The sequence below is a fragment of the Rutilus rutilus genome (assembly GCF_951802725.1).
Source record: "Rutilus rutilus genome assembly, chromosome: 3".
NCBI lineage: Eukaryota > Metazoa > Chordata > Actinopteri > Cypriniformes > Leuciscidae > Rutilus > Rutilus rutilus.
The window spans coordinates 41,569,469-41,713,647 of record NC_140211.1 but is presented as its reverse complement, the minus strand read 5'-3'; the positions used below and the strand labels follow the sequence as shown (position 1 = coordinate 41,713,647).

The window sequence follows — 144,179 nt, the reverse complement described above, 5'->3', positions numbered from 1 at the left end:
CTAATCAGGTCAGGCAAGTAAAATGATCTGTCTTATCCCTTACATTTTTATATAATTATATAAATATATAATACACTACTGTTCAAAAATTTGGCGTCAGTAAGATTTTTAAGCTAAGTTTCTTCTGCTCACCAAGGCTGCATTTGTTTGATTAAAAATACAAACAAAAACAGTAATATTGTAAAATAGTATTCCAATTTAAAACAGCTGCTTTCTATTTTAATATATTTTAAACTGTTATTTATTCCTGTGATCAAAGCTGAGTTTTCAGCATCATTACTCCAGTCGTCACTGTCACATGATCCTTCAGAAATTATTCTAATATGATGATTGATGCTCAAGAAACATTCATTATTATTTTAAATGTCGAAAACAGTTATGTACAGTCTTTGATGAATAGAAAGTTCAAAAGAACAGCATTTATCTGAAATCTAAAGCTTTTGTAACATTAAACACTACCGTTCAGAAGTTTGGGGTCAGTAATAATTTTAATTTTATTTTTGGGGGAAAGAAATAAATAAATCAATACTTTTATTCACCGAGAATGAGTTAAACTGATAAAAAGTTACAGTACAGACATTTATAATGTTTAAAAAAATTATATTTGAAATAAATGCTGTTCTTTTGAACTTTACATTCATCAACGCATTTTGAAAAAAAATCTGTACACAACTGTTTTCAACATTGAAAATAATAATTAATATTTATTGACCATCAATCATCATATTAGAATGGTTTCTGAAGGATCATGTGACACTGAAGACGGGAGTAATGATGCTGAAAACTCAGCTTTGATCACATAAATTAATTACAGTGTAAAATATTTTAAAATAGAAAACAGCTGTTTTAAATTGGAATAATATTTCACAATATTACTGTTTTTGTTTGTATTTTTAATCAAATAAATGCAGCCTTGGTGAGCAGAAGAGACTTCTCCTAAAAACATTAAAAATCTTCCTTACCCCAAACTTTTGAACGGTATATATATATATATATATATATATATATATATGTTTGTATAATATATATATATAAATATAGCTGCGAGCAGCGATGGAGGGCCAAAGCCGGCGGTACCGCCACCCCGGTGCCTTTAGGTAACTAAAGGCACCGGGGTTGCGGTGCCACCGGCTTGGGCCCGTAATCGCTGCTCGCAGCTATATTTATTATTATTGTTCTTCAAGGGTTCGGGGGCTTTTGGGGCCTTTAACGTGCTCAAAAACTCATGAAACTTTGCACGCAGGTCAGAACCCGCGGCCATTAGGGCCGGGCTGAAGCTGGTACCCGGGCGTGGCAGGGGGGCTCAACAGCGCCCCCTAGAACACAATCTTAAATCTTGGACACATACAAGAACGTATTAGTATGAAACTCGGTACACATATAGATCTCATCGGGCCGAACAACTTTCGCGCTCTAAGTTATTAGCTCTGCCCAACAGGAAGTCAGCTATTATGGGTTGTTTGAAAAACGCATGCTGTGGAATTTAATGTACTCCTCCTAGGGAATTGATCCGATCCACACCAAACTCGGTCAGCATGAAGTCAAGATATTGAGGATGCTAAATTGCGGACGGATTTTTGATATCTCGAACGGTTTGGCCGTGGCGATGAAACGAATTTATAGCGAGAAAAGATAAACAGGAAGTGTGTTATAACTTCTGCATACATTAACTGATCTTGATGAAACTTCCGCAGTGTGTTCGTTGTAAGAGGCCGATCACATGGATGTGACTATTGTGAGTCAAAGTTATAGCGCCACCAACTGGCAGCAGGAAGTGTGTCACTTTCAAAATGCTTTGAAATCACCCTCTTATTTTTACCCGATTTGCTTCAAACTTTATGTGTATAATGTAGACACACGGCAGATGTAGACCTGTGAAAGGTTTATTGATATCTTAAATACTGTTGCCGTGGCAACGCATCAAACTTTAATATTCTTTTCAGATGCTTTTGAGACTCTTAACATACTTGAAATTGGATGAAACTCGACAGACACATCACATTTATTAGCCGGTAGACATGTGCAAAGTTTCAGAAACGGGCGTGGTGAGGGGCTCAGTAGCGCCACCTTTAGTCAAAAATGGGGGCTTAGTTTTAAGTAGAGTCACAAAAATCGTTATGTATATTGTTCTCATCAAGCCGGACAACTTTCTAATTTATAGTCATAAGCTGTGACCAACAGGAAGTGAGATATTTTGGTTTGAATGTGATTTTTTGTAGAATTCTCTCCCTCTCTCTCTCTCTCTGCCTCTGCGTCTCTGTGTGTGTGAGGGGTGGGGGGATTTGTCTTTTGAGTGAGATTTGTTTAAAATTCCTGTTTTTCAAGGTTTCAGGGGCTTTTGGGGCCTTTAACGTGCTCGAAAACTCTTGAAACTTTGCACACAGGTCAGAACCCTCGGCCATCAGGGCTGGGCTGAAGCTGGTACCCGGGTGTGGCAGGGGGGCTCAACAGCGCCCCCTGGAATGGGATCCGAACACTTGTCCATAAATCAAACACACTTGCATGTAATGATATGAAACTCGGTACACATATAGATCACATCGGGCTGAACAACTTTCGTGCTCTAAGTTTTACGCCAGCCCAACAGGAAGTCGGCAATTATGGGTTGTTTGGAGAACGCTTGCTGTGGAATGCGAAGTACTCCTCCTAGAGAATTCATCCAATCCCCACCAAACTCGGTGTGCATGAAATCAAGACATTGAGGATTCTAAATTGCGGACGGATTTTTGATATCTCGAACGGTTTGGCCGTGGTGAGGAAACGAATTTATGGCGAGAAAAGAGAAACACGAAGTGGTATAACTTCTGCATACATTAACGGATCTTGATGAAACTTCACCAGTGTGTTCGTGGTAAGAGGCCGATCAGATGGATGTAACTATTGTGAGTCAAAGTTATAGCGCCACCAACTGGCAGCAGGAAGTGTGTCACTTTCAAAATGCTTTTGACAAAAGTGGGGGGGTTAGTTTTACCCACAGTTTTAAAAATCAGTACGTACATTGGTCTCATCGAGCCGGACAACTTTCTAATATACAGTTATTAGCTTCGACCAATAGGAAGTCAGATATTTTGGTTTGAATGTGGATTTATTTGCAAATTCAGCCTCTGCTTTTTACCCACTCCTGCTAAGTGTTTTTTTTTTTTATTCACACCAAACTTTTTTAACACGATGAAAATACATTAAAGATGCTAAATTGTGAACGGATATTAAATATTTCAAACGGTTTTGACATGGCGAGGGATTAAAATAATGTCAAAAAAGGAATCAGAAAACATCTCATATATTCTTAAAATTTAATTATACACCATTTATTTTTATATAAAATTATACAAATATTAGAACTAAACCTATTTTATTCTGTTTTTGCAATTCAAAAAGTATGAAAAAGTTAAAAACAGGCTATTTAGTGCTATTTGTTTCAACAAAAAAGCAAACATAGGGCTATACTGCCCTCTTGTGTCCAAAAGGATATCAAAATAGTATATAAAACGTTTTACTAGGTAGGCCTATTGTATTTAAATATAAATTTATTAGGTATATGACTGTGAGGATATTTTCCCATCGGTTAAGCGACGTGTGACACGAGCGGGTGCTTTTAAATCGCTAATATAAAAGTGAAAGTAAAAAAACGGACGTCCGCACGGACATTGATAATGGTGCACGTTGGAAAGAATGATACTTTTAAACATAACACTAAACCGCCATTAGGTGTCGCCAGGCGACCATCTTAATGAGCGAGTCATTGATTCATTCGTTCAAACGATTCATTCCAATGACTGAGTCATTCATGATTGAGACAGATGTTTATGGATTGACCATTGAATCTTTGAGTCAAGCGATTCGTTTCAAAATGCTGAATCATTCAGTAATGAGAAAACAAGTTGCTGTGATCTTTGTTTAACTATTTTTGCTGCTGAAACAGAACAAAAACAGTCAATATTGCATCTAAAATGTAAGTGACTTAATTGTAACTGTTTATTAACCTGTTGTATGAAATCAATGTCACAGTTTCAATCGTGATTGTATTCAGGAAATAGTTGCCTACTCGTCAAGTGAGGTTGCTTAACTCTATCATATGTTATAAAATATATAAAAACTCCATATTTGTAATTTTTATAGTCAGTATGTTGTTAACTGGGTTGCTTTTTTGTGTGCTGCGCTCATTTGTTTACAATTCTCCTGGAGAAGCAGCATGAGCCTCAGCAGTGCAACCTTGTTACCATTGATCAGTAATACATTTATTATTAACTGCTGATTGCAACTTAAAATGAATGTAATGAAATTAGAATAATCTCTCGTTTTAGTGATTCCCAAGTTATTTTTTTTGTTATTGACGTTCTAATCAGGCTATACTCTGGTCGGGCAAGTAAAATTCTCTTTCAGGTAGGCCTATTGTATTTATATATAAATATATTAGGGATGTGACTGTGATACAATTTTCCCACCGGTTAATCGACGTGTGACACCGCTGAGCGCTTTTAAATCGCTAACTATAGTATACTATATACTAGTAAAATACAGACGTCCGCACAGACATTGATAATGGTGCAGAGTAGAGCGAGCATTTTCAATGTATTCCTATGGATGTAGGAATTAACTAAAACATTTTATTTATGTTTTGTGTCCACTGTTCAACCGCAACCGCGTCACACACACATTCCAGAATTGCAATCTTGACATTCATTATAGCCCTAATACAATATAATAATAAAAATAGTCAACCAAACATAAACGAATTACACTGCTCTGTTTAAATAGTCAGTAGTACAATCTGTACCATTCACAGTAAGCAGAGCTCCACTGTGAAGTTTCCAAGCACATTTTTGCGCGCGTGAAGAGGATGATTTTTTCCATCGATATTGGAACACGAGTGAAGTACAAAGCCTATAATAAAGAATAGTTTAGCATCCAAATACATCGCAAAAATTGAAACATTTTGATTCTAATGAGAGGGTTACGTGAGACCAACACTGCTTACTTTCGTTTTTATTTTTACATTAAATTTAAAGGATTTGTTGTGGAATATTTTGAGTGTATCATAAAATCAGAATAAGGTAATACAAGTAATATTTTCTGTCTTATAAATATATATATATATATATATATATATATATATATATATATATATATGTGTGTGTGTGTGTGTGTGTGTGTGTGTATATATATATGTATATATATATATATATATAAATATAGCTGCGAGCAGCGATGGAGGGCCAAAGCCGGTGGCACCGCCATCCCCGGTGCCTTTAGGTAACTAAAGGCACCGGGGTGGCGGTGCCACCGGCTTGGGCCCGCAATCGCTGCTCGCAGCTATATTTATTATTATTATTATTATTGTTCTTCAAGGGTTCGGGGGCTTTTGGGGCCTTTAACGTGCTCAAAAACTCATGAAACTTTGCACACAGGTCAGAAGCTGCGGCCATTAGGGCCGGGCTGAAGATGGTACCTGGGCGTGGCAGGGGGGCTGGACAGCGCCCCCTTGAATGGGGTCCGAGTGCGGTCCGAAAACTTGGTCCATATACCAAACACTCTTGCATGAATTAATATGAAACTCGGTACACATATAGATCTTATTGGGCTGAACAACTTTCGTGCTCTAAGTTTTACGCCAGCCCAACAGGAAGTCGGCTATTATGGGTTGTTTGGAAAACGCATGCTGTGGAATTTGATGTACTCCTCCTAGGAAATGCATCCATTCGCCTCCAAACTCGGTGTGCATGAAGTCAAGACATTGAGGATGATAAATTGCGGACGGATTTTTGATATCTCGAACGGTTTGGCCGAGGCGAGGAAACGAATTTATGGCGAATAATGGGACACAGGAAGTGTATTATAACTTCTGCATACATTGACTGATCTTGATAAAACTTCAGCAGTGTGTTCGTGGTCAGAGGCCGATCACATTGATGTGACTATTGTGAGTCAAAGTTATAGCGCCACCAACTGGCAGCAGAAAGTGTGTCACTTTCAAAATGCTTTGAAATCACCCTCTTATTTTTACCCGATTTGCTTCAAACTTTATGTGTATAATGTAAACACACGGCAGATGTAGACCTGTGAAAGGATTTTTGATATCTTTAATACTGTTGCCATGGCAACGCTTCAAACTTTAATATTCTTTTTTGATGCTTTTGAGACTCTTAACATACTTGAAATTGCATGAAACTCGACAGACACATCACATTTATTTGCCCGTAGACATGTGCAAAGTTTCAGAAACGGGTGTGGTGAGGGGCTCAGTAGCGCCACCTTTAGTCATAAGTGGGGCGGTTAGTTTTATCAACAGTAACAAAACTTGGTATGTGTATTGTTCTCATCAAGACGGACAACTTTCTAATTGACATTAACCATCTCCGACCAACAGGAAGAGAGATATTTTGGTTTGAATGTGGATTTTCTGAAGAATTTTCTCTCCCTCTCTCTGTGTCTCTGTGTGTGTGAGGGGAGGGGGGGGATTTGACTATTGCTTTTATATTGTTAATCAAGGTTTCAGGGGCTTTTGGGGTCCTTAACGTGCTCAAAAACTCTTGAAACTTTGCACACAGGTCAGAACCCACGGCCATCAGGGCCGGGCTGAAGCTGGTACCCGGGCGTGGCTGGGGGGCTCAACAGCGCCCCCTTGAACGGGGTTCTAAAACTTGGTCCATATATCAAACACGCTTGCATGAATTAATATGAAACTCGGTACACATATAGATCTCATCGTGCCGAACAACTTTCCCCCTGGTCAAGTTTTACGCCAGCCCAACAGGAAGTCGGCTATTATGGGTTGTTTGGAAAACGCTTGCTGTGGAATGTGAAATACTCCTCCTAGAAAATTCACCGTGTCCCCTCCAAACTCGGTGTGCATGTAGTCAAGACTTCGAGGATGCTAAATTGCGGACGGATTTTTGATATCTCGAACGGTTTGGCCATGGCGAGGAATCGAATTTATGGCGAGAAAAGAGAAACACGAAGTGGAATAACTTCTGCATACATTAATTGATCTTGATGAAACTTCAGCAGTGTGTTCGTGGTAAGAGGCCGATCAGATGGATGTAGCTATTGTGATTCAAAGTTATAGCGCCACCAACTGGCAGCAGGAAGTGTGTCACTTTCAACATGCTTTTGACAAAAGTGGGGGGGGGGTTAGTTTTAACTACAGTAAAAAAAACTCAGTTCATATATTGATCTCATCGACCCGGACAACTTTCTAATTTAAAGTCATTATCTCTGACCATCAGGAAGTCAGATATTTTGGTCTGAATGTGGATTTTTTTGCAAAATCAGCCTCTGAATTTTTAGCCACCTTTATCTAAGTGGTTTATTTTATTCCCACCAAACTTTTTCAACATGATAAAAATATATTAATGATGCTAAATTGTGAACGGATAATAAATATCTCAAACGGTTTTGCTATGGCGAGGGATTAAAGTATTGTCTAAAAAGGAAACACAAAGGCTCATATATTCTAAAAATGTAATTATACACCATTTATTACTATATAAAAGTATACAAATATCAGAACTTAACTCATTTTATTCTTTTTTTTCAATTTAAGAATGAAGTTTAAGTTTAAAAACTGCCAGAATGGTTGTTTAGTCTAAACAATAAATAAATAAAGTCAAACATAGTGCTATACTGCCCTCTTGTGTTCAAAATCAGGTAGGCCTATTATATCTATATAAAAATATACTAGGTATGTGACGGTGAGAATATTTTACCACCGGTAAACTGACGTGTGACACCGCTGGGGGCTTTTTAATCGCTAACTTAAAAACGAAAGTAAAATATGTTCGTCCGCACGGACATTGATAATGGTGCGGAGCAGAGCGAGCGTTTTCAATAAATTCCTATGGAAGGAGGAATTACCTAAAAAACGTTGACTCTGTTCTGCTCGTTCCTCGCTGAGGACGCGCACCATTATGAATGCCTGTGCAGCCGTGAGCATTTTAGTTTCATTTTCGGGGCGGATTGCTTGAATGTATTTTAAAAAAGCACAATGTTGTGTTTTATTGCTACTGTACAAAAATATAAGTTAACACTTTGCAGTTTGAATGATGTTCTGAACAAAATGACAGAGTATGTTTTTATGTGTCCACTGTTCAATCACGCCCTCGTTTTAGTGATTCCCAAGTTATTTTTTCATTTAAGTTTTTTCATTGTTCTAATCAGGTCAGGCAAGTAAAATTACCTGTGTCTTATCCCTTACATTTTTATATAATATATATACACTACTGTTCAAAATTTGGCGTCAGTAAGATTTTTAAGCGAAGTTTCTTCTGCTCACCAAGGCTGCATTTATTTGATTAAAAATACAAACAAAAACAGTAATATTGTAAAATAGTATTCCAATTTAAAACAGCTGCTTTCTATTTTAATTTATTTTAAACTGTTATTTATTCCTGTGATCAAAGCTGAGTTTTCAGCATCATTACTCCAGTCGTCACTGTCACATGATCCTTCAGAAATTATTCTAATATGATTGATACTCAAGAAACATTCATTATTATTTTAAATGTCGAAAACAGTTGTGTACAGTCTTTGATGAATAGAAAGTTCAAAAGAACAGCATTTATCTGAAATCTAAAGCTTTTGTAACGTTAAACACTACCGCTCAAAAGTTTGGGGTTAGTAATAATTAAAATTTTATTTTTGGGGGAAAGAAATAAAATAAATCAGTACTTTTATTTATGAAGGATGAGTTAAACTGATCAACAGTTACAGTAAAGACATTTATAATGTTAAAAAAAAATTATATTTGAAATATATGCTGTTCTTTTGAACTTTACATTCATCAAAGCATTTTGAAAAAAAAAAAATCTGTACACAACTGTGTTCAACATTGAAAATAATAATGAATATTTATTGAGCATCAATCATCATATTAGTATGATTTCTGAAGGATCATGTGACACTGAAGACTGGAGTAATGATGCTGAAAACTCAACTTTGATCACAGAAATGAATTACTATGTAAAATATTTTAAAATTGAAAACAGCTGTTTTAAATTGGAATAATATTTCACAATATTACTGTTTTTGTTTGTATTTTTAATCAATAAATGCAGCCTTGGTGAGCAGAAGAGACTTCTCCTAAAAACATTAAAAATCTTACTGACCCCAAACTTTTGAACAATAATATATATATATATATATATATATATATATACATATGTATATGTGTGTATATATATATATATATATATATATATATATATATATATAAAAATATAGCTGCGAGCAGCGATGGAGGGCCAAAGCCGGCGGTACCGCCACCCCGGTGCCTTTAGGTAACTAAAGGCACCAGGGTTGCGGTGCCACCGGCTTGGGCCCGTAATCGCTGCTCGCAGCTATATTTATTATTATTATTTTGTCAACCTTTCTGGCACTTTTGGGGCCTTTAACATGCTCAAAAACTCTTGAAACTTTGCACACAGGTCAGAACCCGCGGCCATCAGGTCCGGGCTGAAGCTGGTACCCGGGCGTGGCAGGGGGGCTCGACAGCGCCCCCTGGAACGGGATCCGAACACTTGTCCATAAATCAAACACACTTGTATGTAATAATATGAAACTCGGCACACATATAGATCTCATCGGGCCGAACAACTTTCGTGCTCTAAGTTTTACGCCAGCCCAACAGGAAGTCGGCTATTATGGGTTGTTTGGAAACGCATGCTGTGGAATTTAATGTACTCCTCCTAGGAAATTCATCCAATCGTCTCCAAACTCGGTCAGCATGAAGTCAAGACATTGAGGATGCTAAATTGCGGACGGATTTTTGATATCTCAAACGGTTTGGCCGTGGCGAGGAAACGAATTTATGGCGAATAAGGTACACAGGAAGTCTATTATAACTTCAGCATACATTATCTGATCTTGATGAAACTTCAGCAGTGTATTCGTTGTCAGAGGCCGAACACAAGGATGTGACTATTTTGAGTCAAAGTTATAGCGCCACCAACTGGCAGCAGGAAGTGTGTCACTTTCAAAATGCTTTGAAATCACCCTCTTATTTTTACCCGATTTGCTTCAAACTTTATGTGTATAATGTAGACACACGGCAGATGTAGACCTGTGAAAGGATTATTGATATCTTAGATACTGTTGCCGTGGCAACGCATCAAACTTTAATATTCTTTTCGGATGCTTTTGAGACTCTTCACATGCTTGAAAATGCATGAAACTCGACAGACACATCACATTTATTATCCAGTAGACATGTGCAAAGTTTCAGAAACGGGCGTGGTGGAATGGCTCAGTAGCGCCACCTTTAGTCAAAAATGGGGGCTTAGTTTTTCATAGAATCACAAAACTTGGTATGTATATTGTTCTCATCAAACCGGACAACTTTCTAATTTACAGTCATTAGCTCAGACCATCAGAAAGTCAGATATTTTGGTTTGAATGTGGATTTTCTGGAGAATTTTCTCTCTCTCTTTTCTCAGAGACACTGTGTGTGGAGGGGGTGGGGAGGATTTGTCTATTCCATTTAATCTTTGTTTTTCAAGGTTTCAGGGGCTTTTGGGGCCCTTAACGTGCTCAAAAACTCTTGAAACTTTTCACACAGGTCAGAACCCACGGTCATCAGGGCCGGGCTAAAGCTGGTACCCGGGCGTGGCAGGGGGCTCAACAGCGCCCCCTTGAACACGGTCTGAAAACTTGGTCCATATATCAAACATGCTTGCATGAATTAATATGAAACTCGGTACACATATAGATATCATCAGGCCGAACAACTTCCGCTCTCTAAGTTATTAGATCCGCCCAACAGGAAGTCGGCTATTATGGGCTGTTTGAAAAACGCATGCTGTGGAATTTGATGTACTCATCCTAGAGAATTCATCCAATCGCCTCCAAACTCGGTCAGCATGAAGTCAAGTCATTGAGGATGCTAAATTGCGGACGGATTTTTGATATCTCGAACAGTTTGGCCGTGGCGAGGACACGAATTTATGGTGAGAAAAGAGAAACACGAAGTGTTATAACTTCTGCACACATTAACTGATCTTGATTAAACTTCAGCAGTGTGTTCATGGTAAGAGGCCGGTCAGATGGATGTAACTATTGTGAGTCAAAGTTATAGCGCCACCAACTGGTAGCAGGAAGTGTGTCACTTTCAAAATGCTTTTGACTAAAGTGGGGGGGTTACTTTTACCCACAGTTACAAAAATCAGTACGCATATTGGTCTCATCGAGCCGGACAACTTTCTAATTTACAGTCATTAGCTTCGAGCAACAGGAAGTCAGATATTTTGATATTTTACATTCCTCCTAAGTGGTTTATTTTATTCACACCAAACTTTTTCAACATGATAAAAATACATTAAAGATATAATGGGGAGATTGTACAGATGACCTTTTTTTTCTTTTTTTTGGGGGGGGGGGGGGGGTATAAGTGAAACCCCGGTGCCGGCTTGGGCCTGTAATCGCTGCTCGCAGCTATATTTTCACTTATACCCCCCCCCCCCCCCCCCCCAAAAAAAAAGAAAAAAAAGGTCATCTGTACAATCTCCCCATTATATCTTTAATGTATTTTTGTGACACCGTCTCATTAATTTAAGTGTTCCTTTGAAATAGTAACTCTTATGGTTGTTCAGAACGTATTACATTGGTTACATATAATGTTTATGTATGATGAATGATACTTGTATGTATTCCTGTGTAATATATTTAGTTTCCACTGTGAATTTTGGTGAGAATGTGGGATGTCTCTTTAAGGTCTTGGCCGCCCGCAATTCCTATGGAGGCGCGTTCAAGCTTACTTAAGGGGGTGGAGGGAATCAGCAAAGGAGGGTGTGTTTTGAGTAGATGGCGCCAGTATTGTTTGCTGCAGCTATAGAGCTTTAAAGCTTGTTCCTTATGGTTGAGAGCCTGGTCAACCGATATGTTAAGAGACTGCTTTAATGGGGGAGCGAAGGACATACATTTATTTTACCACCTGGACTGTTTATTCGTGTGCGCGTCTCCGGTAAGAGGACGTGCTCGGACCCAAAATTCCCAACTGTGTGATTTAACATTGTCCGACGATCTACGGATCTGGTGAGATCAGCTTCCTTTTTGTATTTTTTTGGCGTGGTATACCACTGGATCAACGCTCCACTTTTTTCCTTCTTTTTTTTTTTTGTGGATTACGTTTTTTCGTTACGTTCCGACAAAGGATTCATCTCGCGGACTAACTGCTTCCTGGTTGGAAAGACTGTAGCGCGCTCTTAAGCCAGCCTGGAAGGTTTCTTTGAGTTGGAACTTTTAGTTTAATTTTGTGGACTGGGACAAAAAAGGGGACATTGTGGGGTTGCACGGGATATTGGATTCCATAATATACCGCGCTAAGCGCGAAATGTGAAATGTGAATTGAAATGTGGGTGAGTCTTTTGTTGATGTGGTTCAGCGCCGTCTGAATATTTGTTTTTTGCTGTGTGCCTTATCAACTTCTTTACACCTGTTTCTTAGGCATATTTATCTGTTTAAGAAAGCATTGTTGAGGTTTTGTGATATCTGTGATTACTGCTTTCATTCCAAAGATCCCCTTGTGCGTTTATAGTAACCCTGCTGTTTAAAAAGAACATTAAAGGGCGGATTGTTACAGATGGTGGCCCGTACGGGGAATGAAATGCAATTTTGGTGATTTTGCTTTGTGGTTACCATAGTGAATGTGAACATTGTTTGTTGGTATTTTGTAATTATATTTTGTATTTTGCAGAATACTTCCACTAAGCAATTATTGCACATGCTCTGCTTTGTTTGGTATTGCATTTAAGTACTGTTTAAAACAAAAACAAAAAACATGTCAGAAATAGATGATACACCACTGGTGGATCTTGGTGAATTCCAGGATGAAATGTCTGAGCATGGTACCAGGGCTTCTACACCTACATCAGGGCATGAGGCTAGTGAACAGCACCATGAATCAAGGGGAGATGCATGGGTCACTAGGAGTAATCCTGTGGGGGAGATAACATTGCTGATTAGTTCACTTTACATATCAGACCAAGAAGAGAATGAACAAAGTATTGGAGATGAGGGAAATACATCTTATCTCACCCTTCCCGCTCTCACTACCATTACCACTGATTTAGGGTTGGTCATGGACAGATTAAATACACTTGAGACTGACTTTAGAGATTCTGTTAATAGTGCATTGAACAGAGAAGTGGGCATAAGGAGTTATGTTGACGAGTGTTGAGGCACTTGAGCAATGTATGATATCAACACTGAAACAGTTTGAGGGAAAATTAGTGGAGTGTTTACAGATGCGTGATGAAAAGTGGAAAGCAGAACATGAACGGCTGAAGCGAGCCAGCCTTGTTGCACTCCCTAGGCCTCTTCCACGCACAGGAGCTACTATTCATCCACCTCATAGCCGCTCTACTCCTGCTCCAGCTTCCTCCAGTGCTTTCACACAAACAGGTGCTCCTCTGAGCATGGAAGTACCTGTTATGATCCCGTCTATCAGTAGAATCACTCCTCCTCTGCTCAACAACATGACAATGCCTGACATGGCGGTTAACTCTGACAGTACAGTTCAGTCCTCGAATCCTTATGCTCAAGAGCTCATTCCATGTCAACCAGCTCATACTGTGGTAGGTGCCCAGCTTCAGACATCCTTTACTGGAGCACTTTCTCATCAACCTATTCAGCCTTTTATACAAAGCACCAGCCTCTCACCTTCTTTGGTTGCTTCATGTAGCCAAGCCATCAGACCTCCTGTGGTTTATTCCAGGCCGGCTATTCAGATGGAGTTTCCTTCATTTAGTGGGTCCAGGGAAGTGGCCGATGTTCTTAACTTTGTTGATCGCTGTGAAAAGTTTTTTGCAGTATGGCCATTGTCTGATGCAGAGCTGATAGGGGCCCTGTCTAACACTCTTAAAGGGCCAGTACATAGCTGGTGGATGGTGGCGAAAAACAGTGTGCACAACTGGCCTGAGTTTAAGAATGCCTTTCTCCCTCCTGATTACCTCACTGAGGTAGAAGAAAAGCTCTGGGACATGGTACAGTTGCCAGATCAGTGTCTGAGGGATTTTGCATACGATTACCGTGCCCTTTGTTTGCGGTGGAAGCCGGACATCACAGAGACCGAGTTGGTGCGCAAGATCCTTAATAATTGTAATCCTCGAATAGCTGGCTGTCTCCGGGGTACTGTCACAAACGTGGACCAGTTGGTTCAGATTGGCACCCTGGTGGAGAAAGACTGCACCTCGTCTAAAGAATACTGGGGAAAGGTGGACCAGCAAAAGGCCAAGGAGAAGGGTTTAAAGAAAACCCAGGACAAGGGGCCTTCTAAGGAGGCCAAGAAACCTGCTGATGTGGTGACAGTAGTGCAGCTGGGATGGAAGTCTCCAGCGGTGCTCCTCCATGTCCCAGTAGGGGTGAGGGGAAAGCAGTGCCATGCTGTGTTCGACACTGGATGCACCTACTCACTTATGCGGCAGAGTCTCTGGCTGGAGCTGGCTCGCGAAGGTGAGCGACTGAAGCCGAGTGACAACCAAAGCTTTGCCTTGGCCGATGGGAAGACGTATGGTGCTGTGGGGAAGACACAGATTTTGTACATCTGGCATGAGGTAATATGGTCGCTGGAGGTGTTTGTCATGGCTGACAACCACCTGGCTTTCCCTATCATCCTTGGTTTGGACTTCCTTAGAAAAACCTCCACCATCATTAATATGGGAGACCAGACCTATGGAGTGAAAGGACCCAGGGGCTATACTTTCCATCCCTTTCTGTCTCACCCGTTGGAGGGAACATGGAGGCAGGAGGCTGAAGCTTGTTCCAATGCCAGCTTATATGTAGCTGTTCCTTACCCGGGTTTTTTGGGTCCATTTCCACCATTGGGAGTGGTGTCTCCTGCTTTTCCAGACCAACCTTCAGAGGTCAGCGAACTGTTTCAGGCATGGCCAAGGGTGTGCTCTGGGACATTGGGCAAGACCCGGGTTGAGGAACACCGGATCTTCACCACTGACGAGGTGCCTGTCCGTTGTAGGGCATACAGGGTTTCGCCCTTCAAGCGGCAGATTATTGCTGACCATGTGGAGCAGATGCTCAAGGATGGCATTATTGAGCCATCACAGTCCGCCTGGGGTGCTCCGGTGGTCTTAGTCAAGAAACCGGATGACTCCATTCGATTTTGTGTGGATTTTAGGCATCTCAATGCCAAAACCCATCCGGATGCCTATCCCATGCCTATTATCCACGAGTCTATGCATGGTGCAGCATTCTTCAGCACTCTTGACCTGAAGTCTGGGTATTGGCAGGTCGCCATGTCCGAAGACAGTAAGGCCAAGACGGCTGTGATAACGCCCATGGGTCTTTACCAGTTCAGGTGTATGCCTTTTGGGCTCAGGAATGCCGGAGCTACTTTTCAGCGGCTGATGGAGAAAGTTCTGGGGGAGCTTAGAGGGAATATCTGCTGTGTGTATATCGATGATGTCATAGTCTTTTCACCCACGCATGAACAACATCTCCGAGATCTGCACGCCGTCCTAGGGAAGCTCCATAAGGCGGGACTGACACTTAATCTCAAGAAGTGTGTCTTTTTCCGGCAGGAGCTGAGGTTCTTGGGCCACGTAGTCTCAGACAAGGGCGTACAGGTGGATCCAGAAAAGACACGGGCAGTGATGACATATCCCAAGCCCACTAACATCAAGACCCTCCAGCGTTTCTTAGGCCTTGTGGGGTGGTACCATAAGTTTATCGACCATTTTGCAGACCTGGCTGCCCCATTGAATCGTCTGAAGAGGAAAACCGTGGAGTGGGTTTGGTCAGAGGAATGTCAGCAGAGTTTTGATCAGCTGAAGAGGGCGTTGGTGGACGCACCTATCCTCATGCAGCCTGACACCTCCTTGCCATTTGAAATCCATACAGACGCCAGTGATGTGGGTTTGGGGGCCGTGCTGGTGCAGAAAACAGCTGAAGGAGAGAAGGTGATCGCCTATGCATCCAGAGGGGTGCGTGGTGCAGAGTGCAATTACTCCACCTCTGAGAAGGAGTGTCTTGCAGTCGTTTCGGCTGTTAAAAAGTGGAGGCACTATCTTGAGGGGGCTGAGTTCACCATATACACGGACCATGCTGCCTTGACCTGGGCCTTCAATTGTCCGAAAACCTCCTCTCGCTTGACCCGCTGGATCCTGCGGCTCCAACAGTTTCAGTTTAGAGTCCAGTACAGGAAAGTACTCCATAACATCGTACCTGATGCCCTGTCCCGAGCGGTTACACCTCCTTCGTCAGCTGCCGTCTATGCTTCAGCGAATGCCTATGCTTCTTCTGATCTGCCCTCTTCCCTGTCTGAAATAAGGGAAGCACAGGAAGAAGATTCAGAGGTCACTGACCTGGCCACCGGGGCGGATGATCTTAGTATGCTTGATCGAATAGGTTTCACAAAGCTGCAAGGCCTCCTATATCGACGGTCTCCTGTCAGGGAAAGGGGGGATAAATATCAGCTGGTCGTTCCAAAGTCTCTTGTGCCTGTCTTGGGCTTTGTCTGTGACACCGTCTCATTAATTTAAGTGTTCCTTTGAAATAGTAACTCTTATGGTTGTTCAGAACGTATTACATTGGTTACATATAATGTTTATGTATGATGAATGATACTTGTATGTATTCCTGTGTAATATATTTAGTTTCCACTGTGTATTTTGGTGAGAATGTGGGATGTCTCTTTAAGGTCTTGGCCGCCCGCAATTCCTATGGAGGCGCGTTCAAGCTTACTTAAGGGGGTGGAGGGAATCAGCAAAGGAGGGTGTGTTTTGAGTAGATGGCGCCAGTATTGTTTGCTGCAGCTATAGAGCTTTAAAGCTTGTTCCTTATGGTTGAGAGCCTGGTCAACCGATATGTTAAGAGACTGCTTTAATGGGGGAGCGAAGGACATACATTTATTCTACCACCTGGACTGTTTATTCGTGTGCGCGTCTCCGGTAAGAGGACGTGCTCGGACCCAAACTTCCCAACTGTGTGATTTAACATTGTCCGACGATCTACGGATCTGGTGAGATCAGCTTCCTTTTTGTATTTTTTTGGCGTGATATACCACTGGATCAACGCTCCACTTTTTTCCTTCTTTTTTTTTTTTTGTTGTGGATTACGTTTTTTCGTTACGTTCCGACAAAGGATTAATCTCGCGGACTAACTGCTTCCTGGTTGGAAAGACTGTAGCGCGCTCTTAAGCCAGCCTGGAAGGTTTCTTTGAGTTGGAACTTTTAGTTTAATTTTGTGGACTGGGACAAAAAAGGGGACATTGTGGGGTTGCACGGGATATTGGATTCCATAATATACCGCTGTTACGTACGTGTACGTATTTAGAGTGTTGTAATAGGGAGTTATGGGTAGTTTGTTGTTGTTGTTGTGTGTGGGTGTGTGTGTGTTTCAGATACTCATTGGATCAATCCACAGCCTGTCATTTTTCTGAAGGATGATGACGTCTCGGTTCACCCATCCAATCACATTACACCACCTTCCTCAAATACCCGTATCTCTTCCACGTCCCCAGCTTTTGGCTCACTTTTGACATTGCATTTGTTTGGCTCGCTGTTGTTTTCTGTGTGTCTATCGTTTGCATTAATCAATTGTCATAGTGGTTGTGAAGTGTTTTTGTTTGTTATACTGTTCATCCTTGTTCAGTCATCACGGTGCATGTGAGGCTGGGAAGAAGGGAGCAGGTTAGTAAGTCGCGCGACATACATTGCGCACCACGAAGGACAATTTTGAACTGTATTAGACACACTAGTTTAGGAGAGTGCCACACCCTGTAAGTTTTGTTATATTGTAGTTAGTGTAGTTTTGTTAGGGCGTCTTGACGCCGAAGACTTTTCTTTTCTACATTTTCGTTTGGTAGTTAGTTTAGTTGCATTCATCTTCTAGTTAGTTTGTTCTGTTTTATTTATTTATTTCATTTGGCATCTCTCGAGCTCGCCTTCCCACCTTTGTTTGTTTTTGTTTAGTGTTGTTAATTGTCGTTTTTCTCATTGTTTAAAGAAAACAATTAAATCTGCTATTCATCAAAGGCTGGTTGAACTTCATGTGCTTGTGTTGACAGATGCGGATGGTGAGGAGGCCGGCCGGTCTGCAGTGGAGACGTGTCCAAAAAGCCCTGTTACGTCGGAGAAGGCGCTGAGCGAGGCTTCCGAGGTGGAGGTTGAGGCCGAGACCAAGGCTGCCTTGCCGCCCTTTTATCCTTTTTCTCCGCCTTCCCGTGGTTCTAGTGGTGATGTGCGGCTTAAGGTCCGAATCGCCCGTATGCAGATGGAAGCGCAGGAGCGGGCAGAGACACGTAAGGCCGATATGGAGATGCGTCTCAAGATCCGCAGTTTAGAGATTGAGGCTGAAAAAGAGGTCAAATTGAGACAACTTGAGTTGGAATCAAGGGATGTTGTCTCTGGCTCGGTTGTGTCTAGTCCTGTCGTTACCTCACATGTTGCAAGTGATGTTTCAACAACTGCCTTTGATGTTACTAAGCACATAGCTTTAGTGCCTCACTTCAGAGAAACCGAGGTGGATACCTATTTTTCAGCGTTTGAACGCCTAGCATCCGCACTTAAATGGCCGAAAGAGGTATGGTCTCTTTTATTACAATGTAGGTTGGTCGGAAAAGCTCAGGCGGTTATTTCAGCACTGCTGGTAGAGGATAGCTTGCAATATGAGACGGTGAAGAACGCTATTCTCCGCGCTTATGAGCTGGTGCCCGAAGCTTACCGACAGCGATTTCGAAACCAGAAAAAAACTGCACAGCAAACTTTCGTAGAATTTGCCCGTGAAAAAGGATTGCTTTTCGATAAGTGGTTGACTGCGAGTAAGGCGAAAGATTTTTATTCTTTAAGGGATTTGATGCTTTTGGAGGAGTTCAAGAATTGCTTACCTGAACGTGTGGTCACTTATTTAAACGAACAAAAGGTTACGGATTTGTCTCAAGCTGCGGTTTTGGCCGATGAATTTGTTTTAACCCACAAGAGTGTATTCGTTTCGACTCGATTCGACAAAACACTGTCTTTGCCTGCGCCACAAAATTTGAGTTCCCGTGTTAAGGTTAACACACCACAGTCCAAAGAAACAAGAGAATGTTTTTATTGTCATAAAACAGGACATGTAATTGCCGACTGTTTAGTTTTAAAACGAAAACAACAACCTGGACCACCAAAACCAGTTGGTTTTGTGAGAACAGTGCCCGTGCGCTCTGATAGTGTGCAGAAAACGGATGAGTTTGATGAGAGATTTAAACCATTCGTGATGAAAGGTTTACTGTCAATAGATGGTAGACCTGAGGAACAAAAAGAGATCCAAATTTTACGAGACACTGGGGCAATTCAGTCATTTATTGTGTCTGAGGTTCTTCCATTGTCAGAACGGACATCTTGTGGTTCAAGTGTACTAATTCAAGGTATTGGAATGGACATTATAAAGGTGCCGCTACACCGCGTTCATTTACAGTGTGAGTTGATTTCAGGATTTGTTAAGGTTGCGGTACGTTCCTCCCTTCCTGTGAAGGGGGTTACGTTTATACTTGGCAATGATTTGGCTGGAGGAAAAGTAGCACCCGTTGTAGAAGTGGTTGACAAACCTGATTGTTTTGTTAACGCTAATGATATTGCTGATAAATTTCCGGATGTGTTTCCCGCAAATGTTGTGACGCGTGCGCAAAAGCGAAGAGTAGGGAACGACATTACGTTGAATGATTCATTCATGTTGCCACTCTTTGCTGAAGAGAGCTCTTCATCCGAGTTGCAGTGTTCTAATGTTGTGAAAACTGATCAAATGGGTGAAGTTGTGACTGATTTAGAAGTGTTGACTGTACCTATCACACGTGAACGGATGGTGGCATCACAGCGAGATGATCCTTCTTTGACTAAGTTTTTCTCTGCTGCTGAGCATCCAAAATCTGTAAAAGACAGAAAAGCTGAGTATGTGATAGACAATGAGTTACTGTTACGTAAGTGGTGACCTGTCGCTGGTATGGATAATGAGTGGGAGGTTACCTGTCAAATTGTGTTACCCACTGCTTACAGACAGCAAGTCTTAAGTTTGGCTCATGATCATCTGCTATCAGGTCATCTAGGAATTACGAAAACATACAATCGTATATTAAGGCATTTCTTTTGGCCTGGTTTGAAGAAAGATGTCTGTCAGTATTGTAATACCTGTCATGTGTGTCAGGTAATGGGAAAGCCAAATCAAAAGATCCCGCCTGCTCCATTGATTCCGATTCCTGTAATTGGAGAGCCTTTCGAGCATGTCATTTTAGATTGTGTCGGTCCTTTACCAAAGACCAAATCAGGAAATCAGTTTTTACTAACAATTATGTGCTCTGCAACACGATATCCAGAAGCAATTCCACTGAGAAAAATTACTTCTGCTGCAATTGTAAAGGCACTTATCAAATTTTTCTCCACATTTGGACTGCCAAAAATTGTGCAGACGGACCAAGGAACGAATTTTCTTTCCAAATTGTTCAGACAGGTGTTAAAAACCTTGGAAATATCGCACAGAGTTTCTAGTCCGTACCATCCAGAAAGCCAAGGGGTACTTGAACGTTTCCATCAAACGTTAAAATCAATGCTGCGCAAATATTGTTTAAGCTCCGGTAAAGAGTGGGATGAAGGAGTCCCGTTAGTCTTATTCGGTGTTCGCGAAACAGTTCAAGAGTCACTTTGTTTTAGTCCTGCAGATCTGGTGTTCGGACACACCGTGCGTGGTCCACTCAAGATTTTAAAAGAGGGAATGTTGCGTGAGGATGCCGCACCTAAGGAAAATATACTGGATTATGTTAGCCGATTCAGGGAGCGCTTACATAATGCCTGTACGTTTGCAAAAGAGTCTGGCTGTAGCTCAGAAAAGCATGAAAAAGCATTTCGACATAAAATCTGTTGCTCATGAGATTAAGCCTGGAGATGAATTATTGGTACTTTTGCCAATTCCTGGTTCTGCTCTGTCCGCTCGATTTGTTGGTCCATACGTTGTATCTAAAAAGTTGAGTGAGACAGATTATGTCGTGCATACTCCGGATCGTAAACGGAAATTTCGGACATGTCATGTAAACATGTTAAAGTTGTATTGTTCCAGAAAATCACCTGAAAAAACTGCGGAGGAAATGGATATTCCGAATTCTGTCTCTGATGCTACGTCTGTTGCAGTTGTTTCAGCACCCACTGCCGAGGATTGCGAGGTGATATCGCCATCTGCTGGTGAGTCGCTTGTTGACGATGGCGTTTCCCTTCGTAACGCTCAGGGGTGTGCCAGATTGTCTAATTCTGAAATACTACAGTCATTGCCATCGTTTCTATCTGATTTATCCAAAGCCCAGAAGCAGGATGTTATAAAAGTAATTCATGATTTTCCTATGCTGTTTGGTGATATTCCATTTCAAACGACTGTGTTACAACATGACATTCAGATCACATGTGATTTTCCAATCAAACAACATGCTTATCGAGTAAATAGTACGAAACGATCAGTGATGAAAACAGAAGTTGAGTACTTACTAAAAAACGATCTAGCTGAACCCAGTTTCAGCCCATGGAGTTCACCGTGTCTTCTTGTACCAAAACCAGATGGTACATTTCGATTATGTACCGACTACAGAAAAGTAAACTCTGTTACTGTTCCAGACAGTTATCCTCTACCTAGGATGGAGGACTGCATAGACAACTTGGGTTCCGCAAAATTCATAACCAAACTAGATCTACTTAAAGGTTACTGGCAGGTCCCTCTTACACCACGCGCTGCAGAAATATCCGCTTTCGTAACTCCTGATAATTTTCTGCAATATAAGGTAATGGCGTTCGGATTGCGAAACGCTCCGGCAACATTTCAGCGTCTGGTCAATCTTGTATTAACAGGAGTACCAAATTGTAATGCTTACCTTGATGACCTCGTGATATTTTCCTCTGACTGGCATTAGCATTTGTCCCTCCTGAGAACAGTATTCAAACGCTTAGCAAGTGCGTCCTTAACTATAAATCTGGCAAAATGTGAGTTTGGGAAAGCCACAATTACATACCTGGGTAAGGTAGTCGGTCAAGGTCAAGTTCGGCCGGTTGGTGCAAAAGTTTCCGCAATTGTTGATTTTCCTGCGCCCACCACACGACGAGAGTTACGCCGTTTCCTAGGCATGGCTGGGTATTATAGGAATTTTTGCCGAAATTTCTCAACTGTTGTACATTCCCTTACCAGTCTGTTAAGTCCTACAACTGATTTCGTATGGTCTGAATCATGCCAACATGCTTTTAATAGCATAAAGACCCTGTTAAGTAGTGCACCTGTTCTAGCCGCTCCGGATTTCTCCCGTCCGTTAAAGTTAGAAGTGGACGCGAGTGCGTTAGGTACTGGCGCCGTACTTCTTCAGGAAGATGACATTGGTCTAGACCATCCAATTTGTTATTTTTACGCGAAAATTTAACAAACATCAGGTCAATTACTCCACCATAGAGAAGGAAGCCCTTGGACTTCTTTTAGCGCTACAGTTTTTTTAAGTTTACGTCGGTTCATCTGCTTTACCTGTGATTGTATATACTGACCATAACCCATTGGTGTTTTTGTCAAGAATGTATAATCATAACCAACGACTGATGCGTTGGTCATTATTCATGCAGAACTATAACATCAGCATAAAGCATAAGAAGGGTTCTGAAAATGTCGTTGCTGACGCATTGTCTAGAGCATAATGTAGGCCTATATATTTATATATATAATTTTTTGGGGGGTCCACAAAATAATGTCTTATGTTTATGATTTAAGTTTAAATCTTTAAGGGGGGAAGTGTTACGTACGTGTACGTATTTAGAGTGTTGTAATAGGGAGTTATGGGTAGTTTGTTGTTGTTGTTGTGTGTGGGTGTGTGTGTGTTTCAGATACTCATTGGATCAATCCACAGCCTGTCAGTTTTCCTGAAGGATGATGACGTCTCGGTTCACCCATCCAATCACATTACACCACCTTCCTCAAATACCCGTATCTCTTCCACGTCCCCAGCTTTTGGCTCACTTTTGACATTGCATTTGTTTGGCTCGCTGTTGTTTTCTGTGTGTCTATCGTTTGCATTAATCAATTGTCATAGTGGTTGTGAAGTGTTTTTGTTTGTTATACTGTTCATCCTTGTTCAGTCATCACGGTGCATGTGAGGCTGGGAAGGAGGGAGCAGGTTAGTAAGTCGCGCGACATACATTGCGCACCACGTAGGACAATTTTGAACTGTATTAGACACACTAGTTTAGGAGAGTGCCACACCCTGTAAGTTTTGTTATATTGTAGTTAGTGTAGTTTTGTTAGGACGTCTTGACGCCGAAGACTTTTCTTTTCTACATTTTCGTTTGGTAGTTAGTTTAGTTGCATTCATCTTCTAGGCAAGGCAAGGCAAGGCAAGTTTATTTATATAGCACATTTCATACACAATGGCAATTCAAAGTGCTTTACATAGAAGAAATTAAAATAATAAAAAGAAATAAGAATAATTAAAACAGTTTAGAAAAATAAAAAATAAAATACAGTACAAACAGTTGGACGAACATTGGCACAGTGCTCATTCAGTAAATGCATAGTTAAACAGATGTGTTTTGAGTCTGGATTTGAATGTGACTACAGTAGGAGCACATCTGATCTCCTCTGGAAGCTGGTTCCAGCTGCGGCTGGCATAATAGCTAAAAGCAGACTCGCCATGCTTAGAGTGAACCCTTGGTATTTCAAGCTGATATGATCCTAATGATCTGAGTGATCTGTTGGGTTTATATTCAGTGAGCATATCTGCAATGTATTGAGGTCCTAGGCCATTGAATGATTTATATACCAGTAATAATACTTTAAAATCAATCCTAAATTTAACTGGGAGCCAGTGTAAAGACCTGAGGACTGGTGTTATATGTTCATATTTTCTGGTTCTGCTCAGAATCCTGGCGGCAGCGTTCTGTATGAGCTGCAACTGTCTTATGGTCTTTTTGGGAAGGCCAGTGAGGAGTCCATTACAATAATCCACCCTGCTGGTGATGAAAGCATGCACAAGTTTCTCTAGGTCTTGTCTGGAAACAAAGCATCTAATTCTTGCAATATTTTTCAGATGATAGTATGCTGATTTAGTTATTGCTTTGACATGACTACTGAAACTAAGCTCTGACTCTAGTGTCACACCAAGATTCCTGACTTGATTTTTGGTTGTTTGACCCCTAGAGTGAAGGTATGCGTTCACCTTGAGAACTTCATCTTTGTTTCCAAACGCAATGACTTCAGTTTTGTCTTTGTTTAACTGAAGAAAGTTTTGACACATCCAACTGTTGACTTCATCAATGCATTGGCACAGGGAGTCAATGGGGCTATAATCGTTGGGCGATAGGGCTAAGTAGAGCTGTGTGTCGTCTGCATAGCTGTGGTAAGCAATTTGGTTCTTTCTCATTATTTGGCTCATTGGGAGCATATACAGGTTGAACAGGAGTGGCGCAAGAATTGAGCCTTGAGGGACTCCGCATGTCATGGATGTCCACTCAGACTTATGGTCTTCTATACTCACATAATAACCTCTCCCATCTAAGTATGACCTGAACCATTTTAGGACTATCCCAGAAAGCCCCACCCAGTTTTCCAGCCTGTCCAGAAGTATGTTGTGATCGACAGTGTCAAATGCAGCACTGAGGTCGAGTAGTACCAGCACTGATAATTTGCCTGAGTCAGTATTTAAGCGAATATCGTTTATTATCTTTATGAGCGCTGTCTCTGTGCTGTGGTGCGGTCGGAAACCAGATTGAAAATTGTCAAAGTATCCATTCGAGCATAAGAATTTGTTCAGCTGATTGAAGACAACTTTTTCAATGATCTTGCCTATGAAAGGAAGATTTGAGATCGGCCTATAGTTGCTTAATATGGTCTTATCCAGATTGTTCTTTTTCAGGAGGGGCTTGACAACTGCAGTTTTCAGGGAGTTTGGAAAACTCCCAGAGAGAAGTGAAGCATTTACCACTTCTAGAAGATCTGCTTCTAAACTGTTTAACACACTTTTGAAAAAAGATGTGGGAAGTGTGTCAAGAGCGCAGGTTGATGTTTTAAGGTGCTGTACGGTTTCTTCCAAAATTTTGCCATCAATTTCTTTGAAATCAGACATAGTAACTACTTTCTCAGGTGGTTTGATCTGTCTGACCCCAGCGCAAGTCAAGGATGTGCTGATCACCTTTCTGATATTATTGATTTTCTCAGAGAAGAAAGAAGTAAACTCACGGCACTTGCTGTCTGAGAGCATTTCACTGGGAATCTGGCTTGGGGGGTTTGTCAGTCTCTCTACAGTAGCAAAAAGAGTGCGTGTGTTGTTTAAATTGCTGTTTATAATATTTGAGAAGAAAGTCTGTCTAGCTTTGCCTAGTTCCATATTGAAAGCATGAAGGCTGTCTTTGTAGATGTTATAATGGACTACAAGTTTTGTCTTCCGCCACATGCGCTCTGCTTTTCTGCATTGTCTTTTCATATTTCTAGTTAGTTTGTTCTGTTTTATTTATTTATTTCATTTGGCATCTCTCGAGCTCGCCTTCCCACCTTTGTTTGTTTTTGTTTAGTGTTGTTAATTGTCGTTTTTCTCATTGTTTGTAAATATTGTAAATATTATTTTCTCTTCATTCTTTCACTTTTGGGTTCTGTAAAATAAATACTTTTGAGCAGAGTTTTTTTGAGTTGATCTTTTTCCTTTTATTGCCCGGTCCTTCATATTAAGTTATACGCACATCTTTATTTAAATGTTATACTCCCTTACCCTTATCAAAAATCAAAAAGGGACGTAACAACCGCGCTAAGCGCGTCATTCAATTGAAATGTGGGTGAGTCTTTTGTTGATGTGGTTCAGCGCCGTCTGAATATTTGTTTTTTGCTGTGTGCCTTATCAACTTCTTTACACCTGTTTCTTAGGCATATTTATCTGTTTAAGAAAGCATTGTTGAGGTTTTGTGATATCTGTGATTACTGCTTTCATTCCAAAGATCCCCTTGTGCGTTTATAGTAACCCTGCTGTTTAAAAAGAACGTTAAAGGGCGGATTGTTACATTTTTATCATGTTGAAAAAGTTTGGTGTGAATAAAATAATAATAATAATAATAATAATAATATCAAATAAAATACTACATTCACATTTTCTACTAATGAAATGTCTATTTAAATTATTTTAAACCTTGTACGATATGATACATACTGCTCTCTAAAGATATTTGAAGTAAATATACGATAATCCAACAGTTTTTTTCCGAATGAGCTGTGGTAGATTTTTCCCTAAACTTACGTCCTATAATATTTATACTATAATATTTATACTATACTATATATATTAATCACGGCCGGGGGATCTCAGAGCAGTTCTCCAGAGAATCTCCCTTTAAGAAGCAAGGCCGGAGAATCCCACCAGCGAACACAAATACAACAGTTTTTATATAATAGGAGAATGGCAAAAATGATATGAAACATTACTTAATTTCCCCACAATTTGATTGGTTCTTCATAGACAAGCCCTCTTGTTACTAGGTAACCACAAGGTTTCAAGTTTAGACATCTGTCTAGTTTCATTTCCCATATTTGTTATTTTTATACTCACACACAACCAAAGTCACAAGTTTTCACAAAACGGGGTATGGCAACATTCAAAAACAAAGAACAGAACGTTTTAATACATTGTGTTTCAAAGTGTTAGTTTTGTTAGGCCTAAAAAGAGAAATAAGGTTAGATGTTAGAAACATGGTTAGTTTAATATACAGTTTACTATTTTATCTATTAAAAATCCATCACAGAGCACACTTTTGGACTAAAAGCCCAGAGGGATGTAAATATAATAAAACACAGAAAGCAGTTACAGGTTAATGTAACATTTCCCGTTTCAGGACTAGCAAATTAATTGCGACTTTGTACAGTGGCCAAATCTGCAAGGTAACGGAGGTGGAGGTGGGTTAACACAGGTTGGTGGTATTGCCTTTGCGCTCATTTTTGATTGGCAAGTCCTGCAGACTGGTGATTAGAGTCATTTTCGCGGAATCCAAAAAACGTCCACACTGGCGAGCTAAGCGGCAGTAGGAGCTACGCGCTGTGTCTGCTTGTGTTTAATGACAGGTAACAATCAGTGTTATCCCATAATTTACTCACCCACAAGCCATCCTAGGTGTATTTGACTTTCTGCTTTCAGTCAAACACAATCTGAGTTATATTAAAAATCCATCATAAAAGTAATACATACGGCTCCAGAGGGTTTATAGGTTTTTGTCCATACATCCATATTTATAAACTATAATCACTGGATTCCGGTAACGGCCATTCGTGAGTCAAGTTCCAGCAGAAGAGTGAATTCTGACCCGACGCATGACATATTGACGAACGTGGAAGCGCAGAGGATAACTAACTAAGCAAACCAAAATCCCAGTCACGAATTAGAATTCTAAAATGAGAATTTTAAAATGTTGGAGGATTTCGATATAAGAGAAGAGGAGCTTGTGTTTGTTGCCCAGCCCTATTTGTTTAAACCGTGAGAGGCATCTACTCTCACCTAAGCTTATGCTACTATTACATCCTACGTCATACTTTGGGTCAGTGGTCACTCTTCCGCTGGAACTAGACTCGCTTATGGCCATCACCGGAAGCCAGTGATTGATATTAATGACATCACCACAGCTCTTTTCTGACTTGTCAAACTGACAGGGTTACAACTGATCCCATGTTACAACACTCCTTGGTGTCCCCCTAATACAAATAGCCTACATATAATACAATATATTTTGAGAATGGGTAAGTTTGTTCTTTGTACGGTATTAATTTCTTAAGGTCTTAAAAATACTTAAATTAGAATTTTTTTTTTAATTTTTTTTTTTTTATAAATGTGCAGCAGCCCTATTTATTATACTGCACACATGCACAGAAACTAATACTCATTTAATGAGATACATTTAATAATGAGTACCACTGTGCATGGAAAATATGTGGAAACACCCAATCAAAAACATAATTTAAATGTCATATGTGGTCTACTTTTTGCACTAGATCTGCATTAGCAGACCCTGTCTGTGTCTGTCTTTAAGGGATCTGGTTTCTCTGGGTTCAGTGAAAAAGGCACACATGACTCTGGCTGGGGCCCTTCAGCTGACAGGTATCAGATTAAACTGCTCTTTCTTCGGCAGGAATATCAGAGGATCAAGGAGAGAGGGTGTTCGATGGGAGCAAGACGAGAGAGAGAGAGAGAGAGAGAGAGAGAGAGAGAGAGAGAGAGAGAGAGAGTGCAGGCGTGAGGAATGTTAAACTACCACCGGGGGTTTGTGGTGGGTGGTAATAAGGGCTCTTAAATTGAATGGATGACATCAGACGTTTTTCCATTGCGTCGCTTACTCATTCAGTGTCAGACTCTAACCCCCAGCCTCACAAATCTCTGCTTAAATAAAAAAAAACATGCACATCTCAAGATATAAGTGGTATAGTCCACAACTTAGGAGCACCTGTTGCCTGGGGAGGATTCTTTTCATGTGACATGGGAATGAGTTGGTGGGGAGGGGCTTATAGGCAGAGTTTGTGACCCCTTAGGCATGTGTTCCAAAATAGTAAGGGATCTATGAGCTAAGAAAAGCTGAACAATAGAGACTAACCATTCCAGTTAACCATTCTTGGCCAATATTGTTGGGTTTTAAACCATCAAGGTGTGCATCTGGACTCTCTTGACCCATATAATCATGTGGTGGAAACTAAACTAAAGTAGTGAATCTTTGAAATTCTCAAACCAAATGCTCAATTAATACTTTAGTTACCCATAAGCAAGGATACATGGAATGTCCTACAGTTTATGCATGATTAAACTTTACAGTAATTAGTCTCAGTTCTGCACAAAATGTAGTGATCTTGTGTAGGGATCTATCTCTCTCAAACTTCATGTGCTAATGTAGCCTACGCCTTGCTCTTTTTTTCAATGACACATAAGGTCAAGACAATTTGTACAGTGACAAACCAACCTTGAAGCCTCTGAAGCTAATGGAAACAGCCTAGTCAGTGTAGCTACTCTTCACATAGATCTAAACCCCTCCCCTCTGGCCCAAACTTCTAAAAACATGCGGGTGGAGAGTGTGTGAGCATGTATTCTGTGCCCTCTTCTTCAAACCTCACAGAGGAAATTATAGACACTGGAGAAACACACAAGCCTTGATCCAAATTCTTTTTTGTATAATTCTTGTCTGTGTGTGTGTGTGTGTGTGTGTGTGTGTGTGTGTGTGTGTGTGTTTTAAAGGACAAATTAAATTTACAGATCAGTGCTTTGGAATAATACTGCTTGGAAAGTACTGTGAGACAGGACCAAGTCATGCCGGCTGGGTTTCAACAGTTGGGAGGGGAGGTAATGACAATTACGATTATGCATGTAAGATAATGTGAGCTACCATACAGTGTGATGATGATGATAGTTTAATTTGGATCTTTAAAATATAAACATTTTAAACAATTTTATATTTGAATTTTATTTTATTTTATTTTATTTAAATACCTAAAATAATACATTATGAAAATGTGCCCATGTACTGATTTAATATTACAATCACACTCTGACCTGAAGCCTTCCGTTGGTTTTGGTAAGATTGTCACTGGATATTGCGATTGTGAGAGTGTGAGAGTGTGAGATAGCAATAAAGTCAACATTGCAGTTAGATGTAGTGTGTAAATGGTCACATGTTTCAAGGTCAAATCTTTGTTTTAAAATGACTCAGAGATACTCAGTTAAAGCATTTCTGTCTCACAGCGGACCTTAAATGATAAAGTGTAATTAACACTTTAATACTTGAATATTTCTGTATCTTAGTGTTTGTTGGTGCCATGCTTTGTGATATGCTGACAGTAATCACAACACTCTAATGCCACTATTGCCAACCTATTATGCCAGCATATCTGAGGAACTCATTTTAATGTTTTGTTAAAGAAGTATTCTCCTAAACTGAAAAAATGCTTATGTCCAAGTGTTCAGACATACCTTGCCTCTCTTGACATTGTTTCCGTGTATCATTATAAAACACACCATAGCCAAACCTCAACACAGATTGGTCATGCCAGGGAGCAAACACACAAAACAAGTTAGTGCAAAAATGTTAATATTATATCATATAGTTTCATTTAAAAAATTGACATTATTGTGTCATATACCATGAAAATGAAAAACAACTGTTTTTAATTTAATTTATATTGAATATATAATTTATTTACATTTGTAAATGGTATGATGAGTTATCAGAATGCAACAATGAGTAATTAAAGTTCCCATACAGTCAGTCCCGTTCAACATTACGTTGGACTGACGTCATGGGGTCTCACCTGGGAGCCCAATCACCTCCAAGTGGTAACAAAACAACCCAATGAGATTTGCATGCCAAGTCAGACCTACTCGTACCCTGGTAATCCAGAGTTCTCGCGAGAGCACAAGTTGAATTTGCTCAGCGAGTTACTCTGGTGTTGAGTAATGATGCTCATTAAATATGCCCCTCGATCTGAGCTGCACCAATCACTTTGGGTTATCTGATATAGGCGGGCCAGAGGCGAGCTAAACAGATGACAACAGCGCTGTGACGTCAAAGTCATTAGTAAACATTGCAAGATGGCTATAGATGAATACCAGTTGTTTGAAACGGCTTTGGCCGCTACAATGAACAAGTTAGACTTGACTTTTTATCTAAAACAGGAACAGAAGACGCCGCTCGAATCGTTCCTTTGCAAGAAGGACGTTTTTGCTGTTTTGCCGACCGGATACGGTAAGAGTATAATCTACCAGTTAGCTCCCCTGGTAGCTAAGCATATGGGGCTTGTTGTGTGATTGGTCATAGTGTTATCCAATTGCGTGCAGTGAGATTTTCAAATGCATGCTTGGTGCCGCCCCTCGAGCTGGCCGATTTTCATTAGTCGATGCCAGACCATTAATCTTTTAGATTTAGGTCTGGATTTCCAGGCTAACCTACTCGGACATACGGGTATAAATAGGACCGGCATTACTCACTTCATTCATATTTTGCTTCGGAGCCGAGTGGTTGTGAAACAACGATCGCTCATTCCATTCACCTGACAGCTCACGTTCTTGGTAGAATGGAGACTCCAGGCGGTCCAGCTGATTTGGAGCCAATTCGGGGATGCACAGGTAGACCTGTTTGCCTCCCAGGAGTTCGCCCACTGCCAGTTGTTCTATTCCCTGAATGATGGAAACCTTAGGCACGGAGGCACTGGCATACCTATGCAAATATGTGTTGGCCCCAGTGAGCCTTCTCGGACAGACACTGTGCATGGTCAGGGTGGACGAGGAGCAGGTCTTGTTAGTTGCGCTGTACTGGCCCAACCAGACCTGGTTCCCAGAATTGATGCTCCTCACGACAGCCCCTCTCTCCATGTGTGGTCTCTGAACGAGACGTGGAGGGACATAAGTGGCCTACCGCCAGTAGTAGTTGACACTATCACTTCAGCTCAAACCCCCTCTACGAGGCGTGCTTATGCTTTAAAGTTGAGTTTGTTTGGCTCTGTGCATTCCTTCCTTGGTTTGGATGCAGAGGTTGTCCCCCTCCACCTTGAAGGTGTTGCCATTGCAGCACATCATGAGCTCCTACTTGCTCTTTAGGTGAGTTCCCCACTCGGCAAACCCTGAATCAAGTTCCTACAGCATCTTTCGGGAGTCAGACGCAGCGGAGGTGTCTTACGCCAGGCCCAGTACTGTGCATGGTCGGCCGGTCAGCCCTTGTACTGGGCTAGATGCCCATATGACATGATTCCCTGTTCGGTAATCCCATATGTGGATTGTCCATGAAACGGTTTTCCCCTCTGCTCTGCCCTGTCCCTAGATAGGTAGGACCTACTTCAGAGATCTTCCATATGAAGTACTGTCCCACAGGTCAGTCCATAAGTGAAATCTCCACTCGTTACCTTCCTTCAGACAGGGTATGGTCCCCGTAGCATTCCCCTTCTTTGGGACTGGGCACGCTTCCCCAGTGTTATGGTCATGGCTGAGAATTGTTGGGAAATGAGTTCTGAAGCACTCTTCCCTGGGGTAGGAACAGCAGCTTTGGCTGTCCCCAGAGTAAGACCCTGTCCCTTTCATCCCCCAAGGGAGGACTTCCCTTGGGCTTACTTGGGGCGCTGGGTAGGTTACGACATTTGTGAGAGCAGTTGCCAATAGGGCACGTGGCAGCTTGCCAGCATCTGCATTTCCAACACTTGTAACACAGTTCAGTGCCTATGGCGCTTTCCATAGGGACCCCATGACGTCAGTCCGACGTAACATTGAACGTGACTGACTGAATGGGATCGTCTAGGTTACTGATGTAACCACCGTTCCCTGAAGGAGGGTACCGAGACGTTACGTCCCCCCTGCAACAGCCCTGAAACACCCCTGTCTTGAGTCCTCAGCAAAACATGAATGAAGTGAGTAATGCCGGTCCTATTTATACCGAATGTCCTTGTAGGCGTGACTCGGAATGCAAATATCACTGGCCAATGTTCATTGGCTCGCTTTGTTACCACTTGTTACTCCTTCAGGGAACTGGGGTTACATCAGTAACCTAGACGGTTTTATCTTTATTAATTTAGTCAAAACAGCAGACAAATCATAAATGCAATCAATAGTAATATTATTTGATTGCTTATCACTTTTGACCAATAGCTGGTGCTGTTACCAAATTCATGTTTTGTGGTCAGTGAGAGGTGACAATGACATAAAAAGTTTGGAGTCAATATTCTTAAAGTGCCCCCCATTATGCTATTTTAAAGGCTCCTAATTTTGTTTTGGAGGTCTTCTACAACAGATTTACATGCATCAAAAGTCAAAAGTTTCATTTTCTCATAATATACATTGCACATCACCACATTTTTCAATGATTCTAAAACGACTCGTTGGATGAATCAGTCTCTCTAAATCCCTCCTTTCCGAAAGCCTGCTCTGCACTGATTGGCCAGATGGCCCAGTCTGTTGTGATTGGTCTACCGCGTACAGTGTCTGTCAGAAGCTACACGCTCATTACCATAATGGTCTGTCCGGAGGCTTCTTAAATCTCAGCGATTGTGAACTGTAAAGACAGTAACGATGACATAGATTTTACCATATCAATCCGAGCGTGAGTCTGATGATGAAACATTGGAAGAACTAGTTATTCAACCTGAACCTCCATCGCAAGGGCAACTTGAGCAGGACGTTTGTCAGTGATACGCTACTCAGTTTGAGGTACATTATGAGATGTTGCAGCTGTCATTCCTCACCATCAGCATTAACACGTGTATGTCCATCAACATACAACATAGACAGGCATTATGCAAATGTATCTTCTAGTGACATAGAACTGTAAAGCAGTAGGATTCGAATAAAAAACGACTCGTATTGGCAGTTCAGAGTCGATTCTTTCCTTTGGGCACTTGAAGTCACAAGAGACAATCACCTGGATTTGCTAATTAGCACAGTTTTTTAGCCAGGAGACGGAACAAATTAGTGAAAACAGCTGGCTGAGTTCATGGGTGGAATAAAAATGTGGCAGGACTTTTACTTTCTGACCCCTGTACTTTACACCTCTGAATGAGTTTTAAAAACTAGGTTTTCTAAGAAATTTAAAATAACAGACAGCAGTTTTGACTGATTATGGCATAATTGCGATCATTGTTCTTGGTATGATTTAAGGAATCTATTAAGACCAGTTTCATTAAAATACAAAAAATAATAATAATAATAATAATAATAATAATAATAATAATAATAAAAATCAAAAGATATATTAGCATTTTTTTATTTATTTTTTTTATAAATTTGAACTGTCTCAACTTTTTGAGTACCTTCAGGAAATGTCTCCAATGACACAAACAGAGTTTCGAAACGATAATGCCTTTATAAAATACAGTATTTTACGTCAAAATTCTAAATGGCCAACATGGCCAATATGGGAAAGATTGGGTACCATTTGACTTGGTATGTCATACCAGACCTAATGAGACCTAAAGAGTGTCCAATATTTTGTGATTTTGGGGCAAAACGATCAGAAGCTATAAGCAAAAATAGTGAATGATGAAAATCATAACTCCGGACCAGTAGGTGGCGGTGTGCTGAAACGCTGCAGGTTGCCTCAGGTCATGCTTGCAATGACATATACCAAGATTTGCCTCATGCTAAAGCATTGCATTTTGATGTGCTCTTTGTTGAATTTGTTTGTGTGTTATTCTAGAACAGTTTGGTTTATCAAAAAGCTTCTGATAACTTTTTTCCAGCACGGTCTGCAGATGATCTGAGCCAACTTCGCTAGGTTGAATCGTCTTGAGCAAAGGAATCATATAAAAAAATGTGTGTGTGTTTAGGCCTTATGGTTCAAAAGTTAGCATAAACATGGTAACAGATTTGGACAGTTGATGGCACTATAGGTACAGTAAATGACTCCAAATTTGCTGTGCTTAAAGTTCAGACTGTCCTCTATCTGTGTGCCAAATTTCATAACATTCTTGCAAGCGGTTCTATGGGCTACCATAGACTAAAGAGCAGAAGAAGAAGAAGAAGAAAAATATTAACAGAGACAATAGGTGCCTACACACATTCAGTGATTGGCCACTAATAATGCATATTAATGCCAGTAAGTGTTACACAATGAATACAGCTTTTGTTTTGAGAAATGTGTTGTACACTCCTGTACACTTATGTCAGCAGATAAAAACAAGAGAGGAGTCAGCCAGACTTCTGTCAGTCAGTGAAAAGACAGGTGTGTGGCCCATCCTGCTAATTCCAGATGAGCCACAAAGACATGGGAACAGACAGTATAGGGCTTAATTTTAAAGCAGTAATCCTTTATTAAATATGAAGGTATTTGAGTATTCAGATAGATATCTGGCTTTCCACCTCTCCAATGTTGAACATACTGCTGTGAAGACATTCTATGACATAATGGTTTTGTTATGTGCAGGTTGAGGCAATCATACCATGTCCTTGATAGCCATCCAGGCAATAAGATATCAATTTATATCTCTATAGCAATTTATAGCAATTTATATCTATAGAGAATTGCAATATTTAACAATATAGAAAACAAATTTAGAGTGAAGATGACAGTAATGCTGTAATACATTTATTTGATGTTTGTAACTTGGCTTTATTTTGATTATACTTTGAACCCCAATGTGCTGCTGAGATTACATGAATAATTACATATTCCTGCTTCAACAGACTTATGATGCTGTGATTATAAACATTGTGTGTTTTGGTTTCCTGCAGAGAATAACCGGAACCCTCGCACTGTCAGTGTTCACTGCTGTACTGGGTTCCTTTCAGTTTGGCTATAACATTGGAGTCATCAACGCTCCACAGAAGGTAATATTAAATCCATATGAAAATCAGTTAGTCATACATATTTTAGACATATCATCGTATTGTTAAAACTTAAATTTAAACAGCAGGATAATAATGATGTCCAAAGAATTACATTCATAAAGAGTGACTAAGCACAGTCCACAGTTATCTTAGCTATATTATATATACATATATGCAAAAACTAATGACTAACAAGATACACCTATAAATAATCAAGACGATAAAGGAACTACATGACTGGGGCTGATAGGGAAATGAAGCCTCATAAAGCACTTAGACTTTTGTGTGTGTGTTACGTTTTGGTTGAAGCAGAGGAAGGAGGAAGCAAGACTCAGACTCATGATAAGAACTGACAAAAAGACTGAACTAAACACAGGGCTTAAATAGACAGACAAGCTTAATAAGATCACAAGGGGGCGTGGCTAATAAGAAACACCTGGGGAGACTAATCAACATTAAACATAACAAAGGACTGCAAAACATGGAATAAGACTGGGACTGGAACAGGTTGAATTTAATTTAAATTCAAAGTTTTTCGCTCATGTGATTGAGAAAGTGAGGCTATAGGCTTGTTCGACTTGAACCGGCGCTGCACAAACCGATAGGTGAATGACATAAAAATACCGCGAGAGCGAATAGAGAGCAGACGGCTCCTTATGCTTTTGAATTGCTCTCGCAGTACTTTGATGTCATAAACCGATCGGCCTGTGCAGCGCCGCTTCAAGTTGAACAAGTCTTTTGTTTGTCATTGATCACGTGACTCTGTGAAACCAATACCAATGCCTCGAAAAGGGACTTCCCTGGAGATTGTGCTCAATACATTCCTCGAAGATTCGGTGTCAAACCTAACATTATAGGGCCTGTTCCATGATGGTAGTTGAACAAACTTACAAGGGTTACAGGGGTGGTTTTCAGTTGACAAAACCAAACCAAACCAAACCAATCCAATCAGGCTTTGTTGGTACCATAATGTTGATAATCAACTTTCTCTTTCAAGGCTTTTACCCTGAGTTCATAAATAACCATGAAATGTGTGCAAATGTAAATGTGACATCAGTAGCTAACAGCCAATCACATACCTTGAAACATGCAAAACTGTGATTCACTTCTCGCAAGAGAGTCAGCGTGATTTAAATTCTCTCTTCTATCGAAGATTGAAGAGATTGAAGAATATGAAGTACACGAATGCATTTGCACAGCAAGAAGAAAATATCTTGCTATATCAGTGCAAGTGAAAGTTGTGAAGTCAGTTTATATAGTTGATGATAATATACAGAGACTTGAACATGCAAGCTCACATGTAGGGATTTTTAAAGCTTTATCTATTGATTCTAATGCCTTTTTATGTTACATGTGATCTGTATATATTTATATACATTAAAACTAAATGTGTTATATTAATTGTTAAACTAAAATATCTAATGTGTAATGGATTCTCTAGTGAAAAATAAATATACCAAAATGTATTTGAAATACATTTATTTTATGCTAAGTATATTACAAATACATTTACATTTGCAACCATTGCAAGAATACTTTAGATAAATATCTTACATTTAAAGATTGATATCACACAGAGATCATACTATCCTTACTAACTGTGATATTAAAACACATTTTAGGTAGCCTGGCAAGCCAGACCTACATCAAGATGTTGGGTCTGGCAACTCACCATAGACACGGCTCAATCCGAGGGGCGGGATAAACGGCTGTCTTCAAATTCCCTCTGCACGCAATAGGACAGCGCTTCACCCAACCAGAGCGTTTTCCCAACAGCGGAGCTAGTTGATAGATTCAACTTTTGTCATATCTGGCCGGCAAAACTACGAACACATCTTCCTTTTTTTAAGAATGACTTAAGTGCTGTTCTATGCTCTTTTCTCAAAGAAAAACTTAACTCCAAGTCCTCCAGAGTCGCGGCCAAAGCCGATTCGAAACACTGTTCGCAGGCAGCAGCCGCCATTCTTTGTTTTCAAGTAGCAGGTAACCGTCGCAACTCTGTCGTCATTATGTTAAGCCCGCCCCGCCTACTCTATACACGACGTGATTGGCCTGACCCAATTTAGGTTTTTGCAGCTCGAAAGTCAATGGAGAGTTGCTAGACTGCCCTGGCTGCAAAATACATTTTGCTGCCGCTAGGGTGCGTCTAGATTTCTAGGCTACATTTTAGGCATAATATTAAGAAATGTGCATTGTGCAATAAAGAAGTACTCCATATAAAGTTTAATTTAATTTATTTATTTCAGTAATTCTCAAGCGATATGTCATTCAATAATTTAATTGGATTTGTAGTATACTTAGTATGAAATAAATGTACTTATTTTGGCATTGGTTTTTTCACTAGTGTTAAGAAGAGTATAAAGATTATATAAATAATATAAAAATCAAATAATTATAATAAATAATCATTGCTAAAATATCTGGTACTATCTAGTAATTAATAATTAATAATATAATTATATTAATAATATTAATTTAATAAATAATACATTTATTAAAATAATAAATACTTTAATTTGGTCATTTTAATTTTGGAAATCACATTATGAAATAAATGTTTTTCTCCAAAACACGTTGGCTACAATTATTGGCACCCTTTTACTAAATACTTTTTGCAATCTCCTTTTGCCAAGATAACAGCTCTGAGTTTTCTCCTATAATGCCTGATGAGTTTGGAGAACACCTGACAAGAGATCAGAGACCATTCCTCCATACAGAATATCTCCAGATCCTTCAGATTCCTAGCTCCATGTTGGTGCTTCTTCTCTTCAATTTAACTCCACTCATCAGGTCAGGGAACTGGGACGTCATGGCAGAAGCTTCATTTTGTGCTCCGTAACACATGTTTGTGTTGATTTTGATGTTTGTTTTGGATCGTTGTCCTGATGGAAGATCCAAACACGGCCCATTATAAGATTTCTAACAGAAGCCGTCGGGTTTTGATTTTTTATCTGTTGATATTTGATAGAATCCACGATGCCATGTATTTGAACAAGATGTCCAGGGGTCTCATTTATAAAACTGTGCGTAGGAACCTTACTAAAAGTGTACGTGCGCCCGAAAGCCAAAAATGGCGTACGCAAAATAATATTCGGATTTATAAAACCGTTCGTACGCCAGAACCTGCGCAGAATTCACTTTATAAATCCCAGTCAGCGGAAGATTGTGCGCACATGCGCCTCCACCCCTAAATAACCATATATGGAGCTTACAACGCCTAGTTTTACTATGCAGATCCTCATCTGCATATCATTTGCATATGATTATTCATCCACGTGATAACGTTTAACTGTACAAGACACATTACATTAATAAAAATCAAGTAGTTGCCTATCCTTGCCTTGTTTTTGAATACATAAATCAAATAGTGTAAAATACATTTCAGAGAAAGTTTTTCTCAATCTTTTCCACTGGCCGAATTGTATTTTTAATTGATACTTTTAATGGAAACAGATAGGCCTTGGGCATTATTTGCACGAAACTATTTTCTCAGACAATCTGGTATTATCATGATAAGCAATTATCTCTGTGGTTAAAACATTAAAACAAAGCATGCCAGAGGAAAAGTGTTCAAAAACACCGCATTAACAACAAATATTTCTATTGACTGAATTTGAATATAAAAATGTTGTAACTTCTCAGTAATGATGTTTAAGTGCTTAACTCCATTAGTTTAAATCATTATTTTATTTATTTAAACTGTTATTTGCGTCAGTTTCACTAAACGGCCCAACGCGCTCGCTGGCGCGGACATTTAAGAAGGGATGGATATTTGCTTCAAGTGGCAGGCTTGGTGAGTGAAATTATATTTGTATTATCTTTCTGTATGTTAAATTTTCTTTAGATTTTCTGTCTAAAAGTGACCAAAAAGACACTTAACTCCAGCTCACCATCGGTGTCGCCAATTCCCTTTGTCTCCAGAATGTGCGTACGCACGGCTCAAAGTTTGCTTAAAGGTGCGCACATTCTTCCGTCAAGTTTGTTTTTTATAGATCACAACCTTTGCGTGGGAACTGGCGTACGTACGTTTCCAGCCCCGTTTTGTGCGTACGCACGCTTTATAAATGAGACCCCTGGACCTTCAGCAGAAAAAAATATGCCCCACAACATTAAAGATCCAACGGTATATTAAACTGTACACATGGGGTACTTTTTATTCTTGTGCATCAAACCCATCTAGTGTGTTTGCTGCCTAAAAGGTCTTTTTTCTTTTTCTTTTCATCTGACCACAGAACCCTGTGCCGTTTGAAGTTTCAGTCGTGTCTGACAACTAAATTTGCTGGAGTTTGTTTTTGGATGAGCGAGGAGGATTTTTCTTGAAACCCTCCCAAACAACACGTGGGGATGTAGGGGCTGGTAGTTTTTTTTTTTTTTTTTTGGTAGGCTTCTGACGCCAAGACTCAAGTAATCTCTGCAATTCTCTTTCTGTGATCCTTGAAGAGTCTCTGGCCACTCAAACTCTCCTCCTCACCGTGCATTAAGACAATATTAAACACACATCCTCTTCCTGGCAGATTCGTAACATCTTTAGTTGATTGGAACTTCTTAATTATTGCCCTGATGGTCAAAATGGGGATTTTCAATTCTTTAGCAATTTTCTTACAGCCACTTTCAATTTTGTGATGCTCAACAATCTTTTGATGCACATCAGAACTATATTCTTTGGTTTTACTCATTGTGATGGATGATTAAGGGAATTTGGCCTTTGTGTTTCCTCATATTTAAACTCCTGTAAAAGAAGAAGTCATAGCTAGACAATTTCATGTTCCTAGTCACCCTGGTGTGCTAAAAAAAAAAAAAAAAAAAAACGTAAATATTACTTTAGAGATATTTTACATGTAAAAAAATTCTAGGGGTGCCAATAATTGTGGCCAACGTGTTTTGGAGAAAAACATTTATTTCAAAATGTGATTCCCCCCCCACTTTCAATTCTTTTACTTCAATGAAAGGTTCGAATTTTAAATTTTTCTTTGAATGAAAGATAAAATGATTTATTTTTTACTGCCATTTTTTATCATATTTACCATGGCTGCCATTAATTCTGACCACAACTCTATATAATAAGAACAATATTTATGTCATCAGGGTGAAAAGTGATGCACATACAAAACATATAATGCTATAACATTGAACATTTTTATTTGAAATAGGACTATTTTCACTCTTGAAGAAGAGCAAATATACTAATTGTATCTAATGTCTCATCATGTCATTCTCCTCTTGTCTTCTCTTTTCTGCATCCCTCTGACCTTAGATCATTGAGCAGGACTATAACTCAACATGGACGGAAAGGTACTCAGAACCAATCCCTCCACAAACACTGACATCTCTGTGGTCACTCTCTGTGGCCATCTTCTCCATTGGGGGCATGGTGTCCTCCTTCTCTGTGGGAATCATCTCAGAGTTTTTTGGCAGGTAAGTCAGCTCTATATCCTTATTATCCTTATATATATATATATATATATATATATATACTGAATATAACTCAATATAACTCAATATAAATAATAAATAATAATGTAATAATATAAATAATGTTTGGACTACAGTGTAAAATCTACAAAAACACACTCATTACTTAAATATTGTGGACTGCAGCATTACAGTAACCCCCATTTAAAAATGTCACTAGCCCATAAGTCAATACATACATTTTTCAATTTGTGCTAATGTCTGAATAAATTCAAATAAATAGTAGTAGTAGTAGTATTTTTACCAAGGACAGTTTTGAGAATGATTTGAGAATTTGAGTGTTGAAATATCCTGTTCACATAGCAGCTTACAATAGCGTCTCATATACTGTCTATATGAACGTGTAACGGGATCTATCACCTGTAATAAGTAATAAGTAAATAAAATGAAATTCTTATCACATTTCAAACAACAAAAGTTGAGGCGCAAGTTCATGAGTCAAGTGTGGACCACAAAACTCACAGAGACCGCTCTTGTGGAAGACAGTGACTGGATCTAAAACATTCAGATGACACGCCGATTATATCCACACCTTAGTAAATTACCGAACCCCTATTCAGCAAAGAGTGGCTCTCTCGCACTATATGAAAACTAGTTGTCTAGTCCGGTTCCGTTCACACAGGGCTTTCCAGAACATGCGGTTGTGAGTCCTGGAAATGTATGAGTGTGAGTTATGTTATTAGAATGTTGTTGTCACCATTGTAAACACAGCAGAAAAGAAAGAGGGAGTAAAGAAACCAGAAACCTGAGCCAATGCGAAGCATATCATCAGTTGGAATAGTTTAAAGTCCCCCTGTAGTCAATAATTTTATCCCTTAAAACACATCTTTGATCACCAAAATGACATTTAAATGTTTTTTTCCTGTGAAAATGCCTTAAAATAGCTTGTTTACAACTCTACACCCTTGCTTCATTTAGTATACGCGGAGCCATGAATGTGCTAATTATGCTAATTAACTAATTCACGCCAGCTCAGAGATTTACTCGGTCAACTTACTGATGTAAATGCAGCATAATGTTGCTTGACAATGTCCTTTTGCTTGACTATGTTATCAAACAGCTAAAAATGTTTTGCTACTGTTACACAAACCATGTTCCCGTTTGCATCTCAGAGTCAGGCAGCTGCTTTCTAACAATCATCAGAAACATAAGTGGAGAAAGGCATAATAGTTCATCATAACATCCTAATATACATCATACACCTGCTATATTGCTAAATTTACCCGATTTTTCATATCAACAGAAAAATATACCGGTGTAACAATATTAACTTCAAAGGAGAAATATGAATAATAATCAATAATTACCAATTATGATTAATTATTAATATTTGGGTCAGTTAATTAGATTAACTTTGAGGTAAGCTAAATTAATATTACAATCAATTAATCAGCTCCAACGAACTCTTTTGATTATTCATTTATTCTAAGAAAAGTGTACCTTTCATGGCCACCGAAAAATAATTATTTCTTAGCATGTACAGCACTTAGCAGCACTTAGAGCATGTAATAAGATCAAGATCGTAAAAGGGACTTTGTTGCAAGCAGAGGATCAGAAACCAAATACACATTGTGCACAAGTTTTATTAACTAAACCACAAACATAACTAAACTAAACAAACATACATACATTCATACATACATACATGCATAGGTAAAATGGTGAGTGTTATGGAACCGGAAGCAGGAAATAGAACTATGAAAAGATCTATTTAACTATAAAAAGAACCATCAGCTTATCATTTTCAGAGCACCTCATTAAATTGATACTTGCATGGTCAGTTGCAATCGTTTTCTTCTCTGCTGGATGGAGAAGATATGATGAACTTGCATGGTGGTTTCCCCCCAGTATCAGCAGAAGCAGTGTTGCGGCCGGATGAGAAAAAACTAAGAGGGCGAGGTCACTGTGGACTGTCTCTAATAAAGCCTGAGAAAGGTCCCACCTCTCCGGGTTTGCCATTTACCAATGAGAAGGGTGGACTTTCTGGCGGGAATTTCCTCTGTGGGCAAGATTTATGAGTCTTTGTCCTAAGTGTGGTTAGACCTCTGCCTTACCCTTTTTCTGTTCATTAATGCTCAGATAGATATAATAAATCCACACTGCATTCTAATGCTGGGTACACACCAAAAGATTTTTTACATCTTATAAGATTTTCAAAATGTGACAGACCCACAAACATGAGGACAAAAAATCCTAGATTTAAGCGTTTGGCTCCTATAGTGTGTGGTGTGCCATGATGTGACAAAGACAGCACACCACACACAAACAGATTTTTAACCAGAGTCTCAACTATGAACACAGGGAATCTCGCAAAATATCGTGAGACTTCAGAATAAGCATGACGGACAACATGCAGGAAGAAATTGGGATAGTGTTTGGAATGATTTTCACAGAAAATTCACGTGAAAAAACCATTGTAGGCTACCTACCATTATATATAACCTTTTATACAGAAATATATTCATTCTTTATTGTCTTTATTTATTCTTTATTGGATTTATTGTCTCTTTAGAAAAAGTTATTTAATCCCTCTATAGAACCTCACTGATCCCTTAACACTCAGCTTCTTTTTTTTTTTCTTCTTTTTTTTATCTTTTTTTTATTGATTTTAAGAATTACAATTACAGTCAGGGGGGTACAAAGAGTAAAGCCGATAAACAAACATAAAAAGACATATACATAAACAGTGACAAACTTAAAAGTTAAACAAAAATTTGAAAATGTTTACAGATTGAAACGCACTTTGCAGCCTTCTTATTTTTCAAACCCTATATTGTGTAAAATTTCTGCACTTAAAATGAAAAACAAAGGCTTGTTTCCTCGAAATTTATACTTATGAATCCTAAATCTTAACATTAAGCTTCCTGCAAGTGTGTGTGTGTGTGTGTGTGTGTGTGTGTGTGTGTGTGTGTGTGTGTGTGTGTGTGTGTGTGTGTGAGAATGACCGTGTCTTCCATCATCTCGCTTTCTGATTGGATATTGTTTTGTTTCACGTGATAATCTCCAGAGCGTGCGCGCGTTTGTCCTCGGGGTTCCCCCCACACATCAGGATTTTTGATCGTAAATATTAAACATGTTTAATATTTACGATTCGCGATCGGAGCGGCTCCGACGTTCTTCCGAGCAGGTTCGGACACTCTTAACACACCTCACACCAAGGGAAAATCTGATAAGATAATCTGTTAAACCATCAAGATAATCGGGACATAGCTAGGATTGTCGGAAGGGGGGAAATCGGCCCAAAATCAGCCCGATTATCTTTTGGTGTGTACCCAGCATAAGAGAAGGTGATGTACATCAAAGTGTGAGTCATTAAATGAGGATTAATTAGATAGGAGACATGATACAGGTGAGGTTACATTGACCGTTGGTTGGTTGTATAATAAAAAACATACCATAGTATATACATAATAGTACACAAGACAGTAAATCATTCACACAGTTTCTGGGATGCATGTTCATTTATAGATCAGTTAGTCTATGATTAATGCAGCAAAGTCTGTATTAAAGATTGTTTCTGTCTTCCCATTGTCTCTCTCTTGCGCATGTGGCCACATTCCTTTGCCACATAAAACCAACTTATCTGATCATGGTAGGACCTTCTTGCCCTGTTTGGGGGGATGGGACCACAGATCCCAGAGTGAAGTTTAAAGATTCTTTTGTACATATACCAAATAATTGTGTCTGATTTGTCTCAGTCGTTACCCGCCTTTCGATCGTTGTTGTCCCTCTTAAGGACAACCACGAGCAACGTTGAAAGTGCAGAGAGATCAGACACATCTCTGTCATACAAGGCTGGAAGGCCATGGTTGCCTCTGGTTGCTTGTGTTTCCTGGAGCAGTGGTCGTTCCATCAGGTGATGTAGACAGTAGCCAAGTCCAGGTCTCTGAGTTGGTGCAGCAGGTGTTGAGGCAGCAGGTGCCTTGACAGGGTGTCACCTGTCATTCTGAAGTCAATTAGTTTTAGGGCAGGTGTTTGCTTGTGATTGCAGGAAGTGGTTAGGGCTCTATGTAGCATAGAGAGGTTTTCAGGCTGACCTAGTGCTGGTGGCAGGAGGTCAGAAGGTAGTTGTTAACCTCTCAGTAGGGTTGGGTACCGAAACCCGGTTCCAATAGGGAACCGGTTCCGACGTAAACGGTAGTAACGAGACCGAATAAGAACGAAACTTTCGGTGCCTGACTTTTTTTTACCGCCCCCGATAAAACATCTCGCGGCACGAATGTTCCAATAATAAAACATCTCCAGTTAACCAGCAGAGCATTCATTTAGTTAGTTTGTTAAATAAGAGACGATCTAGCGCTGAAATGTGTTTTTTAAATCAAGTGATCAAAGTGCTCGTTGCCGCTGCGATCAGTGGCGCTCATACAGTGTTTTCTTTTTTGGCTCGCGCACACCACACTGTCTTCACTCGGACGCACACTTCAATACGTTGCAGAGACTCTCTATTCGTTTCGGTGAAATCACAAAATATAATGCACACAAACGTGTCCCTACTTGACATACAACCACTGATGAGCATAATTGGTTTAAAAAAAAAAAAAAAAAAACCTGTACGAATGCGGATTAGAACCCAAAACCTCTGACACGCATGATGAAAGTTCAAGTTCAGCTGCCAGTGTCGTGGTATTTTAATGCCAACTGCAAATCTTGCATATCAAGTATGAAGTATATCAAGTATATTTATATGAGGCTATACTGTGTGTGTTAAAAATATCTCTGCTCATTGTCAGATATTTCTCTGTTTTAAAGTAAAAGTCATAATATGAGAAGACAAAATTTTGATCTTAACTTAAGTGTTTTAGGCTACATCAATAGCCTATTAAACGGCGCAATTTTTCATTTAATCAGAAATCAGAAAATCTTTAAAGATTTAAGTTAATATTGTGTCAGTTTGGACACACACACACACACAGAGAGATTTTTTTTTTTTTGATAAAGTGTGTGCGGTTTCGTTTTCTTAAGTACCGGTTCAAGAACCGTTTAAGCTCCGGAACCGTTTAAAAAATACAGAATAGGTACTGGTATCGGATAAAACCCAGCCAATACCCAACCCTACCTCTCAGTCACGAGAAGTCTGAAGGATTGAAGTGTTGCTCTGTCCTTAAGGTGGTGCCGATGTGAGCTTGCCTAAGCTGGGGTAGGCAAGGAGTCAGAAGCTTGTACTTTACAGGACACCTCGGGTGAGTCTTGTTCAGGGAGCTGTTTTGTGTGTGTCAGCAGCTCCTGTAGCTCTGAGACAGGTGTGTCCAGCTGTCCTTGTGGAGCCTCCGATTGACACCTGTGTGAATGGTGTGGAGGAGGATGTTGTCGTTGACAGCCGTTGGTCATCCTGTGGCTTTTTTTTTTTTTTGCAGGTTGAGGGTGTTGTCCTCCATGGCTTCTCCAAGAGGCTTGGCTGGTACCTGGGTTGTTGCCATGGTGACAGTTCTGTGCTGGTCTTGGGCATGCTCAGTCCAGCTGCGTTGAATCTGGTTTGAACCTCAGTCTCTAGCTGGTGTGTGAGGCTTTGAGCACAGGTCCGCTCCTTGTGGGACGCTGTGATCTGTTATGTGAGGTTGTTTACCTTCTGTTTCATACCCCTATGATGGGGTAAGGAGATGATAATCTTGATCAGCCCGGTGTGGCTGTAACTCTGGCTTGGGTCATGGGTCGTTGGTCCTCTTCTCGCATGGTGTAGTTACGTTTGGCTCTGGTGTCAGCAGCCTTGGTGGAACAGTGTTCCTCTCGATGGCTTGTCAGTCCTTTCGGTCTCCTGTCTGGTTAGGGTCAGGTTAAACAGAGGATCTGCAACATTTTTGGCACACTAGGGGTGAGAGGCTAATGCATGACCCTAAAGAGTTCAGAGCTAAGGTTTAATAGGTTAGCTAGGTATGTAGCATAAAGCTAGGTGTTCATGTGTAGCTTGTGAAGTGGGTCTTGTATCCTTATCATCTTAGTTGTGGATATTAGTAGGCTAAGACTTGTGTGGTTCCGAGAATATTTTCTGGAAGGGGCATAAGCCGAGAGGAAATAAATGACTTAAGATGGTTCTTATGGCTAAATTATTTCTCTGGACTTAACTGGTGGTTCACAACGGGCTTGACGAAGTGAAGGATAGGAGGAAAAGGACAGTTTTCCTATTCAGATTATGCTTATTATCAATCCTCAGGACTATAGTTATGTCCTAGTAATCGTTGAGATTACTTGTGTTACAGGGTCATAAAAATGAGTGCACTTGTTGAAAATAAACAAAGTCACAAATAAAGGTGTCTCTGGTTCCTTTCTGGGCCCTATGGGAAATGGAACCACATTAGAACCAGAGGGGAAATGTAAATAAATGAAAGAATAGACAAGTGAATAGCTGACGGCTATTATTATCAAAGTAAAATAAAATAAAAAGGGCTTAAGTAAGTGATCAAAACAGCAGGAATGATCTGAAATTGGGAATAATCAATAGCACGAGTGGCTAAACTTTTGATTTGCTTGGACTAGACTCCATAGTGGGTCACAACTATAAGAATTCTTCTCTAGCTACACAGTTTACATGTAATTCAATTTAGATTTAATTGACAAGGTAACTGCAAATTTAGCCGACAGCACTCAGCAAGGACTACTCCTAAACTAGTGGCGGTGAAATTCAGCTGGGAAGAACTGAAAATAAGTAAAGAGAAAGTGAAAAATCAGAACCCTAACTGGGGTTAAAGGAAAAGTATTTTAGATCACTTTGCCCTGTGCACAGCACAAGCTGTAGTTAAAGGTTTCAAGTAAATGATGCTAACCGCTAACTGTAGAAGTTATTATTTAGCTTAGCCTAAGCTGAATGGACGCTAGGTTAGGTTAGCTTAGCTATCTAGGCTGGTTTGTTTACAATATGACATCACGAGTTAGCACTTCCTGTGACAAGTCGTTGTCATGGGAACCAGTGCATGTCAGAGCAATTCAACAGTCTATGAAGAATGTCTGCACATTTTAAATGAGTTATACATGTTTAATGAGTTAAAATGTGGCGCCTATACTTTGAGTCTTTCAAAACTTGTTACATTCAGTAACATGCAAATGTGGTTTGGCATTGGCCAATTTTACTCATGTAACTCTTCTCTTTACTTTAAACAACTTCTTCTACTTGTTTAAACGTAAGGAAATAGATTTGCTGTAAGTTGAAGCTTGTCTAAGCATACATAGTTACGTCCATCTCATGCATAAATATTAACTTTTCAATGAGTGAAACAATTTTGATCACTGGGTAGCTCTGCTTGTAGATGCAGCCACAATCTAGATGAATTACATCAATCTAACAATAATTTGTAAGGTTTTTACATTGTAGAAAGGGGAGCATCACCCAAGTCTACGTGTATATAACACTGTACTGAGATTTCTTCGTCAGAAACAGATTAAACAATACTGCAATTTGGATTCCTCCAGTCAAAGCAGAATAATAAATGCCGGTACAGCATGCCGGTACGAGCTTCCTTTGTCAAACAGACTTATGCTTTAATGCTGAAATTACCGATACCAGTTAAAAATCGAAGACTTTTTCACTTTTAGTAGAGATGTCAATTCCAGCTATCGTTTTATATGCATTTAAACAGGCCAGCAACCAGTGGTCAAAATGTGTATCGCATGTTGTATCCTATTTGGATCGGAATGATCAAATGCACACTTTTAGGATAACAGTAGTTTAAACGAAGGGGCGCAAGGTCATGTTAGTTTACGCAGCTCAGGTGGTTTGCTTACTATCTGGCGTCAGGGTGACGCATGCCCTATTTAAAGTTAGTATTTCATGTGACAAGTCATTGTCATGGAAACAAATATGCAGCAGTGCCAATTTCAACCAGCAGGTGACAAATGTCTGTATATTCTAAAAAGCAGTGCATAGTCTGTTGGCACGTGAGGCTTACACATGCATTCAAGGTTTCTTTAAATTTTACTAATGCAGTTTCCTGCTTCTTTTTGAGTACACATTTTCATCTACTTAAAAGTTATGTTCTATGACTATGAACTTTGTAGCAGAGGCTTGGATTATGGTCGTGCTGTGTGCCTTCTGATCTTTGCAGTTCAGAGTCAATGGGGTTTTAGGAACCCTTCCTGAGGAGGCCTTGTGTGTTAAAGGCCTTCTGCGTCAGGTCATGCATCGTTGAGTGGGCATTGCGTGGAGCGGCCAGAAATGGTGACTAACTGGTTTTGGAGGAAAAGGTTCTCGTTCAAGGTAAGCTCGTTCGGAGTCTGTGGTAGTAGCACAGGCACTTTTAGGTCTGTTTGGTGTCTGGGAAGTGCCCTGCATTCAGACTCTTAAGTCTGAGAATCCTGTTATGATGGCTTGTTCCAGCTGCTGGTAGTGCCACAGCCAAAGCCAGAACGCGGTGCCACTCTGGGCTGGATGTGATCCAGAGCAGATGGAGTCTGTCTTGGTCTGTCACACCGGTCGAAGACTGCAGGTGAAAATCAATGTCTCATAGATTGGCAGGGACATTGTGGTCTCCTGCAAGCTCTGGCAGGGATGTTTCTGACCATTCGCTTGAGATCTTTGAGTATCACTTCATGTGCCGTTTCAGGGTTTGTCTGAATTAAACCTTTTCCTCTGCGGCTGCAGAGGCTCTCAGGACACTGGCGGGTGAATGTTAAGCCGAGGGTTTGGCTCCTCCCCCCTTTGTGCAGGGCTGGGGAAGCTTACGCGGCTGATGTGAAGTTCAGCAGGGTACATCTTTCTTGTGGGGTCCATTTGCACTTGGTTGGACTATTTCAGTCCTGTTCAGGACCACCTTGAGTTTGTCTATAATGTTACAGCATTGCTGAGTTAGTGTTTGGACTTCAGCTCTGGCTGAACACTGATGGCTTTAGCGTCTGTCTTTGAATTCAACCAGTTCTTTAAGTTCTTTGATTGACACAGTTCTTTACCCGTCTGTTGACAGGTGCTCAGCAGCTGTCAGCCGCCTGAAGACTGGTGATCTCTTTCAGTTGCTCTACTCTGTTAGGGTCTTTGCATCTGTCCTGTGCCTGCTGACGAAGAGCAGGGTTCGTTCTCTGTGGAATTCTGTGGCTGGCAGCGTGGCCAAGGAGAAGATGATGCTGGTCAGCTCTTGGTGGCTCAGGCTGGGTGTCAGACGTCTGCTTTCGTTGTCGTCTAATGGTTCCTTTCTCTGCCTCGGCAGGTCGTTGTCTGCTTCAGGCTGAAGGATGTCAAGGACGCTGTTCTGCCGGGTCTCCAGGTGGTCATGGTGGGTGGCAGGGCTGGATGTCTGAGGGCTACTGGCATACTTGTGGGAACACAAGAGAGGAGTGGCAAAGGCAAATGCAAGTTTCTACAGAGGTGGTAAGCTCTGTGGGAGAACGGCTATGTGGGCCATGTAAGATGTGAATAGTTGATATGGTGCAGCTAAAATTTAGTGTTGGTGAGCACACACAACAAAAAGGTTTTGATTATCTTAGTTGACGTGCTTTAAGCAGCATCGACTGATGACTGGGCTTTTACATGTCATAAAACTATTACTCAAAATACTGATGGTTCTTTTCACATGTTATACTACGAGAGTAACAAATAGAGCAAAACCAAAATAGAACAATAAGATGAAATCAGAAAGGAAAGGGAAGAAAGGAGTGTTTTACCTATTTAAGTTTAGCTAGGAGACATAGGAAAACAGGTGTCACGTATGGGTTAAGCTGCTGTTAGACTAAGCTAGCAGGGACACATCAAACATCAAGGTAAAAAGAAGAAGAAACAACGGGAAGTGTTTCCCGTTCTGTCTGGGGCCTACTGTGCATTTACGTTAACCATACTTCATGTACTATGCTTGATACTAAGGAGTGAGGAGGGGTAAAGCACAGACAGGAATTAGGATACTAATGACCTGGGTAGTTCCGGAAACAACAGTTGCTAGAACGTCTCGGTTACGTATGTAACCCTCGTTCCCTGAGTAGGGAACGGAGACGTTACGTCGGATGACGACGAATGGGGTTTCGCTTAGAAATCCTATCATCTTCGAGTATATAAAACGAGCCAATGGCAAAGAAATGCCATGGGTCTGCGGAATTTGCATAGCGTAACTCCGCCCCACCCTGGGGGTATATAAGGAAGTGCGCTGGCAACATGCAGATATGTCTTCGCTGAGGAGCCGAGACTGAACTCAGGCGTTTCCAGCGGTACAGCGGAAGTGGCAGGGAGACGTAACGTCTCCGTTCCCTACTCAGGGAACGAGGGTTACATACGTAACCGAGACGTTCCCTTTCGTTGTCACTCCGAGTTACGTCGGATGACGACGAATGGGGTTCCCAGTGTAATCACGCCACCTCTCGACTGTCTTCCAGTGCCCTGTCTTCCAGACTAGCACGGACGAAGGAGTCCTACTTAACACAGGAATACCAAGGTACACTGGGAAGCATATCTCAGTGGAAATATGCAATCATGCCCAACCCGAAGGGGGGGACTTGGAATACACATATGACCCCGAAGGGCTGCATACGGAATAACACTGGGGTGTCCAGCCGCAGGTGGAATCTTTCAACCCCAGGGGTGGCAAGGTGGCTTGCCAAGGGAAAGACACATGCTCAAAGAGGCTTACAGTGGAATACACATGTGGGGGTCACCCGGAGGGGGAACCATGCACATGGAGGCACCTGGCCAAGCGCGAAAGCTGCCGGTGGCATAACTCTGGCGTTGACGTCGTCAGTGCTGGAGGAGACTCAGGGCTTATTAGGCTCACCTGAGGAGAATATCGCACGTATCCCGTCCGTGGAGAGGAATGGCGAGCAAGCGAAGACACCTGAGCAGAATCTATTACCGGCTAGTTGAAGCGAGTACATGAGAAGAAACTGGCTCCACTCGGAGATTGTAGAATCTCACGAATGTGTTAGGTGTCGCCCAGCCTGCAGCTCTGCAGATGTCTGTTAGCGAGGCGCCATGCGCTAGAGCCCAAGAGGATGCCACACTCCGAGTGGAGTGGGCCGTCACACCAAGGGGGCACGGTCGACCTTGCTGCTGGTATGCCAAAGCAATGGCGTCCACTATCCAGTGAGACAACCTTTGCTTGGATAGAGCCTTTCCCTTCAGCTTCCCACCATGACAGACAAAGAGCTGGTCTGAGGTCCTGAAACACTGCGTTCTGTCGACGTAGGCACGGAGTGCGCGTACTGGACAGAGCAGTGCCAAGGCTGGGTCTGCCTCCTCCGAGGGCAGCGCTTGCAGGTTCACCACCTGGTCTCAAAAGGGAGTGGTGGGAACCTTGGGCACATATCCAGGCCGGGGTCTCAGGATCACGTGAGAGTTAGCCGGCCTGAATTCCAGGCACGCTTCGTCAACCGAAAACGCCTGCAGGTCCCCTACCCTCTTGATGGAGGCCAATGCAACCAGGAGCGCTGTCTTCATTGACAGGAACTTAAGCTCCACTGATTGCAGAGGCTCAAAGGGAGCACTCTGCAGGGCAGTTAAAACCACTGAGAGGTCCCAAGAGGGTACGAGGGGAGGACGAGGAGGATTCAGTCTCCTGGCTCCCCTCAGGAACTTGACGATCAGGTCGTGCTTTCCCAAGGACTTACCATCAACTGCGTCGTGATGTGCGGCAATGGCGGCAACATACACTTTCAGGGTGGAGGGAGACAGCCTTCGCTCCAACCCTTCTTGCAGGAAGGAAAGCACGACACTGATGGGGCATTTCGTGGGTTCTAGATTTTTAGAAGAACACCAGTTGACGAAGAGTTTCCACTTCAACGCATAGGCATGTCTCGTGGACGATGCTCTAGCGGAAGTGATGGTAGCCACCACCGCTGGTGGTAGGGAACTCAAACCTGCCTCGTCCCATCCAGGAGCCACACGTGGAGGTTCCAAAGATCGGGACGAGGGTGCCATAAGGTGCCCCGTCCCTGAGAAAGCAGGTCCTTCCTCAGAGGAATTGGCCAGGGAGGTGCTGTCGCGAGGAGTACTAGTTCTGAGAACCAGGTGCGGTTGGGCCAATACGGGGCAACCAAAATTACCTGCTCCTCGTCCTCCCTGATCTTGCGCAAAGTCAGGTCCACCTGTGCGTCCCCGAACTGATCCCAAATCAGCTGAACCGTCTGGGGATGGAGTCGCCAATCTCCAGCAAGAGGCCGAAGCCGAGACAGCTCGTCGGCCGCCTGGTTCAGGTCTCCCGGGATATAAATGGCTCGAAGCGACCTCAGATGCTTCTGACTCCATATAAGGAGGTGGCGGGCGAGTTGTGACATACGGCGGGAGCGCAGACCACCTTGTCGGTTGATGTACGCTACAGTCGCGGTATTGTCCGATCGGACTAGTACGTGTTGACCCCTGAGCAACGCATGGAAGCGGTGCAGGGCAAGGCGTACAGCCAACAACTCGAGGCAATTGACATGCCAAAGGCGCTGGGGTCCTGTCCAGGAGCCCGCCGCAGCATGTCCATTGCACATGGCGCCCCAGCCCGTGGTGGAGGCATCTGTTGATACAACAACATGCCTGGACACTCGTTCCAAGGGCACTCCGGCCCGAAGAAAACTGAGGTTCGACCACGGGGTGAAGGTCTGACGGCAGGTCGGAGTCACTGGGACTCGGAGCGTGCCGTGATGCCATGCCCACCTCGGGACTCGATCGCGAAGCCAAAGCTGAAGTGGTCTCATATGAAGCAAGCCGAGCGGCGTGACTGCGGCTGCGGATGCCATATGCCCCAGGAGCCTCTGAAATATTTTCAGTGGAACCACACTCTTGCCCTCGAACTGACGAAGGCAAGTCAGCAGTGACTGCGCGCGCTCGCTCGTAAGCTGCGCGCACATGGCGACCGAGTCGATCTCCATACCGAGAAAAGAGATCCTCTGCACTGGGCAGAGTTTGCTCTTCTCCCAGTTGACCCGAAGGCCCAGACGAGCTAGGTGCCGGAGCACTAGGTCCCTGTGTTCGCAAACCTGATCTCGAGAGTGAGCTAGAATCAGCCAGTCGTCGAGATAGTTCAGGATGCGAACCCCGTGTTCCCGGAGGGGAACAAGGGCTGCCTCGACGACCTTCGTGAAGACGCGAGGAGACAGGGCTAGCCCGAAAGGGAGAACCGCGTACTGGTATGCCTGCCCCTCGAAAGCAAACCGTAGAAACGGTCTGTGTCGAGGAAGAATGGAGACATGGAAGTAGGCGTCCGTCAGGTCGATCGCTGCAAACCAATCCTGCGGCCGTATGCACTCGAAAATGCGTTTGGCCGTGAGCATCTTGAACGGCATCCTGTGAAGGGAGCGGTTCAAGACGCGCAAGTCGAGGATTGGTCGTAACCCACCGGATTTCTTCTGTACAATGAAGTAGGGGCTGTAAAAGCCGGACCTCATTTCGGCTGGAGGGACAGTCTCGATCGCACCCTTCGCCAGTAAGGTAGCGACCTCCGCTCTCATAACCGGGGCATTGCCACCGACCAAAGTGAAGCGGCCTCCCCTGAAGCGGGGAGGAGACCGCGCGAACTGAATCGCGTAGCCGAGCCTGATGGTCCTCGCGACCCAGCGGGACAGCCTGGGAAGCTCTAACCAGGCTTCCAGGAACTGTACCAGCGGGGTCATGCGGACCACAGACGTACCCTCGGTGGTGCAGCGAGGCGGAATGACCGGCCCAGGCGTGGGTGGCATAGCGGCCCGGTGCGGGGGCACGGTCATTAGCCGCGTCCTGCCAGAGGAGGCCAGGGGAGGACCAGCGTCCCACTGAGGCGTGCTCTGGCAGGGAACTGGCGACAGAGGGGGACGAGAGTGGCGAGGCTCGTAAGCGGCGCGCACTGTCATCCGGACACTCTGTGTGCTCAGAGATGGGGAAGTGAGTTCTTTCTTTAACCACATTAGGGTGCCCTGCTACCGTCTCCTGGGAAGAACTCAATGCCATCTCTGAGCAGCCCGTCTCAGGAGCGCCGCTTGGCCTGGCGTTTAGCGGGGCACGGGGCGGGAGAGGGCTGTGGCGCCTTCCTACGGCGTCCTCAACGACGCGACCCGGATGGAGGCTGCTGCTGGGGCCGTGCGGGAGGGGCGGGAGCCGTAGAAGGGCGCCCTCGGCGGCGAGCAGACTGAGGCACCTGTGCCGACGGCTGGGTGGAGGCAGCAGCTGGCCGTCGGGGCAGGACGTGTTTGAGAGCCTCAGTCTGCTTCTGGGCGGTCGAGAACTGCTGGGCAAAGTCCTCAACCGCCCCGCCGAAGAGGCCAGCCTGGGATATGGGAGTGTCGAGGAACCGGGTCCGCTCGGCCTCACGGATATCAGCCAGGTTGGGCCACAGATGTCTCTCCTGGACCACGCAAGTGGACATCACCTGACCCAGGGAGCGTGCGGTCACCTTCGTCGCTCGGAGAGCAAGGTTGGTGGCGGCACGCAGCTCATCAAAGAGCACTGGGTCAGTCCTCCCCTCGTGCATGTCACGCAACATCTGGGCCTGGTAGACCTGGAGTGTCGCCATGGCATGCAGTGAGGAGGCCGCCAGCCCCGCAGCTCTATAGGCCTTCGCCACAAGGGTGGAAGAGAACCTACAGGCTTTGGAGGGGTGCTTAGGGTCGCCACGGGAAGAAGCACTCTGAGGACACAGTTGCATCGCAACAGAGCGTTCAACCTGGGGAACCCCAGTGTACCCTTTGGCGGCCGCCTGATCGAGAGGAGGCAGGGCGGAGGAGGTCGCCGAGCGATCACGAGAAGACAATGGTGCCTTCCAGGACCTCGTGACCTCCTCTTGCACATCCGGGAAGAAAGGCATTGGGGACGCGCGCTGACGAGGATCAGTGGCGGCACCCAAAAACCAATCATCCAGCCGCGAGCGCACCGGACCAGGTGGCGGGGACCACTCAAGCCTGATGGCCGCGGCTGCCCGGGAAAGCATGGCAGTCATCTCGGGATCAGACTCGGGCAATGCTGGCAGCACAGCCGAATCCTCACTTCCCAAGGACTCTTGCCCACCCTGTGATGCAGCGATCGACATCGAATCTTCCTCTGGAGCGCCAAATGAGACCCGCGGCAAGTCAGAGGACTGTACCGCGGGCTCATTTGAAACACTCGCGGGTTGCACGGCGCTAGAGGACGGTGTGGAGCGTGGAATAGTCGGCGCTTTGTCCCACACCGTAATCCTCAGGTCACCCTGGCCGCCAGCCGAAGTACTAGCTCTCGCGGAGCCCGTAGATCGGGGTGCGGATGAGGGGACTCTCACATGAAGATCATTGAGTCTAGACCGCAACCGTGCGATGGGCATGTTCCCGCAATGGGAACATGACTCATCCACAAACGCTGCCTTAGCGTGCTCAATACCCAGACACACAAGACAGTGATTGTGCCCATCAGAGTCAGAAATGAGAAGACCGCAACCAGAAGTGCACGGGCGAGGCATCTTTAAAAAGACAAGCTCAAGCGTGCAAGCTCTTTTAGAAAGGAGATTTCTCCACAAATGCTGAAGCGACCAGGGAGAGAACACACAAACACTGGCAAATCACTGCACAGATAAGCAGGGAATGTGCACTCGCTGGAACTCGCTGTCACACCAACACTTGGAGAGAGGCTCGTCTCGAAGAGAAATGAAGAGATGAATCTCAGGATTGGCTGTGGAGTGAAGTACATCAACTTGGCTCCGAAGCGAAAACATATCTGCATGTTGCCAGCGCACTTCCTTATATACCCCCAGGGTGGGGCGGAGTTACGCTATGCAAATTCCGCAGACCCATGGCATTTCTTTGCCATTGGCTCGTTTTATATACTCGAAGATGATAGGATTTCTAAGCGAAACCCCATTCGTCGTCATCCGACGTAACTCGGAGTGACAACGAAAGGGAACTACTGTAATCCTATAGAGAGAGGGAAGATGTTGATAGTAAATATCTAAGATAAGGTATAAGTAAAGGTAGAATGTCCTTATAGCTCAAAAAAAATAAAAACTTGATTTGGTTAAATTTTAAATTTAGTTGGATATGGAAATTCAGGCTGAAACAAAGTAAATAAATTGAAATAAAATTGAAATAAAGAGTAAACATGGAGTGTCCTCATAGCTCTGGCAACTAAAAGGGAAATTGAATAAGCAAATTGATTTAATTAAATTCCAAATTTAATTAAATTCAACTTAACTGAATAGGAATATTTTAGCTCAACAGGTGTAAATACACAAAATAAAATTGGGGTAGACTAAGTCGGAATAAATGAAACACAAATAAAAACCAAGGTATCTGGGTTTCAACTAAAAGTGAAACCAAAAGGGAGGGGGTCGAGAGAGAGAGAGAGAGGACGGAGTAGTTTAAACCACCTATGAGACATGCTTCGTGAAGCGCTGAAACCAGTGTGAATCATTTGTCTCAAATCAGTGATTCTGAGCATGTATCAGACTGCTAAAGTCACGGGATTTCAGTAAACGGGATTCCTTGCGCGTCTTAGCTGTTTCGAAATTATTCTAAATTTCAACGGTTCGTGAACCAGTGTGTATTTAATTTCTATGTGATTTTGTATCACTTTTATAGATTCGTACACATTTAATGACACATTTGATAAAAGGAAGAGGCGAATTTAATAGTCTCTTATTGGTCTGATTGACCAAGCTTTCATAAAACGAGCCCTACAGTTTACTAAGTTATCGTGCCTTGAAAGACACCTCATATTAAAAGGTATTAGATAGTTTGTGCGTTGCTATTACTTGCTTACACCTTTGATCAAACCTTTGCGATTGGTTTGTGAAAGGTGTTTCATTGAGTTGAGTTTTCTCTACACTTACACTGTTCTGACCAGCAGGGGTCACCAACGAGGGCGCTTCAAAACAAAGAATCATTTGTGCCACAATTGACTCCTTTGATTCAAAGCATCGAGGAGCTTTGACTCTCGTTACTCGTGTTCAAATCACTATCCTTTTGTTTCAAGGGCCAAGGTCCAAAGTCTATAGTCTTTGGTTTAAAGGTTACACTTTACGCTCACACGTGTCTAAGTTTTAGCCGGCGCTAAAAGCTATCCGTCGAGGTAAAGGGCTTTAACTTGTATGCGTGTAGGGTTGCTATGGAGCAAGCTTTACACAAGGGTCTGTGAGGTTTTGTGCTGTTATCAGACTATCAGAAGTGCCTGGTCGCACTTCCCGGTGTCATGTGTTGCTAAGAGACCCATGCCAACCAACAACACAAATCAAACGGAGCAGCGATTGGTTGTGATGAAGGTTTGCATTGAGAACTCCAGTTTAAACACATGAAGTTGCATGCAAGTGATGCAACTCTTTCACAAATCAAAACAGCACAGTCCCTTACAGACAATGGCAAATTTCTAGTTAGCTAGGCTAGAATTTATACCACTAATTCGACGTGATTGTTTCATATGAGCGGTTCAGCGGTTTAATATGAATACAATGACGTAACGAATAATAAGGCCTTAATCGGTGACTGAGGAGCATCGCTCAATCACCTTCAAAAATGCTGAAAATGGGGATTTCTTCACCCCCCTCAGGTTAATTTGTTCTGGTACCATTTATACGCGCGGCTAATCTGAGATTTCTTCGTCAGAGTAGGCTTACGCTCGATTTAGAACTGAAATTAGGATTGCTTCGCTAATATCAGGAGTTTCTTATCGTAAGATTTAAACATGCATTATAGCATTGATAAACTTTCTGCCGTTCGTAGGAAGGCATATTCAAGCTATAGTTTTGCTGATTTTATCAGAAACTTGTACGTGCATGTATACAATATTAATAAAAACTTATGGGACAACAACATGTGATTGATTACTGTCTGCTTGCATACAATGTTTAATACGATTGCCTGCATTCTCCACCAATCTGTAACAATATTAGCTCAAAGGGGAAATATTAATAATAATCCATAATTACCAATTATGATTAATTATTAATATTTGGGTCAGTTAATTAGATTAACTTTGAGGTAAGCTAAATTAATATTACAATCAATTAATCAGTTCCAACGAACTCTTTTGATTATTCATTTATTCTAAGAAAAGTGTACCTTTCATGGCCACCGAAAACTGGGTTCCCCCCAGTATCAGCAGTAGTGTTGCGGCCAGATGAGAAAAAACTAAGAGGGCAAGGTCACTGTGGACTGTCTCTAATAAAGCCTGAGAAAGGTCCCACCTCTCCGGGTTTGCTTTACCAATGAGAAGGGTGGATTTTCTGGCGGGAGTTTCCTCTGTGGGCAAGATTTATGAGTCTTTGTCCTAAGTGTGGTTAGACCTCTGCCTTACCCTTTTTCTGTTCATTAATGCTCAGATAGATATAACAAATCCACACTGCATTCTAAGAGAAGGTGATGTACATCAAAGTGTGAGTCATTAAATGAGGATTAATTAGATAGGAGACATGATACAGGTGAGGTTACATTGACCGTTGGTTGGTTGTATAATAAAAAACATACCATAGTATATACATAATAGTACACAAGACAGTAAATCATTCACACAGTTTGAATTGAATTTATTTCAGGATAACCCCTTGAGATGTATCATCTCATTTTCAAGGGGGTCCTGCGCATATGTACAGACACAAAGGTTAATCACACAGTACATATACAAAAAAACACAGATACAAACATATATACAAAACAATACCTCGCTCACCTGCCCTTGCACCCATAATTAACATAGCACACATATTAAAGTATATTCACAAATAATCAACCGAATACATAAGAAAAAAAATAAATAAATAAATAAAATAATAATAATAATAATAAATCGATTAACAATATGATACCTTATGACAAAATGTAACATACAGGATAATGTCACATCTCACATGGAAATGTAAAAGAATATCAAGATAAAGAAAATAACAAAGAAAGTCATAATTGCACACATATTACTAAATGTTTTTTACATGAACCAATTATATGTAATACCATTGGTGTCCCTAATTACAAGAACATGTAGTTTTAAGAAAAGAAAAAAGTGACGATTTGAATAACCCAAATGTAGAAATAGACCTCAAAAAAAGAGGAAGGTTATTCCAGTCATGAGGGGCTTTATATTGGAATGCTCTCCTACCAGCTACAGAAAGTAACCTTGGTACCAAAAAAAATGTTGAACATTGGAGGTGTCTAAGTGAGTATGTTGAGCAATAGGGTATTAAATGCTGTTTCAGGTATGCAGGACAAATGGAATGAACACATTTAAAAATAAACAGAATCCAGTGGTAATCCCTACGTGGTTTCGGTTGCAACCAGTGTAGTGAATCATACATAAAACAATGATGAGTTTTAAATGGACAGTTCAATATAAATCTGCAAAGAGAATTGACCCTTCGCTAAGCCCCGCCCTCCTTAGTTACTGTTGCTACGCCTGTCAAGCTTTTGCGCCTGGCACGTCTATTACAGTATGTATGCACCAGTTTCAGACATTCCCAAGGAGATAATTAGTCATTTTTGGCGAACAGGTGAAAATCTGAGAGAGCAAGACAAAAGGGACTGCAGTATGCATTCGAGGGATATATCCACGACATGATATGCAAACGATTAGAGAATAATTTCATCAAAATTGAAGCTAAAGCCTATAACGTTAGGTCCCAGCGCAAGCAGCAGCGCCTCATACGCTGACCATTCAAATGGGAAACACACAAATTGAGGAACAGCTATGTGCATGCACAGCAGGGTGGGTGAAATTTGAAAATATTCTAATATTTATAAATCAAACAGCTTATCCATAAGTATTGTGGAATAAACACAAGACATTAGCCTGACCACTTTGCAAAGATAACATTCTCCCGCTTATATTTTTAGTGCGCCAGGCTACTGCTCACACGTCGTGGGTCACATAAGTGACTACTGTTTATGAACTGATTAAGTTTGCATACCAACCTTTTCCTTGGAGATCTCCGGCAAGCCCCCTGGTTTACTTTTACTAGAACTAACACCGGGAGAGTTGCGATCGGATTGGGGTACTAGTTTGGCCGTCGATTAACAAAATGCTGAAATATAATTTTAAGTAACGTTAAGTTATGTTAGTGAGCCTCCGTCTTGCCTTTAATCACACTGCTTGATCCACGAGCTGGACAATAACTTTATTCTAGAGCTGCTATAAAGTCAAAACACTTTACTTTTAATTTCCTATTATCAATGTAAAGCTGCTTTGGAACAATCTACATTGCTAAAAGCGCTATATAAATGAAGATGACGCCCGGCATTTCTCCCCTTGGGTTTTAGGTTTCAGGAAGGGAACAAAATCCACCACCCTGTCCAAACTTTTAGGATACCGGGTATCAGATTTGCACAATCCATACGCACAACGCTTCAGCATGTTTCCCTCGCTCGAAAGCTTGCCAGACCTCCCAAGCCTAGTTACGGTTGCTAAGCCATGATTGGCCTGTGGCGGTTTTCGGGCGTGGCTTAGAGAAGGGTCAATTGAATACAACATTAAGGGGTTTAAGATTGGACTCAAAGGTATTAGTGTAAACTATGTCTGCATAATCAATAATTGGTATTACCAGTTGAGAAATAATTTTTTTCCTGACTTGAGTCGAAAAACAATTAATTGATCTGTACAGAGTGTTAAGACATCCATATACTTTCTTAATGATATTATCAATGTGTATCTTAAAGGTAAGGTTGGAATCGAGCCAGAGGCCCAAATATTTAAATTCCTCCACAATCTGCATAAGGGACCCATCTAAAAACTTTATTTCAAAACAGGAAGCACAACGGCGATTTTGTATCGTGGAAAACACCATGCAGCAAGACTTCTTCATGTTCAACAGAAGTTTATTAATGAACAGCCACTGTTGTACTTTATCAAAGTCAGATTGAAGAGTTCTTTGAACTTGCAGCAAATCCCGATCAGAGGTATAGATGACACTGTCATCAGCATAAAGCTCTAATTCACAATGAGAACAAACATGTGCCAGGTCATTGATAAAAATGGAAAAAAGTAAGGGGCCTAAAGTAGAGCCTTGAGGAACACCTTTATCAACAATTAAATAATCTGACTGGAATCCTTGGTAAACAACACATTGACGTCTATTATGCAAATAAGAGTTGAACCAGAGCACAGCATGTTTATTCAAACCAATAGAGTAAAGCTTATCCAGTAGAAGATAATGGTCAACCATATCAAAGGCCTTTGAGAGATCAATAAAAGCAGCTCCAGTGAAATGACCATTATCAAAACCCGAGAAAACATCATTTGTCAATTTTAAGAGAGCAGTTGAAGTAGAAAAATTGGATCTAAAGCCAGATTGATGTGGAGATAAAATGTTATAATTATTAATGTACTCAGTTAGTTGATTAAAAATTAATTTTTCAAATATTTTAGCAACTACACAAATGATAGAAATCGGACGATAATTATTCACATCAGATTGATCTCCACCTTTGAAAAGAGGTGTCACTCTTGCAGCTTTCCAAATTTGTGGCACAGTACAAGTAGTTAATGATAGATTAAAAAGATCTGCAAGAGGAAACATCAATATGTGAGCTGCAATTTTGATAAACTTAGCTTCCAGATCGTCTGGTCCTATACTACACTTTAATTTAAGGTCCTGTAATACATTAAAGACATCAGTAGGCATGATCTTTTTAAATGAAAAAGAACCAGCAGGCATAGAAGAATAAGAAGACCATGCCAAACCATCAGTGCAAACAGATTTTAAACTACATAAAGATGAAAAATGATGATTAAAGGCATGAGCTATATGCAAAGGATCAGATAAAATGTCATTATCCTTGCATATTTGTTTCACAGAAGTTTTTTTATTTTTGTTAAGAATGTTATTTAAGTGATTCCAGAATTGCCTAGGATTATTGAAATCACGAGAAAAGCAGTCTCTATAATAATTAGATTTGGCATTCCTAGTTTCAGTTTTACATTTATTCCTTAACTGCCTGTATATTATCCCATCCGATTCATCTTTTGATAAACGATATTTAACCCAAGCTTTATCCCTTTGTTTGAATAATTGGAGTAAATTAGAATTTATCCATGGTAAATGTCTACCTTTGACTTTAATCGTTCTCACAGGAGCATGTTTATCAATTACGGTTTTAACTTCAGTATAGAAGAAATTCCATGCCTCTTCCACAAGTGGAATTAGTTGAAGCCTGTCCCATCTAATATCTACTAGATCACGTATGTAATAATCAACATTAATATTTTTACATTGCCTTATTGTGATATATTTATAGGGGGAACTCTGTATTTTAATTTTCCAAATGCAGTATATTATAGAATGGTCACTAATACAATCTGATAAAACACCCGATTTAATAATCCTATCCGGATTGGAAACAAGGATCAAATCAAGCAAGGTAGAAGAACGGCCATCAACTCTCGTGGGTTCTTTAATTAACTGAGTAAGGCTTACACTGCCTAAAAGATTTCTATCACCTAAGGAAGATCGATCCAACCAGTTATTATTAAAATCACCTAATATGATCAGTTCATTGTGTCTATCAAGAGAATTAATAGTAGCCAAGATACCATTTAAGGAATCAGTGGGAGCAGAGGGAGGTCTGTAAATATTACCGATAGTAAGCTGTTTATTTTCATGAAAAATTATATTAGTAAAAAGACACTCAAAGTTAGTAGGCTCAACATTAGGAGAAACACACTCAGAAACCAGATTTGTATCAACATAAGTAGCAACACCTCCTCCTCTTGATGTCCTATCAGCTCTATATAAAACATAATTATCAATTCCCACCTCATCATTAGTGATTCTGTTATGAAGCCATGATTCAGAAATAGTGATTATATTAGGTTTATGTAAAGCAGCCCATACCCTGAGAAGATCAATTTTAGTAGCAAGGCTCCTGATGTTGAGATGAATGACTTTTAATCCTTTAATTAAATCAATAACTCACAAATAAGTAGTAGGCATATAACAAATAGGGTATAAGGAGCAGTGGCGAGAACAACAATGTTAACAAATTTTAGACAAACAGAAACAAAGACAAATATAAAACAAAAAAGACTAAACAAGCAAAACAAATAATCCATAATTGAGCAGCAACTATAAAGAATAAATGACTCAGGGAGTCCCAAAACCCACATAAATAAGAATAATTGTTTTCTATAAAAAGAAAAATATTTTTACTTTATTTTAATCATTTATCGGTTCCTAATGGTTTCACAGTGAATAGCCTACATCAGATAAATTAATAACTAAACAAATTATGAGTAGTGTATGTGACAAAGACTACTATATTCTGGAGTGCCAAATTAAAAACTCACATTAGCTACTCATAAGCAGAGCAAAAGGACAAACCAGATCAGGTCTCAGACTATCAACCAGCCATCAGCAGGAACAAAACAATCAAAAAATAAAAAATAAAAAATAAAAATATTAGGCTAAAGCAGAAAAGTCGAGACAGAAGTTTCTGGGATGCATGTTCATTTATAGATCAGTTAGTCTATGATTAATGCAGCAAAGTCTGTATTAAAGATTGTTTCTGTCTTCCCATTGTCTCTCCCTTGCGCATGTGGCCACATTCCTTTGCCCCATAAAATCAACTTATCTGATCATGGTAGGACCTTCTTGCCCTGTTTGGAGGATGGGACCACAGATCCCAGAGTGAAGTTTAAAGATTCTTTTGTACATATACCAAATAATTGTGTCTGATTTGTCTCAGTCGTTACACCGGGATAACTTCCCCTGCTAGTTCGCTGTTAATGATATGCCGGCACATTGACAATACTCAGCAATAGTGTTGACTGATGAATTTGCACATGGTTTGTCTTAAAGCACATTAAAAACACCACATACACATATAAACAACATTAAAAACTTGATTTTCACCACAGGGGGACTTTAAGAAAAGACTGGTCCAAGTTTATTTGAGTTCTTGTTTGAGTTTTTTTTTTATTATTTATTTATCCAAAGTGATTTAAAGGACTCTTACTAAAAAACAACCTTGTTGAAGGGCACAGTTGTGATACGGGCATTCAGATGTTACAACAGCTGTCTAGGTAATGGTGACCTGCCCTTTAGGTTTCATGGTCAGAAAAGGCCACGGTATTTTCCTGTGTCATTGATTTTGGCTGGGGTGCATGTGGCACACGTTCTAGCCTACACAATGTAATAGAGAATATAATGTCAGCAGTATAATGTCACAGAGTGTGATAAAAATGTGAATCAATATGTGGAGAAAAAAGTGGGTTCCCTTTCGTAAAGGGAACTCCCGCTGCATCGATACTCGATACTTTGGGGAATGCCTTCGGCATGAAGCGTCTGAAGTCAACTATGGAACTATTCCAATCTTGATTGGTGCAACGTCACCCGTGACGTCGCATGTGACGGTGATCCGGAAGCTACAAAAGGGTCACAGGAACCAGGAAATGTTAGCTTCTGGTCTTCAGCAAGCGCTCTATGTCATCTTGTCTGTTCTATTTGGTGTTGTTTGTCCCGTGAAAAGAGTATTATTTATGGCGAATAAAGAGAAGCTATTCAGGCAGTGTGCGTCCCCTTGCCCACGTTATTTAAGCGAGGGTGACACACACTCGCTTTGTGTAGTTTGTCTGGGAGTGGAGCATGCACGGGCGGTGCTCGAGGGCGATGTCTGTGCAAACTGTTTTCAATGAAAAAGCTCCGCTCCCATTTGAGCTTGTTCGATCAATTAGATCAGGCTCGCGTTTCCAGTGCATTAGGTCCCGCGTCTGTTGAGGCAGCGCGCCGCTTGTATGCATGGGATTCGCACGTGGGGCTGGCATATAATACCGAGACGGTTGCGACCCTTTCTCAGCGTTTATCAACCAGCCCCACTTGTCTCGCGCACGGTTCGGAAGCCCGCGCTGCGGCTTCTTCCGACCGTGTTAAAGACACAGCGTTTGATTTATCTGGCTCCGAGGAGTTAGATATTATCTATCAACACTGAATCACGTGGATATGGGGATTCGCCACCCCATATTCCCCTTAGTGAGGAGTTGCTGGAGGTTGTAATCAGGGCAGTGGTTAAATTATATGTTAAATGGCCATATAATAAGCAGGAAGCGACTAAGAAAAATAAAATGAATAAGCGCTTCCTGCAGACCCAGTAACAATCTTCGTGTCAGAGCCTTCCCTTTTTCACTGATCTCCATACTGAGGTATCGAGATCGTGGAAAAATCCATTTTCATCTCAATTATTTTCCCCGCATGTATATATTTACTCATCCATTAGGGAATCTAATGAAAATGGTTATGAGGTGATGGCTCGGGTTGAGGAATATTTTGCGAAATATTTTCTCCCCGACATTGCGTCACCCCTGATAGCTCAGACACTTCCCTCCAAATCTCGTACATCGAATTTGTTAGGGAAAGCATATATGGCGGTAGGTCGAGCCGGTGCATGCCCACACATGATGGGGTTATTACAGGCATACCTGGCTGACCTCCTCAAGCAGGTGGATGATAACTGGGAGGTCTCACTCAATGATATTACTGAATTTCGTAGAGTAGCTGACTTATCTCTCCGTATTATTAAAGAGACGGCCCGTGCTATTGGCCGTTCTATGGCAGCACTAGTCGTCTCAGAGAGACATTTATGGCTTAATCGCTTGAGGATCGGGGAGAAAGACAGGGCTTTCCTTCTCGATGCTCCCCTTTCACCTTCTGAAAAGGTGTTCTTGCCGCGTTTGGCGACGCGGGAAGAACCGTTGTCGAGAGGCTTCAGGAGGCAGAGCGACAATCAGCAGTTGTCAGTCCAGGTCTCATGGGGTTGTTGCCAGGGGGCAGCCTCATGGGACAGCCGCCAGCTCCTCATATTTTGAGAAGGTTTCCTCTCGTGCCCCCCCGTATAAGGCTTGGGGCCAGAAGAAACATTCTCGCACGAAGCCCTCCATACCGAAGACAGGTCTGAGGACTGTCTCTCGGGCTAAGATGGCTTCAACTAAGAGGTCTTGTCGTAACACGCAGACCCTTATGGGCGTTCCCCCAGGAGAGCGAGTACAGGAGTCTCGCCCCCTTATGCAGCCCTTAGGAAATCGATGTTCGCTTCTCGCCGCCGATGGCGCTTCGGGACACATCGGCTTCCAGCGAACACAAATCGCAGTATCTGCCCGAAGACGTTGCGGCCCTGTCGAGTTCGCCGCCTCTCAGGAGGTCTGTAGAGAGCATATTTCGGTTAGTTCCTGCCAGTTAGCTGCTTCAGGTCACCGAATCCATTTGGAAATTTATAGCCGAGGCCAGTCTCGAGGGACTGGTCCCCATAATGGCATATTTAGACACTCAAAATATAGCCTAGGGGGTCCTGCTTACAGTGGAGCTAATATACAAATATTATCTACTAAGGGGGGTTCACATGTCGGCCAGCCCCGAGCAGGGTCGGTTCTTGGAACAGGAAGTGTAGTCCCTCTTAACACAGGAAACCTCAAAGTGGGCTCTTCCTTGGTTATGGGAGCCCGGGTTCTACAGCTGGCACTTCATAGTTCCTATGAGGGGGGGAGTTAGGCCTTATTTTGGATCTCATGGTACTGGATCAACCTCAGAGGGGGTTCAGATTCAAGTGACCGACTGTCAGTCAGACCAGCTCCGAGGACTGGTCTGTCTTGATAGATCCACAGGCTCCTTAACTCCTCTTTCCCTTCTAACCCCATCACAGAAAGTTTCTGAGATCGGCTTTTGGGGGGAAAAGCACATCAGTTCTGGACTCTTCCAGTCGGCCTAGCCTTATCCCCTCGCACCTTCACTAAATGTATGGACACGGCCCTTGCTCCATTGAGACTTCAGGGGGTCCGTATCTTATAGATGACTGGCTCATTTTGGCTGAGTCGAAAAGAACTAGCAATTCAACATCGAGATGTTGTTTTGCATCATCTGAGGTGCGTGGGGTTGAGACTCAATGTGAAGAAAAGTTCCTTAACTCCTCTTCAGAGGATTACGTTCCTGGGAGTAGAGTAGGACTCAGTCACGATGCGGGCACAATTGTCTCCTGCTCGTATAAATACTATCTTAAACACAATGAAGAGTATTAGGTTTGGCCAGGCTATCACTGTCAAACACTTTCAAAGAGCTTTGGGTCTTATGGCTGCAGCTTCCACGGTAGTAGCCTTTGGTCTGCTCCATATGAGGGCCTGGCAGTGGTGGCTCAGGAACAAGGGATTTTCTCCTCTGGAAAACCCTTTTCGTACAATCAGAGTTACGCGCAGATGCCTTCGTTCTCTTGTCGTATGGAAGAAACCATGGTTCCTGTCTCAGTGCCCGGTTTTGGGAGCACCATGTGAGAGAAAAACTCCGACCACGGATGCGTCCCTCACGGGCTGGGGTGCGGTTATGGAGGGCCGTTACACCCGAGGTACTTGGAAAGACCATCATCTCACATTGCATATTAATCGCTTGGAGATGTTGGCCTTATTTTTTGCCCTGAGGCACTTCCTTGTAGACCTCAGAGGCCATCATGTTCTTGTTAGGACAGACAATATGTCGGTGGTCTCTTATATCAACCGCCAAGGAGGTTTGAGATCTCGCCCTCTTTGTAGACTGGCGCATCAAATTCTTCTTTGGTCCCAGGACAAATTTCTCTCTGTCAGATCTATTTATATTCCTGGGGTTGAAAATATGGGAGCAGACATCCTGTCGAGGCAGGGGCTGAGGCCCGGGGAATGGCGGCTCCACCCTGAAGTGGTTGAGCTTATATGGAGAGAGTTTGGCCGGGCGGAGGTTGACCTGTTCGCTTCTCATGAGAACTCTCATTGCCTGCTCTGGTACTCTCTCTCACATCCAGCTCCTTTGGGCTTGGATGCCATGGTACAGATGTGGCTGAGGTCACATCTGTACGCTTTTCCCCCGATCGCTATGCTCCCTGGGGTTCTAGAAAGGGTCAGGAGGTACGGAGTGAGACTACTCCTTGTAGCTCCGTACTGGCCGGCCCGAATTTGGTTTTCGGACCTTATTAGTCTCTTGGAGAGTCCTCCATGGAAAATTCCTATTAGGAGAGGTCTTCTGTCTCAGGCTGATGGTACAATATTTCATCCACGACCAGAGTTATGGAGACTATGGGTCTGGCCCCTGAGGGGGTCCCACCCATAATTAGGTTGCCCTTTCCACCGAGGTGGTCAGGACATCCATACTAGAACCCCACTCTACTAGGAACTAAACAATTAAGTTAGGGAGGGCATTGAACCCAGTTTTTTACTGCCCACTGGCTTCAGTACTGGTGTTCCATCCCGCTCTCTAACGGGATCTCCTGTTCATGCTTAGGACCTCTGTGGCGGCCTCAGTGCCCTCCGCAAGCCTCTAAGGGTGTTCTCGAAAGGACGTTCCCACTGAAACTCCATGTTCCTGTAGATTGGAGGATGAATCCTTTTCATCCAGCCTATTGGCATCAGGCTGATGGGTTATCCCTGGCACCCATCATGTCCTGTGGGTGAGGTATACGAATATATATTTGAAATATATATGTATATATAGGAGAATCTATTGAGTCTGCTTCCTGCTCGTCTTACTCCCTGGAAGAGTGGTGGTGCTGCCCCCTCTTACTTGCTTGTGTGGGAGCCACTCAACGTTATTTTTGCCCGGTACTGAGGTACCTGTAGGCAATGTTAAGATTCTTCGGGTATTCCATCCTCCATCGCATGTGTCGGATGGTCAAGGTCGTAGCCTTTGAGGTTCCTACATTAGGCCTCAGGCTGAGAGAAGTCAGTCCATCTAGTTATGCATCAAGGGTTAGGAGCTATTCCCTTTATTAAGAGTACAGTTGGTTATCTAAAACCACTCATATCTGAAGTACAAGGTGCGCTTTTGCCTTCACCTCTCATCTAATATTTTCTACTGTCTGGGGCTCCCATCCATGAGGTCAGTCGAGCCTCCGGCTCCAGACCTCCCCTTCTTGCACCAAATCTTATGACAAGCTAGTTTGGATCTGCCCTCTACTCATTCTATCGTCCGTGAGTGTACCAGATGCTTTATACCAGGGCGTTTTTTCTCTCAGTGTGGCGGCGTGGGGATTCGTTCCCCAAAGTATCGAGTATCGATGCAGCGGGAGTTCCCTTTACGAAAGGGAACGTCTCGGGTTACGTATGTAACCCTCGTTCCCTGAGTAGGGAACGAGACGCTGCATCCCTCGGCCACACTTTTCGCGCCCCTGAGAACGACTTGCTTTGACCAATTAGAAGCTAACATTTCCTGGTTCCTGTGACCCTTTTGTAGCTTCCGGATCACCGTCACATGCGACGTCACGGGTGACGTTGCACCAATCAAGATTGGAATAGTTCCATAGTTGACTTCAGACGCTTCATGCCGAAGGCATTCCCCAAAGTATCGAGTATCGATGCAGCGTCTCGTTCCCTACTCAGGGAACGAGGGTTACATACGTAACCCGAGACGATTTCTGTTCTGGTTTAGAAAATAACTTAGAAATGTCGAAATCTAAATGTCTCAGTTGTATTACATAAAAATATTATTTGATGTTCCTTGTTTATTATGCTAGGAGGAAAGCAATGCTTATCAATAACGTCCTTGCATTTATTGGTGGAGGCCTGATGGGGATGTCCAAGATCAGCCGGTCATTTGAAATGATGATTTTAGGACGCTTTACCATTGGGACATATTGTGGTAAGTATTACTCTTTTTCTTACACATTGCTAAGGTATCTAAGGTATATGAACTAAAAGTACATTAAAGCAGTTTATTTTCATTACAGTAGGCTAAATGTTTAATCTTAAAGGGTCATGAAACCCCAAAATAAATGTTTTGAGATGTGAATAGATATGTACAGACTGCACATCGAGGTACTCATTAAGTCTTGCAGCTGAAATTATTAATTTGACAATTTCTGTGTAATTCAGTAAACAATAAATTACAATGAACTCACCCCATAATGAGCACAGTGTATTATTAAACTCATGAGGGAGATTTATTCATTAATAACACTGGATGGGTTAAGTCAATCCCTTAATACATAACATTATCAATAAATAACAATAATTGTACTACCCATACAGAAAAAAAAAATATTGAAATATATTTTAAAGTGTCAAAAATATATGTGGCATATATTCCAAATACATTGAAATATATTTGCATTGTTGTTCACTTATATTTATCATTTTGAAATATATTCTGAAATATAACAAAAATATATGATGTTAAGTGTGAAATATATTTACATTTATAACATGTAATGTAAAATATATGACAAAATATATGGTCATAAAATGTTTGCTTGTCTTTAGCTTGATAAAGAAGGGTTGAAAATGTATTTTGATCATAGTAATTCCTCTACCTTTTCCCCTATACACAACAGTAGGCTACCATATTTCACTACTGTATTATGACACACAGCTATAATAAATACTGTACTTACATTTAAATGACTGCAATGTAAAATGACAGATAGTTGCTTTCCTAGGACTATTAGGCCATATTAGGTGGCACGTACCTAACACTAAGTGCAATTATTAGATTTATTGTTTTCGACATCTTTCCCGAAGTCATTTAAATATTGAAAATATGCACAATATTTATGATGCAAGTATAACAGTGACACTCCAACAGTGAAGTGCACTTAAACAATAGATAGAACTCAGTGTCTAACACTGAATACACACACTATTAAATAGCTGTATTCAATTCTGTAAAAATAGGGGAAAAAACTCTGCGTTCTGTGTGTTATTTCCTACATAAAATTGTCATTTTAGGCCAATAAAGTCAGTAAACGGGCAGCCGTGGCCTACTGGTTAGGGCTTCGGGCTTCGGGCTTGTAACCGAAGGGTTGCCGGTTCGATCCCTGACCAGTAGGAAAAATGTGGGCGGTGGAAGTGGTAGAGCACTGCTCTCCCATTTCCACATCCATGGCTGAAGTGATCTATCTAAAAAATAAATTGAAAATGTGTTGTTTGTTTGTGAAAATGTTAACTTTTTAAATTTCAAAGTATATTTCAAATGAAACAATTTGCAAAAGTTAAAACATATATGAACATATATGTAAACATATATGAAAATATATTTACATATATTTAACTAAAATATATTTATTGGGCCAATTTCAAATATTTGCATATATACCAAAAATATATTTTGAAAATATATTTCAAATATATTTCTTTTGTGTATGGGTAGTAAGAAATCCAATTCGAGATATCTCTAAAGACGTTTTGACTAGTCTAATGCTGCGTTCATGCCATGTCGTAATTACGGTAAATAAAGCTTTGAAAGGGAACTCAGTTTGTTACTCACTGTGTGGAAAGTTTTCGCGCCCAGAAATCCGCATCTCATAGAGTGTGCGAACACTGAGTTGAACTCTCTTTCAAGTCTTCTTGCACTTGAAAATGCATGATTGGCAAAGTAGTATCCTCGTAAACATAAACAGTTTAGAAAGAAAATGCATGACAGTATATTGGATCCGTCCATTAGCTCTTAAAGTGACAGCAGCTTAATCTATACTTGCTGCCGTCTGTGTCCTTGAAGGGATACTTCACCGATTAGCATTAAGCTTTGTATCAGTAGAAGCCCGATAGTATTTTCAAATGACCGTGCTGAGACGAGAGATTTCTGAATTGTGTGTCTGGAAAAAAACCTCAGATGACGCAAAAATCGTCATTTAGCGTCAACGGAGGCTTTTTTGGCCAGAGGCTAGAGACTACAGCCAGTAGTAGGAGCTATTTCCGCATGTTTTCAACCCGCCCAAACTTACTGCTTGTCCTTTTCTGGTTTTGGCTGTACATCCCGGTACAAAGCAATTTAGCACCATTTCGATGGAAAAAATGCTAGTATTTAAATTGTTTAAATTAATTTATCAACTAACTCGTCACGGAGACTCACGATAAAACGCCGTCTTTTCAGTTTCGAGTCAACCAGTAACTTAGTTGTATCATTTCTTCCAATAAAGAATCCATAAAAGAAGGTTATCTCTGTAACCGGTAGGCGTGGCTTGGGAGTGGCCTCGTAGGGCAGCGAAGCAAGTGCATTCTGGGAGTTGTTGTCTCTCATCCACATGAGCCAAAAATAAATTTTCTGGCTTTTCTCAGTCTAGAAGACTTCTAAAATAATTTCACATTTCTACTACATAAATGACCCAATTTAAATACGCATTCATCTTTCCAGCGGTGAAATATCCCTTTAATGCTAATCAAAATGTTAAAAAAAATCACTCACTGATCTTGACTGAATAACTTTTGTAACTTTAATAAGGATTAATCTATGATTAATTAATACAGTGAAGGACTATGCAGTCATTTTACATTTGATTACTTTATTACATTTCTGCACCTGAAAATCATGAATTTTGTCTTAACAGCCTGTTTTTGCAATAAAAAAAAAAAAAGTCTTATGGCTGGTAAAAAATATTTATGGCCGGAAAATTTTCTTAAGTCACCAGCCATTGGCAGGTGTGGCAAAAAGTTAGTTTTTGGCCCTGCACACAGGTAATTAGAGATATCTCTAATTCAATTTCAACTAGTCAAAATTATACTTTAAGATATCTGCATTGTAGTCAGATCTGTTTTTGTGTGCAGTGAAATGTCTCGGTTACGTATGTAACCCTCGTTCCCTGAGTAGGGAACGGAGACGTTATGTCGGATGATGACGAATGGGGTTTCGCTTAGAAAGCCTCTCACCTTCGAGTATACAAAACGAGCCAATGGCAATGAAATGCCATGGGTCTGCGGAATTTGCATAGCGTAAGTCCGCCCCACGTCGTGGGTATATAAGGAAGTACGCTGGCAACGTGCAGATATGTTTCTTCGCTGAGGAGCCGAGACTGAACTCCGGCGTTCCAGCGGTACAGCGGAAGTGGCAGGGAGACGTAACGTCTCCGTTCCCTACTCAGGGAACGAGGGTTACATACGTAACCGAGACGTTCCCTTTCGTGGTCACTCCGAGTTACGTCGGATGACGACGAATGGGGTCCCCAGTCTAATCACGCCACCTCGGCTGTCTTCCAGTGCCCTGCGTAAGTCTGAGCTCCCTGTTGTGAGACTAGCACGGATGAAGGAGTCCTACTTAACACAGGAATACCAAGGTACACTGGGAAGCATATCTCAGCGGAAATATGCAATTATGCCCAACCCGAAGGGGGGGACTTGGAATACACATATGACCCCGAGGGGCTGCATATGGAGTAACACTGGGGTGTCCAGCCGCAGGTGGAATATTTCAACCCCAGGGGTGGCAAGGTGGCTTGCCGAGGGAAAGACACATGCTCAGAGAGGCTTACAGTGGAAATACACATGTGGGGGTCGCCCGGAGGGGGAACCATGCACATGGAGGCACCTAGCCAAGCGCGAAAGCTGCCGGAGGCATAACTCTGGCGTTGACGTCGACAGTGCTGGAGGAGACTCAGGGCTTATTAGGCTCACCTGAGGAGAATATCACACGTATCCCGTCCGTGGAGAGGAATGGCGAGCAAGCGAAGACACCTGAGCAGAATCTAGTACCGGCTAGTTGAAGCGAGTACATGAGAAGAAACTGGCTCCACTCGGAGATTATAGAATCTCGCAAATGTATTAGGTGTCGCCCAGCCTGCAGCTCTACAAATGTCTGTTAGCGAGGCGCCATGCGCTAGAGCCCAAGAGGATGCCACACTCCGAGTGGAGTGGGCCGTCACACCAAGGGGGCATGGTCGACCTTGCTGCTGGTATGCCAAAGCAATGGCGTCCACTATCCAGTGGGACAACCTTTGCTTGGAGAGAGCCTTTCCCTTCAGCTTCCCACCATAACAGACAAAGAGCTGGTCTGAGGTCCTGAAACACCGCGTTCTGTCTACGTAAGCACGGAGGGCACGTACTGGACAGAGCAGTGCCAAGGCTGGGTCTGCCTCCTCCAAGGGCAGTGCTTGCAGGTTCACTACCTGGTCTCGAAAGGGAGTGGTAGGAACCTTGGGCACATATCCAGGCCGGGGTCTCAGGATCACGTGAGAGTTAGCCGGCCTGAATTCCAGGCACGCTTCGTCAACCGAAAATGCCTGCAGGTCCCCTACCCTCTTGATGGAGGCCAATGCAACCAGGAGCGCTGTCTTCATTGACAGGAACTTAAGCTCCACTGATTGCAGAGGCTCAAAGGGAGCACTCTGCAGGGCAGTTAAAACCACTGAGAGGTCCCAAGAGGGTACGAGGGGAGGGCGAGGAGGATTCAGGCTCCTCGCTCCCCTCAGGAACCTGATGATCAGGTCGTGCTTTCCCAGAGACTTACCATCAACTGCGTCGTGATGTGCGGCAATGGCGGCAACATACACTTTCAGGGTGGAGGGAGACAGCCTTCGCTCCAACCCTTCTTGCAGGAAGAAAAGCACGACACTGATCGGGCATTTCGTGGGTTCTTGATGTTTAGAAGAACACCAGTTGATGAAGAGGTTCCACTTCAACGCGTAGGCATGTCTCGTGGACGATGCTCTAGCGGAAGTGATGGTAGCCACCACCGCTGGTGGTAGGGTACTCAAACATGCCTCGGCCCGTCCAGGAGCCGAACGTGGAGGTTCCAAAGATCGGGACGAGGGTGCCAAAGGGTGCCCCGTCCCTGAGAAAGCAGGTCCTTCCTCAGAGGAATCGGCCAGGGAGGTGCTGTCGCGAGGAGTACTAGTTCTGAGAAACAGGTCCGGTTGTGCCAATACGGGGCAACCAAAATGACCTGCTCCTCGTTCTCCCTGATCTTGCGCAAAGTCTGCGCAAGGAGACTCACTGGGGGAAACGCATACTTGCGTAGGCCCCGCGGCCAGCTGTGCGCCAGTGCATCCGTGCCGAGCGTGCCCTCGGTCAGGGAATAATACAGGTCGCAGTGGGACGAGTCGTGGGAGGCAAACAGGTCTACCTGTGCGTCCCCGAACTGATCCCAAATCAGCTGGACCGACTGGGGATGGAGTCTCCATTCTCCAGCGAGAGGCCAAAGCCGAGACAGCTCGTCGGCCGCCTGGTTCAGGTCTCCCGGGATATAAATGGCTTGAAGCGACCTCAGATGCTTCTGACTCCATATGAGGAGGTGGCGAGCGAGTTGCGACTGTATGCTACTGTCGCGGTATTGTCTGATCGGACTAGTACGTGCTGACCCTTGAGCAACGCACGGAAGCGGTGCAGGGCGAGACGTACAGCCAGCAACTCGAGGCAATTGACATGCCAAAGGTGCTGGGGTCCTGTCCAGGAGCCCGCGGCAGCATTGCACATGGCGCCCCAGCCCGTGGTGGAGGCATCTGTTGATACAACAACATGCAGAGAAACTCGTTCTAAGGGCACTCAGGCCCGTAGAAAACTGAGGTTCGACCACGGGGTGAAGGTCTGACGGCAGGCTGGAGTCACTGGGACTTGGAGCGTGCCGTGATGCCATGCCCACCTCGGGACTCGATCGCGAAGCCAAAGCTGAAGCGGTCTCATATGAAGCAATCCGAGCGGCGTTACTGCGGCTGCGGATGCCATATGCCCCAGGAGCCTTTGAAATAGTTTCAGTGGAACCGCACTCTTGTCCTCGAATTGGCGAAGACAAGTCAGCAGTGACTGCGCGCGCTCGCTCGTAAGCTGTGCGCACATGGCGACCGAGTCGATCTCCATACCGAGAAAAGAGATCCTCTGCACGGGGCAGAGTTTGCTCTTCTCCCAGTTGACCCGAAGGCCCAGACGAGCTAGGTGCCGGAGCACTAGGTCCCTGTGTTCGCAAACCTGATCTCGAGAGTGAGCTAGGATCAGCCAGTCGTCGAGATAGTTCAGGATGCGAACCCCGTGTTCCCGGAGGGGAACAAGGGCTGCCTCGACGACTTTCGTGAAGACGCGAGGAGACAGGGCTAGCCCGAATGGGAGAACCGCGTACTGGTATGCCTGCCCCTCGAAAGCAAACCGTAGGAACGGTCTGTGTCGAGGTAAGATGGAGACATGGAAGTAGGCGTCCTTCAGGTCGATCGCTGCAAACCAATCCTGCGGCCGCACGCACTGGAGGATGCGTTTGGCCGTGAGCATCTTGAACGGCAGCCTGTGAAGGGAGCGGTTCAAGACGCGCAGGTCGAGGATTGGCCGTAACCCACCGGATTTCTTCGGTACAATGAAGTAAGGGCTGTAGAAGGCGGAATGACCGGCCCAGGCTGAAGCGCCCAGGGAGAAACACACACACTGTCGGCAGATCACTGCACAGATCAGCAGCAGGCAATGCGATCTCGCTGGAACGCGCCATCACTCCAACACACTGAAGAGCCGCTCGTCTCGTAGAGTGAAGATGATTCAGAATGGCTTGCAGGAGTGAAGAGAACTCTTGGCTCCGAAGCGAAAACATATCTGCATGTTGCCAGCGTACTTCCTTATATACCCACGACGTGGAGCGGACTTACGCTATGCAAATTCCGCAGACCCATGGCATTTCATTGCCATTGGCTCGTTTTGTATACTCGAAGGTGAGAGGCTTTCTAAGCGAAACCCCATTCGTCGTCATCCGACGTAACTCGGAGTGACCACGAAAGGGAACTGAATTTACTAAGCTCCTCCCCATTTTAATTGTATCATGTTTCAGATATCCATAAAGTAATTTTGACCAGTAAGGATGTTAATTCTAGATATTAAAATTCTTCCCAGTCACAAAGCTAAATGCAGATATCTCCAAAGAAAGGTCATTCTTGTTAAAAAAAAACAAACAAAAAAAAACTAATTGTGATATCCATAATTAAATTGCAGATATCTTTAATTGTAATTTGACTAGTAATACATTACTTTCAATTTTCAATTTCAATTGACAGTATTTTGGATATATTTAAAGATGATGAATTAAATATATATTAAATTTGAATTATGACAAGTCAAACACCAGTTAGAGATATCTCGAAATATAATTATTACTAGTGGTAATTCAATAAAAGATATCTCTAATTTAATTATCATTAGTGAACTTGTAATTTGAGATATCTTTAATTAGAATTATGCCTTGTACAAAATCAATTTAGATATCTATAATTACAATTTCTTCTAGTAAAAACTCAAAACAAAAATTTGTAGATATCAGAAAATATTTTCCAATGGAAGTCAATTGGAGAATATAACTAGTCAAAATAGCATTGTAGATATCTCGAATATATTTTATGACTAGTCAAAATAACATTGTTGGTATCTTAAATCCAGTTACAAGAAGTCAAAATTGCAGAATAGATATCTGGAATTGGAATTTTGCCTAATCAAAACTAAATTACAACTAGGGGTATTTTAAGGGTTAGTTCACCCAAATAATTAAAAATTGACTCACCCTCGAGCCATCCTAGGTTAATATGACTTCCTTCTTTCAGCCAAACACAATCTGAGTTATATTAAAAAATATCCTGGCTCTTCCAAACTTTAAAATGGGAGTGAATGGTACCCTATAGATATTGATGCCCAAAAAAGAGCATCCATCCATCCATCATAAAAGTACTCCATACAACTCCAGAGCAGTGGTTCTTAACCTTTTTTTACTCCAAGGCCCCCTTCCCTTTGAGTCAATACTGCAAACATACTTTACAACTTAAAAGTACTTACTCTGCTCAGTCATACAGTAATTAAACAAATAAGCACAAGTCAACCTTCCATAACAAACAAGACCACAGGGGGATGCCAAAGGACTGACTAATCCATTCAGAATTATTAAACACACCAAAATACAAATGAAAAATAAAAACATTCTGAATGTGTGGAAACTCACCAATCTAAAGGCAGGTCATTGTCATCAGTGGACAGTTCCTCTGTCAGAACAAACAATAGTGCCTATGTTTGGAGCGGCAGGTGCCCACGGATCCTCACAAACTTCTCTAAAACACGCTTCTTCGGCGGGCATCCGTTATATAACACTCACAGACAGTACATTCATTTTGACAACTACGTGAATATATTGAACTGTGTTAATGCAGAAATACAATGTTATAGCAATAAATGAGCCGAGAGTGCACAAACATGTTTTTTTTTTTCTGCATCAATAACGGACATTAATGCGCAAGCATTCCCAATGTTCAACTATGTCACTGTAATCGTCTTTACCTTCATTTCAATCGTCATCCATCAAATCTTTATTAGCGACATACTGTCCATGTCCAGAAAGGTAATAAAGACATCATCAAAGTAGTCAATGTGACATCAGTGGGTTAGTTAGAATTTTTTGACTCCGCAATGTTGCTGACATGCACACTTACGCACCATTTTAAAAAATATAGCAATACCAAAATACAAACAATGTAGAATAGCTTGAATACAGCGTGCGTCTCCCTCAGACTGTAAACGAAGCTCGGGCGCACCAGATAACACATCAGCAGCGTCTTACGTCAGCAGCGTCACTGCTGAGTCGTGAACGCGGATTGACAACAGACCCGGAAGAGAATACAATGCTGAATAAAGTCGTAGGTTTTGTTATTTTTGGACCAAAATGTATTTTCGATGCTTCAAAAAATTCTAACTAACCCACTGATGTCACATGGACTACTTTGATGATGTTTTTTTTACCTTTCCGGACATGGACAGTATACCGTACATACATTTTCAATGGAGGGACAGAAAGCTCTCGGACTAAATCTAAAATATCTTAAACTGTGTTCTGAAGATGAACGGAGGTTTTACGGGCTTGGAACGACATGAGGGTGAGTCATTAATGACATAATTTTCATTTTTGGGTGAACTAACCCTTTAAGTAAAGGATTTGGACGTTTTTTGACTGGTTTTTGACTGGTTTAAAAAGTGGAAATCTGAAACCATTCAGCTCTGCACAATTTCAAGAACATTTGCGATTTACAGATTTTACATCTAAAAGAGAGGCGTACGTGCGTTTTTTGGCCATTCGTTCTCTGAATCACACGTACGCACATTTGAGAAATGACCGTAATATCAAAGGTAGGACGGTTTCTATGCAACATTCTATAAATGAGGCCCACAGTCTTGATTTATCAGTAACTCTTTGCTGAATGTGTTTCATATTTGTACACAGTGGAATTTAATTAAAGAGTCTTGGATGCTATCTAAACAGAATTAAATTTCTTTAATAATTTAGAATTATTTAATTCTGTCAGAGCCAATAGTCTAATTTGGGTAGCACAACGACATGTAGGCCTAGTCCAGTTTTGCTTCAAGCGACACAAGTTTGAATCCCTCCTCATCCTTTGAACTTTGCTTTCTGTCCCGTCTACAACTGAATAAAGGCAAAGATAATTATTTAACTATGTAATGAGGGCAAAATCTCCAGTGTGCAGAGAAAGAAAGTTTATCCTTGAAAAAAAACGTAAAAAAATATCCTCTTTGTATATTGATGACACTGTTGTATCAGATAACATATAAAACATATAAAAACTATATACATCATCCTTTAACCCTAATTCCAGTGCTTTATTTTTTTGTAAGATACAACCCTTCATTCAATGTGTAAGTATAAATAACAAAAACCTGTGTGAAGAGGAGATGTCATTAAATGAATTAGATAATATCATTAAAAAATACTCCTTTCAACAAAAGCCCAGGACCTGATGGTTTGCCTTTTGAGTTTTACAGAGTTTTTTGGGAAGATATTAGAGAGTTTATTTTGAATGTGTTTAATGAGTGTGCAACAAATGGAGAACTTACAGAATCTATGAAACAGGGAGTTATTACACTAATTCCAAAACCTAATAAAGACGTGTTGCACTTAGATAACTGGCGCCCAATTACGCTACTTAACTCAGATTACAAATTATTAGCGTTGCTGTATGCAAATAGGTTAAAACCATGTTTGGAGGAAATCATTTCTGTCACCCAGTCTGGATTTATGAAAGGAAGACATATTTCAAATAACATCAGACTGGTGTTAGATCTTCTAGATTATTCATATCTGGTAAATGAGGAAGCTCTTATTTTGTTTTTAGATTTTTATAAGGCTTTTGATACCGTGGAGCACAATTTCATGTATCAAGTTCTACGTCCACACATTTTATAACAATATCTCAAGTAGTGTTTCTTTATCGGGCGGTACATCCAAAGTTTCGTTATCTAAAGAGGCATTAGACAGGGATGCCCTATTTCCCCGTTTTGATTTTTATTAGTGTCTGAAACTTTACATCTTTACACTGCTCATTGCTCTCAAATTAAAGGTATTGAGATAGGTGATTTCACTTTAACTATTAGTCAACTCACCAATGATACTTGTTTATTTCTGAAATAACAAAGATCAGGTCCCTGTTATTCTAGAGGCACTTGAACTGTTCTCTGATGCCTCTGGTCTATCAGTGAACCAGTCTAAGAGTGAGATTATGGCTGTTCACCATCTGAACGATTCTAGTATATCTGGATTACAGGTGAAACAGGTAGTCAGATACTTGGTTATTGTAATTAGCAAATCAGCCTCAGGGAGAATTACAGAACTTTTTTCACAAAGACTACAAAAAACAAGAAATATTTTTAACTGTTGGCTCCAAAGAAATTGATCTATTCAAGGTCGTGTTTTGATTTCCAAGGCTGAGGGATCTCCAGACTTATATATCCTGCATTAGCTCTTTATGTAGATTCTAAAATGTGTACAGCAATTGACAAAATTATATTTAAATTTATCTGGAGAGGCAAGACAAACCATAAAAGGAAAACCATAATTAGAAGTGTATCAGAAGGAGGATTAAATGCTTTAGATTTTGAAACCATTAATAATATGTTTAAAATGAACTGGATCAAGCACTGTCTTTGTGAGAAGAATGTTCCATGGTTCTTTATCCCCAAGCTAGTCTATAATAAATGTGGTGGTCTTAATTTTTTACTTGCTTGTGATTTTAAATGCACTAAACTCCCAATTAAGTTGTCTAATTTTCACAAACAAGCTTTGGATGCGTGGAAGTTAGTCTACAAACACAATTTTACTCCCCATCCCTGATGTGTTATTTGGAATAATCAATATATATCAGGGGTGGGCAACTTCGGTCCTGGAGGGCCACTGTCCTACAGAGTTTAGCTTCAACCCTAATCAAACACACCTGAACAAGCTAATCAAGGCCCTCAGGATTACTAGAAAATTACAGGCAGGTGATTTTTTCAGGGTTGGAGCTAAACTCTGTAGGACAGTGGCCCTCCAGGACCGAAGTTGCCCACCCCTGATATATATGATTCAAAAACAAGACTTTATTTTGGAGTGAGTGGTTTGAAAAAGGTTTCATTTTTGTTACAGACTTATTAAATCAGTCAGGAGACCTATATAATTACACTGAATTTGTTAATAATTTTGGGACATATGGTTCTTCAAAAGAATATTTAAAACGTAAAAAAAAAAAGAAAAAAAAATATTTACTACTTCACCTTATCAAAATTGAAAAGATATATAATTATGTAATTGGTTCTCTTCCGACTCTCACTGTTGGAGGCCTTTCTATTAAGGATAAAAAATGTAATAATATTTATATTAGAAAAATATTAACTACAGAAAAAAGCATTTCACCTAAGGCATTGATGAAATGGAAACAGTTCCATTTCATTCTCTTCTTTTTCAGAATCTGTGGTCAGATATTAATAAATATGTATAATAAATATGAATAAATATGTTCCTAATAAAGTCAAAGAAACTCACTTTAAAATAATAAATAGATATTATCCATGTAATGATTTTATCAGTAAGTTTAAAGAAGGGGTTTCTCCAGTATGTTGTTTTTGTAAAGAGGAAACAGAAACAATTGTACATTTATTTTTTAGTTGTAAGTATACCAAGTTGTTATGGTCCAAAGTTTCTATGTTTATTTTTGAGGTGTTTTACAAATTTGTCACAATAACTGATGCAATGGTCTTGTTTATGGATTGTGATACCGGTTTATTGGAAATGGATAATATAACAATTTTTATTTTTTTATTTAGGAAATATCATATACACAAAGCAAAATATATGTTAATTTTACCAAATGGTAGACTATTTTCCACTGAGTTAAAGGTTTTTTTTACGATTCTCTGACTTCAATACAGAGCAATCGTAAAGCTGTTAAGACATCTCAATTGTTGAAAATGATAATTGATGTATTAGTTGTATGATTGATTTTCTGATGCAAGATGCAAAGTTGTGAATTTGTATAGACTCAAGTGTTTTGGATTTAGACTCAAAATCCAGTGTTACCTATTTTATTTATAATCTTGGCATTTATAAATAAATTATTTAAAATAGAAAAAATATAGGAGGGTTGCAATAGCAGGGGATTCAGGGAGATACTGTAGATTGTTACAGGGAAAGGTCTGTGCTGGCTTGGTTTTCTTGCTGTGTTGTGCATCACTTCAATAGAATGGGTTCATTGCACTGGGATGGAAATGTATGGCAGCAGTATCAGGGTGCAGCTGACACCAGACGAGTCCAATCACATGGTGTCAGTCACTCACCACTACTAAAAGTCAAGTCAAGTCACCTTCATTTATATAGCGCTTTTAACAAGATTGTTTCAAAGCAGCTTTACAGTGATAATAGGAAATGAAAATAATAGAGATTGTTTTGGCTTTACAGCAGCTCTAGAATTAAGTTATTGTCTAGCTAAAGTAAGTTTTTGATTGATTCACTTCCGTTGCAAAGAGCATTAGTTATTAGCTTAGGTGACGCTTAAACAGAAAACCTCCAACGTGCTCCAGACGCTCACCCGCACAACAACGGTGTTTGGTGGCTCGAGAACGCAAACTTTGAAATAGGTTCTAAGGTGCACGTTTTTTTTTTTTTTTTTTTTTTTTACGTTACGATTTCCATGTAAACTTCAAAAACGTAAATCTGTGAAAACGATGAATATGCACATGCATTTTTAAAAGGTACATGTGATAGGGGAGAGACTTTTTGACTTTTTTCAGTTTGTGTAAATCTACTTAGGGTTCAGAGTATAAATTTTTTCCCACATTAATTTCCCACATGTCTAGTACAATTATATGATTTTGTTTTATTAATCCAGTGTATACTTATTTTCTTGATATACCCCAAAAGAAGGGAAGTGACTTGTGACAACATTCCCCATAGGTGGGGCGCATTGTAACATGACCATATGACAGCTTAAAATGTTATCTGATCAGACAAACTAAAATATTTTCTCAATAAAATACAATTATTAACTTTTTCATATTAAATAATGGCATTTTTTAATAAAAAATAAAATAAATAATTGAGTTTGACAACGAACACACCGGAAAACACAGCTATACAACATAGTTCAAAACATAATAATAATTAATAATTTCTGAACATTGACTCTCAGTCTTTATTCACCTTTTTCTCATGTTTTTTCAATAGAATTCATAAAAGTATAGAATAGAATATTTCATAGTTCTAATAGGGGCACATTGTAACAGTGTAATGTGCCCCACCCTGCTAGTGTCTTCTGCTACTGAACAAAGCATTAAATGACTATCTCAACTGTTAAATAACATATTGGAGATTAAAATAATATCAGATTTGTCTAATTTTAAATAAACACAAAAATAGAGATGAAAAATTTACATAAGTTAGAAATTTACTTTTGCTATGGTTAAATAAATGTTCAGTGATATCTTCCAAATATTTCAGAATTTTGGTGCAATTTTTTCTCTATATAGTGTTGATATGGCAACTAGTAAAAACACTTTCGTCATGCTAGTGTGGAAGTATTTTAAAACAAGTGTGTTACAACTAGCCCTGCGTTACGTTGTGCCCCACTCACCCCTACTGAAGACAAGTAGTAATAGCTGCTGAAATTTTTTTGTCGTCACAGGAATTAATTACAATTTTACTGTTTATAATCAGAGAACTCGTTTTTCTTTTTCTTCATAAGGGTTGGCATCGGGATTGGTGCCAATGTATGTGGGTGAGATTGCCCCTACCAGTCTAAGAGGAGCTCTGGGCACCCTGCACCAGCTGGCCATCGTCACAGGCATTCTTATCGCCCAGGTACAGTAAACTTAAGTTGTTTTTTCCCCTTTATATTAATTTTCAAAATTCTTTTGAGCTCATAACTACTGAGACTCCAGTCATTTATTATTTCATTTGCAATATTTTTTTTCTTCACTCATTTCTCATTATCAATGTCATGATCTTCTCTTCAGATCTTAGGGCTGGAGTCTCTGTTGGGCAATGAGCAGCTGTGGCCGGTTTTGCTGGGTGTTACAGTTCTACCTACAGTCCTGCAGATGACGCTGTTGCCTTTCTGTCCAGAGAGCCCGCGCTTCCTCTATATCATCCGCTGCCAAGAGCACCATGCAAAGAGCGGTGAGGAGTCATGGGTCATTTCTACAGTTTGGTGCATTAATGTCCCCATGAACCACTGCATATTTTACATAAAATGTTAATCAACTTTCATACCATATGGGTTTTCCTGCATAAATGTGCCCCAATGAATAAATATGAATACCAACCACTTCATGCTGAGAAGGTGCAGAGGAGCAGTGCCATACAAAGCATTTGAGATGTCTGAACATATATACTGTACATTTTGTGAAAAAAATCCAAGGCAGTTCTTCCAGTTCAAAACAGTTAAAAGCCATTATGTACATCATGGCTCACACTAGAAACATTAAGAAATGACAAAAAATTGCACCCTGGTGCCCCTGACAAACTCTGAGGAAGGCTGAATGGCCAAAATGCATCAGTATGCAGTGTTTTAGTCCTTTTTATTGTTTCTAGTGTGAGCCATGATGTAAATGAAGGCTTTTTAACTATTTTGGACTGGATTTTTTTTCCTAAAAAATGTTTGAAACCCAACCAAAGAGCATCTTCTTGGAACATTTGTTTAACCTATATCTCATATCACAAATATTTGTAATTAGTATGTAGGCCTACTTTTAATATAATTTAAGAATTTTTAAATGGTAAACTAAATACACAATGAGCACTTCAGCTTATTTCCTCTCTTCTTCAGCTTTGCGGCGTCTGACTGGCCGTCTGGAGGTCAGTGATGACTTGGCTGAGATGAAGGAGGAAAAGAGGAGGATGGAAATGGAGAGGAAAGTGTCCATTCCTGAGCTCTTTCGCTCTCATCTGTACCGGCAGCCCATTATCATCTCTATCATGCTGCAGCTCTCTCAGCAGCTGTCAGGAGTTAATGCTGTGAGTGCTGCAGTTGTCAAAAAAAAATTTGCTCAGTGATCTAAAAAAAGAAAGATGACCTGAGATTAGTTTAAAGTTTAAAAAAAAAAAGTTGAATGCAGCTCTTCTACAGGGTTTGAGTACCTTTGCTCCATTACCTGAATTAGTTTTCTAAAATTACTTAATGTAAATGTAACTGACCCTTCGTAATATGGTGGCGCAAAAAAGTGTTGGGCTAAACGATTAATGTTTAAATGTAATCATTTATCACCATTAAGGGAAAAGAAGACTTTTAATACATTTTCATTTATGGCAGTAAAGATGTTTTTTTTTAGAACAGTAAATTGAAACAAACTGAATTTGTGTGCGACATGTTTTTGAAACAATTCTCACACTTGCTCTTGCATTTCACTGTTCAGATCTTCTATTATTCTACTGACATCTTCAAGAAGGCTGGGGTGGAGAGTCCGGTTTACGCCACCATAGGTGCTGGAGTTGTCAATTGTGCTTTCACTATAGTCTCGGTATGTTATAATGTTTTTTTTATAATTAATATATAATATTTAAAAAAATAATAATAATAAATAATTAAAACAATATGAACAACATTATTAGCATGAACCAAGCCAAACTACAAATTATTATGTGATGCCACTCACTGTCTATTGCTCACTTGTTCAATCTACAGGTCTTCCTGGTCGAGCGGATGGGTCGCCGGACACTCCACATGCTTGGACTTGCTGGAATGTGTATCTGTGCCATCATCATGACAATTGCCCTCACATTACTGGTACACCCAAAATACTAATCAGGAAAAATGATTTTTTGGATGGCAAAATATATGGCAAATATATTGTTGTTGTTTTTACTTCGTATTACCCTTTTAACTATTTGCATATAAATAGTTACTGGAAAAAGTACTCTTAATTTAGAGAAAATCACTTGACAAAGTCAGAAGGCTGGTTGTAAAATGATCAAATACATTTGTTTAACATTTTTCCTTGTCAGTGAATGCTGTCAAAATTATCATCACTTTTTAATGTCTGGTCCAACTTGAATCTTTCAAATGTGGAAAATGACAGAGTATGAACTGTTGTTCCCTTTCGTAGTCACTCCGAGTTACGTCGGATGACGACGAATGGGGTTTCGCTTAGAAAGCCTATCATCTTCGAGTATAGAAAACGAGCCAATGGCAAAGAAATGCCATGGGTCTGCGGAATTTGCATAGCGTAACTCCGCCCCACCCTGGGGGTATATAAGGAAGTGCGCTGGCAACATGCAGATATGTTTTCGCTTCGGAGCCAAGTTGATTCTTCACTCCACAGCCAATTCTGAGTTCATCTCTTCATTCTCTTCGAGACGAGCCTCTCTCCAGGTGTTGGTGTGACAGCGAGTTCCAGCGAGTGCACATTCCCTGCTTATCTGTGCAGTGATTTGACAGAGTGTGTGTGTTCATCTCCCTGGTCGCTTCAACACTTGCGGAGAAATCTCCTTTCACAAAAGAGCATTGCACGCGGCACGTCTTTTTAAAGATGCCTCGCCCGTGCATTTCTGGTTGCGGTCTCTATGTGTCTGACTCTGATGGGCACAATCGCTGTCTTGTGTGTCTGGGTGTCGAGCACGCTAAGGCAGCGTTTGTGGATGAGTCATGTTCCCATTGCGGGAACATGCCCATCGCACGGTTGCGGTCGAGACTCAATGACCTTCGTGGTAGAGTCCCCTCATCCGCACCCCGATCTACGAGCTCCACGAGAGCTGATACTTCGGCCGGCGGCCAGGGTGACCTGAGGGTTACGGTGTGGAACCAAGCGCCGACTATTCCACGCTCCGCACCCCCCTCTAGCACTGTGCAACCCGCGAGTGTTCCGAATGAGCCTGCAGTACAGTCCTCTGACTTGCCGCAGGTCTCATTCGGCGCTCCAGAGGAAGACCGTATGTCGATCGCTGCATCACAAGGTGGGCAGGAGTCCTTGGGAAGTGACGATTCGGCTGTGCTGCCACCCTCGGGTGTTCCAGCATTGCCCGAGTCTGATCCCGAGCTGATGGCCATGCTTTCCCGGGCAGCCGCGGCCATTGGTCTAGAGTGGTCCCCGCCACCTGGTCCAGTGCGCTCGCGGCTGGATGATTGGTTTTTGGGAGCGGCCGCTGACCCTCGTCGCCGCCCAACCCCAATGCCTTTCTTCCCGGATGTGCATGAGGAGGTCACGAGGTCCTGGAAGGCACCATTGTCTTCCCGTGATCGCTCGGCGACCTCCTCCGCCTTGCCTCCTCTCGATCAGGCGGCTGCCAAAGGGTACACTGGGGTTCCCCAGGTTGAACGCTCTGTTGCGATGCAACTGTGTCCTCAGAGTGCTTCTTCCCGTGGCGACCCAAAGCACCCCTCCAAGGCCTGTAGGTTCTCCTCCACCCTCGTGGCGAAGACCTATAGAGCTGCGGGGCTGGCGGCCTCCTCACTGCATGCCATGGCGACACTGCAGGTCTACCAGGCCCAGTTGTTACGTGACATGCACGAGGGGAGGACTGACCTAGCACTCTTTCATGAGTTGCGTGCCGCCACCGACCTCGCTCTCCGGGAGACGAAGGTGACCGCACGCTCGCTGGGTCAGGTGATGTCCACTTGTGTGGTCCAGGAACGACACCTGTGGCTCAACCTGGCCGATATGCGGGAGGCCGAGCGGACCCGGTTCCTCGACACCCCCATATCCCAGGCTGGCCTCTTCGGCAGAGCAATCGAGGACTTTGCCCAGCAGTTCTCGACTGCCCAGAAGCAGACTGAGGCTCTCAAACACGTCCTGCCCCGGCGGCCCGCTGCTTCGGTAGCGCAGCGCGATTCAGTTCGCGCGGTCTCCTCCCCGCTTCAGGGGAGTCCGCTTCACTATGGTCGGTGGCAATGCCCCTGTCATGAGAGCGGAGGTCGCCACCCTACTGGCGAAGGGTGCGATCGAGACTGTCCCTCCAGCCGAAATGAAGTCCGGCTTCTACAGCCCCTACTTCATTGTACCGAAGAAATCCGGTGGATTACGACCTATCCTGGACCTGCGCGTCCTGAACCGCTCCCTTCACAGGCTGCCGTTCAGGATGCTCACGGCCAAACGCCTTTTCGAATGCGTACGACCACAGGACTGGTTTGCAGCGATCGACCTGAAGGACGCCTACTTTCATGTCTCCATTCTTCCTCGACACAGACCATTTCTTCGGTTTGCTTTCGAGGGGCAGGCATACCAGTACGCGGTTCTCCCTTTCGGGCTAGCCCTGTCTCCTCGCGTCTTCACGAAGGTCGTCGAGGCAGCCCTTGTTCCCCTACGAGAACACGGGGTTCGCATCCTGAACTATCTCGACGACTGGCTGATCCTAGCTCACTCGCGAGACCAGGTTTGCGAACACAGGGACCTTGTGCTCCGGCACCTAGCTCGTTTGGGCCTTCGGGTCAACTGGGAGAAGAGCAAACTCTGCCCAGTGCAGAGGATCTCTTTTCTCTGTATGGAGATCGACTCGGTCGCCATGTGCGCGCAGCTTACGAGCGAGCGCGCGCAGTCACTGCTGACTTGCCTTCGTCAGTTCGAGGGCAGGAGTACGGTTCCACTGAAACTTTTTCAGAGGCTCCTGGGGCATATGGCATCCGCAGCCGCAGTAACGCCGCTCGGATTGCTTCATATGAGACCGCTTCAGCTTTGGCTTCGCGATCGAGTCCCGAGGTGGGCATGGCAACACGGCACGCTCCGAGTCCCAGTGACTCCGACCTGCTGTCAGACCTTCTCCCCGTGGTCGAACCTCAATTTTCTACGGGCCGGAGTTCCCTTAGAACGAGCTTCCAGGCATGTTGTTGTATCAACGGATGCGTCTGCCACGGGTTGGGGTGCCATGTGCAATGGTCATGCTGCCGCGGGCTCCTGGACAGGACCCCAGCGCCTTTGGCATGTCAATTGCCTCGAGTTGCTGGCTGTACGTCTCGCCCTGCACCGCTTCCGTGCGTTGCTCAGGGGCCAACACGTACTAGTCCGATCAGACAATACCGCGACAGTAGCGTACATCAACCGACAAGGTGGTCTACGCTCCCGCCATATGTCGCAACTCGCCCGCCACCTCCTCATATGGAGTCAGAAGCATCTGAGGTCGCTTCGAGCCATTTATATCCCGGGAGACCTGAACCAGGCGGCCGACGAGCTGTCTCGGCTTCGGCCTCTCGCTGGAGAATGGAGACTCCATCCCCAGTCGGTCCAGCTGATTTGGGATCAGTTCAGGGACGCACAGGTAGATCTGTTTGCCTCCCACGACTCGTCCCACTGCGACCTGTATTATTCCCTGACCTAGGGCACGCTCGGCACGGATGGACTGGCGCACAGCTGGCCGCGGGGCCTACGCAAGTATGCGTTTCCCCCAGTGAGCCTTCTTGCGCAGACCTTGCGCAAGATCAGGGAGGACGAGGAGCAGGTAATATTGGTTGCCCCGTATTGGCACATCCGCACTTGGTTCCCAGAACTAGTACTCCTCGCGACAGCACCTCCCTGGCCAATTCCTCTGAGGAAGGACCTGCTTTCTCAGGGACGGGGCACTTTATGGCACCCTCATCCCGATCTTTGGAACCTCCACGTTTGGCTCCTGGACGGGACGAGGTAGGTTTGAGTACCCTACCACCAGCGGTGGTGGCTACCATCACTTCCGCTAGAGCTTCGTCCACGAGACATGCCTATGCGTTGAAGTGGAACCTCTTCGTCAACTGGTGTTCTTCTAAACATCTAGAACCCACGAAATGCCCCATCAGTGTCGTGCTTTCCTTCCTGCAAGAAGGGTTGGAGCGAACGCTGTCTCCCTCCACCCTGAAAGTGTATGTTGCCGCCATTGCCGCACATCACGACGCAGTTGATGGTAAGTCCTTGGGAAAGCACGACCTGATCGTCAGGTTCCTGAGGGGAGCGAGGAGACTGCATCCTCCTCGTCCTCCCCTCGTACCCTCTTGGGACCTCTCAGTGGTTTTAACTGCCCTGCAGAGTGCTCCCTTTGAGCCTCTGCAATCAGTGGAGCTTAAGTTCCTGTCAATGAAGACAGCGCTCCTGGTTGCATTGGCCTCCATCAAGAGGGTAGGGGACCTGCAGGCATTTTCGGTTGACGAAGCGTGCCTGGAATTTGGACCGGCTAACTCTCACGTGATCCTGAGACCCCGGCCTGGATATGTGCCCAAGGTTCCCACCACACCCTTTCGAGACCAGGTGGTGAACCTGCAAGCGCTGCCCTTGGAGGAGGCAGACCCAGCCTTGGCACTGCTCTGTCCAGTACGCGCCCTCCGTGCTTACGTTGACAGAACGCAGTGTTTCAGGACCTCAGACCAGCTCTTTGTCTGTCATGGTGGGAAGCTGAAGGGAAAGGCTCTCTCAAAGCAAAGGTTGTCTCACTGGATAGTGGACGCCATTGCTTTGGCTTACCAGCAGCAAGGTCGACCGTGCCCCCTTGGTGTGACGGCCCACTCCACCCGGAATGTGGCATCCTCTTGGGCTCTAGCGCATGGCGCCTCGCTAACAGACATCTGCAGAGCTGCAGGCTGGGCGACACCTAACACATTCGCGAGATTCTACAATCTCCGAGTTGAGCCAGTTTCTTCTCATGTACTCGCTTCAACTAGCCGGTGCTAGATTCTGCTCAGGTGTCTTCGCTTGCTCGCCATTCCTCTCCACGGACGGGATACGTGCGATATTTCCTCAGGTGAGCCTCATAAGCCCTGAGTCTCCTCCAGCACTGTTGACGTCAACGCCAGAGTTATGCCACTGGCAGCTTTCGCGCTTGGCTAGGTGCCTCCATGTGCATGGTTCCCCCTCCGGGTGACCCCCACATGTGTATTTCCACTGTAAGCCTTTTTGAGCATGTGTCTTTCCCTCGGCAAGCCACCTTGCCACCCCTGGGGTTGAAATATTCCACCTGTGGCTGGACACCCCAGTGATTCTCCATATGCAGCCCCTCGGGGTCATATGTGTATTCCAAGTCCCCCCCTTCGGGTTGGGCATAATTGCATATTTCCACTGAGATATGCTTCCCAGTGTACCTTGGTATTCCTGTGTTAAGTAGGAGTCCTTCGTCCGTGCCAGTCTCACGACAGGGAGCTCAGACTTACGCAGGGCACTGGAAGACAGTCGGGAGGTGGCGTGATTACACTGGGAACCCCATTTGTCGTCATCCGACGTAACTCGGAGTGACTACGAAAGGGAACGTCTCGGTTACGTATGTAACCCTCGTTCCCTGAGTAGGGAACGGAGACGTTACGTCTCCCTGCCACTTCCGCTGTACCGCTGGAACGCCTGAGTTCAGTCTCGGCTCCTCAGCGAAGACATATCTGCATGTTGCCAGCGCACTTCCTTATATACCCCCAGGGTGAGGCTGAGTTACGCTATGCAAATTCCGCAGACCCATGGCATTTCTTTGCCATTGGCTCATTTTATATACTCGAAGATGATAGGCTTTCTAAGCGAAACCCCATTCGTCGTCATCCGATGTAACGTCTCCGTTCCCTACTCAGGGAACGAGGGTTACATACGTAACCGAGACGTTTTGTAGCATATAGACAGATAAGAAGGTATAACTGTAAAAAAACAAAAAAACTCTCTGCTTTAGAAAAGATGATGGATCATTAACAATTTTTTCTTTGTTCATTAACAGGAGACTGTGCCATCAATGAGCTACATTAGCATGATGGCCATTTTTGGTTTTGTGGCCTTCTTTGAGGTAGGGCCAGGTCCTATCCCTTGGTTCTTTGTGGCTGAACTCTTCTCACAAGGTCCCAGACCAGCAGCCATGGCAGTAGCTGGCTGCTCCAACTGGACTGCCAACTTCATCATTGGCATGGGCTTCCCGTATGTTGCTGTAAGTGCAGAGGAAACGTTATATTCTGGATTTCAATTTTCCGATATATCAAATGTGTCTTAAATCTATCAAACTCAATCTCTCCTTACCACAGAACCTATGTGGTCCATACGTTTTCCTGATCTTCGCTGTGCTTCTCCTTTTCTTTCTGGTCTTCACATTCTTCCGAGTTCCTGAGACACGAGGCAAGACTTTTGACCAGATCTCAGCCACCTTCCATGGTCATCCACAAAACATGATGGACATGGACCTGGACATGGATCAAGGGAAACACAGTACAGAGCTAGACTACCTAGGATCTGATGGGACAGAGAACTGAAGCCTGAGAACGAGAGAAATTGTGGATGGGGGCCAGAATCACCACAATTTACCGTTCTTTGTGGCTTGGAGAGGAAAATGCATACCATGAAGACATTACTACTCAGAAGAGACTATGTGGTCTTTGGAAATTAAGTATTATAAAGAAGGATGTTGGACTTTGGGAGAAAGTGCAATGTTGTTTGAAAAGGAGCAAGACTTGAGATTTGGAACTCTGCACTTTAACTGCACAAAGGTTTCCATATACCACAAAGCCAGCTATGGTTTTGCATACAACTAGATCATAGACTGTTCTTTTCATTTTAGCGTTATCTTAGGATAATGGACCCTTTTCACATTTCCAGGGTTTTGAGAAGCAGAAGTCTTCATAGCTGGGTAAACGGTGAATGGGAGACAACAGCAAATATAATTTTGTATTTCTATCTGCTTTAATAGCAAAGGCAAAAACATCCGTAATAGCGTTTTATTAACTTTCCAAAAGAGTGAAAAATATACAGAGATTGATTACAGCAGTCAGAAAAGAATAAGATGTAAAATTAGCTGCCACTCCCTCAGCGTTGATTATTTTTTGTCATTTACTGCCAACCAAGATAATATAACAGGAAGTATAGCATTGTGTATTCAAAAAAAAAAAAAAAAAAAATTACTATATTTGCATGTTGATAACTGCGGAAATGCATCATTACAGTCTGTGAAAAGGGTCCATTCTAATACTGATTAGTAACAAACTGTCAAATGCTTTCAAAGTTTTTGCACAAAGCTAAAATTTTACCAGTAGATATTTAATGCTTATATCATATACTATCCTCAACACACATTAGAGAAACTAGTTATTTCAAACCTTCAATATTTTAATGACAGAATCAAACATCAAAACATGCACATTTTGTAATTTCAGACATGTATAACTCCATAGGAAATTGTTTGTGCTTAATATATAGAGAACATTTCTTATTCACTATATTAGAAAAAAAAAAAAAAAAAAATTATATATATATATATATATATATATATATATACAGTGCTATGCATAAGTGAATACACCCATGCTAAAGTTGACTAAAAAGAGGAATAAAAAATCATATTTTGGAAATTGAACTTAATGCCTTAATTTAAAAAATTAGGAAAAATCCAACCTTTAAGGACACCAATTTTCTTTGTGAATGAATAATGTATCGTAAATAAATAAATGTTCTTCCTTAAAATACATGGTGCATTAAAATAGCCCCACATCATCACACAACATTCACCATACCTAGAGATTGGCATGGTTTTATTTCAGTTAGCCTAATAGCTAGTTTGATTTGCATTGAGAGATGATCTTATGGAAAGTACCCCATGCCAATCTCAAGGTATGGTGAATGCTATGTGATGATGTGGGGCTATTTTAATTCCAAAGGCCAAGGGAACTTTATCAGGATGCATAGTATCCTACATTTTTTTTTTTTTTAAATACTTAAAAATAAAAATCTGCCTGCCTCTATGGGAATTTAACATAGGGGTGTACACACTTATGCACCATGTATTTTAAGGAAGAACATTTATTTATTTACGATACATTATTCATTCACAAAGAAAATTGGTGTCCTTAAAGGTTGGATTTTTCCTAATTTTTTAAATTAAGGCATTAAGTTCAATTTCCAAAATATGATTTTTTATTCCTCTTTTTAGTCAACTTTAGCATGGGTGTATTCACTTATGCATAGCACTGTATATATATATATATATATATATATATATATATATATATATATATATATATATATATATATATATATATATAAATAAAGAGTTTCACTGAGAAATTAAATGTAAGATGTGTGCCGTCTGATGAGTGAAAAAAAAAAAAAAAAAACCTGACCTATATTCCTTATTTTGACTTATATTGTCACTATATGCCACATTCTGAAGTGTAACTTTAACTTATTTATATGATGGAATAAAACATGTTTTTGTTCTGACAAACCAACTGTACATTTGCAAGCACAGGAAGTGTGACCAGCTTTTCAACAAGGTTTGACACAACAGAACATGGATAAATTAAGCTTGTCTGTCAAGTATGACCTGGTCAAAAAAAAAAAAAAAAAAGAAGAGTCAGGAGGAGAGTCAGCAAATAATTTATTTACTTTCCTGGCATTGCACAAAATCCCCACCAAAGTAAAGTCCATAACAAAAGAAAAGAAAAAAGGGATTTGATTGGATGCATGTTTCCCCTTTTATCAAGTTACAAGTAAGAGAAGAGTCTGTGCTGTGCTCATCACACTGGATGGCATTTCCTCTTTGATGAACTTAAAGTAGCCAAACTGGTCACATTTTTTTCTACTGCTCATCGCCCATAGTACAGAACAAAACTATTAAGGGGAAATATAGTAAATATAATGGGCTTTTAGAGCAGGGATTTTTTTTTTTTTTTTTTTTTGCTATTTACTTTTAAATGGCCAAGTATGCATCAACCCAACCCTCCCTTCCCCACCAGCCCCTCCCCTTCCATCCCTCTCTTTCTCTCTCCCTGACAGATGAAGGGTCCAGACCACAAGCAGTGGATCATTTTGGGGGAGGGACAATGACATAGAAGCGAGGGGCAAGATGCTTGAATGTTTGACGAGACAGGCGAGGTTCAACCACCCAAACTAACCCATCTTGGAACCTATGCAGTAACACAAGAACAACAAAATGTGAGACATGAAAGAAAAACAAGGGCAACAAAGGACAATGGGAGATGACAACAGTTATAGTAAACATTCAGACATAAGCTGAACTTGCATATAAAACGGTGCAAAACTAAAATTAAATGAATGTGAATTTGTCAGTGTACTAAAGCGTGTTATCAGCTAAACTTAAGTGTTTATTACAACATTTCATCCCTTTCTCATCAAACAACTAGACTAACGAATGGCTTTACACAAACCGTACTTCGCTTAGACAGAGCTTTCTTCTGTCACTGTATAGACCAGTTCATGGCCAAATACGCATGCCAGAGAAATAGGCTATTACAGGCGTTTATTTCAGAAACATGAACGTACCTTGCATCTGCCTCCATACATTAACAATTAGCCTACTTCTTTGGCACACCACCCGCTTTATTTAACTGACCAACTCTCAAAAAACGTGTAGTTAAGTTGCACAATGCAGTGGACAGCACAGAGTAGTGTTGCGAATGCACAATGGTTCTGTGACTTTGGTAGTGGAAATGCCTTTGAAGCTTAGATGGCAGAGAAAATAAAATGCAAGTTTTGTGTGACATCAATTGATAACCAATATTAATATAAATCTCAGCTAAAACGAAAGAATATGACTGCTGCATATTTACATTTAAATCAATACTGGTTTGCACTTCACTACAATGTAGGCGCATTTATCTGCTTAGTTCAATTAAGTTAGGAGGGTAAATAAACTGTGAACTAGGACAATACTCACCTTGATTCTGTTCCAAAGGCTAATTACCTTCTTGAAGAAATAAAAATGTCCTGCTTACGCTTGCCCATTTGAAATGGCAGAGAATGGTGACTTTCATTAAGTTTTACAGATGCAAACGTGTCAAAATATTCTGATGCAAGTCGTGTTCTAAAGGTAGTGTTTGGTGAGAAACAAACCGAAAACATAATCAAGTGAAAATCTTGGCGTTGCAATCCACACACATTTTTGCCACACACAATTGACGAAACACATAGGTGAATTTATTGTTGAATTTGTGTTGTGACATTCGTTAGTCTGGTTGTTTGATGAGAAAGATGAAATGTAGTTGCAATAAATACTTTAAGAATTCATCTGAAGCAGTGGATGAATATTATTCTGCTGCACGTAACTGAGGAAAACTGATGACGACACGGTTTGATCTTTGGTTAACCAAACAGTGGAAAGGTGCATTTCATTCCTGCCCACATATAGAAATCGAATATTCAAGCTGTCTACACCTGAACGTAAAAATATTTCAGCTTTATTTTTAGTTAAATCAAAAAAGGAATGAACGAATTATACACGGATTGTCTTTGCAAATTAAAACCAATTAATTTCTCAACTTCTTAAAATGCTAGAAAAACCTGAAATAAGCATTTTAGAATATGAAGTGGCTGCTGCTTAATTTTGCAAGCTGACAACATTATGCATTTTAACAGCAGTTGTAGTTTGATGGCCGAAACACTTTACCACCTTTAAAATCAGTTTAGCTCTGGAAGTCCCACCTCTTGCCAGGGTCACATGACTTCTTCCAGGTCACAGAAATCATTCTGAGGGCTTGGAAGCTGTAGGGACAGGTGCCTACACAAAAAAAAAAAAAAAAGTTGTTAGTGCAGATTTATGTCATTGGCAAAAAAAGAAAGAAAAAAAGACAAGCATATACAACTCACCTCATTTTTAGGGGACGTTTCAGAAGAGGATTTCACATTAGCAGGCTTGGAGGCCCGAGCTGGGGACTCAGGTTTTTCAGGTTCGTCTCCATCCTAAACAATGACAAGCCAGATTTATACAACCTAGCTGACCACAGTTGTGGGACAGAGCTATATTAGGCTAAGATGCATTGTTTTAAAGTCAAAATATATTTGACTAATATACATATTTGCATGTCCAGCAGAGTCCACAGAAAATAGCCCCATACCAGAATTGTGGCAGCTAACGTTAATATAACTAAAGTCAGGCAGCGAGGACACAGATAATATTGTCAAGTTGAACTACATCACTTCAGTTGTGCGTTTTTCTGGAAACCACTTACTTTAGAGGTACCGGATTCAGATTTCCTCTGTCTGCGCCGACTGAACTGTCTGCGGGGTTTCCGGGACTGCTCTTCTGTCTGCTCCCCATTGGTCTGGTCCTCTTTAGGGGGTGACTCTTGCTCTTCTGCAGGGGCTACCACCTGTTGAGCCTCTCCAGGGGGTGGCCGGGGTTGAAACGGCCTGGGCATCGCAGAAGAGAGACTTTTGCACTTGCATAAAACACAATAAACAAGCACATGCTCTCTTGCATGTTTAAGGCAATGAAATTGAAGACCTCTGAAGGAATCATATAAAAAAAGGTGACTTGACTATTAATTTGCATTTTATTTGCATGGCACTTCACAGTAACAAACAGGAAAATAACATTCAATGATGCAAACTTCATCAAATATGAGAAATTCTGCTGCAAGTCAGTTCAGTGGGTAAAGTTCATCAATAATGAAATGAGTTCAATTCAGCTATGAGCAGCTCTACAAAAGACAATGTCATTATTCAGCTGGAGTCAGTTCAGTGTTGATTTAATTCAGTTACCAAAAAGCAAGGATTTACCAGAACACATTAAAACACATGTAGAAATGGTGATTAGAGCCAGTCAAACAGGCATTATAAATTAAATTGTATTCAAGACTACTTATTACTCAAGACATTTTCCAGCCCGTAATTTCCTGATTTTCCAAATCAGGGCCCGTATGTATAAAACTTCTCAGAAATGCTCTTAAGAATAGTGTCTTAAGCTTTGACTTAAGTGTCAAAATTCTTAGTAAAAAGTAGGACTTGTCTAAGAGTAAGAAACTTTTATAAAGAAGCTAATAGCAACTTTCAGGAAAGTCTAATGCCCTATTCGCACGGGATAAGTATTACCTGGTGACTTCTAGTAATTTGTAATAATTGCGGAGGTTGTCTGTGATCTTAATCCTGTGCGAATCGGCCATGTCTGTAATTTGCAAAGTAAAAATTCTGCGAAGAATGGAGGCTGCGTTGGAGTGTTTTGATAGTATTTTGGGTGGTGGGTCATATCGCTATACACCATGATACGATACAACTATACAATTTGCAGAAAGAGAAAGCTGAAAACCATCAGAAGAGCAAAAACAAAAATAATGATTAGATGGAGATGGATGACATGTATAGCAGCATGTGGTAAGGAACATTCTTCCTTACCACATTATTCTTCTGTTTGATGATATATCATACAGCTAGACCTATAATAACGACAAGACATTTCCTAGCAATAGCCTATTGACATCATATACGGGAGATAAGTCAGTAATTTCGAGTAAAAATCACAGGCTTCATTTATCCTGTGCGAATGCACCACACGAAATTCAGATGTGGGTGGGTAATTTCTAAATCACACGAGGTCCCCAGATAATACTAATCCAATTCGAATAGGGCTTAAGACTGATTCTCAAGTGTTGACTGAAGTGGCACTTAAGTGTTGTGAACTAAGGACTACAATGATGTCAACCCAAAATGGCCACCCTCAACCTCTGAATCAATAGTGAGCCTGGAAGGGTGAAGTCACAGCAGCATGACACCAATCATTTCATGCAATTATAATAAAATCATTTAATTAAGACACTGGAACTTTAATATTCAAATTTATAAAAACAAAATTGCTTTGCATTGTGCAAAATGATCACAAATTAGAATTAATGCTGTGGAATCCTTTTCTATTGATACAGGTCTAATTTACAGTTGGAGCAATGATGTGAACATGAGTTCCATCAGCAGGTCCAACAACTCCAGGGAAGCTTGCAATCCTCAAAAGTGGCTTGCTTTTGCTGCATGGTTTGAAGATCAGTTGGAAAGTCAATGAACTGCCATACAGTAGAGGCCAAAAGTGGAAGTTTCCAGCCTAGGAAAATTTACATCTTCACACTTTATCCAAATATTAGTAAAATGTGTAAAGATTGTGTACACTTAATGAGTAGTTATGCTTGGAGTTAATCGTTTTATTTGTGCTAATTTAATGAAACATGAGCATTGACTTGTAGAGTAGGAGAAGTTATTACATTACTTAAAAAGTCAGTTACAAAAAGCATACCTTTATGATCAACCCTGTGTTGTTTTATCAACTCCCTGTCATCATATAACTCTGCACACTTTCCAACAATATATAATGTATTAGTCTCTTCCTCTTGGCTGCAATCTTGTTACTCCAAGGTTAGGATACCTCTCCAGCACTCTTAAATAAATTAGGAGCTGAGACCAAGTCTTAACACATGAGCCTTTATGAATCAGAGTAAAATTACGTAATTCTTAGAATATTGACACGATTACGTAATTCTTAGAATATTGATAAAATTACGTAATTCTTAGAATATTGACATGATTACGTAATTCTTAGAATATTGACACGATTAAGACTAAAATTTTACTCTGAGCAGCTTTATACATATGGCCCCTGGTCAGTATAAGTGGTGATATGAACCTTCGAAATCGAGGTCTGAACCTGCGAGGTGGCGGCCTCTGCTGGGCACCATCTACTTCCTCGTTCTTCTCGCCTACTTCTCCCTAGAGTGGAGACAGAAAACTGCAAAACTCACTGACCAGTTGTGTGCAGTAATAAAATAAAATGAGCTAAAATTTAAAGGCTTAATACCATAACAAAATCTAGCTCATTTACTCTATGAAATATCACCAGGGCCTATAAAATTCAATATCAATGTTTCAAAAACACAATTAATCTAAGGTAGGGCAGACCTTCAGATAAAAAGAATCCAAATGACTTCACCTCGCCTTGTGGTGGAACAGCTCTCCTGCGTGGACGCTGGCGCCGAGGACGTGGCCGAGGGGCTCCTTTCTCTTCGCTGCCCTCTCCCTCAGTTGTGGGATCAGTTGGAGCATCCCCAGCTTCTCCAGCTTTCTCCTCTCCTTCAGTAGGACGTGCATTACGAGGGTAAAAGCGCCTACGAAATCTGCGTTTATTGGGGGCGTATCGGCTGCCTTTGACAGGTATACCCCCTGGACCGGTCACATTCGCTGCCTCTGAGCCCTAAAGCAAATGCTCAGTTTTAGAGTGAAAATTGAGCAATAAAACTCACTTTATTCCTATAACAATATTTTGATTGATCCAGAACCACTTACTTTAGCTGCTTCAACAACATCAAACTCCACAACCTCACCATCCCCAACACTTCTAAGGAACTTTCTTGGGTTATTCTTTTTTATTGCAGTCTGTTCAAAGGGAAAAGGCACATCCTCAGCATAACATTTATTTTCAATCAGTGATGGGTGGGTGAAGTCGTCAAGTCAAACCATTTCAAAATTAATGTTGATATCTTAGGAGCACTTGAAATCCAGGATTTCTGTATAGGTGATACATCTTGGCATGTTTTCTTTTTTGTAAATGTCAGTTAAACTTACTAGGCAGGAATGTCATGTTTGCATTTAACATCTTAGCCATACATCTGTTCAGAAGACAGACTAGTGGCATTACTCCACCAAAAAAAATATTTAAAATGGTTTAAATTAAAGATTGCAATGCATTTATAAAGTAAACATTACCTGATGAACAAATACATCTTCTTTAGTATCATTTCTGTGGAACGAAAAGGGAATTCAATAACAATTTTAACAGACAACATATTTGATATTGTGAAGAAAAAGAAAAAACCCGGGGGGGGGGGGGGGGGGGGACCTGATAATTAAAATGCTTGCTATTTAATTATAGAGGGGGTCCAGAAGTCTGAGATCACCATGAACTGGGATTTCATTATTTAAACCTGGAAATAACGTTTTAGAATTTCAAATACCTGCACTAGTGGTCTCAGACGTTTGGACCCCACAGTATTTGACCCATCAGACGGTGTATTTGTGCATACAGTTAGTCTGACTGGTGAGGAGTCCTTTCAGCATTATGAACCTACCTATTGATAAAGCCATATCCATTGCGCACATTGAACCATTTCACAGTTCCTTGCACACCTGTTGCTGCAACAGATCATAGAAATAATGCATCACCATCTAATAAGAAGTTCTTTTGAGTGGTTGATGTGTTCTGACAGAATTCCGTATGCTCAAGCAAAGCCCGGTAAACAGACTCATTGGAACACTGTGGGCAACGTGTGTGAATTATTAACTATAAACTTTGAAACCTTTCAACCATTTAATTCGTTCAAACACTGATCAGACATAAAGGGAGACGAAAATACGTGTTTTTGGCCCAATAATGAGTTTTCTCACTAGATCAACGTGACCCAAGGGTAAACATGGTAAATTATGGCTAAAAATGTAAAGCTTTTACCTAAAGACATGCAACACACCTGCAGTTAAATCCCTCCCACATAAAGCACATGGTAACAGCGCTCAGAAATGTGGGTCATCAACGCACTTTCATACAGCCAAACGCTGAACCTGCTTCAAATATGACCAACTTTAGATCATACAATTAAGACATGCCATTTCAATTTATCTTTGAGTAGTTACAGAAACAGAGTATTAAATCCCAAAGAGACGATGTGAAGAGTCCCAGACCGCCCAGTGAAGAGTAGGCTAACTCGGGAATAAATGGTAAAAAAAAGTTCCAAAGAGGAAGGTAACCATGTGGTAAGAAGTATGTATCGACATTTTTATCGATAGTATTCATGCAAATTCGCAAGTGTGAAATAAACTATTTCAGTAACGTTACGCCTCAAAAATAAAACCATTTTCTGAAAAACTATACTGGCGAAAGTTCAAGCAAAACTCAAGCTCAGAATAAACAGCGATCAATACGAAAAGCTATTTTTTTCTGAATTCCAAAGCCTGTCAGTCGCTTCTCATTCCATAAACGTTCATTATTACGATTTGTAATGTGTATTAAATAAACGTTTTATTGTAGCTAAAGCCACTGAACCCCTACCGATGACTTTTCTCTCGGGCTGAGGTTGCTCAGACGCCTCTGTGTCGCTCATCTTCTCTCTCTCTGGATTTAACCCCCTCCCTCCAACTCACCAAACTTTGAGCAGCCACCTCAAACTTTTTATCCCGCTTCTCTGTCAGGAAGGACTCAGCCTGGATTTAATTGGTCTTCAAGTGACCAATCCGCGAGTTCTATCTTCATTCTCGCGTGATTAATTGGGAGTCAGCGCGAGCGCGTGTGTCTCGCGCATAGACTGTAAAAAAATAAGTATCGCGCGAAAACCAACTTGTTCTTCACACTACATTACGATTTTTTAAATAATTATTGATAAAAAGATGCTAATGTTTTCTATATGATTGTGTCATAAATCATAATGTCATAATCCAGCTTCAGTCAGTCTGTATAATGCCTCCTCTTCTGTCACACCTTGTAAGAGGAAGCACAACACTTATAAATGTATGTTCTTGCACAGCCTATATTCAGTAAAATATTAAAATGTATAAATATAGGCTATCTATCTATCTATCTATCTATCTATCTATCTATCTATCTATCTATCTATCTATCTATCTATCTATCTATCTATCTATCTATCTGTCTGTCTGTCTGTCTGTCTATCTACCAAAACATTAATATTTTGTAATGGTGACATGAAATACCAGTTTCTCTAGAAGATATAGCTGTTGATAGAAAATCAGACAAATCTCAAATAGCCTATAGCCTGGTGATTTGATGGGATATCATAGTTTAATATCGTTGTGCCTGGTTATGGCCTCACTTTTCCCCCCCATTATGACTTGCACAAGCCCTTCTACACATAGGTCACAAGAATCAAGTTTCACTTGACTATTTTTATCTAAAAGACTTGCCAAGACTTTGTGGGTGCCATGCATTGGTCATATTCTTCCGACACCTTATAATTTTATTGGACAATCATTATTTTATTCACTAATTTTAATTTTATTCACTAGTTTTATTCACTGGTTTCTGAAAAATAGGGTTTTTAAAAAAACAACAACTGTAAAACCCTGGTTGCAAGTTGCAACCATGTTAAAAGATATGAAAAAATGAAGACTAAAGAGTGTATATCCTTACGCATGTGTTTGCATTATGAACGAGAGAAATCCAGACTAAAGTCACATGCAGACATACGACATTTGAACTATGTAGAAAACAAAAGATGTGAATATAAAATATTTGTGTAGATCTTCTAGAGAGAGAGAGAGAGAGAGAGAGAGAGAGGGGGAGAGAGAGAGGGAGGGAGAGAGAGAGGGAGGGAGAGAGAGAGGGAGGGAGGGAGGGAGAGAGATGGAGGGGGAGAGAGAGGGAGGGAGAGAGGGAGGGAGAGCCAGGGAGGGGGAGAGAGAGGGAGGGGGAGAGAGAGGGAGGGGGAGAGAGAGGGAGAGAGGGAGGGAGGGAGGGAGAGAGGGAGGGAGGGAGGGAGGGAGGGAGAGAGAGAGAGGGAGAGAGAGAGAGGGAGGGAGGGAGGGAGGGAGAGAGAGAGAGGGAGGGAGGGAGGGAGGGAGGGAGGGAGGGAGAGAGATAGAGGGAGGGAGGGAGAGAGAGCGGGAGGGAGGGAGAGGGAGGGAGGGAGGGGGGGGGGAGGGAGGGAGGGAGGGGGGAGGGGGGAGGGGGAGATGGGGGTGGAGAGAGAGGGAGAGATGGGGGGTGGAGGGAGAGATGGGGGGGTGGAGGGAGAGAGATAGAGGGAGGGAGGGAGGGAGAGAGAGCGGGAGGGAGGGAGGGAGGGGGGAGGGGGAGATGGGGGTGGAGAGAGAGGGAGAGATGGGGGGTGGAGAGAGAGATGGGGGGTGGGGGGTGGAGAGAGAGATGGGGGGTGGGGGGTGGAGAGAGAGATGGGGGGTGGGGGGTGGAGAGAGAGATGGGGGGTGGGGGGTGGAGAGAGAGATGGGGGGGTGGAGGAGAGAGAGAGAGAGAGAGAGAGAGAGAGAGAGAGAAAGAAAGAAAGAAAGAAAGAAAGAAAGAAAGAAAGAAAGAAAGAAAGAAAGAAAGAGTTTAGGATTCACGCATTGGGTCAGCCAACTAAACGTGTTGCTCAAACTGAGAGAGGGGAATACGAAACGCTTGTAATGACAGCAGCGTCAAGATAGCTAAATTGCGTGAGTAAACAAAGAGGCTTCGCGCAGCTGATAGCAACAAATCAGGCAGACAGAAACGAAAGAGGAGACACGAAAAAGGGATATCTAGTTTGGGTTGGCCCGAAAGCGTGGACAAGACTGTAAACCAGGTAAGTATAGATGCTTAATCAATTCAAACAACGGGCGTGATCCCGCGTAGCAACAACGTCCTCCCTCGAGATAACCCTTCATCTGTTTCACGCGTTTGACAGTCTCCTCAACAAAGCAAACAATTAGCTTAAGATACAGCATCTCTTGTAAATTGCTAAGTGTTCGCAGGACATGTGCACTCATTCTTTTGAGCGAGTAATTTAGAATGACAACAACATATTTTCCTTGGGCGTTGGATGCACAAACTAAACTGAATTTGACGCAGAAATTCCGCGTCAAAGTTTCACCGCGTCACGAAGACAAAGTTAATAATAACTCAAAGAAGCATGAGTCCACAGCGCCTCGCATCGTAGATTAGCTCAACCTTACATCATAGGAAACCTCCTGTTAGCCGCACAGGGTTTCGTTTCGCATTAAAGTTAGTCTGTGGATCTGGTTCACGAGCTGTCATGTGCAATATAACGGTGACATGCGTGCACCTGCTCGGCCGTGATGAGCGCGGCTGCTCGGCGCGGGCCCCCGGTCCTGATCAGTGCGCAGTGGCGCATCCAGCAGGCCTCAAGATAGCAGCCAGCTCACTGCGGCTGGAGGACACGCGTGTCCTTATGAAAGCGGCCCAACTTTCATGGTTCAAACACATACGGCTCTTATTCCCTGCAAAAGATGTTACAATGCAAGTATGCGATAGCGCTCGAGTTGCGTGGATTACGTCCGCTACTTGTGCAACTGACTAGACTTATGAAGCACATCGATTATTCATATTATGTTAGCTGTTTGAAAATGAAAATACGATGTATTAGCATTTTGTTTGTGTAGTGAAATGGATTTATGTATCGATATGTCCAGTCGTGGGATATGGGCTGCATATCTCATAGCATGACCTGACGTTTGGGCCCCTCCCACGTGAATACTTGCAGGACAACATTGTACAGTGAAGTTACTCAAATGTTGTGTTTTGTAGCTGTTAATGACAAAGTGTCAGTGTTGATGGGTATTATTTATATATAATTACATATTTACAATAGTTTGGTATGTCATTAGTTCAGTTAACAGGTGCCATGTTCTTGATCCCATATAGCTTGCTTCTGCAAACCCAGTGATCCATGGGACTACAATTAATCAATTTAATTGAGATTTTCGTTTGTTTAAAGATAATTAATAATAATAAAATAAATAAAGATAATGTGGCATATTGTAAATAGCTTACATTTCCAAACATTCCTTTTGCCATAAATTGTAATAATCCAGTGAGATTTTTCTATGTCTGACAACAGCCAGTATGATCTGATCTCACCATCATCAAGTCCATCTGGGATTACATGAAGAAACAGGAAAAACTGAGACAGACTAAATCCAGAAGAACTGTGGCAACGTCTCCAATACGCTTGAAAGGATTAGTTCACTTCAGAATTAAAATTTCCTGATAATTTACTCACCTCCTGTCATCCAAGATGTTAATGTCTTTCTTTCTTTAGTTGAAAAGAAATTAAGGTTTTTGAGGAAAACACTCCAGGATTTTCCTCCATATAGTTGGACTTCAACAGTAACCAACAAGTCGAAGGTCCAATTTGCAGTTTCAATGCAGCTTCAAAGGGCTCTACACGATCCCAGCCAAGAAATAGGAAATAAGGGTCGGTCATTTAAAAAAAAAAAAAACATCTTGCATGAGCTCTGCAATGCGCATTGCAATTGCGCAATGCGTGATTACGGTCACGTGTGTTCCGGTTCAAAAAGGTAGGGTAGGGCGAAAAACTAAAATCGTGCAACATCGTTGGTTTTCCTTCTTCTTTTTTTTTTTTGTAAAGGGCACTTGACTTAGTCTTTGCACATTCGCTTTGTAAACACTGGATTGGTACTTATGCCTACCTTTCCAACTTGATTACATAGTGCGTGGCGCATCACAGAGCTAGTGCAAGATGAGAATTTGTGGTTAAAGTATATACTTTTTATTTATTTATTTTTTTTAGAAAATGACAGATCGTTTCGCTGGATATTATTCCTCAGCTGGGATCATGTAGAGCACTTTGAAGCTGCATTGAAACTGCAATTTGGACCTTCAACCCACTGGTTCCCGTTGAAGTCCACTATATGGAGAAAAATCCTGGAATGTTTTCCTCAAAAATCTTCATTTCTTTTCGACTGAAGAAAGAAAGACATAAACATCTTTGGATGACAGGGGGGTGAGTAAATTGTATTACTGAAGTGAACTAATCCTTAAAGAAACCTAACTCCAAACTGTGAAAAGTTTTAGGCACTTGTGTAAAAATGCTGCAAAGTGACGATGCTTTCAAAAATAATGTCATAAGTAGATTTTATTAATCAATTAACACTATTAACTAAATAAAATCAATATTTGATGTGGCCACCCTTTGCATTTAAAACAATCTTCTGGATTTTCCTTTTCTTCATGTAATCCCAGATGGATTCGATGATGGTGAGATCAGATCTCCGTGTGGAGCGTACCGGCTGTTGTCAGACTCCTTGTGCGTACAAAGATTCACTAAATAATTACAATTGATGGCAAAAGAAATGTTTGGAAATTTAAGCTGATATTTCCTATTGACACACTACAGCAAAATATATACAGTGAGGAAAATAAGTATTTGAACACCCTGCTATTTTGCAAGTTCTCCCACTTAGAAATCATGGAGGGGTCTGAAATTGTCATCGTAGGTGCATGTCCACTGTGAGCGACATAATCTAAAAAAAAAAATCCAGAAATCACAATGTATGATTTTTTTAACTATTTATTTGTATGATACAGCTGCAAATAAGTATTTGAACACCTGAGAAAATCAATGTTAATATTTGGTACAGTAGCCTTTGTTTGCAATTACAGAGGTCAAACGTTTCCTGTAGTTTTTCACCAGGTTTGCACACACTGCAGGAGGGATTTTGGCCCACTCCTCCACACAGATCTTCTCTAGATCAGTCAGGTTTCTGGGCTGTCGCTGAGAAACACGGAGTTTGAGCTCCCTCCAAAGATTCTCTATTGGGTTTAGGTCTGGAGACTGGCTAGGCCACGCCAGAACCTTGATATGCTTCTTACAGAGCCACTCCTTGGTTATCCTGGATGTGCTTCGGGTCATTGTCATGTTGGAAGACCCAGCCTCGACCTATCTTCAATGCTCTAACTGAGGGAAGGAGGTTGTTCCCCAAAATCTCGCAATACATGGCCCCTGTCATCCTCTCCTTAATACAGTGCAGTCGCCCTGTCCCATGTGCAGAAAAACACCCCCATGCTTCACAGTAGGGATGGTGTTCTTGGGATGGTACTCATCATTCTTCTTCCTCCAAACACGTTTAGTGGAATTATGACCAAAAAGTTCTATTTTGGTCTCATCTGACCACATGACTTTCTCCCATGACTCCTCTGGATCATCCAAATGGTCATTGGCAAACTTAAGACGGGCCTTGACATGTGCTGGTTTAAGCAGGGGACCCTTCCGTGCCATGCATGATTTCAAACCATGACGTCTTAGTGTATTACCAACAGTAACCTTGGAAACGGTGGTCCCAGCTCTTTTCAGGTCATTGACCAGCTCCTCCCGTGTAGTTCTGGGCTGATTTCTCACCTTTCTTAGGATCATTGAGACCCCACGAGGTGAGATCTTGCATGGAGCCCCAGTCCGAGGGAGATTGACAGTCATGTTTAGCTTCTTCCATTTTCTAATGATTGGTCCAACAGTGGACCTTTTTTCACCAAACTGCTTGGCAATTTCCCGTAGCCCTTTCCAGCCTTGTGGAGGTGTACAATTTTGTCTCTAGTGTCTTTGGACAGCTCTTTGGTCTTGGCCATGTTAGTAGTTGGATTCTTACTGATTGTATGGGGTGGACAGGTGTCTTTATGCAGCTAACGACCTCAAACAGGTGCATCTAATTTAGGATAATAAATGGAGTGGAGGTGGACATTTTAAAGGCAGACTAACGGGTCTTTGAGGGTCAGAATTCTAGCTGATAGACAGGTGTTCAAATACTTATTTGCAGCTGTATCATACAAATAAATAGTTAAATAGTTAAAAAATCATATATTGTGATTTCTGGATTTTTTTTTTTAGATTATATCTCTCACAGTGGACATGCACCTACGATGACAATTTCAGACCCCTCCATGATTTCCAAGTGGGAGAACTTGCAAAATAGCAGGGTGTTCAAATACTTATTTTCCTCAACTATATATATATATATATATATATTTTTTTTTTTTTTTTTACAGTAAATTGGGTATGAGGGAGAATTCTTTGCAATGTGCCACATTATTTTTATTTTCAATTGTTGAAAGATAATTAAAATGAATAATTAAAGAAATAAAAAAATGTGGCACATTGCAAGGATTTCTCCCTCATACCAAATTTACTGTTTTATATATATATGCATTTATATAGCTTGGTTGTATTTGTTGCACTGCTTTTAATGTACACCTTTTTTGTAATACAGTAATTGTCATGGTTTATTCTATTTTTAAATGTAATCTGTACATGTCCACATCCCCGGTAGTCCATTCTTCAAATGTCTGTTCATACTGTGTTTTGAGGCGAGGGACAAATATCCTCATCCTAGTTGGTCATGATTATTTAAAGTTTGTGTGAATTGCTGTTTGCCATAATGTGGCTTATTTCAGAGTATAACAGATTGAGTTTGCTTAAAAATAAATAAATATGTCACCTAAATATAGTGTTGGGAATTGAAAATCGATTTAAGTTCAGGGATCCATAACAGTATACTGGATCCATAACAGTATACTGGATCCATAGCAGTATACTGGATCCATAACAGTATACTGGATCCATAGCAGTATACTGGATTCATGTTGCTCTTAAAGTGACAGCAGCCTAATATTCTTGCTGCCTTCTCTATAATAACGTTAATCAAACAACAAAAGACAAAGAGAAAATGTAGTCGCTTTTCTTGACTGAATAACTTTTGTAACTATATTTGTAATGTAAATTTTATTTATAAAGTGCAGTGCTTTTTTACATTTGGTTTCTGTACCTGAAAAATCTTAAAACACTTTTTCAATCATATCTTTTTCAGTTGTATTTATTTGTGCAATTGCTAATTTGCTTATTTGTTCTTTTTTAATTACTGAGTGTTTACTTGTCTTTAATAATATGTGAAATTTATATTAGTTAGGCTTTTTTTATTATTTATTTTTATGGTATTTTTAAACCATAGGCAAAAGTTTATTGTTTAATTGTTCTTTAGCCAATTGATTTTTGTTCATGGTATTCAGCTACAATACTTCAATACTTTTTACCGTATTGAAATCGAAATTAGGAATTGATAAGAATTGGAAACTTTAAAATTTAAACGATACCCAACCTTTTCTAAATAGCTATTTGGCTATTATGGCCCCAAGTGATGTCAGCAGAAAAAATGGAAATTTGTTTCAGGGGATGAACAAGGTCATTTTGATGAAAGATTTTTTATATTGGTCTGTTTGGGGTTTAATTCAAGAATAGCAAGATAGGTCTTTCCTTTTGTATCAAACCATGCTGACTAATATTAACTAATGTAATTCTGGCTCATTAATCTTTAGAAAAGACATGGCGGATGCTGACCTGGACTTCACAACAGGCGATGCAGGTGCCTCAGCTACCTACCCCATGCAGTGCTCTGCCCTGCGCAAAAATGGTTTTGTGGTTTTAAAGGGTCGACCATGCAAAATTGTGGAGATGTCCACATCTAAGACCGGTAAACATGGACACGCCAAGGTGAGTGATGGTTAGGCCTATGTGACAAAGCATAAAAATTGTAGATAGTTCATAACTTAGTGAAACTAATGCACATCACTTTCATTTACTTACTGCAAATGCAATAACATTGATTTTATTTGAAGGGTATATCACAAAATAATAATAATAATCATTTAGCAGTCATAGTGTTAACTGCTTAGCTAGATTGTGTGCGGATGAGTGTTTATTTTGCACAATGGAGTTCCAGAAGTCCCTTTATACGAGTCTTTATGAATAAGGTGCAGGTGAAAGGGAGGCCATTCATTCACATAATGTGTGGGTATGAAATGTAGTTAGATGACTTTGAATAGTGGTGAAGTAACCCCCACCCTTAACTTTATTTTGTTCAAAGGTTCACATGGTGGGCATTGACATCTTCTCTGGCAAAAAGTATGAGGATATCTGTCCCTCAACCCACAATATGGATGTCCCTAACATCAAAAGAATGGACTACCAGGTATGTGACTAGCAATATTAGGGTGTATTTTTCACACCAGGAAAGTCCACTAGTTCACTTGCTTTGGTCTGGACCAAATACAATGTTTGTTGTGGTTCGCTTTCAAGTGCCCTGTTTGCAAGTGAATCAAATTGTGTAAACAAAACCACACATGTGCTAAGGTCATCCATTCATTGGACAGAAATTCTCAAGCAGGGAAAAGCAGGAAGTGCAAAAACAGGCTAATCATGGAGATCTTTCGTAGTGCAATTTTTATTAATTTGGTGTTATCAGCTAGTAATGCAATGTGAAGAAACTTATGAGCATCATATGATGCAATATCATTGTAACGAAGTATGTTGTTATGGGAAGAAGGAGGCGGGAACCGGCGAACATTTAAACAATTTAATATTAAAACAAACACAAAACGAAAGTAAAAACAGCTGCCCCTGCCGGATGACTGCCGCACACACATAAACAAAACATAAGTAACATAAAAGTCCAGGGGCCTGTACCATGAAGCCGGTTTAGGTGGCTTGCCAGGTATGTTTCAGTTTAGTTTGCGCCAACCCTAGGTTTTAGGCACCATGAAAGTGGTTTGGCTTTTAGCAGTGTTCATCGCCATAGTAACTTACGCTCCACGGCTAACCTGGGGCCTCATTTATAACCGTTGCGTACGCACAAAACATGCCCTGAAAGAGGCGTATGCCACTTCCGACGCATAAATTGTGATTTATAAAAACAAACTTGACGGGAAAATTTGCACACATGCACGCAAACGTTGGCATGCAAACGTAAATCTTCATTATGAGTCGTAATCATAAATACAGTGCATGTTCACAATAACAGTTTAAATAAATAAAATAATGATTTCAACTATGTTTTACTTCTAATATACAAATTTAGATTAAATATGCCATTCTCATTAATGGAATTAAACACTTAAACTACATGAAATCATTACTGGGAAGTAATAAAAAATTGTATATTCAATAAATAGAAATATTGGTTGTGGATGCAATGCTTTTGAACACTTTTCCTGTGGCATGCTGTGTTTTAATGTTTTAAATACAGAGATAATTGCTTATCATGATAATAGCAGACTGTCTGAGAAATTATTTCCGTGCAAATAATGCAGAACAAGGCCTATCTGTTTCCATTAAAAATATAAATCAATTAAAAATACTATTTGGCCAGTGGAAAAGATTGAGAAAAACTTTCTCTGAAATGTATTTTACACTATTTGATTTAATTATTCAAAAACGGGCTACTAAATGATTTTTTATTAATGTAATGTGACGGCACATCCATATTTCATATTTTCCTAATGTCTTGTACCGTTAAACGTTATCACCTGGATGAAAAATCATATTTAAATGATATGCAGATGAGGATCTGCATAGTAAAATGAGGCGTTGCCAGATCCATATATGGTTATTTCGGGGAGGAGACGCATGTGCGCACAATCTTCCGCTGACTGGGATTTATAAAGTGAATTCTGAACAGGTTCTGGCGTACATACGGTTTTATAAGTCTGAATATTATTTTGCGTACGCCATTTTTGGCTTTCGGGCGCACGTACACTTTTAGTAAGAATCCTACGCACAGTTTTATAAATGAGACTCCTGGTCCGGGGCAGGTTATGTTCCAGGTCAGAGGTTGCAAACCGAACTTGTAGCCTAATTATTATATAATCGATCACACTTGTACAATTTTAGTTTATCAATTATTATTATGCACAGTTTAAATTAATACATTTATAAAGGTAAATACGCTTTAGAATCAATAGATAAAGCTATAAAATGACTACATTTGTGCTTAAATGTTAAATTCTCTCTATAACTTTATCAACTGTATAAACTAACTTCACAACTTTTGCTTTCACTGATATAGCAAGACTTTTTCTTTTAGTTGTCCTCTTTCATAGACAGCTATTTTCTTCTTGCTGTGTAAATTTGTTAGAAGGTGAGAAATGCATCGCAGTTTCACTCTTTCTCAGCATGTAATTGGCTGTTCATTACTGATGTCACACCTAAACTCCTAAACTCAGGATCAAAGCCTGAGTTGACAGTAAGTTGATGATCAACATTATGGTACCAACAAAGCCTGGTTGGATTGGTTTGGTTTTGTCAACTCAAAACTAATCCTGTAACCCTGAGTTTGTTCAGCTACCATCATGGTACAGGCCCCAGGCCTGGGGCCTCATTTATAACCGTTGCGTACGCACAAAACAGGCCCTGAAAGAGGCGTACGCCACTTCCGACGCATAAGTTGTGATTTATAAAAACAAACTTGACGGGAAAATTTGCGCACCTGCACGCAAACTCTGACCCATGCGTACGAACGTTTTGGAGATGGAGCAGTTTGGCGACACCGATGGTGAGCTGGAGTTAAATGTCTTTTTGGTCACTTTTAGACAGAAAATCTAAAGACATATACAGAAAGATAATACAAAATATAATTTCACTCACCAAGCCTATCACTTGAAGTAAATATCCATCCCTTCTTAAATGTCCGCGCCAGCGAGCGCGTTGGGCCGTTTAGTGAAACTGACGCAAATAACAGTTTAAATAAATAAAATAATGATTTAAACTATGTTTTACTTCTGATATAAACATTTAGATTAAATATGCCATTCAAATTAATGGAGTTTAACACTTAAACATGAAATCATGACTGAGAAGTTACAAATTTTTTTTTATATTCAATCAATTGAAATATTTGTTGTGGATGCGATGTTTTTGAACACTTTTCCTGTGGCATGCTGTGTTTTAATGTTTTAACCACAGAGATAATTGCTTATCATGATAATACCAGATTGTCTGAGAAAATAGTTTCGTGCAAATAATGCCCAAGGGCTATCTGTTTCCATTAAAAATATAAATCAATTAAAAATACACTTCGGCCAGTGGAAAAGATTGAGAAAAACTTTCTCTGAAATGTTTTTTACACTATTTGATTTATGTATTCAAAAACAAGGCAAGATATAGGCAACTACTTGATTTTTATTAATGTAATGTGTCTTGTACCGTTAAACGTTATCACGTGGATGAATAATCATATGCAAATGATATGCAGATGAGGATCTGCATAGTAAAACTATGCGTTGTAAGCTCCATATATGGTTATTTCGGGGTGGAGACGCATGTGCGCACAATCTTCCGCTGACTGGGATTTATAAAGTGAATTCTGCGCAGGTTCTGGCGTACGAACGGTTTTATAAGTCTGAATATTTTTTTGCGTACGCCATTTTTGGCTTTCGGGCGCACGTACACTTTTAGTAAGGTTCCTACGCAGTTTTATAAATGAGACCCCAGGTCCTCTCTCGTAGCTCCTCCGTGAGATCACGTTCTCTCACGGCCCTCGGCCTCGTTCTGCTTGCCACAGTCATCTATACGATGTTGTAATTAGGATTTTACGAAGACGAAGATGTGCTGCAAGACTGTTCCGGCGGAGAGATCATGCTCTTATGTGCGCCATACCAGAGTTCGTTTGGAACAGGACCGAGACCACCTCTTCAGCTGGGTCTCGGTATGGTTGTTTGGTCCACACCCGAGTGCGATTGCTGTATTCACACCTGCCTCAAAGATCCGCACCAAGGGGGGAAACAAACTCGAGTTCGATTCAGAATTAAAAAAAAAAACAGGTGTGAAAACACCCTTAAACACAGTTGTACTGTAGAAGTAAATAATAGTGTTTCACAAATGTCTGTTTTTCTTCTTTTCAGCTTATTGGCATTCAGGATGGCTACCTGTCTCTGCTCCAGGACAGCGGTGAGGTCAGAGAAGACCTGAAAATGCCAGAGGGAGACCTTGGCAAAGAAATAGAAAGCAAGTTCGATGCTGGTGAGGAAATCCTGGTAAGTGTTGTTAAAGCAGTCACCCTTCAAATGTCACTGTTAAAATGTCACTGTAAACTAATGTTAATAGTTTACAGTGGAACCTCTTCATGTTTCTTTCTAGATCACTGTTCTGTCTGCTATGAATGAGGAGGCTGCAGTAGCCATCAAAGCCATGGCTAAATAAAACACAGCAGGTATATGGAGCTCTTGCTGCCGTGTGCACATGCTCACCAGATAACTAGGCCTGGAGCGACTGTGCCTCACCAGTGTGTCTGCAGCAAAGCACTTATTTAAATGTTTACCTTAACTGGAAACTATAAAACAAACCATCAAACCTTTACACGTATGAATAAGCAAACGGTGAAGAAGAAAAATGAGTCTGTAAAAGGAATTTAATCAAAAGACTGAATGTCTCCAAATGATTGATGTCTGAATCAATCTGATGACTTTCCTGATGTACATTAAGTTCTTGTTTCATATCTCTACCAGACACTGAATCCAGGATAATTATTCTGTAGTGGTTAGGCTTTAGAAATGGACTGATTTTATACATTTTTTTTATCCTTGTCCAAAATTATATGTGATCTGTGTCCAGAAATTGACCCAGGAAGTTCAATAATGTATTTTAAAAGGTTTGACAGAAAAAGCTTTCTTTACATACAATTCTTTGCTGTTTGCATACTGGCAAATGCACTTTTGATTAACACCGAGATGTAGTACTACTGCAGTGTTTGATGTGTCTTGATCTGTGTCTGCTATGTGAAAGCAATGACTGAGATTGTAAATCGAATTTCATGTTTTTGGAATTTCATTTTGTATTTTACACTACCAGCTAATATTTTGTCTGATGTGTAACCAAACATGCTGTATTGTAAAATAGCTTTTTAAGAAGAATCAAAAACAAGCATTATGTGTTAATATCACCCATATCTGCTGTTCCTAAGTTATTGGAGTGATAAAGTGATTGTGTACCGTCTTATTGTGCTCTTTGACTTTGAGCTTCAAAATGAACTGACAGATATCCAAGCAAGTATTTCAGACTCTGTTCTGTAATGGAGCGCACATTTACTTTTGTAGACACTCCATCTACATTTAACTTGAACCCTTGTTTTGAACAGTTCCGTCTTCTACATACTTTTGTGGATATGGACTTAACTTTATGGTGTTTTTCCCCCATGTTTTTCTACTTCATTGTTTATTTTACTTTTATCACTCTCTTTCCTCACTCTTGCTTGTACTATTCTCTTCCTTTCTCTCAGGGGTTGCCAAGATGCACCGGACCCGGATAGGAGAGAATTAGACCTCAGCAATGCTATCCTCCCTCCTTTTTTATTCTTTCTTTATTTCTCCCTCTCTGTACTTTATAGCCCTAAAAACTAGGAAATAAATTTAATATTCAAAATGTTCCAAATTAAATTATTGTGAAACAAGAGAAATGAAATTCATGGACAGTGGCCTAAAGCACCATTGAGCACCATGTATGGCTGGTGTGGGACATTCACAATATATATATATTTTTTTTGAGAAGGCACCTCATAACTGTCTTCAGTAGAATGAGTGTGTCCTTGTTGATTTTGACACTTTTTATAAAAAAGACAACTGGCCCTAATATGTTTTTTGTTATCTTAAATTTAAGTAGCAAATAGCTACAAGAGGTCTGTTATGTGGTTCATTTTATTTATGAGCAATTAAGAGCGCAGAGGGGAAGTGAAAAACATTCAAGTGCAGAATTTCCTGTGAAGGACAAATACAAAGGCTATACAAATGATATGTGTAATAGGATGCAGTTTTGTATCACAGGACCAAGTGTTCTGCTTAACTTCCCTTTTATCTTCTGGTAGTTTAAAGCAAAAGACCCTTAAGCAGGGAGTGACAATATCGCACAGGCTGGTGAATGGATGGATGCAGGAAGACTTCCCCGATTTGACTCATGTACATTACACTTGACTATGGTATGAGTAAAGTTTTTGTTTTGCAAAACTGTTTCAAAAATAAAATGGAAATAAACAGAAATTTATATTCTAGCAAGACAACCCAGCCAATATTAAAGAGAGCACATATAAATCATGTCTTTATTTCCATTTGTGATGTGTTTTGGCTCCTTTGTAATATATTGATCACAATGGCATAGCTGCTGCTGGCAAACTCCAAGAAAAAGACATTAAATAACAAAACAACTCCCAGTTACTGTTCTGTATTTGAGAAAGTATTCATGTAATGCAGGACATTTCTTACTGATCCAACAGCCATTAAACTACATACTAACACTTCAAACGTACTATAAAGTTAAAATACACAGACAATTCTTGCTAAATTTCAGGAAAAAAAGGGTCTTGCAGGGAAAGCGCAGCTTATTCAACCTTTGGCTTTTCAATCTTTTTCTGGACGTCAATTCTCTGACGTAAAGTACCACCTTGCACTTTTAACATCATAATAACTTAGCCAAAATCAACAAACCATGACGAATCTTTTCATAGATTCATAGTGTGTAAAAACATTCCTTATTGTTTAATATCAATAATGTTTATAATCTAACTATATTTGCTGCATGGGACATTACAATGTTAAAAAAGCAAATTCAAATTGACTGGGTTTCAAAAGAGTTTTCTGTATCCTGGCACCTTGTCATGGTCATACTTTTAGTAGTTAATGTGGTTTTCCATGGTGGAAGAATCTCTGTCCAGCCTGAGCGTGGGGGACGAAGGTGAGACGTGATGCTGGCTGAGATGAACTCTGGAATGGAGCCTGAAACATCATAAATTAAATAAAAAGTCAATCTATTTTGCATAAAACAGCTGCAAAGAGTCATTAATAAAAAGAAAAATGTTTATCCTCACCAAATATACCAATATTTTAAATTAACCAAGAACATATTTTATTATTGAGGAAAGAAGAGGTGTGGATTTAAGGTTCAAGTGACAGGGTAGTGATTAAATGGTAAAACAAATAAATGGTTAATCAATGCTTTAAAAATAGCAACTAACAATGTACAGGCACTCACATCTTTGACTATGCGCTGCATCAATTTCAATTACAACTGTGCTGTTTTTCCCCTTGTTTTTTACATCATGTTTGTTATTTTGTCTCATATCTGTATAAATCTAGTACACTGTTGCTCAAAAACATGTGGTGAATGGTTGAAAAATTATTGATAATCAAAACAACTGACAGTTATTTTAAAAGAATATTCTTAAACACCTGTGATAAAGAATCCATGTTGATGACCTTTTTATCTAATGACAGGCATTTAGAGGGGTTCAATGCAGGTTAGTGAGCTCACCTTTGCAGTAGAGATCTGGACAGCCATGGATGGAGTGGACATCAGACCAGCTGCACTCACATGTAAAGCCTGTGAATGCATGGGTCTAAGAGCAGCCTAACAATGACAACACACACACAAAATAATAATTTATTATAAGCACGTGTATAAACAATACATTTTCTCATGGAAGATAAAGCTCATAACTTCCAATATTTTCCAAATGAGTCTCAGGAAGTACTTACAGAGTCAGTAAAGCCAGACTGCTGATTAGCATGTTCAAGCTGTTTCTGAAGGGGGATACTAGCACTAGGGATGAATCCTGTGAAGATCGATGGATGAATGATGGACCAAAACAAAAAAGTTTGTTTATCCTTGGTGTAATGTTTCCGTTGACACATTAATGAAGAAACTTTATCTTGTTGAGATAATACAGCACAATCTAATCTACATGCGTATCTCTAACTGAAAGAGAGAAGAATGGCTAATGTAAAGTGAAGCACAAATGTTTTTAAGGAAGAGCCGCATTAAGATCAGAGCAATGAATGTTATGTAAAAAGAGATCACGTGAGGTGGCTTCTTTACCTGGCTGGGCAGTGAAATGGCTGTGGACAGCATAACCCTGAGGCTGGTGGGACAGGAATGGCATGCTCTGGAAAGGTGTACCTACATACACAGAAAATGTGAATGGAGGGCATCTCACCAAATCCAATTCTCTATAAGTGCACAGATAATATCTAAATGAACTATATCAAAAACTAAGAATACTCCGGGGAACTCAGCGACGCATTTCACCTTTTGATAAATCACGCCTGAATGGCGAGCATGTTCTACACGTTTCTATGATGATGAGCTTTTTTCAGTGTGTCTCTGTCTCAAGGCAATGCAGTTTCTCAGAAATGTTATAAAAAGTTCTGCAAGTTGAACTGATTAAACTGTTTGACCTGAGAAGATGAAAATAAATTTCCTATAAAGAAAAACCAAGACAATTAAGAAATCTAATGTTAGAATAACGCTGCATCATCTGAAGACTGTGATTGACTAATGTAAAAAAAAATCTCAACAATCAGGATTTATTGTTACCTCTGATCTGGGTGGTGCCTGCAAAGCTGATGGGCACAGAAGCAGCATGTCCATAAGAGGTGTGGTGCTGGGCCTGGGAGACTGCAAATGGCTCATGGACCACAGCGCTACCTGAGAACTGCCCATGCTCAGAGGAACCAGTGAGGAATCCTGGCTGACTGGAGAATTGATGGCCCTAGACAAGACAACAATTTATGGATAAATGTGTGCCAGATATGACCTATAAAATGGTAATCCCAGCAAAAAAAAAAAAAAAAAAAGTTTCAGTATTTTAAAGATTCTATTGTTACTGAAAAATGCAATAGTAGCTTGAATACCTCAATGACTATGACAACACAATTCTCAATATTTTTTGTCAAGTTTATTTATATAGCGCTTTTCACAATACAGATTGTATCAAAGCAGCTTCACAGTATTAAATTAAAATAATACATCAATGTTTGTTTCTAGTGGAAAACGTCCACGTTTGGTTTCAATAGTATTGTTGATTGATTAATTAAATTAAATATCCCCAAATATCCCCAACTGAGCAAGCCAAAGGCAACAGTGGCAAGGAACCGAAAAACTCCATCAGGTGACCTAATGGAGAAAAAAAAAACCTTGGGAGAACCCAGGCTCAGTCGGGGGCCAGTTCTCCTCTGGCGTTTATGAACTAGAGGTCAGATTTAACTGTAAGATTAAAAGTATTATATGAATGCCTGGCTGAAGAGATGCGTCTTTAATCTACTTTTAAACTGGGAGAGCGAGTCTGAGCAACGAACAGTATCAGGAAGACTATTCCAGAGTTTTGGAGCCAAATGTGAAAATGCTCTCCCTCCTTTGGTGGATCTGGATATCCTAGGTATGACCAAAAGCCTTGAATTTAGTGATCTTAAAGAGCGCGATGGATTATAGGGCGATAGAAGATCCGTTAAATAGACTGAAGTCAGTAGCAATACCTTGTAATTAATACGGAACTTTATAGGTAACCAATGTAGTGATGATAAAATTGGTGTTATATGATCATATTTTCTTGATCTATATTTTTTGTGACAGAAAGTGAAGCATAAAACATAACTTCACTCTTTTTTGACATTACGGTTTTTAAAAAATGCACAGTGTTACATGTTCTTCAGATTTATTTACTTACTGGCATCAGAGGTGTCTGAAACAACTGTTTACTGCGCTCCCCTAACAAACCACCGACTCTATTGTGACCCACTGGACTTCCTTAAACACACAAAATAGCATTTTAAGCACGGGATAGCGGTATGGTCTACTTAAGAGAACAAAACTGTGTTTTGTTGTTCTAATGTCAACTAATATTTTCTTAAAAATAATCCAAGGTCAATAAGGTTTTGCAACCTTTCAATACGCCACCTTGTATGCTGAGTAGATGCTGTCCTGAGTGCAGAGGTAAGCTGGACTGATAACTGGATGAAGGCAGTGATGTAATATCACTGAAAATAAATGAACAAATCCATATACACTTGATAATTGTAATAATTGTAATTACATTGTAATATATCTAGAAAATATAAACTCAGCAAAAAAAGAAACATTCACTTTCAACTGCTTTTATTTCTAGCAAATGTCTTAACAAGTAAAATATTTTTAGGAACATAAAAAGATTCAACAATTGAGACAAACTGAACAGGTTTCACCGACATGTAATGTAATGTAATGTAAAGAAACGGAATAATGAGTCCCTGAACAAAGGGGAGGGTCAAATCAAAAAGTACAAGTGCATGATTGAGGTAACAAGGAACACAACAGCTAAATAACTGTCAATCATTTTTCAACATAAAAAAAAAATCACTCACCTTTGCTCCTTTCTGCGACGCCTTTCTTCCTCATGAAGGACTTTTTTAAGCTGTAAGAAGAGCTGATGTTTCTCCTCTTGCAAAACCTGCAATTTCTCACCCATTTTTTTAACCTAATAAACGATAAAAAAACGTTTGTTAAGGTTTTAATAATGAGAATGAGGAAATGCATGGGGAACATAACATCACACTTCAGTGCTCCTCCAGGTTTTTTCGTTTGAAGGGCTTGAAACGAATTTGCTAGAGTTGCTGTACACACCTGTTCTTTAGTCTCTTCCAAAGACATTCGCTCCTCCATTTCTTTAGTTCGTTTCCTTTCCTCCTCTTCTTTCATTTTCTGTTCCATCATCTTATCGACTTCTTCCTCCTCTACAGTATGAAAAAACGTATACAAACCATCTTTTGTATCTTTTCTATAATTAATAATGAACTGAATCTGTTACCATGTATGTGTAATAGGACCAATATTCTGTTGTGCTATTCAAAACAATTTAAACATGGTGTTTTCTTGTATTTACTTACTCTTTTGCTCTAAACTGGAAACACACATGTACCTTGTCTTTTTCTCTCTCTCTCTTTCATGATATGCTTATGCAGGGCTCTGGCCATCGCATTGGACAGCTTTGGTCTCTCCAGTAAAGCAGGCATCGTGACAGGCAATGGAGGAGCCAGCTGAAGACACACACTTCTTACTATATAAACGTTTAATTTTTGTATTATGTAACATACAGGGCGCTTCATTGAAAACTATGACAAACAGCAAACGTGTCTCTCCGTTGAATTATAAACTTACCTTCGTATTGCCACACGTTTTCAGAAATGTTTTCCTTTGTGTCCTTCAGAAATCTCTCAGCACTAGAGAAAAAAAAAATACGCTAAAAAGTATTTATGAGCGCTGTAATTCGTGTTAAACTCAGAGTTAAACAGCTAGCCTATTCTTTTCTTCTTCTAGGGTTTATCGGCGATTGGCAAACAACAAACTGGTGCATTACCGCCACCAAATGGTATGGAGTGTGGACCAGAATGTCTGCTACTGTATTAGAGCTGGTAAGTCCCGCCCATCCGTAAAACCCCAAGTGGACCTCTAGGTTGAAAAATCGTCAATGCAAGTGAATGTGAGAAAATAATTATTTTCTGGTCCTGTTTGAATTGTACCATGAATGTGAACATATGTTGTCTGTGAATTTTTTATATAATTTTTCATGTTACGAGTTTGACAGTATTGTATGATTCTTTGGCTAGCAGTTGTGGAAAAGACATAACGAGAAAAGGCTTGTTCGACTTGCACAGGTGTGGTGAATAATACGGTTACTCGGTGTGAATCGTCCGGGCGTAGGACCCCATTAGTATGCCAGTAGTATGCCTGATCTAAATCTGTTCTCGCGATAACTTGTAGCTAACGTGAGCTGTTTTAGTGTTATTATGCAAGGGGGCAGGGATTTGTATTATTTTGAAGCACCCCCGGACGCCGCCATTGGCTAACGGAACCCCACCTGCAGTTAGCATCCCATTGACTCCCATTCATTTTTGCGTCACTTTGACAGCGAATAACTTCACATCTGAGGCGTTTAAAGACTCCATTTGTCCATTATTTATTTCTAAAGAAACACGAAAATGTATAAAAGGCTCCATTACCTTGTAGCTTACGTTATGGCCCTGTAGAAGCAGTTTTTGTAAAAGTAGGCTAACGATTGCGTCACAGCCACGCGACTCTCTGTCGCACAGTAGGAAATTACCGTATGGACAGGAAGAGAAGCTCGCGGGCAATCGGGAGGACGTCGAGGCAAAATGACAAAGTAATTAATCAGAACACCTACAAAAAGTTTCTCCTGCTCCAAGATCATGGACAGCTCCTACTCACGCTCTCCGTCTCTGCGAGTTTCGGAAGGTAATGATTCAGATTGATCTTGGCACAGCCACTAGAAGACAGACGGTTTGCTCACGTCACATCTACGTCGTCGAGCTCAGTTTGAGTCTGCGCAGTACGCTGGACCCCCAGGAAGTAAAAGTTTCTAATGGGCTTCACTTTGTCTCCGTTGAATCCAATGGGGTCGCTGTGTCCATTTCTTTTACTGTCTATGTTATTATGTGGTAGCTTCATGTAGAATGCTAAATCCCGCTGCTATATGCAAGGTAAGATTAAATTAAATGTTATATTGTATATGTAAATTGTGTATATTCTATAGCTAATATTTAAAACCTCAAGTTGCGTCAATAGCAGGAGAAAGACCGCGAAATTTAAAAATACTACTGTTAATGTGTCACGAAATGTAGTTTTAAGAGTTTTTCAGTCGATAATGTAGTTGTTTCAATCTCAAATATGTTGTTTGTTTATACAGATAGTGCCTATTTAAAAATTTGATCTGACGTTTTCGGAGATGTGAGATCCAAGGGATCACCGGGTGCTCAGCGCTCATGTATCCCGCCTGGAACAGCCTTACCTCGGCTAGGTCTTCTGACGTCTGCTTAATGAATTACTAACGTAATGATAGCAGTAGCACCAAAACGTAGCCTACTTTGCAAGATTAAGCGCTGTTTTATATGGATTAACCCTTTCATGCATAGTGGTCACTACAGTGGACAGCTATTAAAAAAGCATTTTCTTAAATGTACATGGGTTTTGATGGCATAGTTGCACATTAGCCTCTTCATTGGACCCTGGTGCATCATCCTATACATTGCAACCAAGTGGCAAGCCGTTGTGTTTCGATTTTTTCCCCCTCCAAACCAAGATGGTCAATGGTCAGTCAGAAATGCCAAGTTGCTCCGGAATATCCAACCATTCCTTCTTTCCTATTAGACTCTTGTAGATAAAAAAATATTGCAGCATCAAGCAATATCTAATGAGTCATATCACAGTTACATTTTCCAAGTTTTGATTTTAGATTGGGAGAAAAATCTGATTAATCATCTGTCCACTGTAGTGGACCTCATGCATCAATGGCTATATTTCAGCTACAGTTCATACTTATACTGTGAATATTGTTTTTGAAAATACTTAATCTGCAGTAACATTTATGTAAATAAATGTATTTGTATTATTAGAATGTAACGTGCTTACATAATGTATGTGACTTGTATTGCATTCATTTTATTTTTCAAATAACAATGGGAACAGAGAAAATTACTCACTGCTCCTAACTAAAGAACTTTTGTAGCTTTAATAAGGATTCATTTATATCTAATTTATAAATTATGCAATGCAGAGTGTTTTACGCTTTATTCAATTTATTTTTATTTCCCATATTTATCAATACATCAGTAGCTGTATTAGTATCAGTGATACTGGCCTTCATAAAAAAATATGTCATTAAACAAGTATTTAAAATATAATGTCTTTATTTAGTTATTTTATGTTTTTCTACATTAATCTGGAGATTAAATGTGAAATGATTAAATGATAAAATATAGTAAAACCGTATAGAGACTTGGGTAACACTTCATAATAACGTTCAGTTGTAGGCCATTAATAAGTGGTTAGTTAATGATGAACTAATCATTTACATAACATGCATAAACATGCAAAATAACATTTTATGTATGTTTTGTAAATTCCGGTACAAGTGATTAGTAAATGATTAACTAATTATTTATGAAACATGACTATGCATTCATAAATGATTAATAAGTGATATACTAACATTTTATGTATGTTTTGTACATTTTTTCGTTACAAGTCATTTACAATTGATTAGTTAATGATTATCTAATCATATACAAAATATGACTATGCGTCTCATAAATGTTCATTATGTTAATTTTTTTTGTATGTTTTGCTCACATCAGGTGCAGTGGTTAAAGATTCATGTGTTTCAGAGAAGACAACTGTCTATACCCTCACCAGTCAGCACTTACACTGCAGTGCACACTACACTACACACTACAGTGTTCAACACCTGTTATAGATGTGTAAATGCATGAATAAATCATTTACAACACTTTTTGCATCCCCTAATCTAAAGTGTAAACTATTTATTACTTGTAAATGTGTTACACTTACCTGTTACAAATGATCTGTACGTGTATTCAAGGCATTTACAACACTTTCTGCACCCTCTAATTGCTACAAATATACAAAAAAATTACATTATTTATTAAACATGTATGAAACGCATATTCATGTTTTATAAAAGATTAGTTAATCATTTACTAATCACTTGTAAATGACGTGTAACGGAATTTACAAAACATAGGCTACATAAAATGTTAGTATATCATTTGCTAATCATTTATGAATGTTCTGTAAATGATTAGTTCATCATTAACTAACCACTTATAAATGACTTACAACTGAACGTTATTATACAGTGTTACTGAAACTTGAGTGTTTATGATTGCGATCAATCGCAATTAATCAGAACAAAAGTGTAATTAATCTAGTTAATTTTTTAGATCGATTGACTGCACAATTAATACGTTTAATCAACCTAATATCATTACTTTTGTTTTGCATTAAAGTTATGTTACAGTTTGCGTTGCATGCTGAGGTGAAGGAGTACCTGGAGCGTGGAGTTTACCAAGGGAACGGCGACACCGGACGCAAGAGAATTGTCAGGCGTTCTGCTAAGAAGTTCATTGTGCAGGGGAAGTAGAAAAAATATCATTGCCTTTTAATGTGTTATGTATTATGTGATTTACAGTATCCGCTACGTTGCTTATGATAAAACAACTAATTTTACATAATATTTTCTTCAATAAATAACATGATTTATATACTGTGTGTTGCGTTCCCTCACATTACCTCTTTATGTCTCTAACACAGGTGGACATGTTTATTACAAAACTGCAGACGGATCGAACCGTCTAGTTGTCATGGATGAGAAACAGAAGGAACAAGTCCTTCGGGACTGCCATGACAGCCCAGCTACAGGTGGGCATCAGGGGAGAACAAGGACATGCAATAAGATTGCAAGCGCATACTATCGACAAGGCATCTTTCCGGACGTCACGAAGTGGGTAAGATAATTGTAGACTCAAATTCCCGAACCACAAGATAGTTTCATACAGCCACTCAAGTGTAAATAATTAACTTATTGGTATGTTATGTAGAGGCCACGACATATTATATTGAGGCCACAAGATCATATTATAATAAATACTTAATGGTGTTAAGTCGTGTCCTCAAGATCCTATGTTGAGTTTGAGACCCCTGATGTAGTTGTACAAAGTAATGTGTTTCTGTTGTTTGTAATGTTACAAACACCTACAGATTTCTTTTTAGATTGCCCAATGTCCACAGTGTCAGCGTACTGATACTATTAAAACAGTGGCCCCAGTGTTGCACCCTATCAAGAGCCGCTTTCCAACCGGAGGAACCTTTTCACAGTTCCTAGAACTATTCGCTAAAGTACCCGGATGTCGGCGTGTTCGCACCGCAGGAACTAAGAACGATTTTAGTTCTAGGAACTCCATTTGTAGGAACTAATTTAGGTAACTACGTTCTGCTGCGTTGCACCTTTGGGCTTGTGTGGCGAGGTGCAAGAAATATAAACACTTATTAATGGTGGGCACTAAAGGCCCATTTACCAAAATGAAATAGAGCTTTTTAACAACCGACTACGCCACTCTGATATCACACAGAGAATAATTATGCTTTATAAAGCACGCAAGTTGTTTACACTAATGAAGAACAGAGACGTGAATATCATACACAATAATTCTTTATTAACAATAAAAACTCATTTAAAATAAACTGGGCGTGCCAGACAAGACATGCCACACCAACCGATCATTTAGGTGATCAAGGAAGGGAACAAGATCATTTAACAAACACTCACAATGACATTAACATACAATAACACTACATTCGAAAGCTTTGGCTGAGGACTCAAGAACAGGTAGTACCTCCACGCACACACTATGGAGTAACTCTCACCACTGCACACAAAATCCGTGCGTCTCACTGCACACCGCACCCTGTGCTCAAACCATCACCGATACGCAGAAAACGAAAGGGAGGATTCCTGGCTCGAGCCCTCAGCGTCTAGCAAAAGAAACTCACGCTCACTCAAGCACACCCACACACACAAACATGCACTTGCGCAATAAAGAAATAATTCCAAATAAATCAAATTAATATGAACACAGGAAAATATTAATAATAAACCAAAACACTCGCCTGGGAACAATAGCTCCCACTAACAAATCATCTCACAACAAAGAAACAAAACAAAGAAACAAAAACAAATTATAACATCGTCATTCCACTCGTAAGACACAAGCCATAACTATTAATCAAAATGAACAGGTAAGGGAGAAATAAACTGTAGGACAACGGCGATTCCTCGCATTAAATAGGCCTTCTGAATAGAGAGCATAAGATTTGCACAAAAGATCTCAACCGCCCGACGACGAAGTCAGTCAATTGCTCGGAACTAACCACTTTCAGATGTTCCGGTTTCCCTTTGATCCCGTCACGCAAACTGGTCTATATCTCTGAAACAAACCGACGATGAAATTAGTCAAGCACCGAACCGCCCACCTCTAGGTTATTTGATCTCACTTTGATCCCGCAACGACGCATAAATGGGTTCACATATGCCTGCAACAAGCAGAGGCAATCGCCATTGTAGAAACCTGCAATCACTGGCGTAACGCCACACTCGAATCGCCGAGGTGCAAGAAATATAAACACTTATTAATGGTGGGCACTAAAGGCCCATTTACCAAAATGAAATAGAGCTTTTTAACAACCGACTACGCCACTCTGATATCACACAGAGAATAATTATGCTTTATAAAGCACGCAAGTTGTTTACACTAATGAAGAACAGAGACGTGAATATCATACACAATAATTCTTTATTAACAATAAAAACTCATTTAAAATAAACTGGGCGTGCCAGACAAGACATGCCACACTTGCATATCAAAGTAAAAACAGTGAGTGATGTTCCATAGCACTAAAGACTTTGCAAGTGTACAGTTGCACATGACGTGTTGCAGCATGTTTGTGTGTTTTTGCAGAGTTCCCTCAAGTCAGTCCATGACACCTAGTCCAGCCTCCTCACCTACCAGGTCACAACCCAACCATCTAAAGGGGAACTTGACTGACTGCATCATCTAGGCCTTAGGATGGTTCCACAAAGAATTGACTGCACATACAACATGAATTTACTTCGTTCAAACCAAAGATTTGACTTTTCATACAGCAAAAGACACTGCATCAATTTGTGTCTCATTAGCTCTCAAAAAACTTTAACCTTACAGTTCATTAAATATTTTACACAGCTAACTCAACATTAATTGTTTTTAAATCTTCACAATGTATAGCCAGAGGACTATCACAAAAGTATTTAGAAAAGTAAAGACATAGCATGTCTGTTTAAAGCTGCTTTGTATTGTTGTGTATTTTAAAAAGCTCTATAAATGTCCTAAAACGATGTGCATTTTGCTTGTAGTTTTGTGTTAATAAAAATGTAATATATTACATATAATAATTCAGTTGAATTCATTATGTATTGTATTGTGTAATTTAATAAAAATTTTATATAAGTTTTGGTTCTCTAATTTTATAACATTAAATGTTATTGTGTTGTATGATGTTCTGTATTAAGAATTAATTATGACATAAATCATATGCATTAGTATACAAATTACATGCTTGTAATAAAAAAAAAAGCATATTATGCCTATTGCTTAATAACAAATAACTGCGTCACAAAACATACTTATAAATGTTATTTCTTCAAAATAAAAGATTATTATATGAATTAAGGGGTTTGATTAATTACATTAAGATTGTGATTCCATAATTGTATTACAGTGTTCTTTAGTCAAGGCTAGACAACCAATTAATATTTATACCCACAAAACATAGCTAGCATTTTGTGATTTATTTAAATGTCTAAACTGTTAATAAGAAAAACAGTAATATACACAAATAAACATCTTATGGCTCTTTTAATAAATAAAAGTGTACCTGTAACATATTGCGCTGATTATTGCGATAAAAAATAATGACATAATTATAATTGCATTACGAATGGCTGTGAATACGGTAAGGCAGTATCAGTGCAGTATAAGCTCACAGCACGATCATCGGATAACGTTAGCTGTATGCTATGCTACTATCTAGCTAACTAAAAAACACACTAACAACGAGAAATGTTTAATTTCACAATCTAAAGCTTCGGTTAAATACTAGTATATGAAACGTATAATTTAAAATACATTAATGACTCGTTATAACGTAGTACAAACGTCTTCTATAATAAAATGATTTTGTATGATTTGTAACCAGGCACTAGAGCGATTACCCATAAACGGGCTTTGCGCCAATCAGATTGCTTGGGTCCTACGCCCGGACTATTCACACCGGAGTAACCGTAATATTCACCACAGGTGTGCAAGTCGAACAAGCCTAATGACTACATGTCGCCTATGTGACGTCACCCCTTAACACATTTTCCCTCCACTTGTCAAATCACGGTGCTGCGATAATCTATGGAGACAGATCGAGATGCCTGTACGTGTGTTTTGTACTAAAAATGTCACCATTCAAACCAAATGGGCTGTTCTTTCTTCAGATTCCCGTCTGATGTAAAAACTAGCAGCGAAGAGTTGTAGTCCACAAAGTGCTCTCACACAAAGTCTAACCGTATCAAACTTAATGGGTTAAATTTAACATTAAAAATTAAAAGAAGGGAAACAAATTGTAAATGCTAGAAAATTAAGGCAGATAACAATTTTATCAAGACTAAATTATTTTGGTAATAAAGATATTCTTAGCGAGATAGAGCAGAAAGAACTTCACTCTCTTCATTTAGAGCTGGGTGATTTTTTATACTGAAAAGGCTAAAGGAGCATTCGTACGCTCAAGAGCCAGGTGGATTGAGGAGGGGAAAAAAAATCTTCATAGTTCTTTAATTTAGAAAAACATAAACAAGCTTTAAAAACTATTAATAAACTAAGCATTAATAACTGTATAAGTGAAGAGAAAACAGTGATTGATGATTACATCTATTCCTTCTATAGTGATTTATATAAATCAAAATTTACAAAAAGAGATTGTGATTTTTTTCTTTTATACTTAAAAGATAAAGTTCCTATAATAGACCCTAATTTTAGAAATATGATGGAAGCTGACATAGAGTTTCTCAGAATTAGACATTGCGATTAAACAAATGTCTAATGGAAAGTCCCCAGGTATTGATGGCATCACAGTAGAACTATATAAACATTTTTGGCCCGAAATAAGAATCTTTTTGAAGCACTAAAAACGTGTTTATAGTCCATGAGCCAGGGCCCCAAATTTGGTCCATCGGTATCATCTGGGGGGATAAAGTCTCATAGTGATTTTTGGCAAGGTATACACCCCTAGTACTAGAAAAATCACGATAGCAGTGCAGGGGTGGTAGCGAAATCACTTTTTTCAGCTCATGAAGTTACTAACCCCCTAAGATAAATTCTGTTTTTGAAATCTGGTGTATATCTGGTTTAGGCTCATGCTAGGGATATTGTCAATATTCTATAATATGGTGCTTGGTATCGTTGGAAAGGGGACCTTTTAGGCTTTCATTTAAGCCCAGTACTGAATCTGTATGACAAACACAGAGGTCACATGACTTCTTTAAACCAGAAATAACACACATTTTTTCACAATTTCCGCCTAAACTGTATGCTTTATTTTATCCCTGTGGCATGAAAGAACACCACGGACACAAAACTCAACAATTTCAATACTCAAGTCACTCTGATGACTCAGAAAATGTATAATATACCCATACTATTTATTTGTGAGAGCCTTAAATTAGACTTGTGCAGCCAGCACAAGTCTTCAAAATAGAATAGAGCCAATAGAATGGACAAATAGAATACCCTATTAGTCCAGGGCCAAATGGCCTATTTATTTATGTACAGTTGTAATAAAAAGTAATTGTTTCAATAGTGTTGTCAACATAACACTTGTAAGTGGTTTAACAAAATGTTTCTATCATGTATTTTGATATTCACCCACTTTCAGTTAGAATGTCAGAAAGTAGCTCATGCACGGAATGTTGATGGATTTTGACAGTTTGTGACAAGGTTTTGTCAGTTTTGCGAAAAGATTGTTGGTTCAGTTGACTGGTTATAACAACACTACCAACTATGCCATCTTCAATCAACTTCCATTGAGTTCCAGGGGTATTAAATGTAAGTACAAAATACTTTTTCTCTTGTGCTTGTGAATTGGTGGGGAATAGTAGCAGTAGCTAATGTAAGCTTGGTGTTTTTAGCAGACTAGCTAGCTAGCTTGCAGGTTAAACAGTGTAACAGTAACTGCTACAGTGCAGTCAGGGCTCTCAAGTGTCACGTGACAGTCACTCATTTCGGTCTTTTGTCACGCCCTCTCGCCACACATTGTATTTCTCACACGGAAAAACTATTTATAATATATTTAATATGCCGCAGCACCCAAAATGTCTCTGGCCACGCCAGTCTCATTATGGAACCGGCAGGAATCAATCGCTGTAAAAATAGAGAGATGAGCAGCGCGCCGTCCGTGGTCTGTGCAGCTTCAGGTTTATAATGGTAAACTGGTTTATAATGGTATAATGGCTGCTGTGGAGACACTGCGGCAGATGTGTCGCATTTGAGCTCCGTGTATTTCTGCCGTAGTTTCGGGTTTCCACCTCCGACGTAGAGCAGCGTACATCCACTTCCCTAAACGTTGTCTCATTCAGAGACCAGAGACCCAAACGGGGCTCTGAGTCTGTCAGAAGGTCTGAGATCTACCGTATCAGCAGAGCAATCACGTAATGCACATCAGACTAAGATTATTTTCTGAAATATAGTGACTTTATTCTTGTAATAGCCTATTAAAACTTTATTTTTCTCAAAATATGATGACTCCTCCAAATCGTACTCGGTTACTAACGTAACCTCGGTTCTAGAAGAGGGAACGAGTATTGCGTAAGTTGCTTACGCTACGGGTAAAGTCATCTTTTCTCGAGATATTGAAGCCAAAAATTATCCTTAATTTTGTATTTATTGTCAACGCGTTGCAGCAGCTAGCAGACCTAGAGCGGGCTAACTAGCACGCTCATTGGCTGCTCTGCGGCAACTGCAGCAGCCTACCACTGAACCCTGCGTGACATCGCGCCCCCACGCGTCATAGCCCGCCAGAATGGGCGTGGCTTAGCACATAAAAGGACGGGCTTGGGAGCTGCTTACCTGATTTTCATCTCTTCAGCGAAGCTCTCCGTATCGCTGGATCTTTGAGAAGAAGCCGCCGCCGTTGAAGCTAGCGACAGAGCAAGCTTAGGACAGCCCCTGAGGAAGCCGGACGATTTCTCGCTGCCTTCAGCCATCCGTGCCTGCTACGCTATCCGGCGTCAATATCCTTTATCTGCCAGTGTGTGTTCGCCGCTGCGACACACACTCTCTCTTCTTCTAAAAGAGCATGAGGCGTTTTTATAAAAATGCCTCGCATTTCCTGTGGCTCTTGCAGAGCCCCGGTCAGCGACGGAGAGGCACTTCCTCCCATGCCTGCGCCAGGGCGGTATCAGATCCAGAAATCTCAATGCTCTGGTGGAACGCCTCCTCTTTTGGGCTCAGCACTCCCTGCTCTCGTTGAGAGCCGCACATGTGCCTGGTCGCCTGAACGACGGTCCAGACAGACTGTCCAGGGACAACGTTCCTCCGGGAGAATGGTCCCTGCATTCTCAAACAGTCCAGCTGCTGTGGCACCTTTTCGGCAAAGCGAAAGTCGACCTATTTTCGTCAAAAGACAATGCTCATTGCCCAATGTTCTTTTCGAAGAACGAGGACGCGCTGGCCCAAGCATGGCCCAGCTGCCCACTGTACGCTTTTCCCCAATCTCGCTGTTACCACAGGTAATCAGAAGAATCAGGGAGACTGGCCACTCGGTGCGTCCCATAGCCCCGCGATGGGAGAACCAAATTCTGATGCGAGAACCAAGGACCCCTTCCACGCTCAAAGTATATGTTGCGGCCATTGCGGCGTTCGCAAAGTCGACGCGCGGCCAGTCAATAGGAAGGAACGAGATCGTCATCCGCTTCCTTAGAGGAGCCAGGAGGATGAATCCCCCGTGACCCCCGTCGGTTCCTATTTGGGATCTTTCTATGGTCCTGGAGGCCATGAAAGCACATCCCTTTGAACCTTTACAGACTGTGGATCTGAAATACCTTTCGCTCAAAACCGCTTTTCTGATAGCCCTGTCATCAGTCAAGCGTGTGGGTGACTTACACGTGTTATCTGTTAACGCCGCGTGTCTCGAGTTTGGACCTAATGACTCTAAAGCCAGACATGGTTATGTCCCCAAAGTGCTTGGCACTCCATTCAGAGCACAGGTTATTACATTATCGGCCTTACCGGGATCCGGTAGCGAAGTCGATGTTAACCTCCTTTGCCCTGTTAGGGCGTTAAGGGTTTACGTCACGCGCTCCGCCGCCTTCAGGCGCTCGGAGCAGCTCTTCGTTTCGTTTGGTGGGCGCGCCAAGGGCCTCGCCACCTCGAAACAGAGTCTGTCCAGGTGACAGTGAGTGACTGTCACGTGACACTTGAGAGCCCTGACTGCACTGTAGCAGTTACTGTTACACTGTTTAACCTGCAAGCTAGCTAGCCTGCTAGATAGCTAGCCTGCTAAAAACACCAAGCTTACATTAGCTACTGCTACTATTCCCCACCAATTCACAAGCACAAGAGAAAAAGTATTTTGTACTTACATTTAATACCCCTGGAACTCAATGGAAGTTGATTGAAGATGGCATAGGTGGTAGTGTTGTTATAACCAGTCAACTGAACCAACAATCTTTTCACAAAACTGACAAAACCTTGTCACAAACTGTCAAAATCCATCAACATTCCGTGCATGAGCTACTTTCTGACATTCTAACTGAAAGTGGGTGAATATCAAAATACATGATAGAAACATTTTGTTAAACCACTTACAAGTGTTATGTTGACAACACTATTGAAACAATTACTTTTTATTACAACTGTACATGAATAAATAGGCCATTTGGCCCTGGACTAATAGGGTATTCTATTTGTCCATTCTATTGGCTCTATTCTATTTTGAAGACTTGTGCTGGCTGCACAAGTCTAATTTAAGGGTCTCACAAATAAATAGTATGGGTATATTATACATTTTCTGAGTCATCAGAGTGACTTGAGTATTGAAATTGTTGAGTTTTGTGTCCGTGGTGTTCTTTCATGCCACAGGGATAAAATAAAGCATACAGTTTAGGCGGAAATTGTGAAAAAATGTGTGTTATTTCTGGTTTAAAGAAGTCATGTGACCTCTGTGTTTGTCAGACAGATTCAGTACTGGGCTTAAATGAAAGCCTAAAAGGTCCCCTTTCCAACGATACCAAGCACCATATTATAGAATATTGACAATATCCCTAGCATGAGCCTAAACCAGATATACACCAGATTTCAAAAACGGAATTTATTTTAGGGGGTTAGTAACTTCATGAGCTGAAAAAAAGTGATTTCGCTACCACCCCTGCACTGCTATCGTGATTTTTCTAATACTAAGGGTGTATACCTTGCCAAAAAACAATGATAGCATTTGTCCCCCCGATGATACCGATCAACCCCCCTGGCTCATGGACTAATAGGTAAAGGTGAATTGTCGTCATCAATGAAGTATGGCTTAATTATTCTAGTTCCAAAGTCTAACAAGGATAAATTATTTTTAGACAATTGGAGACCAATAACTCTTTTGTGTAATGATTTCAAATTGCTTTCTCATGTTTTTGCAAATAGACTTAAAAAAGGCATCGGTGAAATTATCAGTGAAACACAATCGGCTTTTATCAAAGGGAGAAGTATTCACAGTCATATTAGATTAGTCCATGATATGCTTGATTATAATTATTTAATTCCTCAGACAAGCTTACTTCTATTTCTAGACTTTTTCAAGGCGTTTGATACCCTTTAACACCCTTTTCTGTTTAAATCTCTAGAAATGTTTGGCTTTGGTCCTATGTTTTGTAGAGTGATCTCCATGTTCTATAATGATATTTTCAGTAGCGTTTCCCTTAACTTAGGTTCATTACCCAGAATTCAAATCAAACGAGGAATCCATCAGGGATGTCCTATTTCACCATTACTTTTTAATCTTGCAGTCGAATTGATGTCTTTATTTATAAAAAAAATAGACTATAGATAATCAATAGATAGCATAGACTAGCCTGGTAATACCAAACTCTGCTACTTCGCTTTGCTTCGTAGACAGAGTCTGGCATGGCATAATTGAAAAGCGTTTTCTTTCTCGCGGGGAGGCGCTTGTCTGAGGTTTAAAATCATTGGTTCCCGTAAGCCAATCACATAACGTTTGGTTATGGCGTGTGTTATGCGCATGCTCAGCGGCATCTAACTTCCACTGTAAACACATGTAGTATGATGCGAAAACAAAACCATCGAGCGAAATACCGGAGTGAACATGGCTGTGAACGACTTTTGCAGATTATGTGAAGTAAATCTACGCATCCACGGTACAATCAGTGTCTACGTCACGGCTCTCAGCCCGCCCTCTGTTCGTTGATTGGCCGGCTGTTAGCTGAAAGCTATTACGCTGTCTCAGACTGAGTACAGAAGCGAAATGAAATTGAGCGGAAGTAAGAAGTCTGACGTAGTCAGGCTAGGCATAGACATTCTCGGTAGAACCTTTACTATAAGCCAATTTGCAGACGACACCCTTTTATTTCTTAAAAATAAAGAGGCGCTTCCATTAGTTATTGATCAAATTGCTATCTTTTCAAAGGCATCAGGTCTGACCCTAAACTTTAAAAAGTGTGAATTAATGGCTATCCATAATTGTGATTTAGAAGATATAGAGGGCATTCCAGTGAAAAAAGGAGGTTAAGTACCTTGGGGTTATGATTACCAAAAATGTTGTTAATAGAGAACATTCAAATTTTAACTCTAAGATAGAAAATATGAAGAAATCCCTAAATCACTGGTTATCTCGAGACCTATCTTTATTGGGTAGAATCCTCTTGACTAAAATTGAGGGAATATCTAAACTTATCTATTTATCTCATGCTTTGTATACTGCCCCAAAAGTAGTTAAATCAGTGAATTCAATTTTATTTAAATTTATATGGAGAAATACAACACATTATTTACGTAAATTCCACATGGTTAAAGAGTATGCACATGGAGGTTTGAGAGCCATTGATTTTGAATCTCTTCCTGGTACTTTCAGAATAAAATGGCTGAAAGAGTGTTTAGCAAAGTCACACTCAATATGGTACCATATTCCCAATCACATTTTCAATAATATTGGCGGCCTTGAATTTGTGTTGAGATGTGATCTTGATCTCTGTAAAATTCCTCTGAAGTTATCTAATTTTCATAAACAAGTATTGCTTTTTTGGAAGATGATATTTACCCATAATTTCTCCCCTCACAACTCCACTCTATGGAACAATAGGGCTATAGTTATTAATAGGAAATCTCTGTTTAAAAGTGATTGGTATAGTAAAGGCAATATTTTTATTCATGATTTATTAAATGATAATGGTTATTTCTTATCTCATAATGATTTCATTAATAAATATAGCTGCGAGCAGCGATTGCGGGCCCAAGCCGGTGGCGTCGCCACCCTAGTTCCTTTAGTTACACTAAAGGCACCGGGGTGGCGGTCTCACCGGCTTGGGCCCTCCATCGCTGCTCGCAGCTATATTTATTTGTATATTTGTATATATATATATATATATATATATATATATATATATAAGACAAGTAATATTCTCTGTCTTGTCACTTAGTACTTCACTCACGTTCCAATATTGAAGGGAAAAATTATCCTTTTCACATGCGCAAAAATGTGCCACACAATGTGTCCCAGAGTCACAACCCTAACATATTTATATGTAAATACAATAGGCCTACCTGATTTTGAACACAAGAGGGCAGCATAGCACTATGAATGACTTGATTTATTTATTTTTTGGACTAAACAACTATTCTGGCTGTTTTTAAACTTAACTTAACTTAAACAATTCTTAAATTTAACAAAAAATAAAAAAATGGGTTTAGTTCTGATATTTGTATAATTTTATATAGAAATAAATGGTGTACAATTACATTTTTAGAAGATATGAGGCTTTTAGTGTTTCCTTTTTTGACATTCTTTTAAACCCTCGCCATAGCAAAACCGTTTGAGATATTTAATATCCGTTCACAATTTAGCATCTTTAATGTATTTTTATCATGTTGAAAAAGTTTGGTGTGAATAAAATAAACCACTTAGGAGGAGTAGCTAAAAACTTAGAGTATGAAATATCCAAAAAAATCTACATTCAAACCAAAATATCTGACTTCCTATTGGTTGGAGCTAATGACTGTAAATTAGAAAGTTGTCCGGCTCGATGAGACCAAAATACGTACTGATTTTTGTAACTGTGGGTAAAACTAACCCCCCCACTTTTGTCAAAAACATTTTGAAAGTGACACACTTCCTGCTACCAGTTGGTGGCGCTATAACTTTGACTCACAATAGTCACATCCATGTGATCGGCCTCTTACAACGAACATACTGCTGAAGTTTCATCAAGATCAGTTAATGTATGCAGAAGTTATAACACTTCGTGTTTCTCTTTTCTCGCCATAAATTCGTTTCATCGCCACGACCAAACCGTTCGAGATATCAAAAATCCGTCCGCAATTTAGCATCCTCAATGTCTTGACTTCATGCACACCGAGTTTGATGGGGATTGAATTAATTCTCTAGGAGGAGTGTTTCAAATTCCACAGCAAGCGTTTTCCAAACAACCCATAATAGCTGACTTCCTGTTGAGCTGGCGTATAACTTAAGAGTGTGAAAGTTGTTTGGCCCGATGAGATCTATATGTGTGCTGAGTTTCATATTAATTCATGCAAGCTAGTTTGATCTATGGACCAAGTTTTCGGACCCCATTCAAGGGGGCGCTGTTGAGCCCCCCTGCCACGCCCGGGTACCAGCTTCAGCCCGGCCCTAATGGCCGCACGTTCTGACCTGTGTGCAAAGTTTCAAGAGTTTTCGAGCACGTTAAGGGCCCCAAAAGCCCCTGAAACCTTGAAAAACAATTATAAAAGCAAATTTCTCCTAACAGACAAATCCCCCACACCCCACACACACACACAGAGACACAGATACAGAGAGAGAGAGAGAGAAGTCTCCAAAAAATCATATTCAAACCAAAATATCTCACTTCCTGTTTGTCAGAGCTTATGACTATAAATTAGAAAGTTGTCCGGCTTGATGAGAACAATATACATAACGATTTTTGTGACTCTACTTAAAACTAAGCCCCCATTTTTGACTAAAGGTGGCGCTACTGAGCCATTCCATCACGCCCGTTTCTGAAACTTTGCACATGTCTACTGGCTAATAAATGTGATGTGTCTGTCGAGTTTCATCCAATTTCAAGCATGCTAATAGTCTCAAAAGCATCCGAAAAGAATATTAAAGTTTGATGCGTTGCCACGGCAACAGTATCTAAGATATCAATAATCCTTTCACAGGTCTACATCTGCCGTGTGTTTACATTATACAAATAAAGTTTGAAGCAAATCGGGTAAAAATAAGAGGGTGATTTCAAAGCATTTTGAAAGTGACACACTTCCTGATGCCAGTTGGTGGCGCTATAACTTTGACTCACAATAGTCACATCCATGTGTTCGGCCTCTTACAACGAACACACTGCTGAAGTTTCATCAAGATCAGTTAATGTATGCTGAAGTTATAACACACTTTCGGTTTCCCTTATTCGCCATAAATTCGTTTCCTCGCCACGGCCAAACCGTTCGAGATATCAAAAATCCGTCCGCAATTTAGCATCCTCAATGTCTTGACTTCATGCTGACCGAGTTTGGAGACGATTGGATGAATTTCCTAGGAGGAGTACATTAAATTCCACAGCATGCGTTTCCAAACAACCCATAATAGCTGACTTCCTGTTGGGCGGATCTAATAACTTAGAGTGCGGAAGTTGTTCGGCCCGATGATATCTATATGTGTACCAAGTTTCATATTAATTCATGCAAGCATGTTTGATATATGGACCAAGTTTTCAGACCGTGTTCAAGGGGGCGCTGTTGAGCCCCCCTGCCACGCCCGGGTACCAGCTTCAGCCCGGCCCTGATGACCGTGGGTTCTGACCTGTGTGAAAAGTTTCAAGAGTTTTTGAGCACGTTAAGGGCCCCAAAAGCCCCTGAAACCTTGAAAAACAAAGATTAAATGGAATAGACAAATCCCCCCCACCCCCTCCACACACAGAGACAGAAAGAGAGAGAGAAAATTCTCCAGAAAATCCACATTCAAACCAAAATATCTGACTTCCTGATGGTCTGAGCCAATAACTGTAAATTAGAAAGTTGTCCGGTTTGATGAGAACAATATACATACCAAGTTTTGTGATTCTATGAAAAACTAAGCCCCCATTTTTGACTAAAGGTGGCGCTACTGAGCCATTCCACCACGCCCGTTTCTGAAACTTTGCACATGTCTACTGGATAATAAATGTGATGTGTCTGTCGAGTTTCATGCATTTTCAAGCATGTGAAGAGTCTCAAAAGCATCCGAAAAGAATATTAAAGTTTGATGCGTTGCCACGGCAACAGTATCTAAGATATCAATAATCCTTTCACAGGTCTACATCTGCCGTGTGTCTACATTATACACATAAAGTTTGAAGCAAATCGGGTAAAAATAAGAGGGTGATTTCAAAGCATTTTGAAAGTGAAACACTTCCTGCTGCCAGTTGGTGGCGCTATAACTTTGACTCAAAATAGTCACATCCTTGTGTTCGGCCTCTTACAACGAATACACTGCTGAAGTTTCATCAAGATCAGATAATGTATGCTGAAGTTATAATAGACTTCCTGTGTACCTTATTCGCCATAAATTCGTTTCCTCGCCACGGCCAAACCGTTCGAGATATCAAAAATCTGTCCGCAATTTAGCATCCTCAATGTCTTGACTTTATGCTGACCGAGTTTGGAGATGATTGGATGAATTTCCTAGGAGGAGTACATTAAATTCCACAGCATGCGTTTTCAAACAACCCTAAATAGCCGACTTCCTGTTGGGCTGGCGTAAAACTTAGAGCACGAAAGTTGTTCGGCCCGATGAGATCTACATGTGTACCGAGTTTCATATTATTACATGCAAGCGTGTTTGATTTATGGACACGTGTTCGGATCCCGTTCCAGGGGGCGCTGTAGAGCCCCCCTGCCACGCCCGGGTACCAGCTTCAGCCCGGCCCTGATGGCCGCGGGTTCTGACCTGTGTGCAAAGTTTCAAGAGTTTTCGAGCATGTTAAGGGCCCCAAAAGTGCCCGAAAGGTTGACAAAATAATAATAATAAATATAGCTGCGAGCAGCGATTACGGGCCCAAGCCGGTGGCACCGCAACCCCGGTGCCTTTAGTTACCTAAAGGCACCGGGGTGGCGGTACCGCCGGCTTTGGCCCTCCATCGCTGCTCGCAGCTATATTTATATATATAAATATATATATACCATTCAAAAGTTTGGGGTAAGGAAGATTTTTAATGTTTTTAGGAGAAGTCTCTTCTGCTCACCAAGGCTGCATTTATTTGATTAAAAATACAAACAAAAACAGTAATATTGTGAAATATTATTCCAATTTAAAACAGCTGTTTTCTATTTTAAAATATTTTACACTGTAATTAATTTATGTGATCAAAGCTGAGTTTTCAGCATCATTACTCCCGTCTTCAGTGTCACATGATCCTTCAGAAACCATTCTAATATGATGATTGATGGTCAATAAATATTAATTATTATTTTCAATGTTGAAAACAGTTGTGTACAGATTTTTTTTCAAAATGCGTTGATGAATGTAAAGTTCAAAAGAACAGCATTTATTTCAAATATAATTTTTTTTAACATTATAAATGTCTGTACTGTAACTTTTTATCAGTTTAACTCATTCTCGATGAATAAAAGTATTGATTTATTTATTTCTTTCCCCCAAAAATAAAATTAAAATTATTACTGACCCCAAACTTCTGAACGGTAGTGTTTAATGTTACAAAAGCTTTAGATTTCAGATAAATGCTGTTCTTTTGAACTTTCTATTCATCAAAGACTGTACATAACTGTTTTCGACATTTAAAATAATAATGAATGTTTCTTGAGCATCAATCATCATATTAGAATAATTTCTGAAGGATCATGTGACAGTGACGACTGGAATAATGATGCTGAAAACTCAGCTTTGATCACAGGAATAAATAACAGTTTAAAATATATTAAAATAGAAAGCAGCTGTTTTAAATTGGAATACTATTTTACAATATTACTGTTTTTGTTTGTATTTTTAATCAAATAAATGCAGCCTTGGTGAGCAGAAGAAACTTAGCTTAAAAATCTTACTGACGCCAAATTTTTGAACAGTAGTGTATTATATATTTATATAATTATATAAAAATGTAAGGGATAAGACAGATCATTTTACTTGCCTGACCTGATTAGAACAATGAAAAAAACTTAAATGAAAAAATAACTTGGGAATCACTAAAACGAGGGCGCGATTGAACAGTGGACACATAAAAACATACTCTGTCATTTTGTTCAGAACATCATTCAAACTGCAAAGTGTTAACTTATATTTTTGTACAGTAGCAATAAAACACAACATTGTGCTTTTTTTAAATACATTCAAGCAATCCGCCCCGAAAATGAAACTAAAATGCTCACGGCTGCACAGGCATTCATAATGGTGCGCGTCCTCAGCGAGGAACGAGCAGAACAGAGTCAACGTTTCTTAGGTCATTCCTCCTTCCATAGGAATTTATTGAAAACGCTCGCTCTGCTCCGCACCATTATCAATGTCCGTGCGGACGAACATATTTTACTTTCGTTTTTAAGTTAGCGATTAAAAAGCCCCCAGCAGTGTCACACGTCAGTTAACCGGTGGTAAAATATTCTCACCGTCACATACCTAGTATATTTTTATATAGATATAATAGGCCTACCTGATTTTGAACACAAGAGGGCAGTATAGCACTATGTTTGACTTTATTTATTTATTGTTTAGACTAAACAACCATTCTGGCAGTTTTTAAACTTAAACTTCATTCTTAAATTGAAAAAAAAAGAATAAAATGAGTTAAGTTCTGATATTTGTATACTTTTATGTAGTAATAAATGGTGTATAATTACATTTTTAGAATATATGAGCCTTTTAGTGTTTACTTTTTTGACATTACTTTAATCCCTCGCCATAGCAAAACCGTTTGAGATATTTATTATCCGTTCACAATTTAGCATCATTAATATATTTTTATCATGTTGAAAAAGTTTGGTGGGAATAAAATAACCACTTAGATAAAGGTGGCTAAAAATTCAGAGGCTGATTTTGCAAAAAAATCCACATTCAGACCAAAATATCTGACTTCCTGATGGTCAGAGCTAATGACTTTAAATTAGAAAGTTGTCCGGGTCGATGAGATCAATATATGAACTGAGTTTTTTTTACTGGAGTTAAAACTAACCCCCCCACTTTTGTCAAAAGCATGTTGAAAGTGACACACTTCCTGCTGCCAGTTGGTGGCGCTATAACTTTGAATCACAATAGTTACATCCATCTGATCGGCCTCTTACCACGAACACACTGCTGAAGTTTCATCAAGATCAGTTAATGTATGCAGAAGTTATTCCACTTCGTGTTTCTCTTTTCTCGCCATAAATTCGATTCCTCGCCACGGCCAAACCGTTCGAGATATCAAAAATCCGTCCGCAATTTAGCATCCTCAAAGTCTTGACTACATGCACACCGAGTTTGGAGGGGACACGGTGAATTTTCTAGGAGGAGTACTTCGCATTCCACAGGAAGCGTTTTCCAAACAACCAATAATAGCCGACTTCCTGTTGGGCTGGCGTAAAACTTGACGGGGGGAAAGTTGTTCGGCCCGATGAGATCTATATGTGTACCGAGTTTCATATTAATTCATGCAAGCGTGTTTGATCTATGGACCAAGTTTTGGGATCCCGTTCAAGGGGGCGCTGTTGAGCCCCCCTGCCACGCCCGGGTACCAGCTTCAGCCTGTCCCTGATGGCAGGGGGTTCTGACTTGTGTGCAAAGTTTCAAGAGTTTTTGAGCACGTTAAGGACCCCAAAAGCCCCTGAAACCTTGATTAACAATATAAAAGCAATAGTCAAATTCCCCCCTCCCCTCTCACACACAGAGACACAGAGAGAGGGAGAGAAAATTCTTCAGAAAATCCACATTCAAACCAAAATATCTCTCTTCCTGTTGGTCGGAGGTAGTTAATGTCAATTAGAAAGTTGTCCGTCTTGATGAGAACAATACACATACCAAGTTTTGTTGCTGTTGATAAAACTAACCCCCCCACTTATGACTAAAGGTGGCGCTACTGAGCCCCTCACCACGCCCGTTTCTGAAACTTTGCACATGTCTACTGGCTAATAAATGTGATGTGTCTGTCGAGTTTCATCCAATTTCAAGTATGTTAAGAGTTTCAAAAGCATCCAAAAAGAATTTTAAAGTTTGAAGCATTGCCACGGCAACAGTATTAAAGATATCAAAAATCCTTTCACAAGTCTACATCTGCCGTGTGTTTACATTATACACATAAAGTTTGAAGCAAATCGGGTAAAAATAAGAGGGTGATTTCAAAGCATTTTGAAAGTGACATATTCCTGCTGCCAGTTGGTGGCGCTATAACTTTGACTCACAATAGTCACATCCATGTGATCGGCCTCTTACCACGAACACACTGCTGAAGTTTCATCAAGATCAGTTAATGTATGCAGAAGTAACACACTTCCTGTTTCCATTATTCGCCATAAATTCGTTTCCTCGCCACGGCCAAACCGTTTGAGATATCAAAAATCCGTCCGCAATTTAGCATCCTCAATGTCTTGACTTCATTCCCACCGAGTTTAGTGACGATCGGGTGAATTCCCTAGGAGAAGTGTTTCAAATACCAGACCATGCGTTTCCAAACAACCCATAATAGCCGACTTCCTGTTGGGCTGGCGTAAAACTTAGAGCACGAAAGTTGTTCGGCCCGATGAGATCTACATGTGTACCGAGTTTCATATTATTACATGCAAGCGTGTTTGATTTATGGACACGTGTTCGGATCCCGTTCCAGGGGGCGCTGTCGAGCCCCCCTGCCACGCCCGGGTACCAGCTTCAGCCCGGCCCTGATGGCCGCGGGTTCTGACCTGTGTGCAAAGTTTCAAGAGTTTTCGAGCATGTTAAGGGCCCCAAAAGTGCCCGAAAGGTTGACAAAATAATAATAATAATAAATATAGCTGCGAGCAGCGATTGCGGGCCCAAGCCGGTGGCACCACCACCCTGGTGCCTTTAGTTACACTAAAGCCACCGGGGTGGCGGTGTCACTGGCTTGGGCCCTCCATCGCTGCTCGCAGCTATATTTAAATTGTAAGGAAAACAAATATATTGATCTAAAATCTACTATCATTTGCTGCAAATAGGTTGACTATTTATATTTATTATTATATTTTATTACGGCTGTAATGAACCGGCTGCGATGTCAAGATTGCAATGCTGGAATGCACAGTGTGTGTGTGTGTGTGTGTGTGTGTGTGTGTGTGTGTGTGTGTGAGGCGTGGGCACGATCGAACAGTGGAAACATAAAAACATAGGCTACTCCGTCGGTTTGTTCATACAGGACATCATT

At 40.9% G+C, this 144,179-nt stretch overlaps 4 protein-coding genes across 11 annotated transcripts; 2 read left to right on the top strand and 2 right to left on the bottom strand.

Moving 5' to 3' along the window:
• Positions 1 to 29,024: 29,024 nt before the first annotated feature.
• Positions 29,025 to 93,544, top strand: LOC311287283 (solute carrier family 2, facilitated glucose transporter member 4-like). Of its 2 annotated transcripts, XM_084404004.1 has the most exons (12): positions 29,025 to 29,278; positions 35,144 to 35,239; positions 36,862 to 37,222; positions 40,494 to 40,654; positions 69,968 to 70,092; positions 84,167 to 84,282; positions 84,438 to 84,600; positions 85,250 to 85,437; positions 85,836 to 85,940; positions 86,105 to 86,206; positions 92,062 to 92,265; positions 92,360 to 93,544. In XM_084404004.1, exons 4-12 carry the CDS (start codon positions 40,608 to 40,610, stop codon positions 92,582 to 92,584), a joined length of 1,275 nt encoding a protein of 424 aa, XP_084260130.1. In that variant the 5' UTR covers positions 29,025 to 29,278; positions 35,144 to 35,239; positions 36,862 to 37,222; positions 40,494 to 40,607; the 3' UTR covers positions 92,585 to 93,544. The 2 variants fall into 2 exon arrangements, with proteins under 2 accessions (XP_084260130.1, XP_084260129.1); XM_084404003.1 differs by lacking the exon at positions 36,862 to 37,222 and having other exon boundaries at positions 29,051 to 29,278.
• A 1,140-nt stretch (positions 93,545 to 94,684) lies between these two features.
• Positions 94,685 to 105,071, bottom strand: LOC311288064 (Y-box-binding protein 2-A-like). 3 transcript variants are annotated; one of them, XR_014626868.1, is made up of 10 exons: positions 102,139 to 102,290; positions 101,165 to 101,228; positions 100,803 to 100,836; positions 100,383 to 100,472; positions 100,030 to 100,290; positions 99,727 to 99,809; positions 97,292 to 97,472; positions 96,930 to 97,022; positions 96,733 to 96,840; positions 94,685 to 95,230 (listed from the first exon to the last, which is right to left on the bottom strand). XR_014626868.1 is itself a non-coding variant. In XM_084405288.1 (10 exons), exons 1-9 carry the CDS (start codon positions 102,188 to 102,190, stop codon positions 96,805 to 96,807), a joined length of 894 nt encoding a protein of 297 aa, XP_084261414.1. In that variant the 5' UTR covers positions 102,191 to 102,290; the 3' UTR covers positions 94,685 to 95,230; positions 96,765 to 96,804. The 3 variants fall into 3 exon arrangements, 2 of the variants coding, with proteins under 2 accessions (XP_084261414.1, XP_084261415.1); XM_084405288.1 differs by having other exon boundaries at positions 96,765 to 96,840; XM_084405289.1 differs by lacking the exons at positions 100,803 to 100,836; positions 101,165 to 101,228; positions 102,139 to 102,290 and adding an exon at positions 104,867 to 105,071 and having other exon boundaries at positions 96,765 to 96,840.
• On the top strand, positions 103,988 to 116,466 carry LOC311288065 (eukaryotic translation initiation factor 5A-1). Of its 2 annotated transcripts, XM_084405291.1 has the most exons (8): positions 104,004 to 104,386; positions 106,355 to 106,567; positions 106,807 to 106,870; positions 109,927 to 110,101; positions 110,475 to 110,579; positions 114,286 to 114,417; positions 114,521 to 114,593; positions 115,659 to 116,466. In XM_084405291.1, exons 4-7 carry the CDS (start codon positions 109,934 to 109,936, stop codon positions 114,581 to 114,583), a joined length of 468 nt encoding a protein of 155 aa, XP_084261417.1. In that variant the 5' UTR covers positions 104,004 to 104,386; positions 106,355 to 106,567; positions 106,807 to 106,870; positions 109,927 to 109,933; the 3' UTR covers positions 114,584 to 114,593; positions 115,659 to 116,466. The 2 variants fall into 2 exon arrangements, with proteins under 2 accessions (XP_084261416.1, XP_084261417.1); XM_084405290.1 differs by lacking the exons at positions 106,355 to 106,567; positions 106,807 to 106,870 and having other exon boundaries at positions 103,988 to 104,386.
• Positions 116,444 to 121,551, bottom strand: LOC311288063 (G protein pathway suppressor 2-like). Of its 4 annotated transcripts, none has more exons than XM_084405285.1 (11): positions 121,337 to 121,551; positions 121,098 to 121,235; positions 120,803 to 120,912; positions 120,544 to 120,656; positions 120,101 to 120,180; positions 119,871 to 119,950; positions 118,742 to 118,916; positions 118,244 to 118,324; positions 117,904 to 117,980; positions 117,680 to 117,775; positions 116,444 to 117,144 (listed from the first exon to the last, which is right to left on the bottom strand). In XM_084405285.1, the coding sequence occupies exons 2-11, from the start codon at positions 121,189 to 121,191 to the stop codon at positions 117,046 to 117,048; spliced, it is 1,005 nt and encodes a 334-aa protein (XP_084261411.1). In that variant the 5' UTR covers positions 121,192 to 121,235; positions 121,337 to 121,551; the 3' UTR covers positions 116,444 to 117,045. The 4 variants fall into 4 exon arrangements, with proteins under 4 accessions (XP_084261411.1, XP_084261410.1, XP_084261412.1 ...); XM_084405284.1 differs by having other exon boundaries at positions 121,098 to 121,215; XM_084405286.1 differs by having other exon boundaries at positions 121,066 to 121,215; positions 121,337 to 121,520.
• Between the last annotated feature and the right edge of the window lie 22,628 nt (positions 121,552 to 144,179).

What these genes read in the sequence shown, in the direction of transcription:
- LOC311288065 (XM_084405290.1), top strand. Translation starts at nt 109,934, where the DNA reads ATGGCGGATGCTGACCTGGACTTCACAACAGGCGATGCAGGTGCCTCA. An exon ending in TCAAAAGAATGGACTACCAG is followed by an intron (nt 110,580 to 114,285) that starts GTATGTGACTAG and finishes TCTTCTTTTCAG; the next exon opens with CTTATTGGCATTCAGGATGG. An exon ending in ATGCTGGTGAGGAAATCCTG is followed by an intron (nt 114,418 to 114,520) that starts GTAAGTGTTGTT and finishes GTTTCTTTCTAG; the next exon opens with ATCACTGTTCTGTCTGCTAT.
- LOC311287283 (XM_084404003.1), top strand. Translation starts at nt 29,246, where the DNA reads ATGCCGGCTGGGTTTCAACAGTTGGGAGGGGAG. An exon ending in ATCTCAGAGTTTTTTGGCAG is followed by an intron (nt 40,655 to 69,967) that starts GTAAGTCAGCTC and finishes TTATTATGCTAG; the next exon opens with GAGGAAAGCAATGCTTATCA. An exon ending in CAATTGCCCTCACATTACTG is followed by an intron (nt 86,207 to 92,061) that starts GTACACCCAAAA and finishes GTTCATTAACAG; the next exon opens with GAGACTGTGCCATCAATGAG.
- LOC311288064 (XM_084405288.1), bottom strand. Translation starts at nt 102,190, where the DNA reads ATGAGCGACACAGAGGCGTCTGAGCAACCTCAGCCCGAGAGAAAAGTC. An exon ending in CTGTTCCACCACAAGGCGAG is followed by an intron (nt 99,810 to 100,029) that starts GTGAAGTCATTT and finishes TCTCCACTCTAG; the next exon opens with GGAGAAGTAGGCGAGAAGAA. An exon ending in TTCAGACCTCGATTTCGAAG is followed by an intron (nt 97,473 to 99,726) that starts GTTCATATCACC and finishes TGCGATGCCCAG; the next exon opens with GCCGTTTCAACCCCGGCCAC.
- LOC311288063 (XM_084405285.1), bottom strand. Translation starts at nt 121,191, where the DNA reads ATGCCTGCTTTACTGGAGAGACCAAAGCTGTCCAATGCGATGGCCAGA. An exon ending in CGTCGCAGAAAGGAGCAAAG is followed by an intron (nt 120,181 to 120,543) that starts GTGAGTGATTTT and finishes ATTTATTTTCAG; the next exon opens with TGATATTACATCACTGCCTT. An exon ending in AGTCTGGCTTTACTGACTCT is followed by an intron (nt 117,776 to 117,903) that starts GTAAGTACTTCC and finishes TGTCATTGTTAG; the next exon opens with GCTGCTCTTAGACCCATGCA.